This window comes from Lipophrys pholis, assembly GCF_963383615.2.
Source record: "Lipophrys pholis genome assembly, chromosome: 2".
In the NCBI taxonomy this organism is placed as follows: Eukaryota; Metazoa; Chordata; class Actinopteri; order Blenniiformes; family Blenniidae; genus Lipophrys; species Lipophrys pholis.
This window is the reverse complement of record NC_137636.1, coordinates 34,096,565-34,235,031: the sequence shown is the minus strand read 5'-3', so window position 1 is coordinate 34,235,031 and position 138,467 is coordinate 34,096,565. Positions and strand designations below refer to the sequence as shown.

Sequence of the window (138,467 nt, the reverse complement as noted above, 5' to 3'; positions counted from 1 at the left end):
GAGGAGCTGTGCAGGAGAAGAGGAGCCGTGCAGGAGGAGAAGAGGAGCTGTGCAGGAGGAGAAGATGGGGAAAAGAGGAGCTGTGCAGGAGGAGAAGAGGAGCTGTGCAGGAGGAGAAGCAGAGGAGAAGAGGAGCTGTGCATGAGGAGAAGGGGAGGAGAAGAGGAGCTGTGCAGGAGGAGAAGGGGAGCTGTGCAGGAGGAGAAGATGGGGAAAAGAGGAGCTGTGCAGGAGGAGAAGAGGAGCTGTGCAGGAGGAGAAGCAGAGGAGAAGAGGAGCTGTGCAGGAGGAGAAGAGGAGCTGTGCAGGAGGAGAAAGGGAGGAGAAGAGGAGCCATGCAGGAGGAGAAGAGGAGTCATGCAGGAGGAGAAGAGGAGGAGAAGAGGAGGAGAAGAGGAGGAGAAGAGGAGCTGTGCAGGAGAAGAGGAGCCGTGCAGGAGGAGAAGAGGAGGAGAAGAGGAGCTGTGCAGGAGGAGAAGAGGAGCTGTGCAGGAGAAGAGGAGCTGTGTAGGAGGAGAAGAGGAGCTGTGCAGGAGGAGAAGATGGGGAAAAGAGGAGCTGTGCAGGAGGAGAAGAGGAGCTGTGCAGGAGGAGAAGCAGAGGAGAAGAGGAGCTGTGCATGAGGAGAAGAGGAGGAGAAGAGGAGGAAAAGAGGAGCTGTGCAGGAGGAGAAGAGGAGCTGTGCAGGAGGAGAAGCAGAGGAGAAGAGGAGCTGTGCATGAGGAGAAGAGGAGGAGAAGAGGAGGAAAAGAGGAGCTGTGCAGGAGGAGCAGCAGCCAGCCTCAGCCTGTCCTGCTTAAATCTCACAGCTAAGAGCTGCTTTCCATTCAGCCAATCAGATGTAAGCAGTGCAAGCCGCAGCCTATCAGAAGGTTGAGATTACGCTGACTATTAATATTGCTCAAGCCAAGTGAGGACGAACTCCTGAACCCAGATGATCCAACTAAAAATACTCACACTCTCAATATTATTACTCTCTGTTGAATGATCTGGAGAAAGAAAAAGAAAAGAAAGGAAAAATCAAAACAAAAGGAAAGAAGGGAAGAGAATGAAAAAAGAAAGAAAAGAAAATAATTAAAAAATGAAAACAAAAGAGGTAAAGAGAACGGATAAAAGGAAAGAAAAAAATGAAGAAAAAGGGAAAAAACAAAGGAAAATAGATTAAAAAAATAGAAATGAGAAGAAACGAAAAGAATAGAATAGAAAAGAGAATATAATAGAACAGAATTGAACTGAAAAGAAAAGAAATCCAAACAAAACGAACGTCAGAGGAAGGGATAAAAAGAAAAGAGAAAATAATGGAAAGGGAAAGAAAGGAGATGAAAAGAAAGACTACAACTGGGGCTGAAATATATGCAATTTCTTACAACCTGTTTGTGTGTGTGTGTGTGTGTGTGTGTGTGTGTGTGTGTGTGTGTGTGTGTGTGTGAGAGAGAGACTTATGAACATACAACACAATTCTAATAACTCATGTTTATTATTATGTTGTCACTCATATATATGTTTATACGTATATTTACACACACACACACGCATATATATATATATATATATATATATATATATATATTTATTTATTTAAAAAAAAATTCTTTCAAAATATCAACAATAGTACATTAGCAAGTAAAGAAGACAGAGGAAAGGAAAAACAGAGGAAATCTTTAAAGAACCAGGCTCAGAGGTTCTTCTTCTTCTTGTTATTATTATTATCATTATTTATTTATTATTATTATTATTATGATTATGATTATTATTATTGTGTTTTACAGTTTATATTTTCAAATTATTCAGTCCTAAACTAAACAACAAAACGAAATTAAACAATTCTTCTAAAGCTTTGCTAATTGATGTGAACTGAAAAGGGACCGTGTGTGTGTGTGTGTGTGTGTGTGTGTGTGTGTGTGTGTGTGTGTGTGTGTGTGTGTGTGTGTGTGTGTGTGTGTGTGTGTGTGTGTGTGTGTGTGTGTGTGTGTGTGAAAAACGCTCTAAAAACGATTTGTTAGCTACTATAAAAATCTCCACTGCTTCTTTTCAATCAAACCCATGAACTGATAAACATTCAGCCTTTATAAATGTTTGAATTATTACGACGTTAATTTGAACCCCAATGCATTAAATATAAACGTCCCAGTTTTAAATAGATGAAACTCACGTTTGCTCCTGATCCAAACATTTTTTCGTTTCTCTTAGGGATGTTTTTTAAAAATCAACACGGTGTTTCTCAAGGTAATTTAGTGAACATTAGCTCGGGATTTATATTAAAATGTATTTATTAAATAAATAGGGTTATTAATAAAGTGGGAATTAAATTAAGAATGTGCGGCTATGACTGTGCGTGTTTCAGATTTTTTTTTTCTCCTCCCTCTCCCAATGTTGTCTTCTTTCCATCTGTGCTTGATGTAATTTCGTTGTACTGAAAATGTATAATGACAATAAATCTAATCCATCCATCCATCCATCCACCCAGAACCTGCAGAGTTAATTAGATTTTATTATTTCCTGTTTTCCTCCATTTTCACGTAGTTGAAGTTTTTCTTGATAAAATGCTTTTTTTGAGTCCGAATCAGACTTAACCAGAGTCTGTTTTCCAATAAGAGGTTTGAAGAGTTAGAATTCAGGAGAATTAAAGACGTTGTTTTTTTTGTGTCTCCATCTTAAACGTCAGAGAGTCTTTCACATTTTGTCTGTTTTTAATAGTGAAATCAGAGGAAAGTTTATCCTCAGTGGATCTTTGGATTTTAATAAAAAGCTAGACAGTGACTGAGGAGGAGGAGGAGGAGGAGGAGGATGAGGAGGAGGAGGAGCCAAACATTTCAACAAGCAGAAGGAAGAAACACCAACCAATTCAAAGACTGTAGAGTCTGCTGTTGCTAGGAGACAGACACAGATTAACCTCCATGAGAAACCTGACCATGACCCTTCCTCCTGCTCCTCCTGCTCCTGCTCCTCCTTCCCCCCCCCCCATATGACCAGCAGACATTAAATCTGAAGGGGGGGACTGAGGAGGGGGTCTGGTTTAGAAACCAAGCTACATTAAAGATTGTGTGATTATTCTTTAAAACAATGGAGCGCACCAATCAATCATGAAAAAATAAAAAACAGTGTTACAATTGAATAACCACATGTCCAGAATGAAGAAGGAATACGTACAACAGGAGAACCTCCAGAGACAGATAAAAGAAAAACACTACTACTAATCTGGGACAGAGATAAAGTTAATCTGTTTAACAAGTTGAAGCAATGGGTGCCAAGTCTGCATACATTTTTCAGAAGAGCCATGAAGTGTCATCCTTATCTTCTCAAGTTTAAGAAAATATAAAAGGTCCCTCAGCCAATGAGTGAAGGAAGGGGATCGGGGAGACTTCCACTTCAGCAAAATCACCCGTCTTGCCAGAAGTATCATAAAAGCAAGAGAGTCTGCTTGTGAAGTGGATGGGGGGGGGGGGGGGGGGGGGTCCTACAAATACCCCAAACAGTGCACCAAAATGGATTGGGTCTATTTTCCTCCCAATGACTTTTGAAATAAAACTGAAAATTTCAGTCCAATAGTTCAATAGTTGTGGACACAACCAAAACGTGTGCATGAGATTTCCGGGAGAATGTTGGCATCTGTCACATGTGAGACGTTGGGATATATCTTCGATAAGCGAATAAACACGATAATAAACACAATGGAGAACCTTACACTGTATAAGACAATGTCTCGCACAAATAGAAGACTTGTGAACCCGTTTTAGAATCCGGGACCGTAACTCATCAGATATAGTTTCTCCCAAATCCCTCTCCCAAAGCGCATTAATTGAATTAACAGAGTCTGAACGTATAGCTGATATCTGGTTGTAAATAAAAGAAATAGATCCTTTCAAACTTGTAAAGGATAAAAGCAAGGAGTCCAAAATAGATTGCTCAGGTAAATTAGGAAAAGTAGGAAAGTGGCTTTGAACAAAACTGCGAACTTGCAAGTATCTGAAAAAATGTTGCTTTGGAAGAGAGTATTTCAAGCAGAGTTGTTGGAATGAGGCAAAAACATTATCAACATAAAGATCTTTAAATGTCCTTACATCATGTGTGGACCAAAATAAAAAGGCTTTATCAGTGAGAGAGGGAAGAAAAACATGGTTTGCTGCTCGCGGGGCATTATGTGAATGCATTTGTAGACCGAAGAAACGTTCCAATTGAGTCCAAATCTTGAGATATATATTTTGACAATGCTATTTTTAGAGTATTTTTTTGTTGGAGATTGAATAGGTGAATAAAGTAAGGCTGCAAGAGAAACCGGATTAACTGAATTCCTCTCCATGACTAATCAGTCTGGAAACAGAACAGTTTCAGATTGAAGCCAATATTTAAAAGTTTGAATATTAGAAGCCCAATAATATTATCTAAAGTTCGGTAAGGCCATACCTCCGCACAATTTAGGTCATTGTAAATATATTTTGGACAGTCTGGAAGTCTTTTTATCCCAGCTTAATTCTGCAACAATCGTCTCTACCTGATTGAAGAAAGAACTAGCCAAAAAAAGGGGAATACATTGAAATAAGTACAGGAAGCGGGGCAAAACATTCATCTTTACACAGTTAATGCGCGCCACCAAGGATAATTTAAGTAGAGACCAGTGTTCAAGATCCTCTCTAACCCTCAGAAAAAGAGGAGAAAAATTAATCTGGAACAGGTCTTCTATCCATCCATCCATCCATCCATTTTCTCCCGCTTATCCGTTTCCGGGTCGCGGGGGTGGCAGTCTGAGCACCGTCACCCAGATCACATTGCACCGATTAAGAACCTTTCCTGCAGGTGGTGAGTCCACGGGAAGACAGTTCTTCTATTTTGTGTGAAATTTGGATTCCAAGATGTGTGAAGCTATCGTGCGCAATTGTAAAAGGAAAACCACGCAGGGAAGGAGCATTAGTAGATATATTGAGAGGAAAGAGCTCACTTTTGCTCAGATTAAGCTTGTAGCCTGAAATTCGTCCAAAGTCTGAAAGTAGATGTAGAGCAGCCGGGATTTATTTCGTGATATCTGAGACATATAGCAGTAAATCATCAGCGTTTAAAGATACTTTTGTTTCTAGACCATGCCTATATATGCCAGTAATATTCGAATTGGAGCGAATTGTTATAGCTAAAGGTTCGATTGCCAGTGCAAATAAAAGAGGGTTAAGTGGGCACCCTTGCCTAGTTGAGCGATAAAGACGGAAATAATCAGAGTGACTAGTATTTGTCCGAACTGAAGCAAGTAGATTTGAATAAAGAAGTTTGATCCCAGATAAAAAAGCATCCCCTAGGCCAAATATTTTGACCGTATAGAACAGGTCACGCCACACGGTCAAACGCCTTTTCGGCATCTAAGGATATTAATGCCTCCTGTGAGTTGTTCAGTGACGCATTATAAATTATATTGAAGAGCCCACAGAAATTAGAGAAAGAATGTTTATTTTGAATAAAGCCGGTTTGGTCTGGGTTAATGATATTTGGTAGATTCGGCTCGAGGAACAAAGCCAAAATTTCAGACAGCAATTTAAAATCCACATTCAAAAGACTTATAGGGCGGTAGGAAGAGCAGCAAAGGGGATCTTGTCCATTCTTAAGAAGAAGTCAAATTGTGGCTTGATTGAGTGTTTGAGGCATCACACCGGAAGCAAACGATTCGTTGTACATGTCCAACAACAAAGGAGCAAGTTTATCCTTAAACTTCTTGTAGAACTCTGACGGACAACCATCAAGGCCCGGGCATTTTCCGCTCTGAAAAGACTGAATGGCTGTGTAAGCTCAGCAAGAGTAACTGATTTTCCCCAAGTCAGTCACAGTATCTTGAATAGGAGTGGGTATAGTCAAGCCGGAGAAGAAATTATCAAAATCGTCATCTGTCGGTGTACCGTCGGATGTGTATAGTAGCCTATAAAAGTTCTTGAAAGTCAAATTAATTTGTAAAGGATCAGCTGTAACAGTCTGATTTGACTGGATTTTAACAATTTGACGAGAGGTAGATACTTGTCGGATTTGGTGTGCCAATATCTTACCAACCTTATCACCATGTTCAAAGAATCGAGCCCCCGATTGAAGCATAAGTTCAGTAGTGCGATGTGTCATAATCGTGTCAAATTCAGCTTGTAACAAAGCACGGTCTTTATTTACATTCGGAGAGGACGTAAGTGCATAGATATCATCAAGTTGTGAAATTTGTCGTCTTAGGATGTGTTGTCTTTTTTGCCTTCATTTATTCTCATAATGTATGTAAAAAATTATTTCTCCCCAAATATAAGCCTTAAGTGACTCCCAGAGGAGAGAAGCAGACACCCCTGAGGTTCTATTAGTGCTTAAGAAAGTGGTTTTACATTTGGCTGGCCAGTGACAATAACATACCTACCATTAACGTCAGAAATAACCCGGTCTAAGACAAATGGGACCGATTTGTGTAAAAGAATAGCCGTGCCTCTGGCCCTACCAGAAAATGAAGAATGGTATACCTGGCCCACCTAGCCTTTCCTCAGTTTTAGATGATCTAGGTTCCCAAGATGAGTTTCTTGCAAAAAGATGACTTGGGCCCCAAGTTGTGAAAGATGGTGTAGTACCTTACTTCGTTTGATAGGATTATTGAGTCCCTTGCACTTAAAACTGGTGAACCGGAGGTCCTTTCCTATTGGTAATGACATAACATATTAATTTTGAAAAATAGGAAAACACAAGAAGTCGTCTGGACAATTGGCTGATAAGAGAGAGGAAAACACAAATGAAGAAAGAAGATTGGCTTGTAAAAAAAAAAACAACAACAAACAAACAACATAACGGAAGCGGAAGCATCCCCCCAAATGGGATGCGCGATACCCACACCCCTAAAATGTCCCATAACCGAGCCTTGAAAGGCTGTGGAGGAAGTCAACAACTAACTTCTCCATAATGAATGTGATAACTATAAATATGCAAACTACACCTTATAAAATTTACATATGAAAATACAAGAAATGACACCTTTATATAAAAATAAAATAAAATCTTACCAAGTTGCACCAAAGAGAAAAAAACGGACATAATATTATTGCAAAAAATAAGTAAAGTAAAATAAAGACCATCAAAAAACGTGATCTCCACATAAATCGTTAAGTTAAAAAATAAAACACGATCTTTGTACACTAATTTCTGAAACAAACATTAAAAACCATTAATGTCAAAATTAACCATATTCAAATGTCTAAGTACAAAGTGCAAATTTCAACATTGGTACACAAAAAAGCAGAGCAAATGCAAAACATACACATCAAATAACTTCAAAACCGCCCTTAATGTGTAATAAAAAATAAATAAAATAAATAAAAAATAAAATAACTAAGTATCCGCTATATTAGCTTACAAAGTGAAACAATATTACACTCTCAGTGCAAAGGAACATGAGTAAAGTCACGGCAATACTTTTACCCCAACTACTCCTGAATGTCAAACAGCGTCCGGGGCAACAACAGTATTTACACATTTCTGCACAAACTCCTTTGCAGATGTAGGATCGTCAAATTTGCGAGTTTCTCCATTTGGAAGGGTAACACGCAAGATGGCTGGGTAGAAAAGTCCAAATTTCACACCTGGACACGAGTGGAGCTCCTTTTTAACTTTGGAGAAAGCGGCACGTTTCTTTGGCAACAGTAGCAGTAAAATCCGGGAAGATTGAGATCCTGTTTCCTTGATAAGAGAGAAGGTGACGAGCCAGCCTTCTGCAGGATTTCGTTACGTTGTTGGAACATGTTGACTCTCACAACAAGGGGACGTGGAGGCTCCCCATCTTTTGGCTCTGCACAAAGGGTTCGATGTGCACGGTCAAGTGCAGGTGCACTGTCCAGGCCAAGCAAGTCCCGTAACAGTGGAGAAACAAACTCAGTTGGACGTGGCCTCTCAGTTCCTCAGGCAACTCCCACCAAACGAATATTATTTAGCCTCGAGCGCTCTTCCAAATCCTCATATTTTTGCGACAAAGTGCCGACACGCTCAGTTAGTGAAGCAACCTTAGCTTGTGAGCTAGTTAGCTGTGCATCGTGGTCGTTAGCCGTGTCCTCCATACTCGCAATAGTTTCACCCTGTGCGGTTATCTCCTTCTCTAGGGGCTCACACGCAGCCGCAAGTTCCTTCTTGATTGCCCCAGGCACAATTTGCTCAAACTGACTCTTGATAGCCGCGCGCATATTCTCCATCATTGCCTCCATGCGCACTAGCAGACGTTCGTTAGCATCCGACTCCGGCACGGCCTCACGGGCAGGCGAGTGGCGAGGCTGCGTAGTAGTGGCCTACTTTAGCTGCATCGGATGTAGCTCCTCTTCTTTCCACGATTGCGCTGGAGTTCTCAAGTTGAGCAAAACTGGCTGCTCACAAAAGTGACTTACAACTTGCGGTGTTCAAAAAAAGGCTTTAAAAAAGTGCAAACATAAATTTAATATCACATTCTACGGGAGCGTCTGACGGTGCGTGTTTACATGCTCAGTGCTCCGCCCCGCCCCCCTTTTCCATCTAATTTAAAAGATTTTTTTTTATATCATGTTAAAAGTGTTGAGTTATGATTTTGAGAATTCACTACTAAAAAATATAAGTACTAGGCTTAAGGTTCCATGTTAGTACAACTCGACAAGTTTAGTTTCAGCAAGTGTAGAAACTAAAAGATATGGGGCTACGGGTTTTCACGCAATTTGTGAGTAAAGTCAACTAATTTGGGTATCTGAAGTTAAATATTTACTTTAAAATATATAACTATTTATGGCAACATAGAGATTTGATATGAATCAGTTTTTTTCCAAGACATGCTGTTTTGTTGGGCTTTTCATTTGAAATTCATCATTAGCATGGGCATATGATTATTTTATTGTAATAACATTAATTCACCAATGACAAAAACTGAGTTTTCTATTTGTGTTTTGTTTTGTTGTTGCATTTGCAGGCAGTAAGTTTTATAAATATTTGATTCCTAAGCGTTATTCAAGTGTCAATAATGTATTCGGTTATTATCATTCTTGTTGCCTATTTTTAGCTAAATTATTAATTTGTGTTTTATCAACTATCTTAATGAAGGTGAAATTTTGTTGACTGATGTGTCACTTTTATTCTGAAATTCGCTCAAGTATGCTCTTCAGGTAATGCATAGTGTATGGGCGCACTGCTTAATGGAGTGGCGGCTGGTTTGACACCAGTCTGGCAGAGGCTGTGAGGTGAAGCGTTTCAGATGGTTTTGAGTTTTGGTTTTGTTTAATATAATATGCAGACTGAATAGTCAGCATCTGTCTCTGCGTCTGTCTCTTCGTCTCTGCGTCACCTCTGTGTTGGAAACCCGAGGGTGGCGAACTCGACTGCTACAGAAGCATTGCCAAATATGCCTTGCAAGCCAAAGATCAGAAAATATGATGAAGCACATCTTGTCTTTGGCTTCACCTGCAGAGCAAAGGGTAATGAGGAGAAACCGCAGTGTGTTGTATCTTGTGACAGCTTGAAGTATGTAAGCAACTCGCCTCATGTAAAGTTGCCTACCGAGTGGCACAGTTTCAAAAGCTACTCATAGTTGTGGAGGAATTAATACTTCTCTGTGCTACTGACATGGTTTCCACTATGAGCGATGACACAGCAGCCAGTAAACATCAGGCTCTTCCTCTGTCAAATAATACCATCGGCATGTGCATTTATGACATGTCAAAGGACCTGGAGGAGCTGCTTCATGATGAGGCGCATGACAGATGCTTTTATCCTGGAGATGGACGAAGCCGCTGACAGTAAATGTGTGTCTACACACAAAAAGTCACGAAATGTATGAATCTCAATTCCTGACCGCGGATTACGATTTTGACCTGAATGATATGATTCAGTGCAGAGGCGTCACACGCCATCATGGACAGTCATGACGCGTTATCATGTGTTACAGGTAATAGCAGGAAACGGTGGCGGATCATCATGAGTCATTATGCACGGTCACCAATAATGTTCCGCGGTGCTCAGCACACCAGAGTAAAAGAGAATCACCGTCTCTCTCAGATGCGTCTGGTGGACGCACTGGTGTTTGCCCAGGGTGTAAAACAAGCCAGGCTGGAGACTGTCAGAGGAGGAGGTGCAACAGGCTGGAGGCTGTCAGAGGAGGAGGTGCAGCAGGCTGGAGGCTGTCAGAGGAGGAGGTGCAGCAGGCTGGAGGCTGTCAGAGGAATGAGAAGATGAAGGTTTGACAGAGAGGTGATGAAGAGTTCAGCTCACAGGCAGATGGAGTACCAGGGGCGTGTCTGTCAGCGCTACCTGGTACTGGGCCGGCCGGCACCACCAGTCGTCTGTGGGCAGAGACACTCACAGCCTCATTGGCCTGGCCCGGCCCGGCCCGGCCCGGCTACCACACAGCGTCATTGGCCCGGCCCGGCCCGGCCCGGCCCAGCCTGCCACACAGCCTCATTGGCCCGGCCCGGCCTGCCATGCAGCCTGAGATTAAAGTGCACAGAAAGCAGGGGAAGTCTTATTGATCCAGGGTTTGTACAACGTGTTTTTACATCACGCCCCAAACTGGTTTCCTGGACCTGGAATTCATATCCAACAGAGGAAATTCTGTTTCTTGTTTGTTTACTGGATGAACTGCTGCAGCAGGAAGGAAGTGAAAAGACAACTTCTGTGTATCCAGGAAGGAAGAAAGGAAGGAAGGAGAGGATTCACCATCAAACTGTCTGCCTGTAACACTGGAGATACATGGAAATACAGTTTGGAAGAATGTGTAAACATTGATTATGATGATTATGACATCATCAAACAATTCGAGTAGACAACAGAGGCTCCAACAGCTCTGCTCCTCCAGGGGTCATTTCAAAATCCAAGAACAATTAAAGTTGCAAGCAGCGTTGAACGGGTCCTCGCACACCCACACACATCGGAATGTGTTGCATGTCGATATTTGGGCATATACGCCTCACTTCCTGTGACTAACAGATGGCACTGGCACTAAGCCAGATCGATGTAACCATCTTCAGGCTGTGATCAGATGTGCACTCCCATGCAACATGTAAAGTTTCAGCCAGAACGGAGCATGAATGCCTCACTTCCTGTTTCCAGCAGGTGGCACTATGCCCAATGGTTGTGTGCCTTGACGGTGATCAGATGTGAACTCTCACGCTCAGCTCATGCGTATCCTAACTACTGTGTATGCATGTATGATAACGTTATCCCATATGCTAATTACAGCAATGCAAACACTACTGCGTATGCTAATTAGTGTGTAAGCTAATGTAGGCATTTATGCTCATGATTATGTAGGCTAATTATAATCTGTACGTTAAGTAGCGCATATGCAAATTATTACATGTATGCTAATCAGCGCACATGCTAACGTAGGTTTGTCTGCTAATTTGCGTGTATGCTAATGCAGGTGCGTTATGGCCGATGGTTGTGACTATCTTTTGACTGCGATCAGACGTGGACTCTCAAGCAATTTGTGAAGTTAGAAACAGATCCGCACATGTACACCCTACTTCTTGTTTCAGCAGGTAGTGCCATGGCTGATGGTCATAATTGTTGTATGGCTGTGATGAGGGGCTCAGACCCTCTGCGGTCGACGGCGCAGCCCAGATTTTGTGACGCCGCGATCTGTGTGCTGATTGCGCATGCGCCAGAGCCGAGTGGGCGCTTCTGTGAGGAGATCCTCCGTCTCCCCATCTGACCAATCACAATTTAAAAACAAATAAAGAGCCAGAGGCTCAGAACTCCTGACTTGAAACATAAACTACTTTAGGAAAGGTGGAGAACGCCGGGCAGCAGAAGTGGAGATATTTTCGGGATCGTTACGTTACGTTATAGAACGCGCACGGAAGAGAACCAGGAGTGTAGTATGGAGGCAGACATGAAATGAGGACAGCATGGAGGGGCTGATGGAGAGGAGCTTCACAGCGCAGCACCGAGCTGTGGGGAAGCGGTGGTTACTCAGATCTCAAACCTAATCTCCTGACACAACCACAACGTCAGAATATTCCAATAATCGGGTCCAGCCCAAGTATTTTGGCGGTTTTAGTGTCACTCAGCTTGAAATTTGCCAGGAAAACCTGTCCGTTGGCCTCGTCAGGCAGGTTGTCCACTCTTTAAGGTGTGTTAACAGTTAAATGTGTGACCGTGCACAGTGACGTGTCCCCCCAACACAGGGTGTCGCTGTTACCGGTTCCGCTCGTCACAGGTTCCGCTCGTCACAGGTTCTACTGTACTGGCTTTTAGTTCTTCATATTGTTGAATACGCAGCTCTTGCTCCGCAGGAGTAAATGAAGACGTGCGTCTGTTATCCATTGTTCCAGCAGTGATTCTGTGATCGTCTCCTGACCAGGCAGCTTCAGCAGGATGATTCTCATCGACGAGGTCCAGACTGACTGAGCTCAGAAGGTTTGGAGAAGGACAGACTGCAGTCTGCTGCGTTCTTCCTCCTGAGTTTCATCTAGATTGAAGCCGTCTGTGTTGGAGTTTTATTGCAGCGGGACGCTTTGTTTGTGCAGCTGCAGGAAAAGAAGTAGTTCAAAGTGTCTGTGCTGCTGGTATATACAGAGTCAAAGGTCACGGCTGCAGGTCACAGGAGTTTATTATACGGCGTATAAGCATAAAGACATGACCACACGTGTCATGTCTTCCTTTGTTTGAAGAGAGCGGGGACGAAGCGACACAGACCTTTGTCACATTAACTCATCATGACGTGGTAACGTCAATAAAATCTACTCATGTCTTAACAAATGTCAAAATTCACAACAAATGAGGAAAAGGAATGTTCATCAGACACTAGCATCAGCTTCGCATTTGGTAGCGTGCAGAGAATCTCTGTTTAGACGGGTTATGTAACTGGAGGCTGAGATCCGTTATGTAATGACAGAGAAAGTGAATGTACTGTATTTAAACTGGAGGGTGCAGGATTCCTTCCTATCTTAAAGGAGAAACAATTTTTTCTCATGAACATCTGTAACATATCAAAAGTGAAGTTTAATCACGTTCTGTTTGCAGCACTCTGAGTCTGTGGCTTATAAATGCAGCATCTAACTTCTTTTTACTCACGGTTCCGAGCCTTCATGTGTTCTGCTCCATACTCATGGAATGTTTTACAGAACGACCTTAAACTCACAGAGCTGGTCTCATCGGGAGAGTTTAGAGCCCTTTTACAGCAGTTGGAATCAAAAAAGTCACCATGTCCTTGCTTTAACTAACTTATTTTAAAGTATTTGATGGTTTTTAGAATCTATCTTTTATATGCTCCTTGTGTCTGTACTATTATTGTATTTCATGTACTTATCTTTTTGCTATTTAATTTGTATTTAAGAACATTCTAGCATTATTGACACTGTAAATGTATTAATTTAATGCATTGCTATCAGGACACACTTGCAAAAGAGATTTTTAATCTAACATAACCCTAACCCTTTCTCCTGAATGATGAAAGGCTATGTTTACTTTTTATTGTGTCTTTGTTGCTGAAATGTGATTTTTCCTCCAGAGTTGAGCTCAGAGCTCCAGGTGAGTATATCAAACATACCCCTGTACAGACTGCTAACATGACCTGTTACAATCTGACTGCTGCTTTTAAATCAGAGTCCTGTTACAAACACACGGCTCCCATGGTACTATGTTTCTGTGTGAGTGCTCTCATGGTACCATGTTTCTGTGTGAGGGCTCCCATGGTACTATGTTTCTGTGTGAGTGCTCCCATGGTACTATGTTTTCTGTGTTTCTACATTCCTGCTCCTGTGCTGCAGCTTCTGTGGATTTCTCCCATGAGCCAACTGCAGGATTTCTGTGTTTTGAACATTTAGTCTCTGTCTCTGGACAAATAAAGGAGTTTTTTTTGTTTCATGGCGGAGTCTGGCCAACTCACCCAACCAACACCTCATCTAATCACACTGCCTGGCATAGAGGCCACCTCACCCAACCACACTGGAGGACTCGTCCACCCTGTGTCTCTGCACTCTGCGGAGACACAGGGACGGAGGCTCAAGTGCTGGATTTTCATTTTAAACTGAAAAAAACAACTCATCTTGAGTCTTCCCTCCAGGTGATCCTCGGGTGGAATAGTATTGGGTGAGAGGTGACTCACGGACTGGGTCAGAGTGGAGCGGAGTGAAGCTGCAGGGCTCAAGGAGGAGCGCATGTCTCTGCTGAACAGAAGCTCCGGTAAAGATTAGCAAGCTCCAAGCCGGATCGGACGGGTGAAATCCGAGGAGCCGAGGAGGTGATGAGTGATTGCCGGGTCAGGTGGTCCAGAACAGAGCGGCACCGGAGCCGAGTGCGGGTCAGAGCAGAGTGGACTGCAGCTGCAGTCTGGTGGGTGGTGGACGAGGTGATGTGTGGAGAGCGGGTTCTATCGGACGGATCTTTGGCGTGGGAACTCACACTGGGTCTGTGTCAATACAAACAGATCCGAGGAGAACGTGAGCCGGCTCTGAGCAGGGATTCCACTGAAAAGAGGAGAGAATGCAGGAGTTTAGTCAGGTGCATTTACCAGGACTTCTGAGACTGACGACTCATCTGGTGAGTGAGTGATGTGGATCTACGGTTCCACATCGTGTGGAGCTACCCTAACCCTAACCCTACCCTAACTGTAACCCTATCCCTAAACCTAACCATAACCCTAACCCTAACCATACCCTAACCCTCACTTCAGCTTTCACTAGAGGGGAAAACACTCCATAGACAAACACAGCCAGCTTTCTTTTTTTCATTTTTGGACATTTTGACGTGCCATTTGTGCCTGAGTAAGACCTCAAGAGGTTGAAACATTGCACATAGGCACGTTTATTGACTTTTATTTAAAACCGGAAAGCGGTATATAATTTTTTATTTCTTGTTTTTAACCTGAAGTCAGGTGTATATTTTATTTCATTCTATTTCTTACGTTTATGGAGGTTTTTTTGGAAGCCGAAAATCGGTATATTATTTAAAAAAATTTAATTTTCTTGTTTTTAACCTAAAGTCAGGTGTATTTATTTTAGTTTAATTCTTTAAATTGTATACATATAGACAATTCCTGTTTTAATGTTTGGAACCTGAAAAAAGGTATATATAATTTTTTCATTTATTTTTTTCCCCAAACAAAATTTATTGTGTAAATACACAGGGGATGTCTTATGACAATTGGACAACGGTACGCTATGGGAGATGCCGTGATCAGGTCTCCGGCGTGGATGTTTGGGGTATCGGGGGAGGAACTATGCCCGAAAGATGGACGGTGCACCCCCTGACTCCCGTGGATTCGGGGGTCGGGGTCAGTTCCCTAACCCTAACCCTAACCCTAACCCTAACCAGAACCAGCCAGTGCCTCCCAGAGGTTATGGTCCCTCCTTCCGGCCCCATTTCCAGCCACAACCCTTCCAACCGGGTCAAAGATCATATGCCTCAGTGGTTCAGGCGGGGTCACAAAACCCAGTTAGAGAGCACGGCCCAAATAGACAACAGACACCAACCAAACGACCCAAAGTTTGCAGCATTGGTGCGGATGTTGCACTTGATGATCAAAATGGTACATCATCTACAAAACGTTACCCCCAAACCGGGGAAGACCGACCTGCAGATGATTACCCAGATGGTGGACATTTTGTTCACCATGATCAAACCAGCTGCCACTACTCCTGACACTACAGACCTGATAGTGGGAAATGCTCAAAATTGGGGACACAATACCTTGATTATTTTAGAAGACTACCACAAGAATGGCCTGGATAAAATGTTGCAAAACCTGACAGAGGACCTTTTTCCTGCGTGAATGGCCTTTGAAGTGGCAACAAAATGGGCAAAAAGAAACATACCTCACATCAAACAGGAGGTTATTGATCATGCAGAGGCCATGATAACAACTAGTGTACAAACACCACAAAATGGAACGGTCACAGGGGAAAGAGAGGCTCAGGAGCATGTGACTACTACAGGCCAGCAACATCAGGGGACGATCCATCCATCCGTTGCTCAGCAGCAGACTCCTCCCCCGACAAAGAGCACAGTGGGGAAAATGACGGAACCAAGATGCTATCAAGAGCTCAATGTAGAGGGGGAATAGAGTCAGGGAGATTGGCCAGAGGTTGAACCACCTCAGAGAGACCCTCCCAAGGAACACAGGATACCACGCATGCGCCAGTTGAGCAACGTTCCAGAGGTTAATTTCCTTCTGGAGATTGAGGAGGAAGACCAGGAGGGGGAGAGTGAAGAGGAGGAGGGGAAGGATGAGAAGGAAGAGAGAGGGTCAGAAGTCAGAGAGTCCCTGATGGACTCACAGGTAGAACCAGAGGGATCTCCAAGGACACCACCAAAAGATAGAATTCCAGAAGAAATCAACCTGTTGATAGAAAAAGACAAGAAAGAGTTTAATAAACATTTTAGGATTAATCAGCAAAAATCAAATATAACACAGAACGAAAGGTTAGAACTTAAACAATTAACGGATAATAAACACATAGTTAAAAAACTTGCCAACAAGGGAAGTGTTGTGGTCATAATGGATCAATACCTCACAGAAGTATATAAGCAATTAAGAAACACAAATTACCATAAAAAATTGGATACTCCGATATATTTTAATACAATACCAATGGTCCAAAAAATTCTAAATTCATTATATCTGAAAAAATTCATAAATAATAAACAGAAACAATCTTACCCAATCTTACCCAAAATTCATAAAGATCCAGAACAGTGGACTCGACCACATGAACTCCCCCCTGGCAGACCTATTGTATCGGATTGGAATAGCGAGACTTATCGGACAGGGGAGTTTATTGATCATTTCTTGAATCCGTTATTCACAAATCATTCATCCTACCTTAAGGACATGTATCATTTTATTGACAGCATCAAAAACATCCACATTTCTCTAAGTGCTTTATTTTTCACAATAGATATAGATAGCCTATAGACAAATATTGACACCCAATCTAACCCAAGGGCAATATCTAAGATTTTCCAAAATTACCCAGACCCAAAAAGACCAGACAAAGAATTATTAGAATTATTGGAAATCAATTTGACGAGAAATGACTTTGAATTCAATTCAGAAACTTATTTACAAATAAAAGGAACAACAATGGGTAAGAAATTCGCACCGGCGTATGCCAATATTTTTGTGGCCAACTGGGAAAAGGAGGCTTTGGCCAAATACCCAATTCAACCGGCTCACTACATGAGATACTTGGTTGATATCTTTGGAGTTTGGCCGGAATCCAAAGAAAAATTCGAGGAGTTTATTTAAATTTTGGACACACACGACCCATCTATTAAATTAAAATTTACATTGAACAAAAAAATCAATTGATTTCCTGGACACAACAATATATAAGGGACCAAATTTTTGCATCAGTCCAAAAATTGGACATCAAAGTATATTTCAAAGCGACAGATACACATGCTCTCCTGTATAAAACAAGTTTTCACCCAAAACATACATTCAAGGGCCTTATCAAATCACAATTGTTAAGATTTAAAAGAAAATGTACGCAAGAACAGGACCTCACTGATGCAGTCAATATTTTATATAAGTCTTTGTGTGGAAGAGGTTACGGCAGAGCATTTCTTTGGAAATGTTTAAAATCATTTCAAGACCAAAAGGAAGCATGTCAGACGGAAATAGTTCCACTGATTACTCAATTTTCAACAATCAGTACAATCATCAATCATAAACTAAAGAAAAACTGCAGAACAATAATCGAAAATTCGAATCTTTTAAAAAATCAAGTAATTTCGGCGTATAGGAAAAACAAAAAGTTAAAAGACATTTTAGTCAGAGCAAAATTAAAACCTTTAAACAGACCAAATTGAAGATCCACACCGCAATATTTTGTACATTTAGAATACATTAAGAATCAATCAGATAAAACCATTCACAAAATCCAACAAGTTTTAAAGGTACAAACAAAAAATTGTATATATATAATATTTTGTTCCAAGTGTGGAAAACAATATATTGGAGGAACTAAAAACTCTTTTGCCACACGAATGTGGCAGCATACATATAATATCAAACATAAAAAAGATATACAAACACCATTAATAATACAGCATGGATTACAGTCGCTGAAAGTGGGGGGACTTCAGAGCAGATGGACAGACATGGAGAGGAGATGGATTTATTTATTGAATACCAAAGAACCAAACGGATTAAATATTAAATAAAATTAGAGAATTATTTCAAAGGGGAAAGAGAAGCGAAAATTTGAAACACAACCGGGTTACATAATTTACCTAATCCTAAAACCTAACGATAGTCCTAATTTAAATCCTAAATCCCAATCTTAAACCTAATCCTAACCCAAATCCTAATTCTAATCCTAACCCTAACCCTTAATTCTAATCCTAACCCTATCTCCTAAACCTAAGACCTAACCATAGTCCTAATTTATATCCTAATCCCAGTGTTAAACCTAATCCATACCCCAATCCTAATTCTAGTCTTAACCCTAACCCTTAATTCTAATCCTAACCCTTAAACCTAAACCTAACCCAAATCCTAATCCTAACCCTAAACTTGCCCTTAAACCTAAATCTTAATCCTAACCCTATCCCAATTCAAATTCTAAATCTCATCCTAAAATCCAAACCTATATTTAAACCTAACCCTAACCATATTTAACCCTAATTGATGGGGAATAGAAATATTTATAATCAGGATTTTAGGAAGGAATTTGAAAGGAAACAGCCAAAAAAACTATACATTTAAAAAGTTTAGGCAATAGAAAAAATCTTTTAAAAAATATTTAAAAAAAATAATTAAAAATCTCACTTCACCTTTGACTAGAGGGGAAAACAATCCATAGACAAACACAGCCTGCTTTCTTTTTTCATTTGTGGACATTTTGACGTGCCATTTGTGCCTGAGTAAGACCTCAAAAGGTCGAAACGTCACGCACAGGCACGTTTATTGACTTTTATTTAAAACCGGAAAGTGGTAAATGACTTTTTATTTCTTGTTTTTAACCTGAAGTCAGGTGTATATTTTATTTCATTCTATTTCTTACTTTAATTGAGGTTTTTTGGAAGCCAAAAATCGGTATATTATTTTAGATTTTTTAATTTTCTTGTTTTTAACCTGAAGTCAGGTGTATTTATTTTAGTTTATTTCTTTATATCCTATGAATATATACAATTCTTGTTTTGAACCTGAAAAAAGGTATATATAATTTTATTATTGTTTTTTTTTCCCCAAACAAAATTTATTGTGTAAATACACACATATCTAAAAAGAGGGGATGTCTTATGACAATTGGACAACGGTACGCTATGGGAGATGCCGTGACCGGGTCTCCGAGCGACAATCGGGGCGTTCGGCGTGGGTTTTCGGGGTACTTGGGGAGGGACAATGCCCGAGGGATGGACGGTGCACCCCCTGACTCCCGTGGATTCGGGGGTCAGGGTCAGTTCCCTAACCCTACTGTCTGTCTCTTTTACTGTCCCACTGTCTGACAGTGAGACAGAGACAGTGAGACAGTGACTGTCAGACAGTGAAAGAAACAGACAGTGAGATCTTGACAGTGAGACAATGAAATAGTGAGACAGTGGCAGTCAGACAGTGACAGTCAGACAGTGACAGTCAGACAGTGGCAGTCAGACAGTGACAGTCAGACAGTGTTGGGCCCAAGATTCCACTGAACACCTTCATGCGGTTCCTCTCCCCCAGAGGGAGAGACACTAAGAAGAGAAACACCAGGAAAAATGGAACAGGCCATAAAACAGCAGGGACGAAGGCTGGGAACCATTATAAACTTAGCAATGAATGCAGAGTTTCTCGCTTCCAGCCTCTCATTGGTCGAACCGACCCGTACACCACAGGTGTCCAAAAATCAGACTTGGATGAAACCCCCCTCCAACTAATGCTCAGCGCCTCTGCCCCGAACTGCCGATGGACACACACACGTCTCTGTGGCATCGGAGAAAAAAAGAGCGTGCCAATTGGACCTACAGAACCAAACCAAGGTTCAGCCCGCTGGATGAGCAGAACACAGTTGGATTACTTTTTCTTCTTCTTCTTTACCCTTTTCTGACCCTTGGGACGCGAGCCAGCATCTCTTCGTTTCAGCTGCACAGCGCTCCACTCCACTCTAGCGGTTCGGGATTTGGGACACCGAATCCAGACCTGGTAAAGAACAAGTTACCAAACAGCACCACTCGATGTGGAACAACCCACTAGCGAACAGTAAGATAGCTTTTGTCTGAGCAGCGTTGTTAAAGTAGTCTAATGAGCAATGTGCTTTAATGTGTCACTGATAAAGTCTGCAACGGAGCTGCTGTCTGTTTGTGCACCATCGCAAGTACGAAACTCCGTTCCTTCACCTCAGACACAGTAGAGATCCAGGTGGGCCTCCAGAAGCCACTTCGGTCTCTGTGTGAAGGAACTGGGAATCGGAAACGAACTTTGTCGCCAGAACTCTCCTTTTTCTCTCTCTCTTTTACTAATCCCGACTTCGCATGCGCACACTGCGCGCGCTCGTCACTGTTATCTAATCGAGATCAGATAGACGCTCACACACGCACAGTCACAAGTAGCAATCAAACTGCTACCTTGTGCTGCCGGACACATCTGTACGGTCACCAGAGTACTAACTTCATGTTCCGACATCCAGTTCAGATTCCGGCGTTGAGAACCGGGCCGGCAAAGCCGTCCGGTCGTCACGTGACCTCGGGAAGCATCTCCCCCGCAACGGTTCTGCGTTGGTAAAATCGTGCCACCATTTTGGCTCTGTGAGACCCCACCCCCACCAGTTGTTAATGAGTGAACGACAGTTTACTTCCATTAATAATTAAAATTTTTCATAAAATTACTTCCAGTGACTTATTACTTTCAGTAATCTATTACCTACAGTAATTTAATGCTAATAATGTGATGGCAAAGTACCCAAAAGCAGAGGCGGGTAATCAGAGGTAAAAAAGGAACACTTTATTCTCCGCAAAACACAAAGCGAGCCGGAGTACGGCTGAAAAAACAAAACAGGAGTGCAAGCAGCAAGCGTCGGAGACGAGACGGGAGGCGACACCAGGACCACTCAGCATGATCGACAATAATCCGGCAGCGCCCTTCGATCAGCTGCCGGCTTAAGTACCATGCTGATCATGATCAGCCTCAGGTGTGTGTGCTTGTCCCTGGAGAGTGCAGCACTAAGAGAAGGGGAGAGAGAGAGGAGAGATGCACCACACAGGAAACACAGAACATCACAAATAACCAATCATAAATTCCAATGACAGTGAGACAGTGACAGTGAGACAATGACAGTGAGACAGTGAGACAATGACAGACAGTGAAACAGAGACAGTGAGACAGTGACAGCGAGACAGTGACAGTCAGACAGTGAAACAGAGGCAGTCAGACAGTGAGACAGTGACAGTTAGGCAGTGACAGTCAGGCAGTGAGACAATGACAGTGAGACAGTGAGACAGTGAGACAATGAGACAATGACAGACAGTGAAACAGAGACAGTGAGACAGTGATAGCGAGACAATGGCAGTCAGACAGTGAGACAGTGACAGTGAGACACAAAATAAAAGATAAACTTCTTTGAAAGTCAATACAAACATCTGTAAGTGACCTGTGTGCATCATGGCTTCACATTTCATGTCTACTTTTCATAATTACCAGTTAAATTGCTCTTTATTGTTATTTTGTTGTTACCACATGTCCTGTTCTGATGCACTATGATAGCGAGACATTGACAGTCAGACAGTGAAACAGAGACAGTCAGACAGTGACAGTCAGACAGTGAGATGGTAACAGCGAGACAGTCAGACAGCCGTGCAGCTGTCTTCTCGTAGGAGCAGAACTCAGGAATGTTGCTTCCCACACCAACAACCAAACTGCTAAACAAAAGACAGACTTTGTTGTGCCATTAATTGCACCCCACCCCACTCCACTCCACTCCACCACACACACACACACACACACACACACACACACACACACACACACACACACACACACACACACACACACACACACACACACACACACACACACACACACAGTGGATCCCTCAGCTCCGCCTCCACCATCAGATCAAATTACCGTCGACCTCTAATTGATATGAACAACAACAGAAGAAGTTTGCTAATGAGGAGCATGATGGTCCAATCTCATCACACTCTGGAGTAGCAGGTGGAGAGGGAAGAGGAGCAGGAGAAGGAGGAGGAGGGGGAGGAGCAGGAGAAGGAGGAGGAGGAGGAGGAGGAGAAGGAGGAGGAACACGAGAAGGAGGAGGAGAACGAGGAGGAACACGAGGAGGAGGACAGGAATGAGGAGGAGGAGGACAAGGAGCGGGAGGAGGTGGACGAGGAGCAGGGGGGGGAGGGGGAGGAGCAGGAGGGAGAGGAGGAGGAGGAGGAAGACAATGAGCAGGAGGGGGAAGAGGAGCAGGAGGAGGAGGACCAGGAGAGGGAGGAGCAGGAGGAGGAGGGTGAGGACAAGGGGAAGGAGGAGGAGGAGGAGCACGAGGAGCAGTAGGAGGAAGAGGAGAAGGATGAGGAGCAGGATGATAACCAAGACGAGGAGCAGGAGGATGGTTATGTCATGATATATTGAAATATAATATAAGTCATTTGACTATACCAACCAGAGGAAATCAATGGTATTTGATGGATGAAGGTTGATGCCTTCAAAATAAAAGATAAACTTCTTTGAAAGTCAATACAAACATCTGTAAGTGACCTGTGTGCATCATGGCTTCACATTTCATGTCTACTTTTCATAATTACCAGTTAAATTGCTCTTTATTGTTATTTTGTTGTTACCACATGTCCTGTTCTGATGCACTATGATAACCACAGTTATATGAAATCCAAGGATCCAGAGATCCAGTGACTCATAGAGCTTTTCCACCAAAAAGAATCAGGTGCTAGTTCAGGTCCGGTACCAGGGCCAGTTCTTAAATGAGCACCGCCAAAGAACCGGTTGTTTTTCCATTGTCAACGGAGCCAAGTGAGAGCCACGTCATTGCGTCACTCCAAAACATCGTACGTCACTGATTTCACCAATGTAGCACTCATACAGGACCGAGGAGACGGATGATATTCATTGGTTTGGTCCGGGTCGCTCCATCTAGTTTGGCCTGAACCTCGGATACTGACCAAAGAGCCAGAACACGTTGAGTCTCCTCGTCGCTCCATAGGTGTTCATTCACTTCCTTCTTGCTGTAGCACGGAGCCCCGGAGTGGCCATAGAGAGAAAAAAAAATTATAATAATGCGTGAACATAGTGAATTTCTGCTCCTTTCACTTTATTTCTGGACGTGTCTGAATCAAATGCTTCAACATCGGGGAGGAATGTAGGTGTAGAGTGATAGAACGAAGCTCTACAGCCGTTTCCAATGGCAAGCTATGTAAACACACGCTAATTAAAGTTCTCTTTTACATGAAGCCATTAAAAGGCTCATTACGTAGCTAAAAAATCCAAGCTTTCATTTACAGTAGTATGTACTTTGTTTTGTAGTTGCTGATGAACCAAAAGTATTCATTATAAAGAAGTTCTGTGTGTAGTGTCAGGGATTGCAGGTGGTGTGCGGATGGACCCAAGCACAGACTCACAGAGTTCCATAAAAACCAGAGTTTATTGAAGTCCAGGGAACACGAGGAAACGCAGGGGACACAAGGGCGACAAGAGGACCAACGTGATAACAAGCAGACAAGACGATCCGACAAGGACAACAGAGTGAGAAGGTTTTAAATACACAAAGAAGGGTGGACACAGGTGGAACACAACGATGGGTTAATTGGAAACACGAGGTGAGACACACAGGGTCAGGCACAGAGACCTGACAGTACCCCCACTTCAAGGGCCGGCACCTGACGATGATCCTGTGATCCTGTGATCCTGTGATCTGTGATCCAGTAATAGTAATAATAATGCATTGGTTTCATATCGCACTTTTCTTGACACTCAAAGACACTTTACATTGCATTACTGTGATACTGTGATCCAGTGACCCAGTGATTCTGTGATCCAGGGATTCGCTGGGTTATCGTCATTTTCAGCGAACGTGCACCTCGTCCGTTCACATCTCAAGTTTTCTCCCAAGTTCACCACAGGGAACATTTCTCCACTTTGGAGCTCAAAAAGAAAAGATTTTCAGACTCCTAAAACAATGATTGCATGAAACGGTGTTGAGAGGATGAAGATTCATGAATATTAAGACTGTCCTTGAGTGTTCGTGTGTGTGTGTGTGTGTGTGTGTGTGTGTGTGTGTGTGTGTGTGTGTGTGTGTGTGTGTGTGTGTGTGTGTGTGTTCTGTTGGAGATGTTAAATGAGGTAGACAAGGCTTAAATCCTTCACTGGGCTCTGAACTGGCTCACTCCTGTCTTTCTAACACATTGGTGGGTGGGGGGCCTGATAGTAAACCCCCCCTCCCCCCCAACAGTTTTCTGGGAGGGGGGGTTCACACAGCTTTACTCCTCACACCCTCCCCCTCCTTTGTCGACACAGCCACAGCACCCTCCTCCTCTTCCTCCTCCTCCTCCCTCATAGCATCCCCTGCTGCTGTGGTTGGGGTGGTCTCTATTTCTGCTGTCACCATTCTGCTGGACAAGATTTCTGAGGCTGATATCTCTATCAGCCTGAGCTACAGCCTGAGCTACCTCTCTGGCCATTGCCTCTCCTTCTCCTGCTCCCCCTCCTGCTCCTGCTGTTCCTCCTGATGCTCCTCCTCCTGTTCCTCCTGAATCTATCTATGTTTCTATAAAATGTTCTATGTTCTATTTAAAAGGCATTTAATTGGATTAAAAGCAGTTTTTCTAAAATCTTGTAAAGAAAGTGAGTTGGATCCCGGTCAGTATCATCAGGAGTCTTAAGGCCCCTTCATCCTCCCTTTTGAACCCATAAGAACAAGAAGAAGATTCGGCAGTGACGTCAGCCAGCAGCAGAAAAAAAAAGCTTTTTCGGCAGGACTGTTCATACTCCGATAAGAAGCTGCCGAACTCGCAGGCCACGCCCCCTCGCAGCAGGCACAAGTCTGTGAAGCGGCGTTTAAACTTTTCAACTGCACAGTTTATTTCTGGCCTCCAGTGCTTTCAGAAATACATTTCTCTGAACTTTTTCAGTAATAAAGAGTTTTTGTCTGAGCGCCATGTTAGTCCAGTTTTAACTACAGGAGCTGACAGCTGTTCGTGATGCGTTCAGGTGCATCACGTCAGCCTACACTCCGACATTTTAACGAGCTGCGGCGCTCGTACAGTAGCGCTGTTACAAGCTAAATATGATTAAAATATTATCGATAGTCATGAGCGAACTAGAACACGCATGCGCAGCACACGGCAGTGCAGAAGTTTCGGCAGTGCGGCTCCCACACAGTTCGGCCAGGGCGGTTGGCACAGCCCAAACTAATTTGTTCGGCCAGAAGGAGCTGGCCGAAGGAAATGACGTCATTTTGTTCGACAGGACCCCGCACTGCCGAACTTTCGTCTTGTTCTTATGGAGTATGAAGAGGCCTTTAGGGTCTAAGTGACTCTTCTTCAGGAGGATCGGGGTCCGAGGTCACCACCACTGTTTTAAAGGCAGCAGGGAAGAAGCCTTGTTCCTCATGTTAAGGGTCTAAACCTGGTGAGGGAACCGGGTCTGAAGGCAGCTTGTGGTGAACTCAGTAGAAAACTGGACCGAGTGTCTTGGCGTCAACAAGGACTAAACTCTGCAGGTAAAATGGTTCAGGTGTGTTAAAATAACCAATTGAGATAAGTTCTTACAGGATCAGTTGTACTTCTGAAGTGTCTGAAAGTTCTCACATGAAATGTGTTAAAATCCTGAAGGACTTTTTTTTTTAAATCAGTGTTGATTAAAAGGCTGATGTGTGAAAGAGAACAAGGTTGTTTTTATTATCTGAGATCAGCAGTGAAAAGTGGGAGGCTCTTGATTGTTTTACTTGAATATTGCTGATGTTCACTTGTCTGCACTCCTGCTTTGGTTCTTCAAGTCTTTGAGGTTCCTTGTTTCTTCATGGAGGTTTGGTTTAAAATGATCCACAATAAAACGACAGGAAGCAGGTAAACCTTCAGCAGGATGGGTAGAGGTCACACCAGAGGTCACGCCAGAGGTCACGCCAGAGGTCACGCCAGAGGTCTAGCTCGAGAAGATGGCCAGGTCTAGGGTGTGACCTCTGTTGTGAGTGGGCTGTGAGACATGTTGTTTATGGCCATGCTGTTTAAAAGTTCAAGAAAATCATTTGCAGTGCGGTCAGATTTATCAATGTGTAAGTTAAAATCACCAGTCATCAATATGTTTTTGGAGTATATGATAGATAACAAGTGGGAGATTTGACTGATGAAAGCAGAGGCATGATGAAACTTGAGGGCTGCTGTTCAAATGAGAAACTCAACAAGAAATGTCTTTTTGAAAATTGAGTTACAAATAATGGAGGCCGTGCCACTTTGTTCCGTCTCCTGACTGAAGTAGAAAGTTAAAATGTTGAGGGAGCGTCAGTGAAAACAGCTGGACCATCAGATATGTTTTAGTTCAAAACAGGAAGATCCGATAAGATCGTTCATAATAAAAGTCTTGCTGCAAGAGCTGGAATGTTAAAGGCCATGAGGTCATTAAGTCATGAGGTCATTAAGTCATTGAGTCATGAGGTCATGAGGTCATGAGGTCATGATATCATGAGGTTATTGGACCTGGTGTGTTGGGTTGTGGTGAGAATCAGTGAAGTTCAGGGAGTGCGTGAGGTCATGAGGTTGTTGGACCTAGTTTGTTGGGTCGTAGAGAGAACCAGTGAAGTTCAGGGAGTGTGTGAGGTCATGAGGTCATGAGGTTGTTGGACCTGGGGTGTTGGGTCGTGGTGAGAATCAGTGAAGTTCAGGGAGTGCGTGAGGTCATGAGGTTGCTGGACCTAGTGTGTTGGGTCATGGTGAGAACCAGTGAAGTTCAGGGAGTGCGTGAGGTCATAAGGTCATTAAGTCATGAGGTCCTAAGGTCATGAGCTTAGTGTTGTTGGACCTGGTGCTGTGTTGGATAGTGGTGAGGACTGGAATTGCAGAGGAGACACATTCTGGATGTGTTGGTATGAGAAGTGGAGAGTTGATGGAGAGCAGAGCAGTAGGGGGCGCTGTTGCAAGAAGATGTGCTGTGGTGTGATGTGGTGAGCGAGGTAGACAGGTGTGGGGGTGAGCGAGGTAGACAGGTGTGGGGGTGAGGTAGACAGGTGGGGGGGTGAGTGAGGTGCCTGTAACTGGAAGGACCTATCAGTCCTGCGTCACACACCGACCGTGTGGTGAAAGTTTGTGAAAAGTGCCTCGCCAGGTCAGGTCAGGGTCAGGGTCAGGGTTAGGGTTAGGTCAGGTTTAGGTCAGGGTCAGGGTGGGTGATATGGTCTGGGTTTCCTCCTCAGGTCTCACTCTTTCCTGCAGCCACAGGCTACTATCATCAGCTGTCACTGTCACTCTGCTCTAGTTTGAAGACATTAAAAAAAACAAATGCCTGTAATTTCATTGTTCTTGCTGAATGAATTCATTCTGGTTCTGGTTTCCTTTGGTGAGTTATATTGAATTTCCCTGCTGAATGTATCTTTGCTTGGCGCTGCATTCATCCAATCACCCCCCAGTGTTAGCTTTTCAGATCTGCGAGGGAAAAGATTTTCATCTGCAAACAAACCTGATAGAATTCCTTGGTGGGCTGACACTGTTTGTTATTGAGCAACTTAAAATGACACAGTCTGCAGGGGGGCCTGCCAGTGGACGATGCTCTCCATTAGCTGTCAACAATGACCAGTGGGTCCACCCTCCCATGGGACTGGAGGCAAGGCATCGTCTCGTCCCGGAGCTGGCGAGGGGATCACACAGGCTCCATTGTCTCCAGCAGCCCGGGCTTTTATTGTGGCAGCGCCTCTGGGAAAGGACGAGCCTTCACATCCGTGCTCTCTTGAAGAATGGGCTCAGACTGTAAGGACGGGCCCAGGAACACAGAGAGGCTATGGAGTAGATTTGGAATAGACAAGTTTGGAGTCCCATCCTAGACCTCCCTCTCCCTTCTCCACCTCGCTTTAATAATGGCGGGGCCTCGTCATTATTTTGGGCAGATGGAGACGGGGGCAGGCGCTGAAAGGAGTTGGTGTCACTCCTGAGGAGAGGATGGTAGGGATGACAGAGAAGAAAAAGCGAATCAGAGAAAAGATCAAAAGCAGAAGCTGGGCTTTCACTGGCCTGAAAGTGCTAAAGAGGATAAGGAAGGATCGGGCCGGGGTCTCCTGTCCTCTCTGGCAATTAGACTCAGCTGATGGAGAGAAAGGCGTGAATGGCAGGGTTCAAGGCCCTCTCTAGGACTCACACAACGGGACGGAGTTCTTTCCCCGACGCCTCTTTATCTTCCTCTCCTTTCAGAGTGTCAGAAATGCTGCTGAAATATCTCTCCAAAAAGACAGCACAATCCCCATTGCCAAACCTTAATCACGGTGGCTGATGAGATTGGGGGGGTGTGGTGTGTGTGTGTGTGTGTGTGTGTGTGGGGGGGGGGATTACGACACATTCTTTTCACAATTCATCTCTACACTTTATATGAGAGCAGGATTCAAGGGCAGGCAGTGGGTTTAGGTGTGATCATTAAATGGAACCAATCAGAGTGGAGGTATTATATTATTAAATACCACAACCAACTGCATGTCGTTTCATTTTAAAAAACATTGAAGGTTTGGGTGATTATTAGTGTGATATTACCCACACAATGTCAAAAACCCTGAAAATAACGAACGCTGATATAATTTCATGTCTCCTGCGTTCACTGATCAATCCGTAAGTACACAGAGCTACACAGAGGAACACAGAGCGACACAGAGGGACAAAGAGCTACAACAAGCTACACAGAGCGACACAGAGGGACATAGAGCAACACAGAGGGACGTATAGAGACAGAGAGCGACACAGCAACACAGAGGGACAGAGAGCAACACAGAGGGACAAATAGAGACAGAGAGCGACACAGAGCTACAAAGAGGGACAGAGAGCTACACAGGACACAGGGAAACAGAGCTAGAAAGACGGAGAGAGAGCTACACAGAGTGACATAGAGCAACACAGAGGGACAGAGAGCTACACAGAGCTACAAAGAGGGATAGAGAGCTACACAGAGAGACACAGGGAAACAGAGCTACAAAGACGTAAGCTACACAGAGTGACATAGAGCTACACAGAGGGACACAGAGCTACAAAGAGGGATAGAGAGCTACACAGAGGGACACAGGGAAACAGAGCTACAAAGACGTAAGCTACACAGAGTGACATAGAGCTACACAGAGGGACACAGAGCATTATATTGTTGCTCTTTATTTATTGTATTGATCTTATTTTTTCATTGTATTGTTTTTATTTTGTCGTATTGTTCTAATTTTACTATAGTGTTCCTATTATTTTATTGCATTGCTCTCATAATTTCCCCACCAGGAGATGAGACTGTGCCGCTCACCTACAGAGAAGGTTCATGAGCGTTCTTCAGCGTTGTTCGCATGATTCAGGACGTCCACCAGAAGTTTGATCACTTCAGTCAGCAGATCATTTCCACTTGAATTATGGCCTGGATTGTTTCCCCAGCAGCCAGAAGTCATCAGCTCACAGCAGCAGGAGCTTCAACTGTTTGACTCAACAGACCCAGCAGGACCAGAAAGTCTCCCACTGTAGCTAAAGAACTTTTTACTTTACAGAGAAAAATAAAACATGAGCATGGACATGAGTTTTAAGGTTTTTTCCTCCATGAAAATTGAAATTTAAACTCTGACAAGAATGGAGAAATTCCAACGGCCACAAAGTGACAAACGCTTTGGGTTCATGAGTTTATTCAGTCACAACAAGAAAAAAACAGTTGAAATTCTTCATGAGGAAAAATCTAGGAGCAGAAAAATTCCGACACAGTTCCTCACCGCTCTGCCACAGCGGAAACAGATGAAAACTAACGTTAATGTCAATTTTAACATTAACACGCTGACGTTGTTCCTTCTTTTTACTTGGTCAAACTTTATTTTGAGCTCGTTTCCTGTAAGCTCCAGAGGTCAGAGCCGCTCTGGTGCACTTCCAACGAGAAAACAGTGTGAGGCTGACAGTGAGGATGGTGATGGTGATGAAGAGGCTCAAGGTTCCTTCAGGTTCTGTAGGATGGAGCAACAGATGGACACGAAGGAGAACATTATGTAGAATCTCTTCCACTGTTCACCACTGCTCTTGCAGCGGGACATAATTATTATTTATTATTTGATTGACTTGAAAATCTTCCTTCTGCTCTATAAAGCTTTGAATGGTCTCGGGCCTAAATCCATCTCAGGTTGACTTGTAGAAGATCAAACCTCCAGACCTCTGAGGTTCTCAGGAAGAGGTTTACTCACTGTTCCTCCAGTCAGAAACAAACAAGGTGAAGCAGCTTTTAGTTCCTACCTCCTCACCTGTAGAACAAACTTCCTGAACACCTGAAGACTGCTGACACACTCACCTCTTTTAAATCAGGACTTAAGATATTCCTATATCCACAGGCTTTTGAATAAAGAATAGACTTTACTTACTGATTAAACTTACCTTAATTAATCTCTTACCTCATTATACTTTTCTTCATGATTTGTTTTAATGCATTTCTTTCATTTCTTCTAAAGCTTTAATGTATTTCTTTATTCTGTATTTCTTTAATTTCTTTGTAAACCACTGTGAATTACCTTGAGTTTGAATAGTACTCTATAAATACATTTTCCTTGCCTTGCCTTGCCTATTGTTGTTGAATTGTTTCCTGCACTCTCTGCTGCTTCAGCTGAACAAGAGCAAAACCTTTCTAAACTGTTTCATTCTTTTCATTTTCTGCCATTTAAACCTCAATAAATCGCGTACACACAAAGCAGCGTCACCTTCATCTCCACGTTTGGATTTCGTATCAAATGTAATTGTGGTGTGGACTGACATTGTTGATGTTTTCAAATGGAACAAACTACATTTGTCATCAAAGGTGTCTGAGAAGATGGTTGATGTAGGTCACAGCAGCACGGCCACCTTTTATCTAATGCCCATTGTATGTGCCTTTTCTCTTCTTCCTCCAAGTTTTACTTAATTTCTAATTTTGTTTTAGGATCACAAAAGTGCCCCAAAGTATTCCTGTTGTCGGGAGTTTAGTTCTTGGACTGGTCCTTCCACCACATTAAAATGCAATCAGTCGTCCCTGTACTCATTCAATAGGTTTGGATGTATTGTGGAGATTCAGCTGAATACAGATGAATGGACGACAAAGACAAAATGTAGAGGACCATGTGAACCATCCTGATGAAAGAGAACTGAAACTAAAAATGTAATTGTGGACTCACAGCAGGTTGAAAGCTGGGAGGAGTGAAATGTTGGTGTGTTTCTGTTAAAGGAGGAAACGTTGAAACATTCAGGTTCTGGCTGATGGGACCCATCAGGCCGGCTCTGAACTGAGTTCTAACTAGTCTACAGAGACCGCTGGTCGCACGCTGCTTACCGTGAACCAGGCGCCACCTCACATTGGTTCCCACGTGGGAGCCCAGATTTTACTTGGTAATTCCGAAGCTGCTCAACGTCCATACATATTTATGCTGGGCCTATAAGTGTCAAGTAAAGACGTGCTTGCAGTGTCCTTGACAGCAGGTTATTAATAATGACCATCTCATCTACTTATCAACATGATAAGTAGATGAGGAGAAATGCAGGTCATCGCCTGCCACATTCTCCACTGCATGTGTGCTGCAGTGTTGGACAAATCAAATTGCTGCGTCCACATGGTGTAATGAAGGTACATTGTTTCCTTGATATGCATTCAGATGGTATTTTCAACATATTTGCCAAGTTGCCATCTATCGTCTATATGATTCACCCACAAATCTGTTCAGGTCCAAGTCAGACATTTTGTTTCTAAAACTTTTCCTTCTGTCTCAAGCCCCTCATCAGCTATGGGACGATTTACTCACATTGAAGAGGCCAAATATTTCAGTATGGTATATACTGGACCTGGGTGATCACTCCATCTCAAAACCAGGGCTGACTGGGAGGAGGAGGAGGGTCTTGGAATCCACTGGAATCCAGTCACGGTCTCATCTTGTGCACGTCTGGCACTTATTCAGTTCAAGACTGTACACACGGTTCATTCTTCCAAATCAAAGTTGTCTAAAATCATCCGGAGGGAGAGGACAAAGTAAAAGTAACCTGAGTGATAATGTCCTCCATAGTGGGAAGTGATAGCCAACCCTGTCCAGTTATTGTAATACCATGTCCTACATAGTGGGAAGTGGGGGTGTCCGCCTGCGGGGGGCCAGCGAGGTATGGCGCTGCATTGAAGGAGAGGTCCAGAGATCCAGCAGCAGGGGAGACAAAAATTTAGAAAAGGACCGTCTTCATTAAAGAGCGTAGGTCAGTCTTCATCACCTCTGCTCAGTAAGTCTTCATCACCTCTGTTCAGTCTTCATTACTGTTCAGTCTTCATCACCTCTGCTCAGTAAGTCTTCATCACCTCTGTTCAGTCTTCATCACCTCTGTTCAGTCTTCATCACCTCTGCTCAGTAAGTCTTCATCACCTCTGTTCAAAGGAAACTACAACAAAGAAAACAAGACACTGATTTCATATATTCTTGAATATTTGTATTTAAATTCATCCAATCAGAAGAGACACCACTTTCAACCCAGGGACTAATATATTATTTTTTAATGTGGGGAGCAATAGAATATTTGCGTATAAAAGCCTTCATATATTTACAACATGTAAAAATATACACAAACACACCAGACATACATTCAGAGGATGACCAAGCTAGTTAACAGGGTCCGAGCTGGTTCAGACGTTCATCAGCTGGTTAACAGGGTCCGAGCTGGTTCAGACGTTCATCTGCTGGTTAACAGGGTCAGAGCTGGTTCAGACGTTCATCTGCTGGTTAACAGGGTCAGAGCTGGTTCAGACGTTCATCAGCTGGTTAACAGGGTCAGAGCTGGTTCAGACGTTCATCAGCTGGTTAACAGGGTCAGAGCTGGTTCAGACGTTCATCTGCTGGTTAACTTGGCCACAGTGTGTGAAGCTCCAGCAGCTCCATCGGGTGAGGAAGACCTTTCCTTAAGAGATCTTCTTCTTCTTGCTGCTTCTGAGCTCAGAGAACTGAACCTAGAGCCAAACATGAAAACACAGAGCCCATGGAGACACAGAGACTGTTAGGTTCAGAAGAACCTGTAATTACTGATTCAAACATCTTTCTGAGACGTGACACAAATTCATCAGAAGACTTTCTCAGTAAACCAACTTGAAAACGTTTGGTGTCGCTCACTGCAGTCGACCGATCAATAACAACAATGGAGATCAATTGAGGAGAATAAAGGAAAGGCTTTTTTCTGGTGCTTGTATAAGTACTTTTTTATATTTACAATAAGAGTGAAAACCCTGAAAGTTGTATACATTTAAAGAATTATGTTTCTGTGTGAAGGTAAGGAGAGGCTTGGAAATAAAAAAAAACACCATTTTAATTCTAATTAATTAATGAGCAGCAGAAACAAACAGTCTCATGGATCGCTTCAGCTTTACATTGCCAGATAAGTGTTTTTTTTTAATAATCATGGAGCAGTTGATTTGCTGCATCTCCTGGGTCACACTCACAGACATCCCAGCTTGAAATCAAAGTTAGAAAAGAGGTTCACATGTCAGTTGTGAGAGAACCACCGACAGCTGCACCGGGTTATCAGATAACATGACACCATATATCTCGTGACCATCCACACCATAACACCTAAACAGAGTCGTTTGTCCCCCTGAAAGCCAAAGGAATCATGCTGCTACACTCAGAGGCTGGACCTGGGACTGACAGAAGAAACTTTTAGAAAACCAGTTCAGGACCAAAGAGAGAAAACAGGGCGCCCTGGGACTATACCGTGATATTGTGGGACTATAACAGGTGTCGGCAACCTTCAACACTCAAAGTGCCATTTGGACCCGTTTCCCTCTGAATAGAACACACTGGAACCACACAACCCGCTCATTGGTAGTGAGGATCGTCACTCTCAACAAATCTGCAATATTAAAATATCTTATCTGTCGTAAACACTCCCGTTATTGTTCACATATGCCACTTTGCATACACTGGTGGTTTTGTCGTCTGCGCTCCACAGCACCGAGGCCTTCCGAGGAGGTTCAGACGCTCCTCTCAGTAACAGGAGAGGAGGAGATCCAGCAGGAGATGGACAGTGCAGTTCAGATTGAGAAAGTTTCCCGCTGCGTCACATATAAAGAAAGCTTACGGCTTCAGACGACTGCGGAGCTCCGGAGCCGTGGGTTGACGACCCATGGACTGTACTGTGATATTGTGGGACTGTACTGTGATATTGTGGGACTATACTGTGATATTCACAGGTCTCTATGTTTTAGTCATCAAAGAACCACGTTTAAATCGTCACCGTCGCATTATCGTCATGAACAAAAGGGGCATCAACCAAATCATTGGAAGATATTTGATATTGAGAATTCCCTGTGAGCGTTTTGCTTTGATTCCAGCGGAATCCACTGTGACCGGTGTGTAAACAGGAGTCACAGGATATAAACACCTTGAACAGCGAGAGACCCCACAACTCTACACACTCACAATTTGAGCAAAAGAAACTATGTGGAAGAGGTTTAAGGCTCTTCCAATCCACCGGTGACCCCATGTGGTGAAAACCGTCATTACGACTGATGTTAAGGTTTGATCGTGTCTGCGGCATGTTGTCGGCCTGCGGTTGTGTTGCGTGTTGCCGGCCTGCGGTTGTGTTGCGTGTTGCCGGCCTGTGGCTGTGTTGCCGGCCTGCGGTTGTGTTGCCGGCCTGCGGTTGTGTTGCGTGTTGCCGGCCTGCGGTTGTGTTGTGTGTTGCCGGCCTGTGGCTGTGTTGCCGGCCTGCGACTGTGTTGCTGGCCTGTGGTTGTGTTGCATGTTGCCGGGCTGCGGCTGTGTTCCTGGCCTGCAGCTGTAGCTGTTGGCGGCGGCCTGGGAACAGCCGCTGCACAGAGCTGCTGCACAGAGCTGCTGAGCAGCAGACCTCCACCAGCGAGGTATCGTGACCAAAACACAAGGGAAATTATACAGGGCCTCATAATTATACAGACGCAGCTAATTACACAGGCGGAGAGAAGAATGTCTGGGAGCTGCGGCGGCGGGATGCGCAGCCAGCGGCGGAGGGATTTGGGGCTTCCTGCGGAGCTTACCTTCTGCACATCTGACGGCACCCTCGACAGGAAATCAAGCACCTCATTGTTGTCGATGCTGTATGGGTTCCGTAGCTTCTTGGTGAATTTATTGATGCCTAAAACAAAGATTCACACCAACATATCATTAAGACTCGTCTTTTGTGGCGGTGAACGTTGTTTCCACACAAACAAACGGCTGCAGGGGGAGACTCCTGCTGTCCAGCCCCCCGCCCCCCCGAGAGGTGGGAACACTTCCTATACTTTCACTTTGCATGTCTGGAAGCTTCACCACAGTTTCCACTGCCGTCAGCCGTCCAGCGGCGTTGGTGGAACGCCAATCCCACAGCGACCATTTCATGGAGGGACTAAAGACGGTGGCAGGATGGTGTTGGTCCCACACACCCCGACAGCCCCTCCTCATTCTGAGGACAAGTGAACAGACCCGACAGTCCCTCCTCATCCTGAGGACGAGCAGAGCGAGTGAACAGGCCCTACCTCATACTAAGGACGACATAGTGAGCGAACAGACTCACCCCACAGCAGCACCAGGTAGCGCACTGGCAGGAAGTAGGTGAGGACGGCAGTGCTCAGGAAGAGCAGCAGGGCCAGGCCCGACAGGAACGGCACAGACCAGTTGAAGGTGCTGGAACAGAATACAGCCACTCTGAAATCATTGATCACATCAACCTGCGCATCCACAGCAAACCCGTCTTACTTCTTGATCCGCTCCCCGAAGCAGGCTGCCTCGTCCAGCAGGGTCTGGAGGGTCACGATGGTGTCCTGGACCATGTGGATCCTCTCCAGCAGGCTCCGCTTCTCCTGCTCCTAGAGCGGAGAAACACACACAGAGACACACACACAGAGATACAGAGAGAGACACAGACAGACAGACAGACAGACAGACAGACAGACAGACAGACAGACACAGACACAGACACAGACACAGACACAGACACAGACACAGACACAGACACAGACAGACAGACAGACAGACAGACAGACAGACAGACAGACAGACACACCCTTGTCACACATGTCAATGACTTGTGACCAGCAGAACAGGGCCTGAGGTCTTCATCAGACCAGAGTCTTTATCAGAGCACAAGTTTACTAGGAAATGTCGGAGCTTCTGGAAGAACTGGAAGATTCTGAGCTTCTGGAGGATTCAGAAGATGTGTGTGAGCATGAAGAGCTCAGAACACAGATGGGATCTGAATGAGACTCATTGACCCAAGATCATCTGAAAGTCACAAACGAAGACACAGACTGACCTTCTCATCATCCTCATCCTCATCCGCCAAATCCATGCTGTCCTGCAACGACAGAGGACAAAGATTCTGAGACACTGAGACGCTGAGAGACGCTGAGAGACTCTGACACTCTGAGGTCTTTTCCTCCGAAAAGAACCAGGAGCTAGTTCAGGTCTTGCCAGTTCTTAAATGAGCACCGCCAAAGAACCGGTTGTTTTTCCATTGTCAACGGAGCCAAGTGAGAGCCACATCATTATGTCACTCTAAAACGTCACTACAGTACGTCAATGATTTCACCAATGTAGCGCTCATACAGGAATAAGGAGACGGACTTTATACATCGGTTTCATCCAGGTCGCTCCATCTAGTTTGACCTGAACCCCGGCTGCAGATCAAAGAGCGAGAAAACATTGCGTCTCCTCGTCGCTCCATTGGTGTTTAATCACGTCCTTCTTGCTTTAGTACAGAACCCCGGAGTGGCCATAGAGGAAAAATAATAACAACAATAATGATAATAAAAAGCACCCGTTTAGCCCCTGATAGGCCGGGGATTTGGCGGTGGAAAGACAAAGAACAAGAACTGGTGCTAAATCTGGCTCCGGCTCCGAACTAGCACCTGGTTCTTGTGGAAAAGCCCCCTCTGAGACTCTGAGAAACTCAGACACTGAGAGACTTGACAGCCACAAGAAGAACAGGGCCGCACAGCAAGGCCACGGAGGATCAGGACAGAAAGTAGAACTCTAAAGAAGAGGACCGTAATGGCTGCTTATTAGTGTATTCTGTTTCTGAGCTAATTTCATTATCATATGTCAAGGAGCCATGTGCAACTAGTTGCTATGGAAACACACCAGCTGGTAATTATGAGAAGAAAATGTGATTTTCTGACAAAAAAACCAGCAGAGAGCTGGGTTAGGGTTAATTTAGGGTTAGGTTAAGTTAGGTTAATTTAGGGATTAGGGTTAAGTTAGGGTTAGATAAAAGTGGGTTAGTGTTAGTTTAGGTTTAGTCCGGGTTAAGTTAGGGTTAGCTGAGGTAAGGACTCACCACGTCGTTGCTGACTCGTCCACAGCTGATCTGCAGATAATTCCAGGAGATGAGCAGAACCAGGGACAAGGGCAGCATGTAAAACTCAAAGTTCCACACGGTCAGTAAAAACACCTGCAGGCAGAGCGGGCACAGGTCACAGGTCAAGAGGTCAACTTTCTACAGGTCAGAGGTCAACTTTCTAAAGGTGAAGAGGTCACAGGTCAACAGGGTAAATGTCTGCAGGTCACAGGTCAACAGGTAAACAAGGCACAGGTCAACAGGGCACATGTAAACAGGTCACAGGTAAACAGCTCACAGGTCAAGAGATAAACAGGTCACAGGTAAACAGGTCAACAGGCTGCCTTTCATCAGGTCCAACATGAAGCATTTTGACTTGACAGTTGATTCAATCTTTTATTCCAGATGTTTTACGGGGTGAATGAGATGTGCTCTACTATTGCTGGTTTTCTGCTGCTGTTTTTCTAAATGTCATAATCAATTACTTCTGGATCCGTCATTGGTGATTTTGTTTGTTTATTTACGGGTTTGTTTTTTTGACACTTGGTTTATGTTAATGTCTGGAAAGTGCTGCTCAGGCTCATCCAGTTGTGCAACGGTTGCTTCCTGACAGGTGTGTGGATGGTGGTGGTGATTGTGACTGAAGACTCAATAAGAGAGATGCGTGCAACCATGCCTCTTTCTCTGTCTCTAATAAAGGCAGCAGCAGGAAGAGATTCCAGACTTCTTCCTGCTGAAGAGTAGAACGGCTTCTGACACTGAAAGACTCTCAGTCACACAATGTTGTTTGCTCGGCTGCCGAACAGGACGAGAGAAAGACAACAAATCAGTTATTGATCAAAGAAGCTCTGGTCAAGCTGAAGACAGATTCCCTGCTGTTTTCAAAGCCTGTGGCACTGTGTCCGGGTAGATCTGTGTCCGGGAAGATCTGGGTTCAGGAAGTGACCCGTCCTCATCCACCGCTTGCATAGACTCTGAAATTCCCCACATCGGGCTTAAATGCTGTGCCTGTCTCATCTCAGGGACATTAAAGCGTCCAGGCTGGAGTAGCACCGGGAGCCTAAACACTCTTGATGATGCTATCCCACCTGTGCAGGCAAAAAGGACGAGAGGACACAGTCACATGGCCTGTGATGTCTGGGTCCAGCAACTAGATGGAGTCATCAAATAATCCTGTCATAGAGGCAGCAGCGGAGGGTTGCAGGTTTGTAGAGACTAGAGAGGCTATAGAGACTCTAAAGCAGGGGTCGGAAACCCGTGGCTCCGGAGCTGCATGTGGCTCTTTCGTCTCTCCGCTGCAGCTCCGTGAGCCTCGGTCCCACAGCAGTTCATCCCAGAGTGGAACGGGCCAGGACAGTACGGTAAGGCAAAGCGCACCCAGAACCAACTCTGTTGCGCGGTCCCACTACAGAGAGTGCGGTAAAATGTAGGCGGTGCTGTGAACGACGCGGGCATGTAACGCCATTACGCAACAATAGTTGCACGAAGAACGCAGTTCTGTGGCCATCCGAAGCCGTGAGCTTCCTTCATTTGTGACACAGCAGAAAAACCTCTCAATCTGAACTGCAGCGTCCATCTCCCACTGAATCTCCTCCTCTCCTGTTACTGAGAGGAGTGTCTGAACCTTGACGGAAGACAGCGGTGCTGTGGAGCGCCGACGTTTCAATAAGCCCAGTCAACAAAACAACCAGTGCAAAGCAGCGTATGTGAACAATAATGGGAGTATTTACGACATATGAGATGATTTAATATTGTGGACTTGTTGAGAGTGACGATCGTCACTAACAGTCAGCAGGGTGAATGGACAACTCGTCCACGGACAACTCGGCCACAAAACTGCAACCCCAGACAACTCGTCCACGTGATTCTGGACAACTAGTCATCGACTATTTCTTTCAGCATTATTGATTTGAAAGATTGGATTTCAGATTATTTGACATATTTGGAAGGATTATTAAGTGTATTTGACACAATGGGGGGGGGGGGGGGGGGGGGGACCGTTCTTCATGAGAAAAAAAGCCATCTGATACTATACTAAATATATATGGACATATACTAGATATTCGAAACATATATATAATATCAAGTAGAAATAATATGTAAAACTACATTGAACAGGATTAATTTTCTCCCAAAAATTCTGAACTCTCATCCATTGCCGAGTTGTCAGTTGAGGGTGCTGTCTGTGGACGAGTTGTTCAGGGTTGCACTTTTACACAACTGAATGACATTGAAAGCCACACCACTCACACTCATGGTTCTAATAAAAACTCAGATTGCCCACATATATGCGCTGATTTATTAATATTATAGCAACGACCGGGGGCGGGTTCCCAGTGGGGGTCCCAGTGTGTTCTGTTCAGTGGGAAACGGGTCCAAATGGCTCTTTGAGTGTTGAAGGTTGCCGATCCCTGCTCTAGAGCTAGAGTCTAAAGGGGCTTGAGAGGCTAGAGAGGTTAGAGATCTAGAGAGGTTAAAGAGGCTAAAAAGGCTCGAGAGCTAGAGAGGCTAGAGAGCTCGAGAGGCTAGATAGCTAGAGAGCTATAGAGGCTAAAGAGGTTATAGAGGCTCGAGAGCTAGACAAGCAAGAGAGCTCGAGAGGCTAGAGAGCTATAGAGCTATAGGGGCTAGAGAGCTATTGAGCAAGAGAGGCCCAAGAGGCTTGGAAGGCTAGAAAGCTTGAGAGGCTAGAGAGTTAGAGAGCGAGAGAGGCTCAACAGCTAGCTAGCTGCACGTCGCCACGTTTCCTGCTTCAACAGCTGATTGGAACCAGGCTGCCTTTCAGGCTCTGCTGGACGTGGTGATGAACCATCAGGACATTAGAGAATCAGACATGGGATAGTCCCTACTATTTCTTTTCCCATCTATTTTTCCTTAACCCCCGGAAATGTTTTAGGGACGTCCAATGATAAGGAACGTTCAAATTCCCAATAAGCTTAGGAAAGGACGCTCAATGCTTCCTTTATTAACTCCTTTAGCATAGGAAACACTGATGCATCCTTTACCAAAGGAGAGGAGATCATGCTGACCCACAATTCCTTGCGGCGACAACATTTAAAGGGACCCGCTCATCTGAACTTTCATGGAAACTCAGGATGACTCAACGCAGATCATGTTAAGTTACTGATGCAATAATAAGCCTTGAAGAACTTTAACTAATCTAAAATCCATATCCCAACTAGAAATGTTAAGCGGATGCTGTAAAACGAACACAGTAAAGTTTTTGTGCAGCCTATTTTCAGTTTGATTGGTTATTTATTCACCTGGCAGCCTCTTTTCCCTTGATTTAAATTCAAACTTTGTGATATTTGAGATTATAGCAGTGGTTAGAGTCACAGTGGAAAATGTTATAAATGTGTTTTTGTAGTCCATTTTTGGAATATTTTTGTGTTTTTCTCCACGGCAGACGTCACTAACCTGTGCTACCGTCAGATTATTATTATTACGTCACCTAGTAAAAATGCGGTCCGACTGTCACAACAACCTTATCGCCTTTCCCTAAAGCCTTTAGGAAGTCTCCTAACACCTTTCCTTAACCCTGTGACGTCATCCACAGGGTTAAGGAAAAGTAGATAGGAAAGGAGAAAGGAGGGAGTAATCGCATGTACCCAATGACTCATGCAGGGCTCCGCCCCCCAGGACCCGAGTCTGATCCCCCCCCTGCTTTACTGTGTTGAGGCTGACAGTAGGCTGGTCAAAGTCTTTGTACTGCGCCCTGTTGGCCAGTCAGAGTACAGGTCAGAACTCCCACCTACTGTCAGGATGGTTTCCTTAAAGCTCTGACTGCTGCTGGAGTATTTCTCTGTGACGAGAGGAATCTGGTCCTGTGGGGTGGAACCAGGTCTACGTCAGGTCACCGTGGAACCCAAAGCAGACCCTCACGTGTTCAACCTCCTGTCAAGACTGAAAACTGAGCCACATCCTGCTGCAGGGAGCGTGGCGTTGGTGGCCTCTTCTCTATGATGGAGGTCAACGTCAGCAGGTCCTACAGAGCCATGAACAGCAGTTCTCCAGGAGGGGTAACTGAGTTAGCAAAGCTTTTCAATTAACTCCCAACAAAGAGCAGAGGAAAACTAACTAGCTGCTCTTCATCCACTCTGACCGTCCCAGCACAGCGCCTCCATCCTCAAGAAAGGAGGAGGTGATGGAAGAAGAGCAGCTGTAGGCTCCAGAGTCTACCAACGTGACTAGTTTATGTTGGAAACATTACACGCTTGTGTTGAGTGGAAAGCAAATGTTTTGGTCACTGGCGAGGATTAAATCAAGGTTTCTGCTGCTCAACATCGGGTGGCGGAGTCGAAGCTGGACGTGACAAACATCACATCAACAACTATAATTTAAAAACCTGCTCCAATGGAGGCAGCAGTGGGATGTGGCAGCAGGTCAGCGGTCGACTGTGTGTGTGTGTGTTGTGGAGGGGGGCTCAACAGAATTCCATTCAGAAATGTGTGTTTGGTCTGAGCAGTTCCGTTGCTCGACTCAAAGCTCCAGCAGGAACAGACACCAACTCTCTGCTCCAAATCCCATTTTTCACAATGTTGGGATCTCACAAGACCACAGAAAACTTAGTTCATTTCTAAGGAAAGACCGTCTTCAATTGTCATGCTATAAGGTCATGACATGTGGAGTCTGAATCAGGAATGTGCCTGAGCACGTCATTGTAGGGGGTCCTGTTGCCACTGCAACTCCATGCAAATCCTCCCCCCTTCATTCTCAAAGGACACCAACTGCCCCCATGCACTCAGCCAGTCACTGATTGGTTGAGGCCCCCAAGATTTGACACCTTCGAATCCCCCCAATTTATCAAAGACTCTGGAGAGATTCATCTATTTTTTTTCTCGCTCCTGTGAACACCAGGAGGAAAGGAGCTGCCTTCCAGCAGCTCAGCTGTAGCCCAGCCTGGATTGGAGGACAACCCGTCCATGGACAGCACCATCTGAGGACAACCCGTCCATGGACAGCACCATCTGAGGACAACTTGTCCACGGATGACATATCAGACTTTTTGGGAGAAAATAAATCCTGTACATTGTACTTGTACGTATTGTTATTTCTAATTGATATTTCATATATTTTTCATATATCTAGTATATGACCATATATATTTAGTATAGTATGATATGGCTTTGTTTCTTTTTGTTTACCATTCTATAAATGGTAAACAAAGTGAACAAGTGCATGTAAATACATTTTTAGGAATTACTTTTGATGAAAAGCTCGGTTGGAAGCCGCATATAAATATCCTGAAGTCAAAATTAACCAAACATATTGGCATAATGTGTAAAATCAGATCAGTATCAAAATTCACAACTTATTATATAACTCCCTCATTCTTCCATATCTGAGCTATGGTGTGGAAATATGGGAAAATAAATACAGAGCAAACATGGATCCTATTTTTTTTACTTCAGAAGGCCATTCGACTCGTAAATTAAGCTGATTATTATGCTCAATCAAATCCTCTGTTTGCCACATCAAAGACGCTAAAAATACACGATATTGTCGTCCTTAATACACTAGCTGTAATGTATAAGGCGCATAATTCTAATCTTCCACCTCATATGCAGAAGTTATTTGAACAGAGAGAGTCGATATAGCCTCACGGGTACTGGGATTTTTGTGTCAAATATAGTTAATAATCCTTCCAACTGTGACAGATATGCTTTCAAATCCAATCCTTCAAATCAATAATGCTGAAAAAAATTGTTGGGATGACAATGAGATATATATCTTATGTTTTTGGGTCAAATATACTTAAAATTAGTCGTGGACGAGATGTCCGGAATCACATGGACAAGTTTCTGGATTTGCAGTTTTGTGGAGGAGTTTTCCGTTCACCCCCAGCCTGCCAACAGCTCACACCAAGAGGCCCGCAACCGAAGGACTCAACTCCTCTTCTGACCCGGCCACCAGGGTCAGAGCTTCCCCAGAACCAGAGAAGGCGTACCAGTTTCTCCAGGACAAGACCTCAGACACGACACCTCACAGAACGTCTTTGTGCTTTTCCATTAACAAGCAGGAAAAGCATCACGGACCGAGCCACCGTCCATGTGATTCCTCAGGTCTGAAAGGGAACAACCAGGACGCTGCAAGGAATGAATGCTCCTGGATCACGAGCTTCAGCTTCGTTTTCTCCTCAGCCTGCAGAACGCAGCCAACCAAGAGTTAGCATGGAGATGCTAACTGCCACAGAAGCCAGCAGCGTCTCTCCAGCCTGGACGACAAGCAAACTCCTTCTTCAAAGACATTAAGGAACAGCTGAGCATTACCTGAGATGATTAGTTAAACCTGATGCTCTGCATAGAACTGTTTAACTTTGATGAAGATGTGTTGATTCTATTACGGTGACTGAGTTCTATTGATAATGATATTAGTAGTTATCAACCGTTGAACCAACGTTAGTAAAGATTACCTGTGTGGCAGAGCTAACTTGTTAACTCACAATCCTCCACATTTCACATCAAAGACAACATCACACAGTAACTGAACACCGTCTGACGACTCCAGACGTTTTACAAAGCAAATCACATTCACGTCAACTCATTTTAGAAATGTTCCTTTAGTAGAGACACTCAGGAAGCAACGCTAAAGACTCTCCAGCACCTGGAGACCGAGGACAGACTTCCTGCTCTCTGGTAACCTCCATTCTGAATGTAGTTTCTGGTGATCTGCCATCTTGTTTTGTTGTTATGTCACACACACACACACACACACACACACACACACACACACACACACACACACACACACACACACACACACACACACACACACACACACACACACACACACACACACACACACACACACACACACACACACACACACACACACACACACACACACACACACACACACCAAGCTGTATATAGGTACTGTAGTTAGAATCTGTGTTTTTATTTGTTTTCATTGTAAATAAAAATAATTTTTGGAATCATACTTGCTGTCCTATTAATGAGCACAAAGGTGAATGAAATGTCGACCTCTTCTGGGTCAAGAACTCCAAAATTCTTCAAGCTTTACTGTTAATTCTGGTAATTGTAATTAATTTAACTATTAATTCAAAGTCCTAATTAACTGTTTAGTATATCTAATGAGACTGATTTAACTGAATTGGCTATCATTGCCTGTTAAACAGGTGGTGCTCCCGAGGTATCTGATACAGATCAGATTACATTTTAAATAACATAATTAACAGCTATCTTTGATCTTAATCATTATCGATAGCCAAACTGCCAGAACCCAACATAAATGGTCCCCCGTGTGCGGCCTGCACTACATACATGGTACCATGTGATCCTTATGAGGCAAGAAATCCCTACAAAAGCAAATTGAACAAAGCCGGTGTAGTATGGTATATAGACCCCCCTATAGAATACAGACCCACTACAAAAATGTGCTTATAATAAATGCTCCCGACTAGGAAATGGACCCCACCACACAAACCAACCCCACAAAAAAAACATATTTATGAACATTTGGTTGTCTTTTTATTTTCTTCACCTCAGTTTCACATTTCCATCTCGTCGAGATCTCAGGGAATATCTGTGCTCATCGTGGGGGTCTAGTTTTTTCTTTGTTACACTTGAAATGTTCTTGACTAGGAAATTGATCAATCCAAATATTTCTAACATAAACAACATCTTCAAAGATAAATATCACTGATTCTTTAGAGTTGGGACAAATCTTTTTTGTTAATTCACACTATATTATTTAGAGTTATATATTTCTGTAAAAAATAAAAGTCTTAGTTAATTAATCATTTAAAAGAACAGGTTCAAAATAAAAACAAGTTTGTTAATTAATAAACATGTTTCCCTATCAAACTTGATTAGTGTCAGCGCGGTCAGACACACTAAGAAGTATCTAACTTTAATTCTTCCAGGCCAACAAGGATCTAAAGTTCTTAATTATGTTGTAATAGGGTTTAGTTACTCTGATATGTAATAAAATACATCACGTGAACTTAAGTTGTGATTTCACACTATTCTGAAAAGTCTGGAAAAGATTTCTAAATATCTTCACTTTCAAACTGGTCCTTTATTCCTTTCTTATACAAACAACATAAACTGAAGGACGAATGAACACATCATCACCAACACCAAACTCCAGTGGCCAGTAATGTTGTCATTAAATTTGAGAAGATCTGGATGAAAACTTTTCAAGATACATCAACTGTAATGAAAAGGTTTTACCAGATTTCTGCAGCAGCGGACAGGTTGACTCATTCATAGGTTTCCTTTTTAAGGAGTTATTTATGTATTCAACAAATAAACAAAGTGCTTGACACAAAAACTTGGTCAACAATGTCATGTAAATCATTTTCTGGAGACAAATTGACCCCAAAGGTATCTCTATCTGCACCATCAGGCAAAGCCATGTTCTTGAAGAACCTGTGCGAGCATTTTGAACCCGTTGGTACTCTATAATAGGGATCTCTAATACAACTTTTATTCACCAACTATTGTATTTTGTTGTCTATGTTCATATTTATTTACGTGGTTAAAATTTATTAACATTTCAGCACAAATATTGGGGGGGGAGGGGGGGGGGGGCTCTATATTCTGTAAAGGGGTCCAAATTCCACTGCGGAATATGTACCCCAGTGTCCATATTCCATGGGGGTCCATTTACAATCTTACACAGGCTCTCTCACCAGCTCCTCATCAGCCCTGCAAACGCTGAGCAAAGCTCCAGCACCCCCTGCAGGTCAGGAGTTACATGAAGCACAAGAACTCTACATGACCTGGATTGACTGCATACTAAATGAACCACTTGCTTCACTCCATTTGTTTTGGATCTCAGAGAAAATAATGAGAAAGACCTGCTTCAGGGATTGAAGGTGATCTGCCATCACACTGGCCAGAAACGCTTGTGTTCAACACCGACAGAGGAGCAACGCTTGTGTTCAACACCGGCAGAGGAGCAACGCTTCAACACCGACAGAGGAGCAACGCTTGTGTTCAACACCGACAGAGGAGCAACCTTCTGTCCCAAAAACCTTGAATTGAACTTCTGTCTCCATCATGGGTCTGACTGGAATTGGCAGATTGATGGATGTTTGGTTAGTGAGTCGTCAGGGTGGCAAATAGAGCGTCTGGTTTTCCGCTGGGACGGAGCATCTCCTGCTGAGGCTGAATGCCAGAGCGTCTGGGAAACTGCCAGAGCATCCGGGAGATGGCCAGAGCATCCGGGAGATGGCCAGAGCGTCCGGGAGACAGCCAGAGCGTCCGAGAGACTGCCAGAGCATCAAGGTGATGGCCAGAGCAACCGGGGAAGGCCAGAGCTTCCACAGAATTGCCAGAGCACCCCCGGAATGGCCAGGGTGTCTGGGAGATGGCCAGAGAGTCCAGGGAATGGCCAGAGTGTCCGTGAGATTGCCAGAGTGCCTGTGAGATGGCCAGTGTCCGGAAGACTGCAAAAGTGTCTGGGAGACTGCCAGAGAGTCCAGGAGATGGCCAGAGCTTCTAGGAGCCTGCCAGAGTGTCTAGGGGCCTGCCAGAGTGTCTAGGGGATGGCCAAAGCGTCCAGAGAATGGCCAGAGCATCACGAAAACTGCCATAGTGTCCGGGACACTGCCAGAGTGTCCACTGGACTATAGACTGGGGCTGCAGGGAGGTTGTGGAGGTGAAGTCACATCCTGCACAGCCTCACAACAAGAGAGCCCGGGTTCAAGTCCAGGGTGGGCAGGATGGGATGAACAGGTCGCTGTGGAGTAATGGAGCTGGACCTGATGGAGGAAGACCTGATGGAGCCGGACCTGATATAAGAAGACATGATGGGGCTGGACCTGATGGAGGAAGACCTGATGGGGCTGGACCTGATTGAGGAAGAACTGACGGAGGAGGGATGTAAAAGCTGCTCACCAGGAAGGCCAGCAGGCTCCTCTGGACGCTCTCCCACTGGAAGCAGCTCTTGATGAATTGTAGAGTTGACCTGATGGCTCGATAGAGCGCCTGAACACGCAGCACGTTCCTGCCCAGAGCCTGTAACATACAGGATATGAAGAACAGTCAGAAACAGGCCCAGAACCTGTAACACACAGGATATGAAGAACAGTCAGAAACAGGCCCAGAGCCTGTAACACACAGGATATGAAGAACAGTCAGAAACAGGCCCAGAGCCTGTAACACACAGGATATGAAGAACAGTCAGAAACAGGCCCAGAACCTGTAACACACAGGATATGAAGAACAGTCAGAAACAGGCCCAGAGCCTGTAACACACAGGATATGAAGAACAGTCAGAAACAGGCCCAGAACCTGTAACACACAAGATATGAAGAACAGTCAGAAACAGGCCCAGAGCCTGTAACACACAGGATATGAAGAACAGTCAGAAACAGGCCCAGAACCTGTAACACACAGGATATGAAGAACAGTCAGAAACAGGCCACGAGCCTGTAACACACAGGATATGAAGAACAGTCAGAAACAGGCCCAGAGCCTGTAACACACAGGATATGAAGAACAGTCAGAAACAGGCCCAGAGCCTGTAACACACAGGATATGAAGAACAGTCAGAAACAGGCCACGAGCCTGTAACACATAGGATATGAAGAACAGTCAGAAACAGGCCCAGAGCCTGTAACACACAGGATATGAAGAACAGTCAGAAACAGGCCCAGAGCCTGTAACACACAGGATATGAAGAACAGTCAGAAACAGGCCACGAGCCTGTAACACACAGGATATGAAGAACAGTCAGAAACAGGCCCAGCTCCAGCCTGCAGTCATGCAGCGTTGGACCGGAGGGCGTGGCTCCGGCCGACTCTCTGAAATCAAACTAATGCAGCACAGCAGCCAACAAGCTTTACTCACAGTTGGGCTCAATTAGAGCTCTGCAGGGTCTCTGTAGGGCCTCAAAGTGTCTGGAACCCCTTTTCCAATGTCGCCATCGCCTCGCTCACCCAACAGGAAGTCCTGTCCATTACTGTTTCATCTTTCTTAATTATACATTCATATTGGAACTTTAGTGTGAAATGTATTTTGTGTAATAAAATCATTATCTCTGATATCAACACCAACAACACTCTTGTAATACTGTAAATAATGTCACTTTAATTATCTTGACTGCATATCGTGCTTTTAATTTATTGTTTTTCTTCTTTTTTTTTTCTTGGACCTCTTCTAATGACTTTCCTCTTGCTGCTGTAATGATGCAAAATCTCCTAAAGTGGGACAAACAAAGGAATCTCGCGTCTCGTCTCGTCTCATGCAGTACAAGCACACACATGTTTATAAGCGCAGGTATTAATACTGACTCTGACAGACTTCAGTTTTGTGTCTGTTTTCATTGAGGCGGATCCCGTCTGACGTGTCAAGAAAAAGTAAGTAAAGAAAACTGAACAAAGTGTCTGGAACCTTTTTAGAGAACTTGGGCTTGTCCTCCACGGAGCTCCTCTGGCGGGGCTGGAAGGTTCTGAGAGCGGCTCTGACCTGAGGAGAGGAGAGTGACACATGAGGAGCAGACAGACTGAGGCCCGTCGTCCACGGCGGCTGAACTTTTACTTACAGGGTTAAAAATAACCTCCAGCTCCAGAGTGATGCTGCCCTTCGTCAGCCGACCCAAGTCGTCTTTCCTCAGCGGGAGGCTGATCTGCTGTCCCCTGCGGATCTGCGGGACAGAAAGGGCATCAGGTGCTGAACCTCGCTGCCGACCTGACCATCAGTCACGCCACATCACATCTCGGCGAGCCTTCAGCCCGACGAGTGCTGGCGCCACCTTCACTTTCATTAGACACCAAGTGTAAGTAGAGGGGTGTTTTGTCTGCATGACAGGCCGCCGCACCGAGAGCAGAGGGACGGCCACTTTCCCCAGGAAGTCTGGCGCCTTGTCTCCGTCGTCATCGAAGAGCGTCACCACCAGAGCGTCGTGGATGTCCGTGACAGGGCTGCAGGGACACACAGGCACGTCAGAAACGTCCAGACCAGCACCGACTGCGTCTCTCAGAATGGAACTGAGAGCGAATGTGGAGGAAACTGACAATGTGAAGACTTGGTTCCACTCCGGGTGCAGGCTCTTGTAGACGGTGTGGGTCTGCAGCCGGTTGTTGGCCAGTTCCAGCACACAGAAAGGGTCGCTCTTCCCTGCAGAAACACAACACCACAGCTTACACACAAAGCACGAGAGCTGTTCAGTTGAATTCATTCAAGCTGAATGCAGAAGCTACCGTTCAAATCGGCGGCCAGCAGGTCTACGGCTCGGAGGACTTTGATTTGAAGGAAACCCACATCCTGGAGGTTCTTCAAGGACCTTCTCAAACTCTGAGCACACAAGAGGAGACAGAAGCTTCAGAAGACAAAGAGCCTGTAAACTTTGACTTTTTTCTTTCCTTGAATTATCCAGGTCAATGAGGCTGGTGTCAAATGACAAGCACGGACTCAGAACATGCACTGTGGAGGCAGAAGCAGAAAGCAGTAAAATAACTTTAACTGATTTACGCTTTGTTTTCCACCTGCAATGACCAATAAGGCCCCTCAGCTCCGGAGCCATCAAGGCGTTTGAAAATGGAAAAACCATGGAGCTGTTAAATCAGCCTCAGAGCCTGGTCCAGTGGGTTAGGTCTTCTATAGAGACCCAGGATTTGGGTTAGGGACACACCTTACAGCTGGACAGGGCGTGGCTATAGTGAACAAGACGCATTCTGGGTAGGCTCTGTAGTGAAACCCTTCTGGGGCCGTGTCCATGGAGAAGTCCTGGTTAGGATTCTTAGTACTCAGTAAAGGATTTAAATGTCATTTCATGGTTTTATTTAGACACAGCAGCCTAAATAATGGAGACTGTCTTGCAGTAGCATGATGACCCCTGGTGGACAGTCAGGAGCATTGCTGTGGATGCTGAGCATCAAGACTGAAGGTGGCGTTTCTGATTGGTCCACCCGCAGAGCTTCAACCTGAGCTTGACAGGAAGGAAGTCTATTCCTGCCAAGTTAAGACGTCTTACTGAACCTGATGGGAAAGTCTTCACCAGTCCAATCAAGAACAAGAGATCCACTGTAGAACTCCTGATGGGATGGACTTCACAGAGCCTGAGCACGACTGACGCCTGTTCATGAAGTTTTTCAATATATTTTATAAAAGACAAAGGGAAATCTATTTTCTCCTCCATCTGGTTAAAAACACGTTTTGTATTATGCAGAAATGCACACACATTTTTCTGTCAGTCTTTTGTCAACTCTGTCAGCTCTTCGTTAACTCAGCCAGATATATGTTTTGTTAATTTAAAAAAAGTAATTCTTTCTTCAGTTTCTTCAGTTTATGTTGTTGATGTAATAAAGGGCCATTTAATCTTAATCCTGGCATGTCTTGATTATTAAAGGAATAGTTTTTTATGATATCAAAATTAAAAAAGGAGTTTGAAAATGAGGATATTTAGAAGTCTGACTTTTCAGAATAATGTGAAACCACAATTAAGGTTTACATGAAGTATTTCATTACATTACAGAGTAACTAAACTCTAAATAACGTAATTTACAACTTTAGACTCTTGTTGGACTAGAAGAATTTATATTGTTTACCTCTTAGTGTGTCTGACAGAGTCAAGTTTCAAAGGGAAACGTGTTTATTAATCAATACAATATTTTTATTTAGAACTTGTTCCTTTACATGATTAAATAAAGACTTCCATTCACAGAAATATATAGCTCTAAATAGTATAGTGTGAATTTAAAGAGTGAGTAGTGTGTGTGGAGTGTGTGTGGAATGTGTGTGGAGTGTATGAGGAGTGTGTGAGGAGTGTGTGAGGAGTGTATGATGAATGTGTGTGTAGAGCGTGTGAGTAGTGTGTGTGGAGTGTATGGGGAGTGTATGAGGAATGTATGAGGAGAGTGTGTGGAGAGTGTAAGGTGTGGTGAAGCAGCAGTTGGTCAGTAGTGAAGCAGTACTTAGTGGTGATGCAGTAACAGTAGTGATGCAGTAGTTGGTCAGTAGTGATGCAGTAGTTGGTCAGTAGTGATGCAGTAGTTGGTCAGTGGTGATGCAGTAATTAGTAATAATGCAGTAGTTTGTCAGTGGTGATGGAATAATTTGTGTTGATGCAGTAGTAAGTAGTGATGCAATAGTTGGTCAGTGGTGATGCAGTAGTTAGTGGTGATGCAGTAGTTGGTTAGTGGTGATACAGTAGTTACTGGTGATGCAGTAGTTAGTAGTGATAAAGTAGTTGGTGGTGATGCAGTAGTTGGTTAGTGGTGATACAGTAGTTGCTGGTGATGCAGTAGTTAGTAGTGATAAAGTAGTTGGTGGTGATGCAGTAGTTGGTCAGTAATGATGCAGTAGTTAGTAGTGATGCAGTAGTTGGTCAGTAGTGAGTCAGTAGTTACTTGTGATGCAGTAGTTTATAGTGATAAAGTAGTTAGTGGAGATGCAATAGTTGGTCATTAGTGACACAGTAGTTAGTAGTGATGCAATAATTGGTCAGTGGTGATGTGAAGCGATGGTACACAGAGATACACAGTACAGGTACTGACGTAGTTCTGCTGCTGTCTCTGCAGTTCTCCAGGGAGGTCGAGTGGCGCAGCACTGAGGTCAGAGATGGAGACGCCACTGCTGGTGGTCACTGTGAGCAGGAAGACCAGCGTCCCCTGGCCTCGGTCCAGACTGAGAGTGAGCAGCTGCCTCGAACTGACCGGGACACTGGACAGGTCCACCGCACACCTGCAACACGCACGCAAACGCACACACGCATAATTATCGAGTGTCCAGCAGATTGTGGACGAGGTGCAGATTCAGATGATGTTCTCAATGTTGAGACACAAAGATCCAGCAGACGAACGACTCTAGAGCTCGTTTATGTTTCGTAGGCTCTGTGACTAACAGCTCCTGTTTCTCTCCTTCACTAACTGCTTCACCACGTCATTCCCTAACTCCTTCACTAACTCCTTCCCGAACTGCTTCACCACGTCATTCCCTAACTCCTTCACTAACTCCTTCCCGAACTGCTTCACCACGTCATTCCCTAACTCCTTCACTAACTGCTTCACCACGTCATTCACTAACTCCTTCACTAGCTCCTTCCCGAACTACGTCACTAACTAATTTACAATGTCATTCACTAACTCCTTCCCTAACTACTTCACCAACTCCTTCACTAACTGCTTCACCAAGTCACTCACTAACTCCTCCACTAATTACTTCACTAACTAATTTACTAAGTCATTCACTAACTAATTTACTAATTCATTCACCGACTCCTCCCCTAACTATTTCACTGACTAATTTACTAAGTCATTCACTATCTCCTTCACAAACTAATTTAGCAAGTCATTCACTATCTCCTTCACTAAGTCATTCACTGACTCCTCCCCTAACTAATTTACTAAGTCATTCACTATCTCCTTCACTAAGTCATTCACTGACTCCTCCCCTAACCAATTTACTAAGTCCTTCACTAACTCCTCTCCTAACTACTTCACTAACTAATTTACTAAGTCATTCACTATCTCCTTCACTAACTAATTAACTAAGTCATTCACTAACTCCTCCCCTAACTACTTCACGAACTAATTTACTAAGCCATTCACTATCTCCTTCACTAACTCATTTACTAAGTCATTCACTGACTCCTCCCCTAACCAATTTACTAAGTCATTCACTAACTCCCCGCCTAACTACTTCACTAACTCATTCACTGACTCCTCCCCTAACTAATTTACAAAGTCATTCATTACCTCCTCACCTAACTACTTCACTAACTAATTTACTAAGTCATTCACTATCTCCTTCACTAACTAATTTACTAAGGTCTTCACTAACTCCTTCCGTGGCCCAGATCTGTGAGGGGGAGGGGGGTCTGGTGTTACAGAGGAAATGGTTGGACTCACGTTCCCGTGCACTCCTCAGTCCTCCTCCCTTCTTTAGACCACAGCTCCAGCTCCAGGACCTGAGACTGGTCCAGGAAGTGGTTGAAGGTGAAGCGCTCCCTCCACTGAGGGTTGCTCACTTTGCAGTGATTCTGAAAGGAAAACACAGAAAGTCTGGAGATGAGCCTTCCAACCTCGATCACAGTCGGTGCAGAGGAAACGGTGCCCAGAAGTTCTTTCTCTACAAGGACCAACGCTGAGAGAAAACCGTCGATGCAGAATCGTCTACGTCTCAACGTGTCGGTGCACTAGTGACGTTAACGAGTGACAGTTTCCTCAGAATCATCAGACGTCCAGCTTATGGCTCTGCTCCACAGTGACTCCTGGAGGCTCCATGTTCACCTGCACCACTCAGATTATTAGTCAGAGTATCATTATTAGTTAAGTAACTTCAGTGCTGGAACCAAAAGGTTTATTTTAGCTGCTGACACAGTAAAAACACCTGAAACGTGTATCTGAAGTGACTGGGATCGAACAAGCAGAGCATCAAACTAAGAACTATTGTTCTGTTGTTACAGTTCTAAATAATCCTCACAATTTCAATTCAATCTCAGATTTTGAATCAAGAGGATTCAATCTGGCACAAAACTAAATCTCAGGGTCGAACGTTTTCTCTCTGAGCGGATGTCAGATCAATCCAATCTCAAAAACTGCTGAATGTGCAGTTTTAGTCTGGATGCTGAGAGAAGGGAACCAAGTTGTTTTAACAGTCATGATGTTCCTTTACACCAGCATGAGGAGGAGGAGGAAGCAGTGGAGGAGGAAGAGGAGGAGCAGGAGGAGGAAGAGGAAGTGATGGAGGAGTTGGAGGAGGAGGAGGAAGAGGAAGCGATGGAGGAGTAGGAAGAGGAGGAGGGGGAGCAGGAAGCGGTGGAGGAGGAGGATGCACTGGAGGAATAGGAGTAGGAGGAAGCAGTGGAGGAGTAGCAGGAGGAGGCAGAGGAAGAGGAGGAGGAGGAGGAAGAGGAAGCGGTGGAGGAGGAGGAGGAGGAGCAGGAGGAGGAAGAGGAAGCGGTGGAGGAGTAGGAGGAGGAAGCGGTAGAGGAGTAGGTGGAGGAGGATGCACTGGAGGAGTAAGGGGGGGCAGTGGAGGAGGAGGAGGAGGAGGAAGCAGTGGAGGAGGAGGAGGAAGCAGTGGAGGAGGAGGAGGAAGCAGTGGAGGAGGAAGAGGCAGAGGAGGAGGGGGGGCAGAGGAAGAGGAAGAAGCAGGAGCAGGAGAAGGAGGCAGTGGAGGAGGAAGCAGAGGAGAAGGAGAGGAGGCAGAGGAAGAGGAGGAGGAGGAAGCAGTGGAGGAAGAGGAGGATGTAGAGGAGGAGGTAGAGGAGGAGAAGGAGGAGGCAGTGGAGGAAGAGGAGGATGAGGAGGGAAACAAAAAGAAAACGGCGGAGCACCTTGCTCTCGTAGCGCTGCTCCCCCAGGAGGAAGCGGATGAAGAGCTGATCTCCAGGGCCGTCCAGCGGCAGGTCACGACCTTCAACCAGGGTCACCGACAGCACCGAGCTCCACAGCTGACTCCTCCTCAGCGCCTCGGACTGACGGATGCTCTGAGAACCCCCCCCAGGCTGGAAGACCCCCACAGGGCAGAGAGACAGACAGAAACATCAACCAGGACTGAAGAAGATCTCTCCTCAAGCAGACGGTGACCAACAACAAGCCTCATCTGAGACGTGAAACAAGTGAGGGACGGCGGGAGGAAGCTGCTGCAGCGTCAACAAGAGCCGGTCGATTGATCACTGATCAGGTGATTGACGACACATGAAGACCGAGATCGTTAATGAGACCAGCTTCAAATCCTCACAGCAGCACTCAGACTCCTGCAGGAGGTCACAGGGTCACTGCAGCGGCTGGAGGTGAGCATCAGGAGCTGATGCTGCTTCCACTGACCGTCAACTGGCCATTGACTGATACGCTGACCAAGTCATCGTCGACTCACCGACTGACCGCTGACTGACCATCAACTGACCCACTGAGCGACTGACCGTCGACTGACTGGCCGACGGACCGTCGACTGACTGTCGACTGACACACTGACTGACTGACCCAACGATCGTCGACTGACCGTCGGCTGACCGTCGGCTGACCCACTGACCATCGACTGACCATCAACTGACCCACTGAGCGACTGACTGTCGACTGACACACTGACTGACTGGCCGACGGAGTGTCGACTGACCGTCGGCTGACCCACTGACTGTCAACTTGCCGTCGCCACCTCCACAGACTGACCGTCGCTGCTCACAGGTTCAATACCAGCAAGTTATAAATTGATGAGCAGAAGAGAAAAAGAAAACCTGCATCAGAAAGGAAGAGCAGTGAGACGTTAAGGAATCATCAGTTTCCCAACATGTTGGTCTGTTCCGCTTCAGACAGAACGTCTCTGTGGAGCTTTGCTGACCTCTAGTGGACAGAAACAAGAACACATTGAGGAAGGAGCGGCTGCAGTCCTGAATAATGTCCTCCAGGCCCAGGAGGCTGGTCGGCATTCTGCTGGAGGACACACTGAATCAACACGTTGTTTCGGAAGAAAAACAATATCAACCCCGGTAATAATAATCATCATAATCCTAATACTCAGAGAAGCAGCCCTGAACGGAGTCTTTGGATAAAAGAATCCGTCTTTCCTCTCAGTCTGGTTATATTCACTCATATATTGAAGCACTGAAAGTCATTTCATTGTTTCATCTGTTACTATGGAAATATACGTTACTGAAGAGTGCAGCTGCTGTCAACACGAAACTATCTGACTTTGGTTACTATTACAACTTATAGAGTCTTTAGTCTTTTTAGTTTAGCTGAGATTACCTACAGGTACGTCCCGACTATAAAAAAAGAAGGTTGTATTAAAATGTTGAAGGATTCAAGTGTCAAACTATTATATTTGTGTTATTCAAGTGTTCATAGAGACATGAATCCTTGCCGGTGGTTCCCTCCTGGGTTCTCGTCTCAGAACCATCAGAGACATGAATCCCAGCCAATGGTTCCCTCCATGGTTCCCTCCTTGGTTCTCCTCTAAGAACCACCGGAGACATGAATCCTTGCTGGTGGTTCCCTCCTGGGTTCTCCTCTCAGAACCATCAGAGACATGAATCCCAGCCGATGGTTGCCTCCATGGTTCTCCAAGAACCACCGGAGACATGAATCCCAGCTATTGGTTCCCTCCTGGGTTCTCCTCTCAGAACCATCAGAGACATGAATCCCAGCCGATGGTTCCCTCCATGGTTCTCTAACAACCACCAGAGACATGAATCCCAGCCGATGGTTCCCTCCATGGTTCTCTAACAACCACCAGAGACATGAATCCCAGCCAGTGGTTCCCTCTTGAGTTCTCCTCTAAGAACCATTAGAGACATGAATCCCGGCCAGCGGTTCCCAGTCAGTGGTTCCCTCCTGGGTTCTCCTCTAAGAACCATCAGAGACATGATTCCCAGCCGGCGGTTCCCTCCTGGGTTCTCCGTCCGTTCTCGTCCCCCACTTCACTAAACATTACATTGAAGCTGAACGCTGGAAGACGCAAACTCTTTCATACAAAAACTGAAGGAAACAAGAAAAATCTGCGTTCTCCTCATTTGGTTTGCTTCAACATGTATCTCCTCTGAGCCAGGTTCTGCAGGGTTCTCTTCCTCTGAGCCTGGTTCTGCAGGACTGAATAGTCGGTTTTCCCTTGAAGTGACAGATGAAATGAACCTGCCTGAGCTGTGAGGCCTCAGTACCTCTGAGTACCTGTTACGTCAGGTGACCTGTTTCTTACCCTGACACTGCGTCTGGGTATGTGGGGCCTCCTCTGGTGCAGCAGCATGCGTGTTAGAAGCAGAAGAAAAGAGGAGGTTAGTAGGCAGACGAGGAGACGAGGTGCAGCAGACCAGGACACCACTGCCATACGTTGGATCTCTTGCTGTCTCCGTCTCTCAGCGACAGCCTCAGGTCCAGCAGCACAGACCCCATGTCCTCCTCCAGGCTGTTGGGGTCGTCCAGGGGCAGAGACAGCTCACTGACCCTGGAACACAACAACTGCAGCTTCACTTCCATCACACCAGCAGGAGGCAGCGGTGAGCCAAACAGAGGGTGATGAAGCAGAGTGGCTTCACTGGGCAGGACTGACTGAATGAAAGGCTGAATAACTGACTGACTGACTGAAGGACTGACTGACTGACTGACTGAAAGGCTGAATGAACGACTGAAGGACTGACTGACTGACTGACTGACTGACTGACTGACTGAATAAATGACTGACTGAAGGACTGAATGACTGAAGGACTGAATGAACTGACTGAATGACAGAATGACTGACTGACTGACTGACTGACTGAATGAAAGACTGAACGACTGACTGACTAAATTACAGGCCTTCCAACACAGTTGAACAGAAAACACTTTAATTAGTGTATGAAAGGACCAAAAACAGTACAGCCATCTGTTCGTTTCATGTGATGAAAAGTCAACCTGTGATTCGTTGTCACATGAAGCGGATGTGTGGAGGGAAGATGAGAGACGAAGCTCAGGGTTTATTTGTTCGTCAGTGTTTGCAGGTTCCTTGTTTTGAGCTTTGATTTGAACAGAACTGTAAAAGACCATGTCACTCTCATCCACCAGAGGGCGCATGTCCACTGGGTTTCACCTGCAGGTGGCCTGTCTTAACAGGAATCAGCTTAGACCAAAGGTCGCTCACCGATCCAGCTCCAGGTCGGAGAGCAGGACGCCGGCAGAGCCCATGAAGTCGTCAGTGGTCAGATCACGGTCGTACACCTGCGTTCACACACACACACACACACATCTGGATCACACACACCACAGACACAGTGATACTGACAGAACTTCAGCGGTCCACTGCAGGTCTGTGACGGCTCACATCTGGATCGCAGCTGTTCCATTCTGATCACACACTGTGACAGACCAACCTAAAACCTCACCTCGTCCCAAACGACACCACACCAGGTGACAAAAACCACTGGACAACACCTGGGAAACATCTGGGATGTTCATGTGAATATCTTCTCTTCCTCTCCGTTTATGTCTGTTTTCACTGGAGTCTTCCCTTCCTCAGCCTGTACAGGCTCAATGAGGAAGAGGAGGAGAAACAACAGACCTTGATGTGGAGCTTCTGATTTAGGTCCCTCATCAGCAGGTAAAGGGAGGAGAAGGAGAAGGAGAAGAAGGAAAAGAAAAGGAGGAGGATGAGAAAAAACAGACCTTGATGTAGAGCTTCTGGTTCAGGTCCCTCACCGGTAGGGAGAGGAGGAGGAGGACGATGACAAGGAGGAGGAGAAGAAGGAGGAGGAGAAGGAGGAAGAGTAGGAGAAACAACACACCTTGATGTAGAGCTTCTGGTTCAGGTCCCTCACTGGTAGGGAGAAGGTCTCGTTCCAGGAAGGACTCAGGTTCTTATAAACCACTTTGCTCTTGTAGAAAGTCTTTCCATCCAGTTTGAACTTGACGTATGGGTCGCTGGTTCCTGAACATGATGACAAACATTTACTGGCTGGAAACACAAGAGACACATTTTATAAACACAACTTTTGGTTGACTCTGCTCGTCTTCCTCATCTGTCAGGACTCTTCATCACAACTCAGTGTGTTGATCAGATACTTCCTTCTGATCGGCTCCAGTTTCCACAAACAATTAAAACACAAGAGTGGAAGAAGCAGCTGCATGTTGGTGCTGCGACCAGAAGTAGAACATGAGGAACAGTCTGTGGTCCAGGCTTCAGGACAGACTGACTCTCAGTCTTCAGGACAGACCGACTCTCAGTCTTCAGGACAGACCGACTCAGTCTTCAGGACAGACCGACTCCCAGTCTTCAGGACAGACCGACTCCCAGTCTTCAGGACAGACCGACTCCCAGTCTTCAGGACAGACCGACTCCCAGTCTTCAGGACAGACCGACTCTCAGTCTTCAGCACAGACCAACTCAGTCTTCAGGACAGACTGACTCTCAGTCTTCAGGACAGACTGACTCTCAGTCTTCAGGACAGACTGACTCTCAGTCTTCAGGACAGACTGACAAACACAGATGCAGTGAATTTTACTGCTGCCGTCCGTTGGAAGCTGTTTCACAGCTCAGATCTCAGAGAAGGAAGTGGTTTTTCTCTTCTTCTGCTGTTGGAACCACAACTTCCTCCTCACACAGCCAATAATGTGGTGCTGCCACAGCTCAGTCTCCATCGGCATTCAGCTCAGAGTCACCTTCAGCATTCAGCTCAGAGTCACCTTCAGCATTCAGCTCAGAGTTGCCTTCAGCATTCAGATCAGAGTCTCCTTCAGCATTCAGCTCAGTCTCCTTCAGCATTCAGCTCAGAGTCGCCTTCAGCATTCAGCTCAGTCTCCTTCAGCATTCAGCTCAGAGTCGCCTTCAGCATTCAGCTCAGAGTCTCCTTCAGCATTCAGATCAGTCTCCTTCAGCATTCAGATCAGAGTCTCCTTCAGCATTCAGATCAGAGTGTCCTTCAGCATTCAGATCAGAGTCTCCTTCAGCATTCAGATCAGTCTCCTTCAGCATTCAGCTCAGTTTTCAGCTCAGTCTTCTTCAGCATTCAGCTCTGCACACAAGGGCATGTTGGAACCCAGAACCCAACGACTCATCTGGAGTCGCTTTGGTCAAAGACTCAGTCTGGATCTTCTCAGTCCGTCACAAAAAGAAGGTCATGAAGCTGATCTCCTCCAGTCCTCCAGGAGATGTTACCTGGGCCCACATGTCCCTGAGTTCTCATGGAGAAGAACCACCTGATGTTCTCATGAAGAAGAACCTCCAGCCCGATGTTCTCATGAAGAAAAACCACCTGATGTTCTCATGAAGAAAAACCACTTGATGTTCTCATGAAGAAGAACTTCCAGCTTGATGTGTTTATGAAGAAGAACCACCATCGTTCTCATGAAGAACCTCCAACCGGATGTTCTCATGAAGAAGAACCTCCAGCCTGACTTTCTCATGAAGAACCTCCAGCTTCCATCTGAGGCTGTTAAATGTTCAGAAGAAGAAGTTCTCATCATCCTTCAGAATTTGTTCATGGTGTCTGGTTCTTCATGGTTCCTGTCTTACTCTTCCTTATTAATCTGTTCATCATCTGCTCAGACTATTGACTCTGATCAAACAGAGAAAGAATGAAACGCTTGTTCAGGCGTCTGTTGTCCAACAATGAGGCGGTGAAACGTAATACACACACACACACACACACACACACACACACACACACACACACACACACACACACACACACACACACACACACACACACACACACACACACACACACACACACACACACACACACACACACACACACACACACACACACACACACACACACACACACACACACACACACACACACACACACACACACACACACACACACACACACTTCATTAGACCTTGTGTTTCATCAGCTGCTGTTTCCTCATTTCTGAGTGCTGTGATGAAAGGGTGTGCGTGTGTGGACACATCTGAGCCTGTGTTTGTGGCGTGTGCATATCCTGCAGACAAGAATGGTCCAGGTGAAGTTTCTTCACTCAGTGTCAGCTGGAATCTAGTCCAGGACTCAGATCAACGGAAGAGAACCAGAATGAGGTTTGATGTTTGACTCCTGCTGGATGTTGAACTGGAGTCTTGTGAAGTCTAGTCTGTTTTTCAAGCAGCAGCAGGAGGAGGAGTCAGTAACCGCTCACCAGCAGAAGGAGGAGGAGTCAGTAACAGCTCACCAGAAGAAGGAGGAGGAGGAGTCAGTAACAGCTCACCAGCAGAAGGAGGAGGAGTCAGTAACAGCTCACCAGCAGCAGCAGGAGGAGTCAGTAACAGCTCACCAGAAGAAGGAGGAGGAGGAGTCAGTAACAGCTCACCAGCAGAAGGAGGAGGAGTCAGTAACAGCTCACCAGCAGCAGCAGGAGGAGTCAGTAACAGCTCACCAGAAGGAGGAGGAGGAGTCAGTAACAGCTCACCAGCAGAAGCAGGAGTCAGTAACAGCTCACCAGCAGAAGGAGGAGGAGTCAGTAACAGCTCACCAGCAGGAAGAGGAGGAGTCTGTAACAGCTCACCAGCAGCAGGAGGAGGAGGAGTCAGTAACAGCTCACCAGCAGGAAGAGGAGGAGTCAGTAACAGCTCACCAGCAGAAGCAGAAGGAGGAGGAGTCAGTAACAGCTCACCAGCAGGAGGAGGAGGAGGAGGAGTCAGTAACAGCTCACCAGCAGCAGGAGGAGGAGGAGTCAGTAACAGCTCACCAGCAGCAGGAGGAGGAGGAGTCAGTAACAGCTCACCAGCAGGAAGAGGAGGAGTCAGTAACAGCTCACCAGCAGAAGCAGAAGGAGGAGGAGTCAGTAACAGCTCACCAGCAGAAGCAGAAGGAGTCAGTAACAGCTCACCAGCAGCAGGAGGAGGAGGAGTCAGTAACAGCTCACCAGCAGGAAGAGGAGGAGTCAGTAACAGCTCACCAGCAGAAGCAGAAGGAGGAGGAGTCAGTAACAGCTCACCAGCAGGAGGAGGAGGAGTCAGTAACAGCTCACCAGCAGCAGGAGGAGGAGGAGTCAGTAACAGCTCACCAGCAGCAGGAGGAGGAGGAGTCAGTAACAGCTCACCAGCAGCAGGAGGAGGAGGAGGAGGAGTCAGTAACAGCTCACTAGCAGGAGGATGAGGAGGAGGAGTCAGTAACCGCTCACTAGCAGCAGGAGGAGGAGGAGTCGTCAGTAACCGCTCACCAGCAGCAGGAGGAGGAGGAGGAGTCAGTAACAGCTCACCAGCAGGATTAGGAGGAGTCAGTAACAGCTCACCAGCAGAAGCAGAAGGAGGAGGAGTCAGTAACAGCTCACCAGCAGCAGGAGGAGGAGTCAGTAACCTCTCGCCAGCAGAAGGAGGAGGAGTCAGTAACAGCTCACCAGCAGCAGGAGGAGGAGGAGGAGTCAGTAACCGTTCACCAGCAGCAGGAAGAGGAGGAGGAGTCAGTAACAGCTCACCAGCAGGATTAGGAGGAGTCAGTAACAGCTCACCAGCAGAAGCAGAAGGAGGAGGAGTCAGTAACAGCTCACCAGCAGCAGGAGGAGGAGTCAGTAACAGCTCCCCAGCAGAAGCAGAAGGAGGAGGAGTCAGTAACTGCTCACCAGCAGAAGCAGAAGGAGGAGGAGTCAGTAACAGCTCACCAGCAGGAGGAGGAGGAGGAGTCAGTAACAGCTCATAAGCAGCAGCAGGAGGAAGAGTCAGTAACCGCTCACCAGCAGGAGGAGGAGGAGGAGGAGTCAGTAACAGCTGGATGTCCCTTCATCCCTCCTACTGACTACATCCTGTCTACATGATGCCAGAGAACTTATTCTGACTCAGCTCAGATCTTCATGTCTTGACTGAACTTCATAGAGAGACCCTGACCACCATGATGATCACTATGACTGCTCTGGTAAAGCAGCTCTACCACCATAATGATCACTTTGAATGCTCTGGAGGATCAGCTCTCCCACCACTATGACCACACTGGTGCAGCAGCTCTACCACCATGACCATCACTATGACCGCTCTGGTGAAGCAGCTCTACCATCACTGTGACCGCTCAGGCGCAGCAGTTCTACCATCACTATGACCGCTCTGGTGCAGCAGCTCTACCACCCTGACGATCACTATGACTTATCTGGCGCAGCAGCTCTACCGTCACTATGACCACTTTGGAAGAGCAGCTCTACCACCATGATGATCACTTTGACTTATCTGGCGCAGCAGCTCTACCGTCACTATGACCACTTTGGAAGAGCAGCTCTACCACCACGATGATCACTTTGACTGCTCTGGTGAAGCAGCTCTACCTACACTATGACCGCTCTGGTGCAGCAGATCTACCACCCTGACGATCACTATGACCACTCTGGTACAGCAGCTCGACCATCACTGTGACTGCTCTGGAGGAGCAGCTCTATCACAATGTTTATCACTATGGCCACTCTTGAGGATCTGCTCTACCATCACTGTGATTGCTCTGGAGGAGCAGGTCTTGATGAAGGGTATGTTCAGCTCTTCTCACCACAGCGGTCCCGGACCACCAGGTTGCGTCCTTCCTTCAGGTGGACCATGAGCAGGAAGGAGCCGCTCAGACCTCGACTGTGTTCTGATGAACTCAGAGCCTCGTTCCCCATCTGGCTCTGCAAAAGAAAGAATACCGACATTACTGGGATTACTGAGACAGTACTGAGATTACTAGATTACTGGGAAAATACATATATTACTGGAATTACTGAGAAAACACTGAGATTACTGAGGCATTACTAAAGGCCGACACACACTACAGGATAATCGGGCCGATTTCAGTTCTGATCTCCCCCGAGCATCGGGAGCAAAGCCCCGATTGTCGGATGTCTGCAAAAACAATCGTGTCTATTTTCCTGTGGCGTGGGGAGAGTTCAGAGTGGTTTTATCTGGTCCGATCCGCTCGGAAGGTCTTGAAGGAGAGATTGTAGATAATGAACATGTTCAATATTTGCGAGGAGAAATCCTGTAGTGTGTTCTGCTCCGAGAGGAGCCGAGCAGCAGGGGGTGTGACGTCATGAGTACCGGTATGAAAACCAAGCAGCTGAAAGCAACACTGCTGCTGCAGCCAAAGCCAGAAAGTTCCCGACTTGTTAGTGAGTGACTTCATGAGATTATACCAGATTAATTCAATGGACAATATATAAGCGGACCTGCACAGCACTGATCACTCAGTTTTACTTTATTATTCCTCACTGCTCTTCTTTAACTTGATATTTTCCTTCAGTTTGTTTTGAGCCTGTTTCCCTGAATGCATTTTGTGTTGGAATATTAATTCATCACCGTGACGACAGAGTAGATGTGCACTCCAGACATTCATGTTTCTGCAGTTATATCAGACGTGACCATTATTATTAACCTCATTAATACAGATAAAGCCTCATGGAACTAAACAGACTTGGAACAAGTCAAGAACAAAAACATCCTTCAAAGCCTCAGTGACCAGGATTTATTTCATTCTGTTAAAAAGATTGTTCTAAACCCTCCGTCTCCGCTCTGCTGCGCTCTAAGTGTCCCATGTGGGCGGTATACCAACCAGGATATTGTAAATATAGGCAGGTCATTGTCCAAGAGATCTGATTGGTCAGTAGACGGCACCTTCATTCTCTGCTCCGGAGTTAAACATCAGAATACCGGGGGGATTTATCCCAGTAAGAAGTGAATCTGCTTCACAGTCCTGAAATCCCAGAGTTAATCCTGAAGTTACTTTGATAAAAGAAAATCCTGAGTCGTAACATAGGCCCAAGGTTGATTTGTGGCAACATGTTTGTTTAAATGTTCATGCCGTGTTTTACACTGAAGTCACGTTTGACTATGCAAGATTTGGAATATTGAGTGTGAAGAACATATATATAGTTTTATAGAAGTCTATGGTGCAAAGCCTGATACTCTGCTGAAGAATCGGTTAGTATGTTGAGCTCCATTGTCACACCACAAATTATCAGATCAGAAGAGGAAGCTCTTGTGTGATCTGTCTTTTGTGATCATAAAGTGTGGATCTAAATCTGTGAAGTATAAAAAAATCCTGTAGTGTGTGCCAGGCTTTAGACAATACTGAAAAAATACTAAGACATTACAGAGAAAATACTGAGATTACTGAGACAAAACTGAGACAAAAGTGAGACAGTAATGAGATTACTGAGACTATACAGAGATACTGAGACAACACAGACAATACTGAGACAACACTGAGACAATACTGAGACAGTACTGAGACAGTAACAAGATTATTGAGACTATACAGAGATACTGAGACAATAATGACACAATACTGAGACAGTAATGAGATTACTGAGACAATATTGAGACTAATGGGACAATACCGAGATTACTGAGAAAATAGCGAGACAATACTGAGATACTGAGAAACTAGTGAGACAATACTGACATTACTGAGACAACTACTGATGGAATTATGGAGTGCATTAGTATTGAAGACTGTAAAACTATTATTGTCAGTTGTATGTATAGAACACCTGGTTCCTGTCTGGACACATTTAATCTTGAAATAGGAAAGCTGTTTGACAATCTAAACAAGGTGCACTTTGTCTGTGGTGATTTTAACATTGATCTTCTGAATCCTCATAATAATATGAAAACTTCATATTTCATCACAACAATGTACAGCAACAATCTTCTCCCTCTTATCCTCAAACCTGGCCGAGTTACAATTAATACAGTTACATTAATAGATAATATACTTACAAATGAAATGGGGAGCGAAATACCCGCTGGATTACTTATTAATGATATAAGTGATCATCTCCCTGTCTTCAGTATCTTTCATCAAATCCTAGAAAAAGCCCAAACCCATGAAAAAGTCTCCCAGCAAGTGATCCGACACAGAACAGCTGAAGCCATGGCTGCCCTCAAGGCAGATCTGTGTTCCCAGACAGGGGATGAAGTCTATACTACTGATGACCCTGACCAGGCCTGTGAAGCCTTTTTGTCCATCCTTATCAAACTGTACGACGAGAACTGCCCATTAAAAAAACAGAATGTTAAAAATAAGAATGCAGTGGATAAGCCATGGATTACACACGGCATAGTGAATGCATGCAAGTAGAAACATCATCTTTATAGAATTTATATGAAAAATAGAACCAATGTGGAGGAGCAAAGATATATAAATTATAAAAAATACGTTAATAAGTATAATGAGAGTAAATAGTTTTTTTTATCACAAATTATGGAACATGGAAAATACTAAATGGTATAATTAGAAATGGAAAAATGTATTACAAAATCATTTCATTATTAATAATCTTGAATTAACAAACACAAAGGAAATAGCCAATACTTTAAATATTATTTTATAAATGTAGGACCAACACTGGCAAGTGAAATTGTAGAATCCAAGGATGCAGATTGTATAACTGCCAGTGTTATTAATCAGAATTCCAACTCTCTATTTCAAACTGGTGTGGAAGAAAATGAAATAATTAATATTGTAAATACTTTTGAGAACAAAAGGGTCAACAGAATCCAGTAATATAGATTTGATAATGATAAAGGAAATCATTAACTACATAGTACTACCCTTTACATATATTTGTAATTAGTCATTTCTTACCTGTATTTTTCCATCTGAAATGAAAACGGCAAAAGTAATCCCTATTCACAAGAGTGGTAACAGTCATCTATTTTCTAATTACAGACCCATTCTCCTTCTTCCACAATTTTCAAATATTTTAGAAAACCTGTTTGTAACCCGGCTTGACAATGTTCTTGAAAAATACAACCTGCAGAGTGACTATCGGTACGGTTTCCTCTTGCAGAGGATATTGCAACAGCAATAGATAACAGAGAAAATACTGTGGGCATCTTCATTGACTTAAGCAAGGCTTTTGACACAACAGACCACACACTACTCTTAAAAAACGCTTCAGACGTATGGTGTCAGGGGTACTGCTTACACCTGGCTAGAAAGCTACCTCAGCAAAAGGAACCAGTATTTGCATATTATTAATGTTGATTCCAACAAAGAGACTATCACACATGGAGTTCAACAAGGCTCTAGACTGGAGGCCCAAATGATCTATTATGTACATAAACGATGCATGTAATAATGTGGAAAAAGTTAATTGTATATTATATGCTGATGATACCAGCCTCTATTGCTCAGGACAATACCTGCATATGCTCATAGGCACTGTAGAAAAAGAGCTCACAGTATTAAAAAGATGGTTCGATAATAACAAACTTTCAATGAATTTGACTAAGACTAAATATGTCATCTTTGGAAACAGGGATAATAACAGTCAAACCCACATTGAAATTAATGGTAAACAAATTCAACAAGTGCATGTAAATAAATTCTTAGGAATCATTTTTTATGAAAATCTCAGTTGGAAGCTGCATATAAATATCCTGGAGCCAAAATTAGCCCAAAATATTGGCATAATGTGAAAAATCAGATCAGTACCAAATCAAAATTCACTCTATGAGACAATTCCTTCATTCTTACATATCTGAATTATGGTGAGGAAATATGGGGAAATAATAATAAAACAAATATTGATCCTATTTTTTCACTTCAGAAAAAGGCCATTAGACTTATAAATCAAGCTGATTATTATGCTCCAACAAATCCTCTGCTTGCAAAATCAAAGATGCTGAAAATATACAATATCATTGACCTTAATACACTTGCTGTCATGTATAAGGCGCATAATTATAATCTTCCACCCAACATCCAGAAGCTTTTCAAGCATAGACGGAGTCGATATAGGCTCAGGGGCACTGGGATTTTTGTTAAAAACATGGCAAGGACAAATAAAAAAGTAGATGTGTTTCCATAAGAGGGGTTAGTCTTTGGAACAATTTGGACGGTAATTTAAAAAAATTGGATACTCTCAAAACATTTAAAAGGCGGTTAAAGCCCACCACTTGTGAAAAATATCGAGCTCAGGAAGAACAAGATTAAAAGTAACTGTGTCCCCTTAGAGGACAGTTTGTTTGGTATCTCAGGAATGCCCCCCCCCCCCCCCCCCCTCCCCGAAAAAAAGAGCAAATTGTTGTTGTTTTGGTTCTGTTACACTATTTGCAGGAGCTTTTAATATATCATGTACAAGGTTAGGCAAAATAAGTTAAACTTCAGTCTAAACCCTTCTGTCTTCCTCTGTTTATTTTTGGGGGGTCGTTCCCTTTGTTGTTGCGTTTTTTGTTGCTTCATTTTGTATTTGGTTGACCGAATAAACTACTACTACTAAGATTACTGAGACAATACTGAGACAATACTGAGATTACCAAGACAATATTGAGATTACTGAGACAATACTGAGACTAACAGGACATTACTAAGACGCTACTAATATACCAGGACATTACTAAGACATTACTAACACTATCAGGACATTAATAACACTATCAGGACATTAATAACACTACCAGGACATTAATAACACTACCAGGACATTACTAACACTACCAGGACATTACTAACACTACCAGGACATTACTAACACTACCAGGACATTACTAACATTATCAGGACATTACTAAGACATTATTAACACCACCGGGACAATAATAAGACATTACTAACACTGCCAGGACAAGCCAACAATGTAACATCAATTTCTAAGATTTTTAGTGTCGTTTTTCTAAACAAGGACTTTTATTTTGAAGGAATTTTTGGCTTTTATTTTGAAAGTCAGGACATGCAGGTTAAGTGGTCACAGTGTGATTGACATGATATTACCTAATTCTTGGTGTGGATGATGCAACACTGATGGACGCAGCTGCAGTTAGTGATGTCATCAGAGGATGGATTTTATCCACATATTTTGGAAACAACTCCTCAGAATCCACAGTTTTCAGGCAAATATTTTCATAAAATTATAATTTCTTGGGAGGAAAATTTGTTGTCTTTCAGTCTGTGTGGGTTTTGAAGCAGTCAGACGTAAACTTTAGACACTAGGAGGCGCAGTTTGACGCAGACGCACGATTTTGCTCCATCTGACTCAATGATAAATGTGGCTTGAAATCGTGGGATGAAAAAAGATGACAGCGTTGTTCGCACTCATCAAAACGTGTTAATATTGGATATTGGAGCACAGTTTGACATTATTTAAGCTGCTTTTTGACTTTCACAGACAGCTTATTGTACCAACAGGTAAAGGAAAAGGTTAAAAGGCTTAAATCAGCTCAGTGTTTAAGTCGAACTTAAGCTGTGAGTCAAACACTGTGCCTAGATATCTATAGGAGTCTACAATTTCAACCTTTTGGTTGTGAATGGTGATTTCCTGCGGCCTGTCATTGTTCTGCCTGAAGTCAATGATTAGCTCTTTGGTTTTTAGCACATTTAAGTCCAGGAAGTTCTCGTCGCACCATTCCACTAAAGCAGGTAAGGCCTGACCATGGTCGGGGTCTTGGCTGTGAAGAAGACTCAGGAGGACAGTGTCATCAGAGAATCTGACGATATAGCTGCCTTCCTGTGATGTTCTGGGTACATGATAAAAAGTAAAGGAGACCGTACACAACCCTGAGGTGAGCCTGTGTTTGAAAGCTTCCTGCTGGACATGTGTCCGTTCACCAACACCAGCCTGGACTCTGCTTGTTAAAAAAGCTAAAAGACACTAAAAACTGGGCAGGTAGATTAAAATACGATGCAAGGTGGTCAACTAAAATGGGAGACTGCATCTTATTAAAAGCTGAAGAGAAATCAGTGAATAAAATCCTTGCATGGGACTTTGGTTTCTCCAGGTGCTTATAGACTTTGTCCAGAGTGAAAGCGTCGGCATCACCAACACCCTTGCAACTCTGATAGGCAAACTGTAAAGGGTGTAGTTTGCCATCTATAATAGAAAGCACCATGTCTTTTATAGCCCTTTTAAGAATTTTCATGTCCAGAGATGTAAGTCCAATTGGTCTGAAATCATTTAACTCCTAGGTATTTTTACATTTAAGAATTGGTATGATGGTGCTGAATTGAACGATTCCTGGTGATTATTGTGTATTTATTGTTCGCTGGTCTGTGCTCGAAGCTCACACCTTCCTTTTTAATTTAAGATTGTTAGATTTTGCACAGAAATATTAACTAACGAGCCCCCGGGTCGCTCAGTTGGTAGAGCATGAGACTCGCAATCTCCAGTTAGTGGGTTCGTGTCCCATGCCGGGCGCCACCAATGTGTCAGGACATGACGTCGCTTTGTTTTCAGAGGAAGTCGTAGATAAATTAGGCCGGTACCCAACAGGTAGACCAGCTTTGAACTGTCTGACTCTTCTCTCATCTATTAATCCTTCATCACAGTTCATCATGTTAAATGTAGAACACCTGTAATCTGACACCGAGAGTATGGCACTGTTCGTGCACTATTGATTCTGTCTGTCATTGCAACACGACCCAACTCCTCCAAATTAAACTTTGTACATCCTGAGTAAACACACCGGAGAGCTGGCCTCCACCATCAGACAATAAACCTGCTAACTCAGTAAGAGGAGCTGCTCTTCCCACCTTTAAAACGCTCCTCACTCCCTTTAAAGGTCGTTCAGAGTTAAATGTGTCCGTGTCCGTGTCTGAAAGCCGGCAGTCGTACCTGTGAGCTGCTCTGTGGGGGGTCTGCAGCGGGGGTCGTGACCTCAGGCTGGCCCAGTTCCTCGGGCTCCATGTCTGTGGCTGGCCTGTGGTGTGTCTTCTCCTCTGCAGTGTTGCCGGAGTCATGGGAGGAAGACCAGTCTGTGCAGTCTGCAGTCATGCTCAGTCTGTTTTCAGTCCTCTCGGCGGCTCCTAGGACACCTCCCAGGTTCACCACCCGCCTGCTTCTTCCTCCTCCTCCTCCTCCTCCTCCTCCTCCTCCTCCTCCTCCTCCTCGCCGACTACCCGCCTCATCCAGCGGCATGGAGGGAGAACTGTAGCTGGGTGGGTTATATTGCAGGGGCTGCGTGCTGGAGGAGACCCGGGCATACTCCTGCCTCATGTCCCTCATGTCGGGGACAGAGACGCTCATGCGCTGGTCCATGGCGTGGACGGCAGACTTAGCGGAGCCCGCCTTTCCACGCCGGAGGCGGGGCAGCATCTTGTGGCGGAGGTGCCGCAGCATGCCCGGCTTCTTGGCGTCCATGACGGGAAGGAGGTTCAGTCTCTGCCTACTGCCTGGGCATCACTGTGGACACACAGACGTCACACTTCAGACACACACATCTTCAAACATCTTTCCATTCAGGAGGAAATGAGCCGCCAGGTCTCCATTACTGTGTGGACCCTAGAAAACTAAGCTGGTTTAACAGACAATCATATGAATTTGTTTTGACCAAAGAGACACAAGATTTGTACATTTGCACAATTATCGAACACACCGATGGGATAAGGAGGTTGTTGACTTTTCCTTGAAAAACAGACATATGTACTCCAAAAATAAATTCCCCTGAAAATCCTCCTGTTAATGCATTCTTGTAGTAGATATAAAACCTCAGTCACCAAGGCTCCTCAAAAACAATCAACTCATTTCATCAACGATACGACAGAAGCCTGTCAGCATCTGCGTCTCCAGAAAATCTCCACAGGCAACAAGTTAACCAACAACTATGAACTTTTATTAGCACGGAAAATATTGAAATTCTGCATTCCAACAAGAATTCTTACTTGGCATGAAGCAGAATGTGAGTAGAAGTTTATTACCAGAAATACAAGTTCAGACTGCAGGCAGGATATTCCCGTTTCAGTTTTAATGCTGAAAAATAATTGTACTGTACAAACATTGTCGTTTAATTTTGTTTTAGGTTCTACATTCAACTTTAATTCATTTGAGCATTATTTTAGTCTTCAAAGAGGAATTTCAATCAAAGGTTAACAAATGTGCAGGTTCATCAGACTGTATGCGTAATGGAATTCACATTCACAGCATCAGCATAATGTGCTTCACATTCTAAACAAGCTGTGGACCTTCGCCTCAAATGCAAAAAGGGACTGCTGCATTATTCATATGTGAATTCATTGTTATCTCACAACTCTTCATCACATCTTTCTGGATGGTGACGTGGAGCCTGTTCTAGCCGACACTGGACGCCAGGCTATCACTGGACAAACACACAAATTCACAACAGATGGAAGATGCCAGGAAAAGTCCCGGTTTGGACTCTTAGGATGTGCAGGCTAGAGGGGAACCTGGAAAAGCCAGGAGAAAGGTTTGAAATAGGAAAATCTGGTTAGAGAGGAACCTGCTAAAACTACTGTCGGACTGTGTGCAGGATGCTCTACCTGTGGATCGTCAGGAATCCGGTTCACACCAAGTGACAACAATCCAACGAGCACAGGAACCGGGTGAAAGTACAGCGCAATAAAAACGAGTGGGATGGGACTCTTTCCACGTCATGTCTTTAGTGCAGAAGGAAATGTAGATCTGTTTCACTGTCGCTAGTCTGAAGCCACTAATGTTAGTCATCACATCACAGAGCGTTTTGGAAGCAGGAGGGACACTTCTTACAGTTTCCTGTGATCCTTCTGGATCAGACAAAGTGTGAGAAGCAGCTGCTTTGTAGAAGTTCAGGAGTTTCATCACTGAAAACTTGCTCAACATTGTTCATTATGACTCGGCACGAGAGGACATGAACAATAAAACAGTTTGCTTTCATGGAGCCTGACGAACAAATAACAGATGTCGGCCTCGACTGGAGAGGAACTGGTTTGGCAAGGCACATTCAACTCAAATTGCAGGTATTCCAGAGGTCAGAGCATTAAAAAGATGGACTACAACTAATTAGGCTCTGAGGCAAGAGCACAAAGCTGGAAGAAAAACTCTTCTATAGCTCTGGGAAGAAACCTCAGGAGGTTCTTTGAATAACAGGTTGCTTACTACTGAACGCCTGAACAACACAAGCTGTAATCTTTGTTTGGACTGCAGCCATTACGTGTGTGTGTGTGTGTGTGTTCTTGTGTTTTCAGTGAACAGCTCAGACCTGGCAGCAGAGCTTCTAACAAAGTGAGCTGCCTGCTACGCCTCAGTCAAGCTTCACGCTTTGTATTGTCAACAAACGCACCCAGGGGCCAATGCCTTTATCAGATGGCAAGAGGAAGTGCAGAGAAGGGGAGTGTCAGTCCAAAACCAGACAAGAACACAAGAGATCCTGGCACACGGAGGAGACTGCTGATACATTCAGAGGAAAGGTTGGGCTGGGGGCTCGTCTGAACCGCCTTAAAACCCTGATGTGTGTCGCAGGTTCCATGGTCAGAAAGTCGGTCTTCAGCACACTGAGGTGAAACTGACCTGCTCAGGTCCCTGATTATAGAATCAACACAAAGCAGCATTTAGAATAGAGAGAACAGCAGGCTAAATGTACAGGAGCAACTGAATCTTCTCTGTCTGTCAGCTCATCCTGTCAGACGTCCATCAATGGAAAGCAACAAGACAAGAGAAATGTATTGGTGGGAGGGAAGACTCATTACTCCTGTTGTACCAGATCTCCCTGCCTGCTGCAGGTCAAAGGCCAATTCACCAAACCACACCCTGCTGCCTCTGGCAGGCTTGCTTCTGTGTGCGTCTCCTCTGCCCATCACCTCCCGCCAGACGTCTCCTCCACCTGTCACCTCCCGTCGGTCGTCTCCTCCACCTGTCACCTCCCGCCAGACGTCTCCTCCACCTGTCGCCTCCCGTCGGGTGACTCCTCGCCTTGTCCACTCCCGTCGGGTGGCTCCTCCCCTTGTCCACTCCCGTCGGGTGGCTCCTCCCCTTGTCACCTCCGGTCAGAGATCTCCTCCCTTTGTCACCTCCTGTCGGGTGACTCCTCCCCTTGTCACCTCCCGTCGGGTGGCTCCTCCCCTTGTCCACTCCCGTCGGGAGGCTGGCTCCTCCCCTTGTCACCTCCGGTCAGAGATCTCCTCCCTTTGTCACCTCCTGTCGGGTGACTCCTCCCCTTGTCACCTCCCGTCAGACGTCTCCTCCACCTGTCACCTCCCCTCAGAGGTCTCCTCCACCTGTCACCTCCTGTCGAGTGGCTCCTCCCCTTGTCACCTCCTGTCGGGTGGCTCCTCCCCTTGTCACCTCCCAACAGACGTCTCCGCCCATCACGTACCGTCAGACATCTCCCGTCAGACGTCTCCTCCTCCGCCTGTCACCTCCCATCGGGTGGCTCCTCCTTTATGGGCATAGAGGTCAGTAACACTCCTTTCCTATCCACTTTTCCTTAACTCCATGGATGATGTCACAGGGTTAAGGAAAGGTGTTAGGAGGCTTCCTAAAGGAGTTAGGGAAAGTTCATCTCATTGTTGTGACAGTTGGACCACACTGTCTGTAATATCCACAGCGCAGGTTAGTGACGTCTGCTGTGGTGAAAAAACAAAAAATTTCTGAAAATGGAATACAAAAAGCATATTTCAACCACTTTCCCCTGTGACTAACCACTGATAGAATCTCAAATATCACAAGGTTTGAATGGAAATCAAAGGAAAAGAGGCTCCAGGCTATAAGGAACTAAAGTGAAACGGCTGCCAGGTGAATAAATAACCAAAGCAAACTGAGAATAGGCTGCACAAAAACTTTACTGTGTTTGTTTTACAACATCAGCAGAACATTCATGGTTGGGATCTGGGTTTTAGATTAAATTTTTTCAAGGCATATTATTACATTGGTAGCTTAACATGATCTGCATTGAGTCATTGGGAGTTTCCATGAACGCTCGAGCGGGTCCCTATAAATGTTGCTGCCACAAGGAATTGTGGGACAGTAAGATCTCGTCTCTTTTGGTAAAGGATGCATCAGTGTTTCCTCGGCTAAAGGAGGTTCTAAAGGAAGCATTGAGTCTCCTTTCCTTAGTTTATTGAGAATTTGAACGTTTCTTATCGTGGCCGCCACTTGAACACTTCCGGGTGTAGCAGACTTAAGTTTGGTTGAAGCACCCAAGAATGAACCAACACAGGAATCAGGATCTGCACATTTATTTTCCCTGCGAGTCAGCAAAGAGGGCAAAGTTAGCATTCAGACACACACAGGTGCAAGGTCTGTCTTCCACTTCAGAAGCTGTCCGGTTCTCCAATTGTTTCTTTGAGTGGATATAAATCATAATAGCATGTCCGATAAAATATTTATACAAAGATATGAATTTGAACTTGGCAAAATAAATTTCTACTTTGACAACCAATACATAAAAAATTACGAATAAAAATATAAAAGTCAATTATGTGTACAGAAGTGCAAAAATTCAAGTAAACTGTATCAAATAAAATAGTTTGTACTTTTTCCATGAAACTCATCATAAAATAAAATAAAATAAAAGATCAACAAAAGCCTATTTTTTTTATACCAATTGAATTTTGAACAGTAATGGAAAATATTCACTCAGTGACATACTTCGCCCTGAACTTCTCAAAACTGTGACTTTGTAGGTTATCAGCTGAATACTCAAACACTTAAATTGTTGATCATCCTCAGACTAACATCTCTATAGCAGCATGAACGTCTCGCACAAAAGGGAAAGCGAACCAAGAAAGCTGGCCAGGCCTCGAGGGCACACTCGCTTAAAGGAAGTGCCTCATACATAACCACAGACAGATGTCAAAAAAACAAAACTCTTACCTTGACCTCTAACCATTCTCAAAATACTGAACATGCTTTATAAACAAGACTCCACAACCGACTAACCTACGTGAATAAAGTTTTTGCAACTTCACTGACTAAACTGGCTTTGTTTTTGTCTCTGCATCATGTTCTGGATTAGTCTGTTAACTGGCTTTACCATACTGCCAACTCTCGTCCTGATGGGGGCCAATTAACTATTTGGGGGTATTCTATCTGGGTTTGCGGCAGCCCTATTTCTTTCGCCATTGGTCACAGGACACAAAGGGAGAATGGTGCTAGGAGCTGGCGTGTCTGCCCTTTGTTCGAAGTTTAAAGTGTTACTGCAATCCTCATCTGGCTCATGCAGACTTGGCACTGGCATTCTCTTTATCATCAGGTCTGGTTGCAGTGTCAACACAGACACTGACTTGTCAAAGAGAGACTTGATAATGGCAAGACTTCCGTCCTCATTACTGCACTGTTCATGGGCTGACTCAGAACTACTGCAAAAGGACATATCAACATCCTGATCCACCTCCAATGGTAAGAAGTTGGCTTGCAAAAGCAGGTTTCTATGGACAACTCTCTTTTGGCCTATACTGGGGTGTTTAATGCAAAAGGTATGACGTCTCTGGTCTTTGGAGACAACGGTGTAGAGAGTTGACTCCCGTCAGTCTGCAAGCTTCCTGCGGCCTCACACAAACGTTTGCCAAGAGGACATAGTTCTCTTCCTCGATGTCACTGCCTTTTATTCCTCTGTTGTACACACCTGTTTGTCGCTGCTGATTGAGGTCTGCGTTGACTTGAGCCATAGTCAGAGCTTCTTTGAGGTCATCCCTGATTCTCTTTACATAACATTCATAGTCCGTGATGTCATTGTCTCTCTCCACGTTGTGAAACATAAATGCCCACTGGCAGCCTTGGGATTCTCCTATACATGAGACAAAAGGGAGCATACCCAGCGACTTATGGGCCGTGCAGTTAAAAGCAGAGGTCAATGTCTGCAACATTTGAGGCCACCTTTACTTGTCTCTGGGGCGTAATGACCTAATCATGTTCCCCAAGTTTCTATTAAATCTCTCTGCATTCCCATTCCCCATGGGATGGTATAGAGTTTTTCTAGATTTTTTGACACCAGAAATTTGTAACAACTCCTGGATCAACTGACTTTCGAAGTTTGCATCCTGATCCGAGTGGATCCTCTGTAGGAACCCGTAGACACAAAAGTATCGGTCCCACAACTGGCGTGCACATTGTTCGGCTGACTGGTCTGGGCACTGAGTCCTCTGCGGACCAAAAGTCCATGCAGACCAGTTCCAAGGGACTCGTGATCTTTATACTCTGAAGCCTTGCTCTTCCCTCAGGTTCCAATGTTTTGCTCACAATACATTGTTTACAGCACCTCACATACTGTGATATCTCGTTCCATGTCAGCCCAGAAGAACCTTTGTCGAGCCAGACTTAAGGTCCTGCTTTGGCCCTGATGGGTCATGAACACCTTGCAGGACGTGACCGACCAAGGAGGAGGGTGCCATGTATTAATGTCGCTTCCTTCCTGTTAAAGGGTTTTTGCAAACTCTGTAAAGGATGCCGTTGAGCATCCACAGTTTCTGCCACTCCTTCAGTGTCTTCAGCACCCTTGACGGCATACTGACTCTCTCTCTTCTCATGGGTCTTGTTCCGAGGTTGATGAAACCAATGACGTGGGACAGTGTGGGATCTTTTTTCTGTTCATCCTCGAACTCCTGGAATGAGAAAATAGGGAGTGTTGTTTGACCAGGGGGATCCCATTTTCCAGCCAATGAATCACCCTCTGCTTAGAGCCACAATCCCACTCCATGTGTCCATCCAAGACTGCAGACTGCTCACTGTTGATCAGAGAGTGGTGTCCCAAGTTCACAGGAGGGGCTGAACATTCAACACTGACGGTTGGCACTGACTTTGCTTTCTGGACAGTTCTGTTGTATGAATCTCAACAGATTCAAGAATGCTCAGTGTTTGGCTTCTTCAAGATTCTCTGACAAATGCGGCTCTGGATGAAAGGCACTTGACAGAGATCAGAGATCCACATTCTTGCTGCCAGGGATATACTTGATGCTGAAGTTGTATGGCGCTAATTTAGCCACCCACCTCTGCTCACACGATTCGCGTGAGCAGAAGTTAGTGAGGATGTGAGGATTGGTGAGGATGTAGGTGAGGGGGTTGTTGTCAGTCCAGACAGTGAATGGGGGGCCCTTCAGTCAGTGACTAAATTTGTCGCAGACTGACCATGTCAGCCTAAAAACTCCAGACAAAGGGCGGGATAGTTTATTTGGGCACATGTTACTGACTTTCTAGCAAAGGCTACTGGCCATGCCTTGCTTTCACCGTCTTGGAGCTGAGACAGCACAGCGCCCAACCCATCTTAAGAGGCATCTGTGGACAGAATGAACGGTCAAGTGAAGTCTGGCTGAGCATGCACGACAGATTCCACGAGTGCAGATTTCAGCTGTTCGAATGAGTTGCGATGTTCCTCCTTCCAGTCACTGGCAGGCAGTTTTCTGAATACAGCAGCACCTCTTCTGGTCAGAACTTGGTAAAGGTTCCACATACCTGCTTTAAAACTCGGGGAGACTGATCATTCAAAGCTGCCGTGCCCCGACTTTGGAATGAACTCCCACTCGACCTGCACTCTCGGGACTTGGTGGACATCTTTAAAAAGCGCCTAAAAACACATTTATTTGCAAAAGCATTCTAGTTCAATTGACTCACGCTGCCACTGACGGTTGGCATTTGTTGTGTTTTTAAGATGTTTTCTTATCTGTTTTTACTGTGAAGCACTTTGTGACTGTCTGTGAAAAGCACTATACAAATAAAATTTACTTACTTGTACATTTCCTGTCTTCCCTTTGGGTGCGGCAGTCAATGTCAACAGTGGTTTAACTATGGAACAGTCATGTATGAACTGCTGATAAAACATGACCATACCTACGAATGACTTGATCCCCTTCTGGGAGGGTGCAACATCATCCAACAGGTCATGTTCTGGCATAGAAGCGATAGCTTTCACTTTGTTGGGATTGGCTGCTATACCATTATCATCCAGAATATGTCCCAAGAACTTCACACTTCTCCTGAGTAGCTGACACTTTTTGGGAGATAGCTTTAGTCCATGAACTCACAGCCTACTGAAGACTAGTTCAAGCCTCTTGAGTGCTTCTGCTTTATTGGGGGCATAAACAAGTAAATCGTCTAAGTAACACGGCAAGGTCAAAAGGTTCTGTTCACCCAATATACTCATCACGAGACGCATTAAACTTATTGGACTATTACATAATCCCTGAGGCTGTCTATTAAACTCAGAGTCCTATGGGAGAAGTGAAAGCTGTCAGCTTTTTGTTCTATTCTGCCATGGCGATGTTATAGAAGCCAGAGGTGAGATCCATTGCGCTAAAGAAAGCACTGCCTCCCATAGCTGCTAGGCAATCTTGTTGGTGGGAGCAGAGGATGTGCATCTTTGACTGTGCGTGCATTCACCCAACGATAATCCACACATATCCAGAGATCTCCAATTTTCTTCCACACAAGCACAAGCGGAGAGGCCCACTCGCTGTTTGACTTGCAAATTATCTTTCACTCTTCCATCTCCAAGAGCACTTGTTGGAGCTTGTGGTACTGATCAGGTGGAAAACATCGATACGGGTGTCTGAACGGCCGGTCATCAGCCAAATGGATGCGGTGGACAACATCTTTAGCGAGCCCACAGTCTAGCTTTGATCTTGAGACCACATCCTCATACTTTTGAATCAGCTATAGCAGTTGAGACTTCCAGTAGTTTGACACCTCACAGGAATCAATGTCCAGACCTTCCAGTCCCATGCTGATTAGACTGTCATTAAAGTTTGGCTGTTGTGTAGTGCTGGACTGGACAAACTTTTCATCACAGACTGTTTGACTCCATACTCCAACTTTGGTGACTGGGTTTTGTTCAGGAGTCACATCCAGATCTTCAACAGCAACACGGGTGGACACATCTGCCAGTTTGGTGTGACGTTTCAGGGTTAGTGCTCTTTCAGAGGTGTTGAAGACCCTGACTGGAATCCATATGTCACCATTCATGGTTGCAACAGACCTGCAGACAATTATGTCTTTTTTGTGGGTTAGCGTTTTTGTTGACTCAACCGGGATTGCACTACCCTCAGAGTGGTGAGTTTGCAGGTAACTTACCTCAGATCAGGTGTTCCTGCATAGGAAAAAGGGTCATAGCTTTTGCTAGCTTTGCAATGCCAATGAAGTCAGGCATAGAAACTCCCGTCCATAGCTGGACACCAGCCAGCATGTTGAGAAACCGCTTTATCTCAGGCTCATCGGTGGATTGTGGTTTTGTCAGAACCTTCCAGAACTGGGGAGACTGTTTGACATACTTCAGGACGTGTTTACGGACATTTGTGCCTAGAATCATCTGATCTTTCTGCCCCGGTACTAAAGCAGGAACTAGCATTCACGCTGAAGGCGCACCCATACGCTTGTATTTTCAGGTTGTGAATACATTTCGGCATCACCTGGATTCCAACACAACCAACCAGCACAATATCAACAGCGGTGTTGGCTTCAGAGGCTAACCCAGCACTCTTCGGTGTCTCTTTTGGTTTAGGTTGGATGGCATGGAGTCCCCCGGCTAGCTCAGTTGGTAGAGCATGAGACTCACAATCTCAGGGTAGTGGGTTCGTGTCCCACGAACCCACTGTGTCCTGTGTCCCCTGCAGGAAGGTTCTTAAATGGTGCGATGTGATCTGGATGACGGTGCTCAGACTGTCACCCCCGCGACCCGGAAACGGATAAGCGGAAGAAAATGAATGAATGAATGGATGGCATGGAAATCTGCTAAGTGTATAAACAGGATCCAGGGGACTCACTAAAGTAGCGGCTCAATATGGCATAGATTGGTTCTGCAGTGACAACTGCACCTGACGTGGAACTGCTTTTTAGACTTTAACAATGCTTTTTGCTTTGCCAAGAAGACGACTCAGGATCTCATCTTTCTATTCATGAGCTGGTAGATTCCTCTTCTGCATGTACACTTCCATCATATCTATCCATTCTTGCACTGAGAATTTGTCTTCGCCATCACCACGAAACATGGGGGGCTCCTTATGTGTCAGGCCTGACTACTGGGCTCACTTTTGATCAGTCAAGAGTTTTCTCTGGAGATTCACTTTTTGCTTGTGTTGCTGGTGGTATCTGTCTTGAGGCGAGTGGGGACTGGCTAGCCAGTAGGTGACTGGCTATTGAATCGCCTATCTGACTCCCTAGCTCACCGATAAGGTCACTTAACTGTCGAGTGGTGTCAGCAACAGGTGTAGAGAGCTGAGGCCCAAGGGGTGGAATATCATCAGTATCATCTGGCTCTAGTGACCTCCCTCTAGCAAACAATGTGGCCTCATCTTGGACCACCTGATCAAATTAACAGTTTAGCACACCTCTTCCTCTCCCTATGACTGGCGTGAAAACAAACATATACCAACCTATACCTGCCATGTGTCACAATACACGTTAACTTCGTATCAGGAAACACTAAACAAATTTATAACAAAACTCAAAAAAAAAAAAAACTTTTCCCAATTTGAATCCTTAACAAAATTTAGCTTATTGGCATTTTAATGCCAGCTTTAACAGCTTTAACCAATTAGTTAAGCAGTTAACAGAATCCACAGGTCCACCAACGTGACATCACAGAAGTCACGTGCACACAGTTGAAACTCGGTGATTGCCAGCAGCTAACCAATGGATCCGGGTCGCGGCACCAGTTTTATGTAGCAGACTTAAGTTCAGTTGAAGCACCCAGGAACGAAGCAACACAGGAATCAGGATCTGCACATTTATTTTCCCTGTGAATCAGCAAAGAGGGCACAGTTAGCATCCACACACACACACACACACACACACACACACACACACACACACACACACACACACACACACACACACACACACACACACACACACACACACACACACACACACACACACACACACACACACACACACACACACACACACACACACACACACACACACACACACACACACACACACACACACACACACACACACACACACACACACACACACACAGGGGTAAGGTCTGTCTTCCACTTCAGAAGCTGTGCGGTTCCCTAATTGTTTCTCTGAGTGGACAGCATGTCCGATAAAACATTTATAAAAAGATATCAATTTGAATTCGGCAAAATAAAGTTCTACTTTGACAATCAATACATAAAACATTATGAATAAAAATAAAAAAAGTCAATTATGTGTACAAAACCCAAGTTCAAAAATTCAAGTAAACTGTATCAAATAAAATAGTTTAGTCAAATACAGATCAACAAAAGCTTATTTTCTTTATACCAATTCAATTTTGACTTGTACAGTCCTGCTTTTAAAGTGCTGAAAAATGCAACAGTAAAAATAAGTACATTACAATACACCTGTGAGTCAGCAAAGAGGGCACAGTTAGCATCCACACACACAGGGGTAAGGTCTGGCTTCTGCAGCAGACAATATGCAAATTAGGGAGGGGAGAAACTCAGGCTGAATTAACGTTGATTAAAACTCTTATTATTGTCAAAATCAATAATTTGGTTCTCATATAGGGCTGAACGATTAATTGCATTTGCGATAATATCGCGATATGATAAAACGGGATTTTCTAATTGCAAGGGCTGCGATTTGACATCATTTATCAACACTTAAAAAAACACCACAAAACCAGGTACGATAGTTGCATGGCTAAGACGCCAACGACCAGTGCTTCAACTTCAAGTAAGCAAAGTACCAGCCGACAGGGCTCACTGACCCAACTGTTTGAAAGTATTACTCCTTAAGAACATAATTCGAAACGGCAGGTGGAAATAACTCAGGCCATAACGGAGTTCATAGTGAAAGATATGATGCCCATTACAGGGCTCGTCATTAAGGATGTCCGAACGTCCGGGGCTAGTAAAAGCTTTGCAAGCTTTTGCAAGTGAATCATTTGCCCACCTTGCCCCAATGGGCTAGTGGTTTTTAGGGATGGATCCAATGCGGATCCGATCGGGTTCTGATATCAACGTAGTTCACGGATCGGAAAATTTCCGATCCAACCTGCAGAGATTTCTGATCCATGAAGCCTCGTCTGTGCTTCACTGTTACTGAAATGACTCCATAGTGTTTCCCTGCTGCTGCTGCTCTGCTCGCTGGCTGCAAACTGTGGACTGGATTTCCTGAAGGGAGGCGAGTCTCAATGAGACGTGGAGAAATGAGTCAGGAAATCCATTCCACAGTTTGCAGCCAGCGAGCAGGCTAGGGAAGTAGCACTGTGCTATCCAACGTTTCATGACAACATGTTACTGTTTGGACGGATTTTACACTTAAAACACCACAAAGCAACACAGCAACGTGAATGTTTACAAAGCCGTAGTACAGCGAGGCCGTCGCTTTGTCAACAGACGTCACCGTTTTAAAACTCCAGCTCGTCGAGGAGAACGGCCCTGACCGCGGCATCAAAACAATGATCAGCTCGCTCCTCCGCTGTAGCAGTCGATTCACACCTCCATGAAGCTGCGTCCCACTCCACGCTAAACTCCTTGAAAATAGTCCCAGTCATTTGTGTTGCGTTCGAGCTGGAAACACTGCTGTTGGTGCTGCATTGCTAAAGAATTTCTCCAGGGATTAATAAAGTGATTCTGAGGTTTTAAAGATGGAACTAGTTTATTATGAGATGATGACGTCACACAGACCCACACATTGTCCAACTGGAACAAAAACAGTTTGTACTTCTTCCTTTTCTGACCTTATACTAACCTCAAATTGCCTTTTGAGAGAATACATGCATACATGTTTACATTTCATACTTGCCTGTTTATTACAGCCTCATTTAAAGTCAACAACAATAATAATAATAATAATAATAACATTAAAGTAAACAGAGCTCTGGTATCAGAATTGTATCGGTATCAGCAGATATACAAATGTGGGTATCGGGATCGGATCGAAAGTGAAAAAACGTGGATTGGTGCATCCCTACTGCAATGTAGGGATGCAAAGTTCCTGAGGCTGTCCCTCGATCAGACACCTGAAATAAGAACATTTGAATGTTCACGAATTGTGCTTCAATACTTGTTTTCAAAATATTTTAGTGACGACAAACTGTATACACATTTTGTCAATTTGTGTTCTACATTACTGGACTCTGTCATGCATCACTTTTGTGTCTTTTTATTGGTGTACTTTAGTCAATGAATAATTACTATTAAACTATTTTAAGGTAACTGAAATTACTCTGTTAATGTGTAAGTAAATTAAATATGTAAATTAACTCTGATAGGCTAAATGTTTCAGTTCTAGGGTTGCCAAATTCTGGGGGAATTAACGGGAATTTCTGGGAATAAAACTGAAATTTTCAAAATTGAAGGTTGGCCCTCAACAGGGAACTTAAATATAATTGGGGAAAATATATGGTAGCATAATCTTGTCTCTTACACTCAAGTACACTCCTCAATCACATGCACACAGCACTGCTTACTGCAGGGCTATTGAGGCCACGCCCCCTGCATGCACTGTGCTCTCCTCCATCACATGCACAGATGATTGCTTAAACCCTGGAGGCCACACTTTGAGCCCAAAGCACAAGACTATTAAAGCTACACAGTTGAGCCTGCAGATTATATAAAGTCAAGTACGTTTTTTACAATATTATGGGGTAAATGTATTTGATCGATAACGGTATTACTGTTTAACTTGCAAATATTAAACAAAGATGTATTCATACAGTAGCTGGTAAGTTAGGTGCTAAATGTAAGTTATTTTTCATTTCATTGACCATTTAAGAGGCGAGCTTATTATAGCTACCTCAAATGTGATGCTGTTTCTTCTATCATTTAAAATTCTGAATGGGACTTTTTTGGGGGTGGGGGGCATTTTACTTTTTCATTGGGTGGGGGAGTTCATGTTTTTGTTGTTCATTAAAATAATTGATTGTTCATTGTAAAAACTTCAAGAATCAAATAAATCTGCTGAAATGTGATTTTTTTTAATTGTATTGTTTTACATGGATGTTTGCTTATGACAAAATACAAATATTTACATTTATGTTTGTATGTGATACAGTTTGTTGAAATCACCCCAAATTTCCAGTTATTTCCCAATAATTCCCATAAATTCCCATGGAAAGTTTCCAATTTGGAATATTTCCAAAATTCCCCAGTTTAATTTCCCATGGAAGGTTTCCGGAAAGTTTCCAGAAAATACTGGACATTTGCTGCCCCTTTGCAACCCTATTCAGTACTATGTCAGAATCTGCATGGATACTCTCATGGAAAGAAGTTTGTCTAGTCTTTTTTAATTGAAGTCAAATATACCTCAAGTTTATTCAAAAAACAATTCCAGAAACACATTACAATGTATTTATTGGTCAAATTCATACATTACCCAAGCTTATAAAATTCCATTAAACTTCGGGCAAGTAAGAATCTGTCCATGCAAAAGTTGTAAGCTCAAAATCCTTAATGTCAGGCCCTGCATTAGTATAATGGCCAAGCCTGGGTTTACGGCTTTGATAAGCACAACGGACAAGTGGTTGGCTTGTTGTGGCGAACGCTTACAAGACTGCAAGTCACAGTACTTCCTAAGTATACAACTGTAATTGAAGTAGAAGATAAATAAACTGTCTTTCATATTAATACATGCTTCATTTGACTTTATCTTAACATAAGCAGAGCCTATAAGAAAGAACAATTTCTGTATAATAAATCTGATATTGTTTATTATAATACAGATTGATTTATTGCTTATGTTTGTTGAAAAATACATGAGAAGAGAACCTTGAAAAAAATAATCACATATTAAATTGAGTAAAAAAAAATCACAATTAGAATATTTTCCAAAATCGTTCAGCCCTCGTCTCAGACACGTCCCAAAACATGACGGTCACTATTCCATGCAGTTTTTAACAGGATCAACTCGTTAGAAACAACGGAGAGAGAGGTTCAGCACACCTTACTGCTTCAGAAGGCTGGCCGGTGTAGCTACCAGATCTGTCCAGGGTGGGGCTTGCGCCCCCGCCTTTCGATGACGTCGCACAATATGATTGGCTGAAAGTTTCCCCCGTCACAGCGTAAATAAGTTAGCAAGCTAACGTTAGCTTCATAGCTTGGCGGAAAGCTGGCGTGGCGGTGTGAAGGTGAAGAGGACGATACGAGTGGATTCATGCCTCTGAATGCCCCGAAGCGGCAGTTCTCCGTCGGGTGGAACTTCAGGAGAGTCTGAAGGTGACTGGTGGAGCTTCGTCAGATTATTATTATCGTTATGTCCTTTTTTGCCCCTCTTCCTTTGACTCTTTCCTTCAAAGTACTTTCCAAGTGTTTTTTGAACAAGCAAGCACATTTCCTCTGCATAACCTATTTGATTATGCTTTATTACTTGTTGCAGTTTGGAGGTTTTTCTGTGTAAATGGCTTTGAATTGCCCCGTGTATGAAATCTGTACTATAAATAAACATGCCAGGCTTTATAACTTCCTACAGAACGAGCAATAATTAACAGCTACCAGTAGTCATAAAGCCATAAAGAACGGCGATGCGTGACAGTGACAATTAGTCTGTTTCTCATATCTCATGCAGGTGAAACAATAAACTGAGTGGTTTCCAAGAATTAAGATAAATATTGATGAAGTTTTAAATAATGTGATATTATGACAATTATGGCGTCAAGTTGCCACGGACCTCTGTTTGCTTAAAATTTATCAGGAGGATAATCTGTGGCTGAAATGTTTTAAATATCTTTTGACAAGTAAGAGAGTGAAAATAATAATCGATGTACAAAAATTTAAAAAGTAGACTTTAGTAGAAAAAATTGTACAGATCTAATGTAGAGATGTGTCACTGTTTTCATTCTATTACCAAATACATTTTTCATTACAAATATTTGATATTTTCTGATTATAATATTGGAGCGAGCTACAAAGGTAGAATTATTATGAAAAAGATTATCTATCTATTATCTATCTATCCATCTCATATTGTAGCTTGTGTATGTGGAGTTGCCGTCGTTCATATTGTGTGTAACATCGTTGGGAGGCGCAGGCGCAGGCGCCACCCCGGACCGATCTGGTACCTACACCGGTTCTGCCGGGCAAACGCAGCTTCAACATATGTGCGTGTGTCGCTAATTAATGTACCCCCCTGCTACAACGGGTAAGAGGAACCATTTCAAGAACGTTTTACAGAAATATAAAATAAAATAGTGCTGAGGCAGTCCATTATATTAACGTTTAAAGGCAGAAAATATTACAAAGTAGTTTTTAGAATGCTCACAAAATTGGAAAAAAAATGAATATTTCAATGTAAAATATTTACGGAACTACACAGGGTTAAGGAAAAGCAGATAGGAAAGGAGATAGGGACTATCCGGATGCACCCGGAGACTTTGGACAAAATGAGCTGGGAGCATATTGCCTGCCTCCAGGTTTGTGTGTTGGTGACGTTTCATTCCAGAGGAACTTTCCAGAGCTGCTCTCAGCAGGTGTGTCTGCGTCTGGGTCTAATCCACCAATTAACTCCAACCTCGTCACAGACCTGCTCAGTGTGGCGGATCTGAAGTCTGCTTCGCCTCCTTCCCCTCTGGTTCAGCAGGTTTTGTGTTAAACTGTGTGACTGTGAGAGTCAGAGGTATGGGGGTATTACTGTAGCAACACTATTTGTCTATGTGTATAGAGAGCCGTCTGTCTGCACCTCAATCCGTCTGCCTACCGGTACGCACATTATCCCACAAAGTTTATTTTTTTAGATCACAAACTGTGCGTAGGAAGTGGCGTACGCATCTTTCAGGGCCCGTTTTGTGCGTAAGCAACCTTTATAAATGAGGCCTCAGATCTGAAACTCTCCATACACGTGGACAAATAGCTTTGCTCCAATAATACCCCCATACAGAGGGACGTTGTGGTACAACGTTTAGCTCCAACAGGGAGAGAATAAGCTGCCTTTTGAGTCGTTTTGTAACCAACACAAGACGAGTACAAAGATTATTAAAGGTTATCAAGTGACTCTTACAATCATTCAGATTGAAACAGTGCTTTAAGAGGAAATAAATAAGTGCCGGTACTCCTCTTAGTGACTTGCTGTCAGTCTCTCATACAAATATGCGACAAAAACGTGATATTCAGTGGCGTGTACAGAAATTCTGGGCGACAGGTACTTGGTATAAGATAAGTATGTGTGCAGTGTGTGGATCCACCAGCTGCCTTATTAAAGCAGTGAGTGATTAAACAAAAACATTACAGGCACATGATGCAAGTAATTGCATAGTTTCTTTAATATTGGCAGTTTTTAAAATAATTCCTTTAAAAAAAATCAAAGGAACGAATGAGAGTGAGAGAGATGAGTAGATCTCAACATCCTGAATAAGTTGAGATATACTTTCATTGTCCCTGTGGGGATTTCTTTTTTATTTTAATTTTTTTTTAAATGAACCTGTACAGCATTAAATGTATTGGGTGTAATTTAAGTGTGTAATTGGGAAAATAGCTGCAGTGAGTTCATTTCAAAATTGACATAGAGGTACTTGGCGGCATGTAGAACAAGAATGTGGTGCAGTGTGCTGAAAACAATTTGATTTGAATGTTTTCAGGAAATGTTCTGCCTGTACTGTAATATAACGTAGTGTGTGATTTAAATGTGTAATTGTGAAAAATGTTGATGTCGATGATCATGTCAGTATGGGCCACAGACAGTAAAGTGTACACCAGGGGTCCTCAACAGGTGGGCCGGAGCCAACTGTCTGGTCCGCGTCGGCCCATTAGCTGCACTTTAACGTGAAATAAAGTGGAATTTGTGGAGAAAAAATGCGCTGCTATACCTTGTTTGTACCTCATCCCACACCGGAGTCGGAGCCGGAGTTTGAGCGCATCTGACGTAATGACGACAATGTGTGGTCCGCTCGGACGTCCACGGATCAATTTCAATTTCACTACCCGCCAAACCACCCGTCATCGAGCGATAAGTCAAAATTAAACAAAGAAACATCATGACCTGCCGCGTGAAAAAGCGCAAAGTCAACCAGGAAAACTGTCAGTTCATCTCTGACTAGACTGAACAGTTTAGTTTTAGATTACCGACCCATGCTTGATAAGCACGCAGACCGGAGCTGTCAGCAACGTGGATCATCTAAAGTGGAACTTTACCCTCCAAAATCCCAAAGCTGCAAAACAGAAAACCTAACGTCATACAAACACTACGAAGTGTCTACGATATGTCGGCATTGGCACAAGAGAGCAACATTGGCATCATTGCTTGTTTCATGGAACCTTGCCAAAGCTAAGAAACCATTTACTGATGCTGAGATGAATAAAAAATGTGCAATTAATATGGTTGATGCAGTTTTAACTCACGACGAGAAAAGCAAGAAAACGGTTGTGGAGCTGTTAAAGGTGCGTTCACACAGAACGACGATAAGTTTGGCCCGAATCTCAATTCCTGACCGTGGATCATGATTTTGACCTGAATTCTATGATTCAGGGCCGAGGCCTTTTATCATGAGTCACAAGTAAGAGCAAGGAAATGGTGGTGGATCATCACGAGTCATAACACACAGTCAGCATTATTGTTTTGCGGTGTTTCAAACTAATATGCGCCGTTGGGTATGGTCACTTTCATTAATCTGTCAGGAATGTGGAGAATCAGGAGAATTTGGTATATATATTGTGGATTTTACTATGAGAGATGTGTCCAGCCGGCCAGGGCGCACCGCGCATGAGAGGAAATGAGAATCACTGTCTCAGGTGCGTCTCGTGGGGTGTTCGCCCAGGGTGTAATACAAGTCAGGTCCACAACTGAGTTTAAAAATATATGACTCCACACACACCTCAGTTATTCTACCAACAGCTACTGAACAGTTCACACACTCCAGATCGCTCAGCATTCAGAGAAATTCCATGGAGTTGATCAGAGAGGAGGATGCTGCAGGGAGCGAATGCTGTCACACTGTATAATGCATCACCACGCTTCACAACTAATCCACACGCTCATTTGCAAACTTCACGAATACAGGTGATTCTTGATATTCTTGGAAGATTTGTTGGAGCCATAAAGATGTTCCAGGAATATCAGGCCCATTTAAGAACTATATTCAGAAGCATTAGGTCACATTAAGAATACATAGGAAGAATGGAGCTCAACCTATCCAGAAGTGCTGTGGCAATGGAATCAGCTGCGGCACTTTGGAGAGGCATGAACTCAGAAACCCAGCTGACACTGAGTGGAAATGTCCAGAGTTTCGTCCGCCTGGACGGAGACAAAGTCTGCCCTCCTGATTACTTCAATGATGCTCTCTCTCAAAACTGACAGCATGCAGTCAAGGAGTTCATTCTGTAGTATTAGATGTTCCCTTCAACACAGTGGCAGTCTGCAGCTGCTCACATAGAACTGTGTCCAGTGACGCTACAAAAATCACCAAGCCTCTAAAAACACCTGGATTTTCTGAACTCTCACATTCATCATGGCCACACAGGGCAAGTTCACATGCATCACAGAACTTGTCTATTATTTTAGATAGGATGTGCCTCTTTCTGTCAACCTCCTCACTGTGCTTATGGATCCCTATTCTGTAGCCTTCACCAAGCTGACAGGAAATGTTTATTTTTCCAAACATGGCAAGTCGGAGGGCATTTTGCATGTGGATTGCAGTTTGTTCATGCTTCCTTGCCTTTTCTGAAAAGTATTATTTATTTATTTTTTATCCTGACGTTTGAAAAAGGAGGCAGGGAAAGCAGAATAAAGCAGCAGCTTCACGACACTCAGTTAGCCTAGCCTTGTTGCTAATCCAGGTCCTGGAAAAAGACCGGCTGGACTGTCTCCCTCTGTCTTTTGACAGCTGCCGGATTGCGATGTTCGCTCTCTTTGACGTCGATCTTCTCCTGATATGTTCTCCCCCCTCTCTCTCTCTCTCCATTTTGTCTGTCCTATCTTGTCCAACTCCCGCGACTCCACCCGTCAATCAGCCGCACTTTATGACAGACGGCTGTGACACCAGCCCAGCAGCATTCAGCTCGGGTTGCAGGAAAGGTTCGCCCCAAGATCCCCCGATTACTTGCATTGTAGACGAGCTACTGCGCACGTACAACTTTCAACGCGAGTCCGTGGCCAAAGATTTTTGCGCCCCTGGCGGAAACACGTCACCAGTCGGACAACACAGATGAACCAAACAACTTTACTCATCATTTACTATAGAATTATCCTCTTGCTCGTGTAAATAAATACATACATACAGCTCAAAATATTATTTTATTATCTATTTTTTATTAAAAAAAAATGTATGTCTTTTAGGAGGTAATGTGGTGGGGCGGCGCCCTAGCGCCCTCTATTGGCCAGCTGCCACTGGTCAGGAATGATGGGAAAATGATATTGGTAACTCGTTGGGCCGATGTGTAAAGGCACTTTAAAGCAGGTGCCACTGTGGGATAATACTGCGACAAGAAGGGTGGAGGATTTAGTGGAGGAGTGTTCTTCACCTCTGATCACTGACTGAAAGAAACAGAATCCAGAAACAGACTTTCTGATGCAACATCTTGACCTCAGGATTGAGACGACAGGATACATCAGAGGGATTTCCTCATCCCGTCACTTTTCTCACTGATTGGTGAGTGAATTCATTCATTTTTGTTTATTTGGCATCTAACTGGTGTATTATAACAAAAAGTACAACAATCGTAATAATAAGTTAATTTATATAGCAGTTTTTATACTTCAAAAAACTAAAAACAATAAATTGATGAAATGAGAACAGAAACAAAAGCAGCATTGAAACAACAATTATGGAATTTAAAATGTAACAAACTGTAAATTTCTCCCTGGATTTCTGTCTCTGTCTCTCTAGTGTGTAAATCATTAGATAGTTACTAGATACTTTTCAAACATGCTTTTTTCTATGACCCTCAACACAAGTTTTTTTTAAATCCCAGGCTTAAATTATTACTACAACCACCTTGACTACTATTACTCATAATAATAATAACAACAATAATAATAGTAATAATGGTAACATCAGAGGAGATCTACTTGCGCCGGCTCCTCCGACGGGCCACAAAGATCCACAATGACACCGCCCATCCAGGACACACTCTATTCTCCAACCTCCCCTCTGGCAGACTCGGAGTCATGAGAGCTCTTGCACCAACAGACTGAAGAATAGCATCTGCTGCTGCTGCTATCAGAGAGATGCAACCAAACGAAATTTTGCTGTATTCTGTACGACGACAAAGCTTCTTAGTCAGCTAAAACATCTGCAATTCAAACAACTTTTACTGACATCGTGCAAAAAACCAGCCCTTGGTTTGACATGCTGGTCCTATTTTGGCCCTCGGGGGGAAATAATTGAGGACCTCTGGTGTACACTATTAAAAAAAAAGAAAAAAGAACAGAAGCTGCATACACCAAATTTAAAAAAAACAAACAAAAAACATTTGTAAATTTACAGTATAGGCCGCACAAGGGAGAGAAGGAGATGTAGAGGGAGAGAGGGCAAGAGAATTACTGCAAAAACACACAAACACTGAGGGTTTTATCTCTGTTCATAAAGTATTTGCTGATTGTGATAGTGAGGAGAGGAGATTTACCCTGAGGACGACTGGTCAGCCCCGGAGCGCAGCAGGGCAGAGTTACGTGATGCACCTGAACGCATCACTCATGTATTATGGCATGCAGCTCGTTTACCAGTAAAAATCCATAAATTAGCCTCGTTGTTTAAGCCGCCGGATTCCACCCTGTGTGCTGGGGTCCGTTCCGACCCTCTGCGGTCGACCGCGCGATCTGTGTGCCGATTGCGCATGTGCCAGAGCTACTGGACACTTGTGTGAGGAGATCCTCCGTCTCTCCGTCTTAATAATCACAATTTAAAAGCAAATAAAGATCCAGAGGCTCAGAACTCCTGAAGCGAAACATAAACTACTTTAGGAAAGGTGGAGAACGCCGGGCAGCAGAAGTGGAGATATTTTCGAGATCGTTACGTTATAGAACGCGCACAGAAGTGAACCAGGAGTGTAGTATGGAGGCAGACATGTAGCACCCGCGGCCCGCGCAGTCTGCAGACATGCAATGAGGAGAGCATGGAGGGGCTGATGGAGAGGAGCTTCACACAGCGCAGCATCGTGCTGCGGGGAAGCAGCGGTAACTCAGATCTAAAACTAATCTCCTGACACCATAACGTCTGAATATTCAAATAATCAGGTCCAGCCCAAGTATTTTGGCCGTTTCAGTGTCGCTCGGCTTGAAATTTGCCAGGGAAATGTGTCCGTTGTCCTCGTCAGGCAGGTCGTCCTCATTAAGGTGTGTTCACAGTTAAATGTGTGTCCCTGCACAGTGACGTGTCCCTGCTGACCGGGTCTGCTCCTCGGAGGTTCTACTGTATACATAAAAGCCTTTTCATTCTGAAAGATATTTTTATATTTCATTTTTAGCTGCTTCCAAGGTGGAGAAAATCTAAGCACCATGTTCATTATGACATCTACAAAGAAAGGCTTGGCATGTAGAACCTAGAATTATAAAGGGCCAGACAATCTTTCTTCTCTGAGATTATCAACAAACACAGTAATAATGCTCGTACTTTGTTTAGTGTGGTGGACAGACTGACCAATCCCTCAACATCAGTCCCACCTGAACTGTTATCAGACGCATCTTATAATGATTTGCATCCTGTTTCACGCATAAAATTACACAGATCAGACAGAGTCCGTCAGTCAACCTCGGGCATTACGACTAATGCCTGAACCTCCACACAAAGATGTTCTGTCTAATCTGGCAGATTTTCACCTGTTAGACTGAGCAGCACTAACCAACATTGTTCCTCAAACCCACAACACGCAGCCTCCACACTCTGCCCACAAAGTTTTTTAACTGTCTATCTCCAGATGTTCTACAGAGAGTCAACAGCTTTCTTCAGACGGGTGTTTTTCCAAAAACTCTAAAGACAGCCGTTATCAAAGCTCTTAAAAAAAAAAAAAAAAAAAAAAAAGAGTAATCTGGATACTTCAGTAATTAGTAACTCCAGGCCCATATCAAACCTTTAAGTAAGATTATAGAAAAGGTAGTTTTTGCACAGCTTAATGCTTTTATGGCACAAAACAATGACCTAAAGGTTTTCCAGGCTGGATTGAGGTCAGAGCACTGAAACACTCTGATTAAAGTGCTGAATGACATCTACATGAGTAGTGACACTTCCACAGTGTCAGTTTTAGTGTTACTGGATCTTAGTGCCACTTTCCACATAGTTGACCACAGCATCCTGCTGGACCCACTGGAAAAATGGTTGGGAATTTCTGGCACTGCACTGAGTTGGTTTAAATCCTACTTGCAAGATGGCCACTATTCTGTGTCAATAGCTGATTATGAATCTGAGCAAATGAAAATCACTTGTGTGGTTCCTCAAGGCTCCATCCTTGGGCCCCTTATATTTAACATCTACCTGCTCCCGCTGGCTCAGATCATGGACCATTACAACATCTCTTATCATAATTACGCAGACGACACACAGCTCTATAGTGAATGACCACGCCCCCTTATACCTGCTGAGTAAATGCATAAATGAAATGAATGAGTGGACGAGTCAGAACGATTTACAACCCGACCCAGAGAAAACTGAGCTCATTGTTTTTAGCCCTACAGAAGAAAGGTTAAAGGTCGGTGCTCATCTTGACTCCAGGTCACTCAGGACATCACACCAGGCAGAAATCTGGGTGGAGTTCTGGACTCAGACGTGAAATTCAACAACCACATTAAGACAAGAACCAAATCAGCTTCCTACCAGTGTTGGGAAAGTTCCGTTTCTATATGAACTAGTTCAAAGTTCAGTTCACAAATTTTAAAATGAAGTAGTTCAGTTCATAGTTCTAGATTCACAGTTCCAAAAATGAACTAGTTCATAGTTCTTTTTTTTTTTCCCCAATATGTTGCTTCAAGCTATTACCCTCAGAATACTGGTATTTCCCCATTGTTGCCACCCATTCAGTCCACACTAGTAGCAGCTGCAGCTTCACACCCCGACAGTGTATTCTCAAAAACATGAGGAAAAACCTGCTGCTTGAATGGTCTTTTAGAATGAGGAATTATTAAAACAAAACAAAAAAAAAGGACAGTAGTTCTTAAGGTGCAAAGGAAAATATACCAGGCAGGTTCTACAAACAAATTACAACTTAAAATAGTAAAACCCTCAATGAATGTTTTAGTTACTGGCACATACCTTAAAAGGCCAGCTGGGTTTAATGTGCGGTCTCAGGTCTGATGTTGAAGTTGTTGAGTTGCTTCTTGAAACCCAGCGGGCAAAGTTTATACAAAAAGGTACGATTTTTCCACCTGGATCATCACTGACCTTTTCATAAAATTCTTTTAAATACCAGGGTTTCCGGACTATTATGCGCACCGGAATATAAGCTGCAGCCACCAAATTTAAAAAAGGTAAAAAAGGAAAGAAATGTAGGAGGTACGTGATACACCTGAACGCATCACCCGCGTATCAGCGGCATGAAGCTTGCTAACCCTTAAAAAGCCAAGTCGTCCGCCGCAGGGTTCAAAGCATGTTAAAAAAAAGAAAAAAGAAAAACGGCTTATCATCCAGAAAGTACGGTAATCAGAAGATGAAGTATTAATGGTGGAGGCAGAGTCTGAGGTGGTGCTGCCGTCTTTCATTTGTTTTCGCCGCATTTTGATGACGTGGTGCGACGGTGCGACTCTGGTGGCTGCTGTTGCCAGATTGGCTGTTTTCCTCCTACATGATAAGGCCTGTTTACGGTGAGCTTTAGCCGGGTTTTTGAAATCTGGCAACTCTCTGAAACAACGTTGACCTGTGAGAGCGCCGCTCACAAACGCCAGAATGAGCGCCGCTCACAGTGACGTTCATCAGGCAGAAATACTGAACGTTCAGTTCACGTTCGCCCAAAATATGAACTCGTTCATGAACGAACGTTCATTGAACTCGTTCAGGCACAACACTGCGTCCTACCATCTGAAGAATATTGAAGAAAGGATTTCTGACCAACAAGATTCTGAGAAGCTTGTTCATGCATTTATCTTCAGTAGGTTGATTATTGTAACGGTGTGTTTAAAGGCCTCAGGAAAGAATCTGTCAGACAACTACAGCTCATCCAGAACGCTGCAGCCAGAGTCCTCACCAACACAAAGAGGGTGGAGCACATTACACCAACACAAAGAGGGTGGAGCACATTACACCAACACAAAGAGGGTGGAGCACATTACACTAACACAAAGGCGGTGGAGCACATTACACCAACACAAAGAGGGTGGAGCACATTACACCAACACAAAGAGGGTGGAGCACATTACCCCCGTGCTCCAATCCCTGCACTGGCTGCCTGTGCGCCAGAGGATTGACTTCAAAATCTTCCTTCTGCTCTATAAAGCTTTGAATGGTCTCGGGCCTAAATCATCTCAGGTTGACTTGTAGAAGATCAAACCTCCAGACCTCTGAGGTCCTCAGGAAGAGGTTTACTCACTGTTCCTCCAGTCAGAAACAAACAAGGTGAAGCAGCTTTTAGTTCCTACCTCCTCACCTGTAGAACAAACTTCCTGAACACCTGAAGACTGTTGAAACCATCACCTCTTTTAAATCAGGACTTAAAATATTCCTATATCCACAGGCTTTTGAATAAAGAATAGACTTTACTTACTGATTAAACTTACCTTAATTAATCTCTTACCTTATTTATTATACTTTTCTTCATTATTTGTTTTAAAGTATTTCTCTCATTTCTTTGTAAAGCACTGTGTATGAATGGTGCTCTATAAATAGATTTGCCTTGCTCATGTTGGATTGCACCGAAATGAAATTCAGATTTTACACCCATTATGCTGCAATCTTAAATTAGATGTTAATTCAATGGAGTCGATTATTCAAACTTATGCGTTGACTCTGGCAGCAACTTTCTCCCAGTCGTCTTGCTCCTCCACTACTGCAGCGCCGGGACTTTTACAGCCAAATAACTGGGTTTTCGGTCTGTTGCCATAGTGACTCGTGGTATCAGGACTCCATTGATGATGGTTTTTTTATTGTGGTTGTGCACACGATTAACTTAATGGGTACATTCCAATTGTCCCTCCTATCTCCTTTCTATCTAAGTATTTAAGATAAGGAACATTTAAATTCTCAATAAGTTTAGGAAAGGAGGCTCAATGCTTCCTTTAGAACCTCCTTTAGCCGAGGAAACACTGATGCTTCCTTTACCAAAGGAGAGGAGCTCACGCTGCCCCACAATTCCTTGCGGTGACAATATTTAAAGGGACCCGCTCATCTGACTGTTCAGGGAAACGATGATTCAGATCATGTTAAGTTACCAATGTAATAATCTGCCTTGAACAACTTTAAATGATCTAAAACCCCTCTGCTCTCCTACAGACCGAGTTCATCTCCTACAGACTGAGTTCCTCTCCTCTCCTACAGACCGAGTTCCTCTGCTCTCCTACAGACCGAGTTCCTCTCCTCTCCTACAGACCGAGTTCATCTCCCCTCCTACAGACCGAGCGCCTCTCCTCTCCTACAGACCGAGTTCCTCTCCTCTCCTACAGACCGAGTTCCTCTCCTCTCCTACAGACCGAGTTCATCTCCTCTCCTACAGACCGAGTTCCTCTCCTCTCCTACAGACAGAGTTCCTCTCCTACAGAACCAGGTCAACGCCAGCAGTAAGGACAAACTGAACACAAATAACAGACGAGAGGGTTGCGGGGCCGTTCTCGGTCAATCCAAGGTTAAATAAACTAAAACAAATTCACTGCCAGGATCTTCTCACTCTCTGTGATGTGATTCATGACGAGGCCACAAAAAAAGGTTTTTCTCTCATTCAGACGTGGTTACGAACTCCAACTTCAAACATCTGCATTGTGCTCAAAATAAGCACATTGTGTGGATGAAACACGTCCACAGTCATAAGATGCTCCCTCTCCTTATTCTACAGATAAATGTAAGATGTTGCACATACACTGATATACTGCAAAAAAGAGCCTCTTCATTTTGAATCACAGTACTCCTTCAGTAATATTCTCACTCCTTTTCCACCATGTTTCTATTGGGTCCTTATTTCACATCAATATCAAGCTGACTGATTCACGTTTCCCCGCTTGTTCAGATCGGTCTGCTGCAGCACTGACAAAGGATAAAATACTTTGTGTTGAGCAACAGCTTTACTGATCGACCTGTCAGAACAAGACCAGAAGGTGTTTCCTGAAACTACGTGAACTACTTGCAGCTCTGCAGAGAGCATGAGAGAACATGAGAACACCATGAAAACACCATGAGAACACAATGAAAACACAATGAAAATACAATGAAAACACAATGAGAACACCATGAGAACACCATGGGAACATGAGAAGACCATGAGAACAACATATGCTGGAAACCTGAGAAAGAAAAACGGCTTCATGTGAATCATCATGACCAAACACAAAGTCAGCCTGTCTGAGCTCACCTTTCCTGCTGCGCCCAGGTGGAGTCACAAGCCCCGAGCTCACCTGTCCAGGCTCACCAGAGCAAAGCTCCTCTTCAGGTGAAGCTCTTCTGCTTCCTGCGCCACAAACTGTCCTTCACTTCATCAACACGCTGGAAATGAAATGAACCGAGAAGAAAACGGGTCACGTTGTCACAACGAGGACTGGAGTGACTTCCTCCTTCTCCTCCTCTTCCTCCTCTCGCTCACGGAGCAGCAGGTGGCAAGAGCGACTCAATGCCGCCATCTTCTGGACATTCACTGCAAACACTTTTAAATGCCCCCATTCTCTCTCTCGCTCTTGCCTTCTCTCTCCCTCCCCCTCTTTACGCTGTACACTGTACTATACACTCTACCGTACACAGCATGTACTGTATGTGATAGAAAAAAAAATCCAAACTTTTTAACAACCTCTTCCTCCTCCTCCTCCTCCTCCTCCTCCTCCTCCTCCTTCTCCTTCTCCTTCTCCTTCTCCTCCTCCTCCTCCTCCTCCTCCTCCTCCTCCTCCTCCTCCTTCTCCTTCTCCTTCTCCTCCTCCTCCTCCTCCTCCTCCTCCTCCTCCTTCACCTCCTTCTCCTTCTCCTTCTCCTTCTCCTTCTCCTCCACCTCCTTCTCCTCCTCCTCCTCCTCCTCCTCCTCCTCCTCCTCCTCCTCCACCTCCTTCTCCTTCTCCTCCACCTCCTTCTCCTTCTCCTCCTCCCCCACCTCCTTCTCCTCCTCCTCCTCCTCCTCCTCCATCTCCTTCTCCTTCTCCACCTCCTTCTCTTTCTCCTCCATCGCCTTCTCCTTCTCCTCCACCTCCTCTTATTTCTCCTCCTCTTTCTCCTGGAAACATTGTGAGGCCCAGAAATCCTCTGACATTGTGAACTCCTTCATTTACTCATGGATGAGTGTCCATGGTGGCCCCAAACTGATCTACAGGGACACTGAAGGAGAGCTCCACAATGAGGAGATTAGAGACATGGCAGAGACATTCAACACTGAGACAAAGACATGATAAAGTCCTTAGAGCAACAAACTGCTGGAGAGACTCAACATGACTGACTGAGATCCTTCTGAAAGTAAAAAAGGAACACTTGTGTCGTTGGCAAACTGGTCTAGACTGGGCTCTTATGGCGGAGACCTGACTGGTTTTCCACCCTGGGCGAACCTCCTGCCCCCACACCACCGCCCCCACACCAACGCCCCCCAGGTGCTCAGGGACAACGTCTTCCTTGCAAACATGATGACGATGCCAGCCTGCCCAGACTTCTGCACTGCCGTGGGCTGCGCAGAGGGTGGAGCACACGGAGGAGGGCGGAGCACACGGAGGAGGGTGGAGTACACAGAGGAGGACGGAGCACACGGAGGAGGGCGCAGCACACGAAAGGTGGACTTCCGTGATGCACTGGAACGCATCACTCAAAGCTGTCAGCTATGAAGTGCCGTTTTTCACTTTTCAGCTGCACAGCATATTTGTTTTCAGAAATCCATTTCTCTGAACCGTTTCAGTAATAAAAGAGAAAGTTTGTTTTGTAACTGCAGGAGCTGACAGCTTTGAGTGATGCGTTCATGTGCATCACGGAAGTCCGCCCTCCGACATGTTAATGAGCTGTGAGGCTCATACAGTAACGACATTAGCTACACGCGATTAGACTATGACTGACACTCAATAGCGAGCTGGAACATGCATGCGCAGCACACGGCAGTGCCCAAGTTTGGGCAGTGCAGCACAGCCGAACCAAATTTCTTTGAACAGAGAGAGCTGGACGAAGAAAATGATGTACTTTAGTTTGGCAAGACCCCGGAGTGCCAAACCTTCTTCTTGTTCTCATGGAGTATGACTCGGCCTTTAGTTTCTCTCCATTTCACTCTCCAGAATGTAAATAGCTTAACCGTTTGACTCCGCCCACATTCCTAAACGTTGGCTCCGCTCCGCAGTCATATTGTCTTCCCTGTGCAAACAGGGGGCGGCGTCACAAGATGTATCTGAGCCACGAGTAGAGCCCACATCAACTTGTCCTGATCTCTCTTTGGTGTTGGTTGATAAATTCCCTGCTTTAAGGGCACAACGATGAGTACTCCAGTATGGCAGGAATGCTGGACTTTCAGCCCATCTGTTGGATTCGGCTGGTCGATCAAACTCTCCAAAACAGCAACGCCACCTGCCGGCTGCCACAGCCTCGCTACCCGTGAGCCGACGCTCACTCCTCCGGTGGGCTCACCTGTACGAGACTCCCGGGGCTCCTCTCTGCACTCTGTGGCTGGACAGCCTGCTCCGGCGTGCCCCACAAAGCTCACCGGTTAGGACCAGTCCACTGCCACCCTGCATCTCTCTTGGACAGTTACCTGCGCCCGTGGATTGGTGTAAATGTGGAGGACACCCCCCCCCCCCGGCACACCAATGGCCAATGGTGATTGCCTGCCGGCCAGCTGACCTGCTACTGATTCCCGGTGCCGACTGACAGGTCTACTCACCCCTAGTGAAGCTACAACCAGCTCGCTCCGCTGCTCTGGCTCCATCAGCTTCACCTGGATTACCTACCGCTGGATTATGTCGCTCCCGATCTCACATGGAATTTTAACCTGTGTCTCTGGATCGCGCTGTGCTGGACTTTCACGAGTGCTTCCCTGCCTGCGCCGTTACTCAGTAACGGCGATGTTACGTCTCCGGACTTCCTTCAAGAACCCCTCCACCTCAGCTTGCATCCCACCACTTCATCCTCAAATGACTGCGATACAGCCACCGCAGCTCTGGATGCAACTTTCAGTAATCACATCATAACAACAACACAAACATCCGCACCTTGTGGTCCACTAAGCCCCGCCCCCCCTCCCCACACTGTCCACAGTGTCAATCACAGTGTACTGTCCCCCTGCTCAAAGCAACTACATACACACCACTCACCTGTCTGGAACTTGGACTGTAAATATCAGATCTGTCAGTAACAAGGCTCTGTTGGTTGCTGATTTTACTATTATTCACAACCTGGACATTCTGTGCCTCATTGAGACTTGGCAATGACCTGATGACTTCTCCCATCTTAATCAGGAAGCTCCACCAGATTTTTCTCTTATTAGGAAATCCTGTGCTCCTGGGGCGGGAGGCCTCGCTCTCCCCCAACGTAAAAAATTTAATAATGACCACGGTCACTGTCGCACATCACACCTCTTTCCTCCCAGACCCCAAACCCACAATCATTGTCACCCACTGGGATTCTCCTCTGTGATTTTAACATCCACATCGACAACCCATCCAATACCTTTGCAAACGACTTCACTTCACTCCTGGACTGTCTTGGCGTCACTCCACATGTCAACCTCTCAACCCATAACAAAGGCCACATACTGGACTTACTTTGCTGCACTGACATCACTCCCATTAACCATGATGTCACCGATTTCCCCGCCTCTGACCACAAAGCTGTACTCTTGAACATACACACCCAACTTCACAAAGCCAAAGAACAGCGGACAATTTCCTTCAGAAACATCAAACACATCAACACCATCTCTCCACCCTGATCAGCCCCTACCCCAGTCCTCCACGAGCATCCTCCCCTGTTGACCTGGTGACCCAATACAACAACGCCTTCTCCTCCTCCCGCTCCACCCTGGCTCCTCTGAAAACCCACACAGTCTCATTTACCCACGCTGCTCCCTGGTTTACCCCTGAACTCAGGCAGCTCAAAGTCACTGGCCATCGACTGGAGCGACTGGACAAAAAGACCGGACTCATGGTCCACAGCCAAATGTACTCTGACCACATTCATCATTATCATCGCCAAATCATCATACTACTCCAACCTCATCAATACTGGTACAGGTAACAACAGAGTCCTCTTTTCAACAGTCAGCCACCTAAAACCCTCCAGACATTTCCACCCACCATTGCACTGCCTTCCTGGACTTCTTCAGCTCCAAAATCAACACCATTCACCAACAACGGGCCTCATCTGATTCCCCTTCAAGTGATCCACCCTGGATGATCAACACCAACCTATCTCTAGAGTTATCCCACAAAGCCAACACCACCACCTGTCAGCTTGATCCTCTTCCCACCTCCCTCATTAAAGCCAGTCTGCCATCTATCTCTTCCATGATCTCCACCATAATTAAATCCCCCCTCACCACTGGTGCTGTTCCCCCCCCCCCCCCCCCCTCCCTCAAACTGGCTGCTATCACAGCCATCCTGAAAAAACCCGGTGCTGACCCAACTAACCTTAATCTTTACCGTTCCATCTCCAACCTCCCATTTTCAAAGAAAATTTAAAAAGGTGGTTGCCGCACAATTACAGTCCCACCTCGACGCAAACAACCTGTATGAACCCTTCCAGTCCGGTTTCCATCCAAAACACAGCACTGAAACAGCTCTGGTCAAAATGACCCACGACCGCCTCCGTGCAGCTGACTCCAGATTACTCAGCATTCTCCTCCTCCTCCACCTCAGCACAGCATTCGATACCACCTCCCACCCACTACTCCACCTCAGCATTCGATACCACCTCCCACCCACTACTCCTCCTCCTCCACCTCAGCTCAGCATTCGATACCGCCTCCCACCCACTCCTCCTCCACCTCAGCTCAGCATTCGATACCACCTCCCACCCACTACTCCTCCTCCTCCACCTCAGCTCAGCATTCGATACCACCTCCCACCTGGCTGGCAGAGGGATTACTGGTGCTGGTCTGTCCTGGTTCACATCATACCTCACTGACCATGAACATTTCGTGCAACTCGGTACTCACAAGTCTGACTGTGCGGGTGATTCACTGGTTGTCCCCCAGGGGTCAGTCCTGGGTCCACTTCTTTTTATTATTTACCTCCTCCCTTACGCTGCTGACATACAGGTCAACGTCTCCTCTAAACCCACCGCTGCCATCCCTCCCACCTTCCTCATCACCTGCCTTGAAGACATCTGGAGGAACCTCCCGAAGCTAAATGAAAATAAAACCTGGTCCTGCTCATAAACTCCAAATCCACCCTCACTAAAACACAACTCACTCCAGCTCCGTCCATCATCGTCGACGGATTCTCTGTACCTTTCAACCACCAAGCCAAGAGCCATCACCCGGACTGCATTCCTCCACCTACGCAACATCTCCAGACTCCGATCCCATCACTGTCCCAGCCCAGGTTTCGGCGAGTCTCTGATTATTAACTGTCACATCTCTTCTAATTTACTGGTTTGAAAGGAGAAATTTGACCTGAAAAGCTTCAGGTCAGGTTCAACTTTCTCCAGTATAGTTATTTTTAAATGCACACAAACAGAAATGTGTCCAGGGTTGTTAATGTTTATAAATATTTAGACATAATCATATTTATTTATGACTGAAAATCTAGGAGCTTATATAAGAGTTTATATTGAACTTTTTTTAAGGTTTCTTTCAAAGCATTCTAAAATGCCTTGAATGATGGATTGATGTGTTGTTTGAAAATATACCTGATATACCTTTTGTTTCTCCTAAACTCCAGTAAACACATTCATTTTCTAAAAGGGACTAATGAAGCTTCTGCTTGTATTTGTTTCCAAGTATGTTAATAAAAGTCTTAATAAGTCTCTGCTCACTAGCTGTTTCAAAGAACTCTAATGTTCCATCACTCTCTTAATCTAAAAAAAGGCAAGATTGTTGTAATGTGGTTTATAAACGTACTTTATTGAAATGAAGTTAACATTGGCTGAAATTGAATAATAATGAAGAGCCCCACCTAAGAAATGTATCACCAGTTGCTACTGCCAGTATTGTAGTTGATACTGTATGAACTACATGCATACATTTATAGACTCATGGGAAATACACTTTTATTTGAAAACATTCAGAAACCAGAACATCGTCACATGTAATAGTCTGCACAAATAAAGACAATAAATAAATTCTATTTAAACACTGTCAAAGCCTGTTTGTTTCCACAGTACAGTAGACAATAAATAACACAAAGCCTAAATGAGACAAGGTCGAGATGCTTTGGACGGTTTAATTGACAGACCATCTTGTCACTGTGAGTTGGTGGTGGTTGTTGGAGGATCACAGGTCTTCCTCACAGTGTTGGCAGCCGTCAGCAGTGAGGAGAACAGAGAGTCCGGTCTCTGTTTCAGCACTTCGGGAGGGTCCAGCTCTCCTACCTAGAGGACAAAACACCGTGAGTCCGGCTGCAAAGGCAGGAAACAGGACGGGAGATGTTCTCATGACAAACACAAGAAGAAACAGCTAAAGAGTGTCGGGGATTCATTTCATCCTCAATGAGCACAAATGAACATGGCCACGGCCACAATATCAGCAAATCAAAAAATATTGTAACAGGCTTGGAAATGTAGTGGGTGGAAGTTCCCAGCTTGATTAGAAACCATCTAGATGCGTAGAGCTCTGTTCCTCTTCCACTGCAGCAAACCTTTAAAATGATCCAGGCTCTACTTCAACTTTTCTCAATGCCAAGATGATATTTGATAAAACAATAACTTCATTCCATATATTTCAGGCCAAAGATAAGCAGGGTAAGATGTCTCCACCACTTTCAAAATGTCTGATGGAAAAGTAATGTTGGACCAAATGTTTGCATTGTGTGTGAAACTTTTACTTTGTAGTCTGGGCTGTAACTTTGCTTTGCTGACATGGTCAGGAGACGCCCGAGCATCACGGCTCCCGGCAGGACTGATCTCTGGAATGACGGCACTCTGACCCTGTGTCAGCATCGCAGCAGACCTTTACCACAGCCGGACTCCGACTCACTCTGACCGCCATGTTCATAACGTCTGAGCGGGTTTCTTTTATTGTCAAAAAGTAACAACCTGCACAACCTGCACATCTTACTTCACATCTACATTTATAAGCCAAGTACATTTATACACGTCTGAGCGGGTTTCACATCTACATTTATAAGCCAAGTAATAGAGACACAGGAAACCCGATTAGCATTATATTTCTCTACTCACAATGTACCATTATGTTTATGAACACGAGCTAACAGCTAAGAGAAGCACTGAAGATGGAAACACATCACCAGAGGAATCACAGCATGATATGATCTTGGTTGGCTGTGTGTTACCTCTCCTTTGTCCATGACCAGAATGCGATCGCTGTACATCACAGTGTTGATGCGATGTGCAATGGTCAACGTGGTGCAGTCCCGAAAAGCCTCTTGGATGGTGTTTTGGATCAGAGAGTCTGTCTCTGCATCAATGGAGGCTGTGGCCTCGTCCAGAATAATGATCTGCCACACAACAGGATGTAAAGAGACATGTCAACATGGGAAAGATGGAATATAATTCCAGATTTGAAGCTCCCGCTGAGTCTGAGTCAACTGATGAAGGAATCAGCCTCCCCTGGTTCAGACATGCTGGATTGTTTGAAAGAAGACTCCAAAGGATTCTGAATCTATTATTATTATTATTATTATTATTATTATTATTATTATTATTATTATTATTATTATTATTTGTCAGCCCAAAATCTCTTGCAAAAGTTTGAGGGCGCGGCCGTGACCCCGCCACGAAGTTTGTTTCACCATGAAACAGGAAGTGCAGTGTAAATCAGCTGACCCCGATCAGATCGGCCTCATATATGACACATTGCATCATAGTCCGGCCATCATCACAACCGCATTATGACTCTTAATCATAACGCCATTTGAGGAGGTGGCTTTGACAACTTTCGCTATGGAACAGGAAGTGCAACGTAAATAGACTGAAATGTGATCAGATTGACCTCAAACTTGATAAGTTGCATCAGAGTCCGGCCCTCATCGCAGCCATGCAACAATATGACCATAAGTCATGGCGCCACCTGCTGAAAACAGGAAGTGGGGTGTACATAGTCTGTTTGGGCAGAAACGTTACACTTTGCATAGAGTCCACATCTGATCACAGCCTGAAGACAGTTACATCGATCAGGCATAGCGCCACCTGCTGGTAAAAGAAAGTGGGGAGGCCTCTACATGCAAGACGATCCAACAACGCTGCTTGCAGCTTTAATTTTTGATCTGCCATTCCTTAGGATTTTTTACGTAGCATAGAGGTTAAAATCGATATCTGCATTGTTATCTTAATTTTTATGTGAAGAGGGTTTTACGGCTCCCAGTGTGTTCTGTTCAGTTGGAAACCTATTGCACTATATACTGAGAGAGTACAAGGAAGATATGAAGAAACCTTTCCTCAGATAACTGAAGCTTAAAACAAAGAAAGACCAAAATCAGCTTTGTACCAGCATCTTCACAACCAAAGAAACATACCACAACCTTGTGAGCTACCATGTCCTCAGAGAGTGAGGGACACGCTGTCGTCACCGACTGGTACATGTATACAGACCTTGGAGTTACGCAGCAACGCTCTCGCCATGCAAATCAGCTGCCTCTCGCCTACAGAGAAGTTCTCTCCGTTCTCCATCACTGGTGCATATAGCCTCCCCTCTAGTTTGCCAATCTATAGAAAAAAAAAACATCACATAAGAAGTTTTACTATTGTTAAATTATACACATCATCTAAACATCTAAATTAATTAAACTGGAGGAAAAAAAGACATTAAAAGTAGCAGTTGCAGCCTTGTGAGTACTTCTCCTGTTTGTTGTTTACGTGTAGCAGACAATGGCTTCATCCAGATTATTTCAACCTAACTTAGTCTTTAGTGCTCATATCCTGATTATTCGCTCTCTAATTCTGTACTTACCAAGGCCTTCATGTATGTCTTCTCCAGTGAGGACCAGATCTCTTCATCAGTGTAGTTACCAAAAGGGTCCAGGTTGTACCTGCGGACACACAGCCGGTTCCTCAGTGATCAGTCAGTGGGTGCTTGTGGTTAAAGGAGGAGCTCTGTGGGGTCCTTAATTACCTGACTGTACCAATAAACAACACCGGGTCCTGAGGGATGATGGACACTTTACTCCGGAGGTCATGGAGACCAACGGCATTAATGTCCACGCCATCTATCTCTATGGCCCCTTCAGCTGGCTCCACCAGTCTGAACAACGCCACACCTAAAGAGGACTTGCCTACAAAAACAGAGAACTGCTGTTTACATAAACACAAACAATGGAGGTGAAACTGATGAGGGAGAAAAGGCTGGACGCCAGATCCTGATTTGAGAGAGTCTATAAAAGCTGGACTGGAGGATAAAAAAGAAACTCAAATCATCTTCAATTGTTCCTGATAAAGCTGGAAGTCACAAAGCATTATGGGATTGATCCAGTGACTGAATGGGAAGATATCTGATCACTTCTTTCAGTCTTCACATAAATCTGATCTCTGAGTCAGAAAGTATTTCATTAGACTGATGAAACCTGACGTGGAAACATGGCTATTCAGTTAGAGCTGTGTCCTCTCCTGGCTCTCTGCCTCACTGTGGACTGACATACATCTGCCTCAACAAGTCTTTTGCTCTTCTGCCGTTCCCTCAGATATCTACTGTGGATTTGTAGATCTATTTGTCTGTTTTTCTTCAACATTAATTTCGCTTTATTAATTAGCACTTTGTTACAAATACATAATTTTCACAGTGACGTCACTCAGCTTCCCTTTTCTCATGAAGCTGGCTCTCGCGACATACAGAGAGAAAATGTGGGGACGCTATGCGCTCAACAGAACTAAACCTGATTTGTAAAGGAACTGTTGGCAATCATTATCGTTCTGTAGCTGCACTAGACGCCATGATGGGCATGCTAATGTGCAGGCGAACAAGCAGCATCGTGAGCTAGAAACTGATTACGATAATGTGTTATACGATAATGTGCCAGCGGTGTAGTGGAGTGTGTACTTGGGTTGGGATTACACCTAAATACACCTAATATCCTGTCAATAATATTCAGGCTGCCCACCTATCAAACAAAAAAGGCACTGAAAATTCCGAGCGTGGAGGATTTATCACTGGCCACTAGGGGGCAATGTAGGATATTGCTATGACCGGCTCAGTTAGGAACCGGCCATATTTGTTGACATGCACATGTTCATGTCAAGGTGGTTTGATTGTGCTGTTCAGCCTAATTCATGTAAGTCGAATGTTTAATGTTTTATCACTAAATGAATACAACAACTGCATAATATGAGTAATGCTGTAACATGTGATGATTCATGTTATGTTGTATGTTCACATTTAAGAGTTATTACTATTTGCTTATACTGCAATTGTTTGTATCATTGTAGGGCTCCTTCATCTCTGTCATTAAAGAAATAATTCGACATTGAGGAGTGTTTCTTCAGAGTGTAATGCGATTTCCATTTTCTTCATACTGATATTTATTTCCTCCTACTCAGACACGACACCACTGCTGTCATTCTTATTTTTCAACATGGAAGTAGATGGGAAACTTCTCTTTCAACTCCTTCAAATTTGAACCATTTCGGCATACTGTAAGCTGGAGACTTCATTTAGAGACCTTTGAAATATTTCAGAATCTGTGGTGAAACAGCTTTTTCCTATCTTCTTCCCATTTTAAACTCTGAGACTTTAAGTTTTCTAACATTTTCAGCTGTTTTAACAGTTTATAATGGGTGTGTATTGTGTGAGCGAGAATGGAAAGGAGATTAACTAGAGGGGGGACAGAGGGCGTCAAAAAAAGTCTCTCTGTAATCACCACGGCCACACTTCTTATTGAATCTTATCATATTATACATCAAAACATAGCTGCACGTCTTCTACATAATGGGCCAATTTTTGTCTGTAGCATGAACAGTTCTCTCTAAAAATGCATTTGCTTGTAAGAAGGCTGATATTTACAGAACGTCACTAAACTAGTGGCAGTGACCTGCTTTCTAACATCACATGAAAAGGGTCTATAGCTGAGAGAGCTGTGAGGAAATGGAATTATATTTTAAGGTTACAAAGACGTTCTGAGGAGAGAACAGACAGATAAGTTTTCATTCTGATTGTTAGTATTGCTTTCTGAAATCATTAGCTCAAAAATAGATTTACATTTCTAAATTAATGATAAATTCCACTTTACATCAGAATGACGTGTGAGTGTATTCAGGATCTTACCAGAGCCCGTCCTTCCCACAATGCCCAGCTTCTCTCCAGCTCGGATGTGGAAATTCAGCCCGTTGAGAACAATGGGGGTATTCTCCCTGTACCTCATCTTGTAGCCCTTGAAGGTGATGGCTCCACTTTGAGGCCACTCTTCCGGAGGGTGTGACTCCTCGATGTACCGTGGAGCCTCAGATTCACAGTCCTGCACACACCAAACATAAACTCTGAGAACTAACAGTGAACGCTTTTAGACTTTTCTCTAACGAGACCACAGCAGACAGCGTGGCGAAGAGAGACGTCTCACATTGTAGTACTCCTGCAGTCGCTCCACCGAGTTGAATCGAGCCTCCACTTCTGTGGCCAGTCTCACCACAAACTGGAGTACGCCTGTCAACTGAAGAGCAGACACTGATTGCATAAACACATGCCACAGAAAAATAAATCAAACATTCATTTTGTTGCACTCCAAATGTACCTGTATGGTGTACGATAATGCCAGGCCTTTCAAAGCTGGATTAATGATTGCATTATCCGTGAGGACCACAGCCAGAGCCACACACCCGGTCATAGTGGCAGCCAGGAAGTCCAGCCAGAAGGAAAGCCAGCGAGTGCCACATTGAAAGAGTAAGAAATGATTGGAGTTGATATCATTCAGGAATTTGAACCTGCAGATGGATAAAGAACCACTCAGAGTTCAGAGAGAATCAGCATGCAGAGCAGAGTGAGATCATGAATAATGTACTCGACTGTGTGACACTGCAGGGTCAAAGTGCCACTAAACATATCAACCAGGAAAGCACCTGACAGCCCCGAGACGACTCTGCATCAGGGGCGGCAAACATACAGCAAGTCTCAAAAAAAGAACAGGGGATTGTCTCAGTAAGACATGGGCCCGTGGGCTTATTAGGCTTTTTAATCTGACCAGCCATACCTGTGCAAATTTTATTAATTACATTAAAGTGAAACAGAATGTAACGTCTTCTACCGTGTGAAGAAAAAAAGGCCTTTTGAAGAAAATTTGTACAAAAACATAACACATTCATGCTTTTGCCAGTTCAAGGCTAAAACATATCATATAATGGCTTTTACAATTATTCATATTATTCTAATATATTATTTATATTAGTCCTTACAGTCCTGGGGGTGAGTATCTCAACAAAACTTTGTGTACTGTAGATGAATCAAGGGCCACAAAGGCTGCGTTTTAAGCTCTAAATCTGATACATTACTGTTTTATGTGGCTCTCTCTGATGTCGTAGGCATGGATGGTGCTGAGGCCCTGCACGGTGGAGATGGTCAGAGAGATGCAAGGAGATCGACTGACGTTCTCCATCTTTTTCATCATACGTATACTCCTCTGGAAGACACTGGAGAGAAGAAGACTATTCAGCGTACTTAAATCTAAAGTCTAAATTGTTCAAATTACACTTTTCTCATAAGATCAACAGCTTGAGTCTCAACTTCAGTGGTAAGCTCACAAGAGAATGAGGCCAAATAAAATGGCCAAAACGAGGACAGCTACAAGCATGAGTGGGAAGACAGCGGCGATGGTGATGATGATGAAGGTGATCAGCAGGCTGAACTGCAGGAAAGGATCCATGTTGATAGGAAGCACAGTGTCCACCTCTTCCTGGTCTTTGGAGAAACGGTTCAGAATGCGGCCTGTAGGTGTTGTGTCGAAGAAGCTCATGGGACAGGCCATAATCTGAGAGGGTAAGAAAGAAAAACATCATGTGGTGCTATTGCAAGTCTTTTTTTTTGAAATCGGCTCTAACTGAAGGTGTTCAGACTTTTGATCGTACCTTGTTGAACACGATGTCATGGAGTTTGCAGGATGCTCTCAAGGTGACACATGTGTAGAAGAAGCATTTGATGACACTAAGAGCCACTGTGACTAACACCACTGCTCCGTACACTATCTGGTAGAAGTGCAGGTCCGGGTTGTCTGAGACGCTTCCCTTGTCTGTCGAGTTACTGAGTGTCTAACAAAAAAGGATGAGTGAATATGTAAGGTATGTTAGTGGAGACGACAGAGAACAAATAAACCCAACAACAACAAAATAACTGAAAAGTAACATCAGAAATTACACAAATGCACTTCAGCAAATTCATCTTGCAAAGTAAAGTCAAGAGCCCGTTATTAATGAGAGGAGCCCAACGAACCCATGTACTTCCAGTGAAGTGGCAGATCTGATCAGAGACTTTTTCTTGTAATTCAGCCTGAAGCCTTTATCCATCATTATCATAAGACTCTGCTTCATGTTTTTACCAGACTAATGATCACTAACAAAAATGCTGCACTGCAAAATACTTTTTTGATGTGTTTTAGTCTTTCCAAGGTTCTGTGATCTGGATCTACAGCTCTTCTGTTCTGACTCTACAGCCCCCCTACAGTTCCCAGTGACTCTACAGTTCCTCAATAGTGACCAGACCAGACTCTACATGTACACAGTTTTACAACATAATGATGTGCACTGCATATCCATATGGATGTGTGACTCTCACCCCATTGCCCTCATTCAGCCACAAGCTGAGCCACCAGTTGCTGAATATTGTGGATCCAATCATCAGCACGATGTTCAGGAAGACAAGGAATGTTATGAAGTAGCCTGAAGGAAAACATTTGTACATTATGAACTCCTTACATGAGGCGTGTAGCAGTACTCGTGGCTCTTCCTTTCATTGTGAAGCAGAATTCACAAGGCGCTGGATTGTTCACCCACTGATAGGGAACGTGAGCTGGGTTTAGACTGTCGAGAGACAGGTTAGTTTTACCCTGCTGATGATGTGTTGTTGCAATTGTAATCATGGTGATGAGTACTGCTCCAGTAACAATTTAGTTATTGTGAAATGAATTAAATGCAACAGACCTCCGGCAGCCTGGATGTAGCTGGTGTAGACTTTTAATGGAACTGAATGTTCTGTAGACGCCTCCTCTTTGACCAGCTGGTCCATAGGCTGGTCTGTAGCTGTAGTTTACACAAAAACAGAGCCACAGCTCAATTAAAGTGACTTTAATGTACAAAAACTTCATTGCATAAGAAAACAGAACATATTGAGTAGCTTTCCTGAAGACTGGTAAGAAATACTTACAGTTTTTGGGAGCTGTTATTCCATCATCTTCTTCATCCATCATGTCAAATGCTGAAACAAAGAGAAGGACAAATCATTTAGTCTCACAGTTTGTGTCGGTCCTTTTCATGGGGCATAAACTATTGTGGCTGGCTGTTTGGAGGAAATGATGTTGATAGGGTTTGATGAAGGAGGTTTCTGCAATCAAGATTGACGAAAAGTCGACAGGTGATGGCAGGGGCATGATCAGCTGTAGGCTGCGACAAAATGCAGGGCTGACACATCAAACCAAATCTGCAAGGTAATAACCTACATTGTGGTTATTAATGTTACTTTGATTAAGCTGAAAAATGCTTGTTTCCATGTTCCTGTTATAGCTCAACATAGACGATTCCTTTGTTTTGGCCTTGAAGGGCTCTACCGAGTGGCAGCAACGCTCTGCTTTGCACTCATGGGATATAAAGGTCTTTCCATGTCTAGAACTTGTTCCACCTTCCATTGCCGGCGCTCCCTGGTTCTGTCCCTATTTGGTAACAAGGTTTATGCTGTTCTGTGGGTGACTCTGGACCTCCTCACTTGGGCCGGCCTCTGTCTTGCTGACGAGGGATCAATCGATTCACCACGATAACAGAATTACATGGTGGAGTTCTTTTCCCATTGCTAACCTCCTCCAGGGAAGTGACGGCTTCAAGTGATGGTGGTGCCCCGAGTGTGGCTCCTCCTCTGCAGGGTGAAGGTGAGCTGCACATGATTTAACCAAACAGGCTCTTTAATGGGTTCACATCACTACCTCTGATTATGGGAACTTCACACCACTTCTCGCCGGGACAGTGATTGTTACATGAGCTGTTATGGTTCACCGAGGCGTCTCCCCCGACAGGGCATACCTCATGTCTCCTCAGACAAAGTTACCATCATGTGTTTGTCAAACCGAAAAGAGTTTGTGTTACTGTATTGCTGTTCTGACAAGCTCTTAGATAATATTGATTGGATGCTACCTGCTGCTCCAGAGGGAGAGAGAGCTGAACTGTACAGAGGCAGTCATTGTTCCTTTTGTCCAAACAAGACAGTACAGACATCGTGCCTTGTCATACTGGAAATACTCATTGGGCTAAAGATAGCCGTCTCTCAGTCAGGAGTCAGTATGGAAACATGCCGTTTTTATAAGACCCAGGGCCTAACATACAATAATCACATGCAAACCAAAGAGACAAATGGACATGTTGAAGTCCACAACTTATACAGAACATGCCTGTCAAATATACTTCACAGATTTGATTCCCAAACTTCCTGATTCCCATTAAATATGTTCACTGAACAAATATATATTTTTGACTGAAAGTAAGTTGAAAGTATTATGTACGCAAGTGCCCTGTCATGTTTTGACACTACGCAGACCTCTGACAGCCGTATAATCTACAGTACTCATAGCTACAGTACACATAGCTATAGTACACATAGCTACAGTACGCATAGCTACAGTACACATAGCTACAGTACACATAGCTACAGTACATATAGCTACAGTACACATAGCTACAGTACATATAGCTTCAGTACACATAACTACAGTACACATAGCTACAGTACATATAGCTACAGTACACATAACTACAGTACATATAGCTTCAGTACACATAACTACAGTACACATAGCTACAGTACACATGGCGCAGTGCGTAGCGTCTATCTACGCACTGCGCTATGTGTAGACTGTAGACCGAGGTTGCTTTTAATGAGTATCAGTAAGACTTTAATCATGTTTAGCATGTAGCATCACCAGTGTGTGAGCCCCGAATCTCTTTAGCATGTAGCATGTAGCATGTAGCATGTAACACAGCTCGGAAAAAAATCCTCCTGATCCACTGAGCAGTTAAACTACTGAGCGACATCGTTCTAACTCTACTCGTCCAAATGTCTCTGGTGATGAAGTTGCTGGTGATGAAGTTGCTGGTGTTGCACCAACTATCTTTCTCCTCCTTTTGATATTTTGTCAGAACATCATTTACAGTCCGTCTTACTCTCGTCGTTCTCATTAATATCAAAGAATCTACAAGCAGTGGAAATTGCTCATTGTCTCTTCGATGCAATGTTGCAGACGGATGACGTCATGTAATACTTGTTGTATCATGGATTTTTAGCTGAGTACAAGTACACTCTGTGCAGTATCTGACCTGATACCCAATATTGGTATCAGTGTGCCCCTAGTATAAAGTAATTATTGTTAAGAAAAAGATGTTGTAAATATACATATGCCGCAGTGAAAGAAGACCCTACAAGTGAAGTAATTCAGCAGAATGGGACCAAGCACAGGTTCGGTAGAACCCTCGATTATCACGACACAGTTATATCGTTGTGTGAGATACTACCAACCTGTAGGGTTATGAAATATCAGACATTTCTTACCAGGGTTCAGCCTTCCACTGTCTGCACGATGTCTCAACTTCTTGTTGGTCTGGATGTCTTCTGGTGGAAGCTTCTCTTCATCCTCACTCTGACATAAGGAGATACTCTTTAGCAGCTCAGTCTCAAAAGGCATAACACTTTCATGCTAAATGATTTAAACAGAGTAATAATGGCGAGAAATGATAAAGAAGGACACTATGTGTTGTTCCACAGATTTCAGCACATTCTCACGTCAGACTCCATCTGGTAGTTTCTGATGAGCTGAGTGTAACGCCCGTTGATGTTCATCAGGTTCTCATGGTTTCCAGCCTCCAGGATCGCCCCATCCTCCAGAACCAAGATGTCATCACAGAACTCCAAATACTAGACAACCAACAAGAAGCAGCATGTCAATTAAACCGGCTCAGCACTTGAGTCAGAGCTCTTAATTGCAGCTCAAGCTGCCCATTTTATAGCTGAGAACTTGTTACAACACTGCTCATGTGAGAGAACATCATGAACTGCAGTGGCAGCAGTCAGACAACATGTCTTCATGTCTGATCGAAGGCTTACACACTGAAACCAGAACGGCACCCGGTAGAGCGCATACCTTCACCAACGACACTGTCATGTTCGCCACCCTGGGGTTTACCCACGGAGGGGGATTCCCAAAATACCATTCTTTTATGAATTAAACTGAAACACTTCACCACACACAGACTCCACAGCGCTGTGCGTGGTTCCTTCGCCTGTCACCCTGTGTCTCTGGGCGGCTCCTCCTTTATGGGCAGAGACGTGATTAAGCACCCGAAGTGAATGAGGTGCACTGCCTCACCTCTGCCACACACACTTTGCAATGCAACGGTTAAATGATGATCATCTGTTGGTTCCCATTCTTTTGTGTTACTTGAATGTAGGAGCACGTTGGCATGTGATTGGCGGAGGAGAATGGGGATGGGGAGCAGAGTTAGCAGTGTGCTAGCAGACAGCTAACGGCAGCCCTCCCAGTGCATCTCCATGGCAACAGACGCTGATCTCCTTTGATCTCCTCCATGAGGTTCCTCTCCTGAGATACATTTTTCGCAGTTTTTTGGGGATTTGGATTGGATGGATGGATGCATCCATCTATACATACAGCATATATTCCAGACTATAAGTAACACTTTTTTTCATAGCTTGTCTTGTAGTCTGGAGCGATATATACTCCGCACCACTATAAAGCTGAAAAAATTGAAAGCTAAAACATTAACTTACAACCAGCTGAAGCTCCAAAAAGAAAATCCTGTTCTGCAGATTACAAACTACAAGTAGGTAACTATGCAGCCGAACATGGTAATGGAGCAGCAGGAAAAGAATTTCCTGTGAGTGAGAAACTTGTGAGGCACTGGTGAACAGCAGAGGGTTTTCTCACTACAATTATGAAATTATGAAAAACAAGAAAGCTAATCGCAGCCTGAAAGCAAGATGGGCAGAGCTGGAGGAACGACTCCACAGATGAGAGATTGAACGCCATGCTGCCATTAGAGGTTTGCCAATGGTGCAGGTGCGTCTCCGCGCAATGGCGGTTGCCAAGGAGATGGACGCTTGCTTCTTTAAAACGTGTAAAGGTGTAAAGCCCTGTTTGTGATGGACAGTAAATGAGCACACAGGTAAAAAAGAAAATAAAAGCTTGCAACTATCATCCCTGGAGGACGAACCAAATTACTCTAGCCACCTGACATCTCAGTGATCCGGAGCTTCAAGACGGCATGGCATCACCTGTAGGAGGAGTGGACGGTGGATGGAGAGCAAAAGCTTCCCAGCAAATGGGAGGATGCGTCATGCAACTTTCCAGCAAGTTATTGGATGAATGGATAAAGCATGGGCTTCTGTGAAAACTCAAACCATCTTGTCCGGGTTCAAAAAGGCCAGAATAGCTACAACTGAGTCTGACGACAGCCTCGCAGCAGAGGAGACGGCACTTCATCTCCCTCTGGAGTTGGCAGAATTATTTAATTAAATAAGCGACACAGAGGATGAAGATTTTAATGGATTTAGTAATGTGGGATGAGCTTGGTGAAGTTTCTTACCAGCAACCTGCTGTCTGATGATGTTAATTCAGATTATTCAGCCTCCCAGGTTTGTTCTGTACCGTGTACTGCACGTATTCAACCTGTTGTTCCGTGTGCTAATGAGTAGCCCATTAATGGAGAATGTGTTATTTCAACACACCGGACACCTATTCAACCAGTTGTTCTGTGTGATAATAAACACCTCATTAATGGTGAAGGTCACCCATTCAACCTCTGTGTGCTATTGTGTCGCTGATTACCACATGGAATTGTGAAATACATTTCAAAATAAATGCAAGTTACAGTCCGGTGCAACATATGTGTTTTTCTCCCCTCTTCATTATGAATGTTTTGACCAATGCGACCTATCCTCAGGAGCGAATTAAAGTCCGGAAAGCACGGTACACACATATAAAGCAATAAATAAATACCCGCAGACAAAAATATAACCCCAACTTTAGTTAGCAAAGGCAACAAAAGTATGGGTTCCTACCTGGAGCTGGTGTGTAACCAGTATGATGGATTTTCCTTGGAGCTCTTTCTTGATACATTCTTCAAAGATGTGTTTCCCTACGTGAGCATCGACAGCGGACAGTGGATCGTCGAGGAGAAAGATGTCCCTATTAGAGTACACCGCTCTGGCCAGGCTGATCCTCTGCTTCTGGCCCCCGGACAGATTGAGCCCCCGCTCTCCAATCTGCACACACCAAACACACTCTTTACATCCAATACAGTTTATCAATCACAGTCCAGTAAGGGCTGGGCTTGTTCCAGAATCCTCTTCTTTAAGTGAACACACTGCCTGAATCTCATGACTGTGTTAACCACCGAAACCTCACTGGAAAGTCTCAACCAAGAGTGTTTCTAGAGTGGCTCTGTCTCTCACAGATCAAACCATTACATCTAAAGAACACTTCAAACTAATACTTATCAAGTTATTTCTACATATTTTTTTGACTTAAAAAAAACGTTGACATTGTAAGAAAGTCACATTGACATTTGTAGTGCAGGCCAGCTCCTAAATATCACACATGTTCAAGAAAATTTAAAGATCATTCTGTCACTCGTGTGTTAGTGTTTTCTCTCTACGTGTGTTTGTCTTGATGTGACCCTGCATACAGGAATCTGAGTGCAGTGGAGGAGCAGTGAATTTATACAGAAGGTGTACCTCTGTTTGGTCCCCGTGTGGCAAGATGCTCAGGTCTGCTGTGAGGCTGCAGACATTGATAACTCTGTCATACCTGTGGAGGAAGAGCACACAAGGACAAGGTCTATTCATAGTAAAACAACAACTCTTGTTAGGTGAGGGGCCACAACATTTCATCTCGAGTGAAGCGGACCAGTGAAATAAGAGCAAAATTCTATCATGACAAATCCAAACGCTTCCCTTTGTTTAGCGCAAGAAACGATCCTTTATTTCCTATCACCTTATGCTCAGGCCACTCAAACAAACATTTACTTCACACAAAGGTGGAGGTGCTGGGGTGGGGCACGTCTCCACAATCCTGGAAACCGTTTGACCCTCTCAAACACACACTCAAAAAACTCTTTACTACCTATTCCAACAAAGGTTGGAGGGAAGATAATGTTTTTGTCCATGTGTCTTTCTTTATTTGTTGGGATTTACATTTGATCATTTGCAGTAAATTACTATAAGTAATAGATTACTGAAAGTAATAAATCCCTGGAAGAAATTTATGAAAGTTTTAAATTATTAATTAAAGCAAACTGTCATTTATTCATTAACAAATTCTGAAGTAATTGATGAATTATTTAAAGTTAATAAATTATTAAGCAGGGGGGTGTCTCGCAGAGCCAAAGATGGTAGAACGTGTTCACAGACGCAGAGCTGCGTTGCTGTAGCAACGGAAAGATGGTTCCCGAGGTCACGTGACGATACTGAGCGGCTGTGTCGGCCTGGTATTGAACACACAAGTTTTAACTGGATGTCAGAACATGCAGCCAGACAACTCGTCCACGGATGAAATTTCAGTATTTTTGAGAGAAAATAAATGCTGTACAGTGTACTTTTACATATTGTTATTTCTAATTGACATTTAATATATTATTCATATATCTAGAACTTTCTTCACTTTTGGGCGGTCAGTTTACACGACACCAGTGGTCGGATCCACTGTATCTGTGAAGTTTTTAATACCGGTTCCCAATGTGGAACGTCCTGCTTACCCCCTGTAGAGACTGGAGGCAACGGAGCGCTGTTATTACTGCACATGTGCATCTCTTTCCCCGTGGTAAATAGTTCCTTCTTTTCATGCGACAGTAAAACATGGCGGGCCCTGTAGGGGTATGACTCGCGGTCCATATTCTAGTTTTATCCTCCATATCAGGAGTTTTATAGTTGAGACTCTCCCCGACAGCATCTGATTCGTCATCAGTCCATACGGATGTTGGTTATTCTCGATTTTGTTCATGTTGATAGCGTATTGTTCTTTGTACACATCTGTGTGGTTTCATTCCAAAAACAAGCAACAGCGCCCTCCCGTGGCCCTGCACACTAACTACATTGTTGTCAGTGTGTCCGCTGCTGCAGTGTAAACGTAACACTTTCTTTTAATGAATTCGGTTTTGTCACATGAAATGTTGTCATGTAAACGGGGCCTCAGAGACTTGGAATGGTGAGCTGTCATTACGCTGCCCGGGGAGCGGGTGAGAAGAGGGGCGGTGCTCAGGGGCACCAGACCCCAAGTCTGCTTCTTTAACCTCTGGGCCAGGGGGACTCCACTCCGGGCCTAGAGGGCCAACGTCCTGCATATTTTAGGTTTCTCCCAGTTGCAGCAAACCTGAATGCAATAAAGGGCTCTTTACTGGGCTTTTTTACAAGCTTGATGATGACATCAACATTAGATTGAGGCGTGCTGAAGCGTGAAGGACATTGGCCCGGGTTTGAGTACCTCTGCTCTAGGCCACCATTAAGAACATGAATGAACAGAACCACCAGGAACAGTTTCTCGTGATCACTGAAGAACTACCTTCTCTGGTCAAATGGTTGACTCATCAGGATGTTTTCTCGAACAGTTCCATGGAAAATCCAGGCTTGTTGAGAAACGTAGGCAAAGGTCCCATCAACAGTGACGGAGCCCCGGATAAGGTGCAGCTGCAGTCGAGAAATGAACAGAGAGTAGAAACCTGAAGGCCATGAACCTGCAGATGGAAGCTTAGTTGCAATGCAGATGATAAAGAAGAGAACCAACCTGCTCTAAAATGCTGGAGATCAGTGAGGTCTTACCACTGCCCACGTTCCCACACACACCCAGCAGGTTGCCCTTCATGAAATAAGACTGTTAGTGCAACAGTAGAAGGAAACAATGCAGCTAAGTGGACCTGAATGAAAGAAACACACCTTGGGCAGGGTGAAGGAGATGTTTCTCAAGGTGGATGAATTATCCTCGGACACATTCTGCGATGTCTCTGTTTCTTGATCTTTCTCCTTGCTGGACGGATGTTTCTGGTCCTTTCCGGTCCAGGACAGTGTGGCGTTGTTCATCACCAGAGCTGCGCTGCTGTCTTTCCTTTGGGTCAGGTAGGGCTCCGGGTTTTGAAGTAGCAGTATTTTCTGAGCAAGCCAGAGAAAAATACTCATTTAGCTGGCTGTAGTTATTTTATTGCCCTGAGATGAAGTGGTAACCTGTGAAGATTTCAACCATTGTTTCCTCTGCATCAGCAGTAAGAGGAGAGTCTAATCTACTGTGGCACAGAGGACTTGATCACTCTCAAACAAACAGTGTGTGCAGATGTAGCCAAAAGTAGAGGGCGATGGAAAAATCTGGGCGTTTATGACAGAACTGGGTGAAAGACGAGAAAGAGACAAATCTCAAAGTGCCAAGAACTCAACACCATACGTGTTTCTTCAATGAATCTCAGCCGCTGAACTCCTGCAGAAAGGTTTTACCTTCAGTCGTATGAGCGACACCGAGGCCTCGGCCATGGACTTCACAGCCAGCGGCAGCAGAGCGAGGCAGAACCTCATGGAGTTAAAGATGGCAATCGTGGTGAAAGCCTGTCCGGAGCAAAGCATGAGGTCAGATATTGGACCGCGACACTCCCGCGGTTGATTGATACAGCTACATACAAGCAGTAGTACACCTCTGATGAAGGCTACTTACATCAGACGCATTGAGCTCCTGGCGCAGCAGAGTGTGGAGCAGGAAGGTGGCCACGGTGGCCACGGTGGGAATGATGCTGGTAAAATTAACGTTCAAACTCTGGACATAACCAGCGTTCAACAGCACTTTCTTCTCTTCTTTCCTTAAGTCTGTAAAACAAGAAGCTTTTAGTTTTTACTATCAGTGAATTTATTCCAAAACTTACAAGCAGATAAAACGTAATGTTGCATAAACCCGAACACACTATTGTCCCTGTAAAAATCTTCATCATGAGAAACATTCTGGATCCAAACCACAGACGACCCTGAAGCGTCAAAAACACCCTGATTTCATTCACCTGTTCAATAAAATGGACACTGTGTCATGGAGGTTTACAATATTACCACCCATAATGCATCGCTGTGTGAAACACTGGCACTCCACTGTGGGATCAGTGTGTTTGACGCTGAACTTCACTCCCAGTATGGCGCTGTGTTTGTTAAAGTTACTGACTTCACAGAGTGGAGCGACGTAGCCTGCTGGATGGATTACCTGCTGGATGGCTTACCTGCGATCTTGGTCTCAAAAGAGTCTTCCCAGGCGTACATCTTGATCAGCTTGATGCTGTTTAGAATCTCATTCATCGTCCGAACTCGGCAGTCGGTCTGCATCATGACTTTCATCCTGAATTTGTTGATGAGTCTGGCCAAGAGAAACTGGAAGGAAGAGAAAAGACACCTTGTTATAGGTGAACAATGATTTACTTTGACTATTTGGTTGCATGTTAACAGTTGATCCACGAGCTGCTTGTGGAAAGGTTGTTGGTCAATGAGCTGACCTCGTCCTGAGGATGAGTCTCTCCTGATGACCTTTACAGGTTGTGTCGTGGTAATGTCTTTTAAAGGTGATTCACATTAGTGTGATAATGGCCTACAGGGTGCAAATATTGAAAGAATTGTCCTGAAAGAGTCAGGGAATGAACTCGAACATATTGATATGTAGGAAAACTCTCACTTTTAGGCTTTTCACCTCTCTGTTTGGACACAGCCAGCTGTGTATCAACCAGAAATAATCATTTTGTTTTACAGACGATGTCCAGCTTCATACTGAACCTTCCGGATAGTCAACAGTACCAGCGGGCCAGTTGAAGGCACAATTGGAGGTACAAGGAGGCTGAGGTCCTTGGGAGTCTGCAAGACTCTGTCATAGACATTTTATGACACTGTGGTAGCATCCACCATCTTCTAAGCAGTGCTCCTGGTGCTTCTCTGCTACAGTCAGGGACAGGATCAGACTGAACAGACTGGTTAGGAGGACAGGTTCTGTCCTGGACAGACTGGTTAGGAGGGCAGGTTCTGTCCTGGACACTTTCTACAGACCCTCCAGGAGGTGGTGAGAGGAGGATCCTGACAAAGCTGGAATCCATCAAGGACAACGCCTCTCATTCCCTCCACCACACTGAAGGAGTATTAACCAGTAGGGCCATTAACCAGAAGGATCATTAACCAGTAGGACCATTAACCAGTAGAGGCATTAACCAGAAGGACCATTAACCAGTAGGACCATTAACCAGCTCCACCACACTGAAGGAGTATTAACCAGTAGGACCATTAACCAGTAGGAGCATTAACCAGTAGGACCATTAACCAGTAGGACCATTAACCAGCTCCACCACACTGAAGGAGTATTAACCAGTAGGACCATTAACCAGTAGGACCATTAACCAGCTCCACCACACTGAAGGAGTATTAACCAGTAGGACCATTAACCAGAAGGACCATTAACCAGTAGGAGCATTAACCAGTAGGAGCATTAACCAGAATGACCATTAACCAGAAGGACCATTAACCAGCTCCACCACACTGAATCTAAGTGTTTGTACTTCCATTTGCTAAAAGATGAAAGTATGCTTTCGACCTCACTATACTCTAGTACAGGGGTCGCCAACCAGTCAGAATTCAGAATTCAAGAGCCACAAATATTACGGTGGTACTACAAAAAGCCACATCTTACAAATTGGGCTCTCAAACAAACTCCCTCTCTCACACAGACATGAAATGACATAAAGTGAAACCACATGCATAATGTAGGATACATTTCCATGTGGAATTACAAAAGTTAGACAACAGTCGGCCTTGCATGGACTTGCAGCATTAACAAGGATATTTTCACTCCCTCAGCTCACACAAATGTGCAGGGACCATCTGCAAACTGTAAAACCTACAACAGTGAAAACAGATACTACAAACCACAAATCACTATCAAACCAAGAGTTGTAGTGTGATCAAATGAAGGCTGCACTGATTCTGGTGACACTGCAGTGAATACCAGGCACGTTATTAGGTATTTTTGTAGTATTTCGCTTCACTTTTGCAGCGATTAGTAATTTGCAGACGGTCCCTGCACTCATGTCACAGCTGGCTGAACAATGTTGTTCATGCTGCTCCAAAGATGGTGAATTCAGTCGTGGATCAAAGAAATGCTACCTGACCGGCAAAGAGCTGCGGGTTGGCCACCCCTGCTATAGTAGAAATGTATTTCCATTGAGGTTTTCTGATGGTTTAGAGCAGGGGTGTCAAACTCATTTTGGTCTTGGGGCCGCATACAACTTAATCGGATCTCAAGGGGGCCAGACCAGTAAACTCATTCCAAAATGACATAGAACTGACAATAAGTCCACTTTTTTTCTTTGTATTAGTGCAAAGAAGAAGAAGTAAATTATAAAAATCTTTATATGAAATGAATTGTCCCTTTTACTAAATATATTATGAACAACCTAAGAGTTTTTTAAGAAAAGTATGTGCAATTTCAACAACACTTTTACTCACTTTAACATTTATTCAAGTGCATTATGCATAAAAACTGATCAGTGATTGTACAATGTTGCAAAACATTTATTTACAGTTTTGTGGAACTTAAACCCACTGTCCTGCATGTTAAAATACATCAAACACATACAAATGTAGAAATGATTTAAAATCCATTTTCCACATCTGGGAAGCAATTCTGAACACATGAACTGACTCTACACACTTGAAATCTTAAGTGGCAGCTGTTTTAAACAGACATTTGAGTAAGTAAATTTGTCCCCTTCCTTGTTAATGCATAAAATGTATACATGTAAAAAAGAACTCACATACATAACATATATGGCATGCATAGGAAATAATATTTTACTCAACAAAACTCTTCTGTTGTAAATCTGTTACTGACTAGCACTGACTTTCACAGCAATTACAACAGCAAATATTCAAAGCTGTTTATTTTTATAGTGCAATGTTGAAAGCAGCATTCCATAGGATTTAGTCTTGCTCAGTATTTGCCCCTGAAACTTGGCATCTTTTAGCCTGCACAAGTGCATCAATATCAGGCATCATGTCCTGAGAAGCAGCCAGTTTCAGAATCTCATTTAAGTGCTTATGCGTGAGCTTTGAGCGAAGCTTTGTTTTATTAATGTTCATTACTGAGAAGACCTGCTCACAAAGGTAGGTAGTCCCAAACATGGACAACATTTTTGCAGCCAGTGCTGTCAATTTAGGATAGCCTGGTAGGAGATACTTGTAAAATGTGTCCAAGCCCACAGAAGCAAATTTGTCCTTCAATTCTACATCACACTGCAAATCAATGATTTCAAGTTGCATGTCAACGGGCACATCAGAAGCTCTGACTGTGAATGGTGAGCGAAAAACTGCAAATTCTGTCTCAAGTTCGCTAAAGACCTGAAATCGCTTCTCAAACTCCCTCAGCAACCCTGAACTCTTGTCTTTGTACTGTGTCACGTCAGGATTAACGCTTGCTGCGCACACATCTCTGAGACAGGGGACATGAGCAGGGTCACCGCTTGCCATCTGCGTCTCCCATAACGTGAGCTTTAACTTGAATGCACGTATGCTGTCATAATACTGTGTTACAATTTTTTTTGTGTCCTTGCAACATTTTGTTCAGATTATTCAAGTGCTCTGTAATATCAACCATGAATGCAAGGTCCTGCAGCCACAGTGGGCACTGTAATTCCTTAACAGGTTTTCCTTTTTTCTCCATGAATTGTCCGATTTCCCCACGTAGATCAAAGAAGCGCTTCAGCACAGCACCTCTGCTTAACCATCTTACTTCAGTGTGGTATGGCAGACCATGGGGAATGTTACAGTCACTGAGAAAGCTGTCAAACTGACGATGATTGAGACCTCTGGCTCGGATGAAATTAACAGTTCGGACAACCACCTCCATGACGTGATCCATTTTTAGCGACTTGCAACATAATGCCTCCTGATGCAAAATGCAATGAAATGTCCAAATATCACCTCCTCCATTTGCGGCTTGTACTTTCTCTCTGAACTTTGTCACAACACCTGCCTTTTTCCCGATCATTGACGGCGCACCATCAGTAGCCAGGCTTACGGCGCGGGACCAGTCCGCCCCGACTCTGTCCAGCGCTCCAACAACGGAGCGCAAAATGTCCTCAGCTGCTGTGGTGTCGGTCATAGGCACCAACTCCACAAACTCTTCTGTGACAGTCAAAGTCTCGTCAACTCCACGAATGAATATGGCCAGTTGAGCGACGTTCCGTAATATCAGTACTCTCATCAATTGCAATAGAAAATGCCAGAAATGACTCCCCTTTGTGTTTCAGTTGGCGGTCCAAATCTGCCGATAGTTCCGAAATCCGGTCTGCCACGGTATTTCTCGTCAAGCTAATATTGGCAAAAGCTTGTCGCTTCTCAGGACACACAATTTCGGCAGCCTTCAGCATACAGTTTTTGACGAACTCCCCGTCACAGTACGGCTTTGACGCTAATGCTATATGGCTAGCAATTACGTAGCTGGCTTTCACCGCAGCATCACTGACCTCTCGGCTCCGGGTGAAAACAGATTGCTGTTTCCTCAGACCCACCAGCATTTCATTTACCTTCTGTTTTCTCACTTCTCCGTGCAAGCTGTTGTATTTTTCACCATGCTGAGATTCATAGTGGCGCCGAATATTGTATTCCTTAAGCACCGAAACTTGCTGCATGCACACCAGGCACACTGGTTTCCCATTCACCTCCGTGAACATATAGGAAGACGTCCATTTTTCTTGAAAAATCCGACACTCTGTGTCCACTTTTCTCTTTTTTGACAAAGACATTTCACTGAAGAGGGCGCCAGAGTCAACAGAAAAAGCAGGTAAAGCGATAGAACTGATTCAAACATCGCCCCTAGCGGACAATATAGGAACTGCATATTTGAAAGAAAATGAAGTTTATTCTTCTTTAATAATGCATATTTATCCCGTGGACCGGACTGAACCCACTGGCGGGCCGATTCCGGCCCGTGGGCCGTACGTTTGACACCCCTGGTTTAGAGATTATAGGTGAGTGGAAGCTGGAGTGTGTGGCGATGTGTTCGAGGGGCAGATGAGCACCTGAATGGGCAGAAACAAGAGGTAGACGCCGACTCCCATCAGTGCGGTGAAGCCCAGGACGTAGCAGGAGTAGAAGACACACACCACGAAGAGAGCCGGGGTGGCGATTATGAAGCTAACAAACAGCACTGCCTCGAACAACTTGTGTCCATCGTTGGTGAGAACGTTGATCATCTGGATGGAGGAGGAGTGAGAGGATGAGTTGCAGCAGTCGGCTTTAGGTTCACGACAAACAGATGTGGACGTGAGTCGGTTCAATACCTCTCCCACTGAGATGCCGCTGTGGCCTCGCAGAGTGATGACCTTCTGGTAGCCCAGCGCACTGAAAGCCCCTTTCAGCCGCACCGCCGTGCGCAGGTTCACCGCCCACATCAGGGAGATCAGCGAGGCTTTGCTGAACTCGGAGGCGTACAGAGCCAGAGCCAAGCCCACGCCATAAGACAGCGACGACGGCTCCGCGAGGTCGATGTACTGCAGGATCTTATAGACCACAACCGACTGAGAACAAACAGAGAGGCAGGACCGCGTGACCATTGACCCGCTTTCGAATGTTGATTTACTCAGAGACAATGAAAGAAACATACAGTTCAGCATGAAAAGCTTTTCTCCACCTGTGACATCGGCCGTTATTTATTGTCCCATATTTAATTAATTTCTCTTTTTCGCTTTGTACTTTGCTTTTAATAATTTGGAACAATGTTTAATGATATTTTTAATGCAGTAGTACACCCACTACTACATTTTGTCCTTCTTCAAAAGAAATTCAAAGTTATTTTTCTCAGGTTTATTAAAAAAAAAACTTTACTGTGATTGGGTTTGTATTTCTAGTCCTCTAAATGTGAAGAGTGGAAGTTTCCTGTATTTACAGGTCATTATGCAGTGTTTTCACTGGTTAAGACGAGCTGATGTTTAAAAAGGTTTAAGTACCCGGGAAGTAAATCATTTTGCCAATTAGCTGTTAGCTTCTTCAATCATTCTTCAACATAAATGTTCAAGCTTTGTTGGTCCTGCTGAGAATTGAGATGTAATGTCTGTTCCTCACTGTGACTTTGTCATTTCTCAATCCTAACTATTCCTCCATTTCTACACACTTCCACTGGCGTTACGGTCGTTTCAGTGTTGAAAACACAATTTTGTTTCTACTTAACAAAACAAAAAAGAAATAAAAAGTTACACTTCACTTCCTGTTTCATAACCATCAGATTGTTTGGGGGGGGGGGGGGGGGGGGCTACCATGGCCACGTCCGTTGAAATTTGTGGAAGAGTTTTGATACCCTGTCGTATATGAAGGCCAAAGTTTAGGCCTCTTGGATTGAACCTGCAGGAGGAGTTCAACAGCATAACTTCACTGTTAATGCCAAAATGGCCGATTTCCTGTCGGGGTTCGAGTCTGGCTGTCATGACATTCTTATGTGTCCTCATGTGCTTCATATCCAGAGCAGTCTCAAGAATGATATCACAAAGTTTGAGTTTGACTGTGAATGGACATTAGCACATGGATGTGTTCAGACCAGCACTGTGATGACAGTGGCAGATATCAGAATGTAGTAGTCCTGCAGTACCAAAAGGTCTAATAATAATCATCATCATTATCATCATCCCCATGCTCATCATCATCATCTCTTGCATTCCAATAGGGTCTCGTCCGGCTCTGGGCTCGGACCCTAACGGCAGAAAGGGAGGGGAAGGGAAGAGGGACGAGTTTTCCTCCTATGAAGACCCACCGGGCCGAGGAACATGGCGATCATAGCGAAGAGACCAACCAGGACAGACACAAAGAGTCTGCTTCTTTGGAAGCGGAAGATGACTCGGCCCAGAGAAGCTTTCTGCAGACCCTTCTGTGATACTTCTTCATCCCACAGTCTCTGCAGCCTGCAACACACACACACACACACACACACACACACACACACACACACACACACACACACACACACACACACACACACACACACACACACACACACACACACACACACACACACACACACACACACACACACACACACACACGCGCACACGCACGCGCGCGTCATCATCTGTCCTCTGACAGGAACAAACACAATGAGAGTGTGTGAGATGACAGGACAGTTCCAGACCTTTCTCCACTCGTGTCTGAAGCATCGAACGGAGACAGACTGAGGGACGACAGGTCCAGCTTGTTCCTGAACATGGCCCACATCATGGGAGTCATCCAGGCAAAGGTAATGAAGGACAGGAAGCCTGCTCTGTCTAGAGGGTGAGACCTTCAAATCACAGAGTTTTTAATCATTCATTTGTCAGCCAGCAGGAAGTGACCGCAGACGTTCGCCGAGTGAGGACACTGACTGTGTGGAGGAGCAGCGGAAAGGTTTGAAGAGCTGCATGGCCTGCCGGTACTTCCTGATTCCAGAAGGTCTCCCACTGCTCTTCGCCTCGGTGCGTCCTGCGGCGGCGGACGCCTCAAACTCAGCCCTCCCCTCCGTGCTTTCATCTTTAATCTAAAGAAACACAAAGAGAAAGACCTTCGCTGGAAACCGAAGTCGATCAAACAGACGTGTGACCAAAGCACAGGATACAGCTCATACAATGACAAACAAAAACACGTCCAGCAGATGGAGGAAGCTGCTGTTTGTCCTGGACTCACAATGTAGACTCCATTGGGGCTGCGCTCCAAATCCTTGTCCTTCTTCTTGTCCTTCATCTTGTCCTTCATCTTGTCCTCTACGGAGTGAGAGCAGCAGATAGTGAGAGCAGACTCCTCATGACACCGGGTAACAGGAGAGTGTGAGTGGACTCATACACACTGATTCACAGATTCACGCTGTGATCACACTTTATTTAGCTTTCACATCTAAGTGACACATAAAAACGCTATCACAGATTAACCGCAGTCACATGACTGTCAGATGACTGTCAGATGACTGTCATGTGACTGTGTGACAAGCTATCATGTTGAATTTGTTACATTTGCTTCATAAGTATAAGAGATTTTCAAATGATCAGTTTTGAAGATTCTTTTCTGAATGAACTGATAAATACAACATTACATGCCTGCATAATCCAGCAGGGATTATTAATCATGCTAGGGAAGCACAGATACTGACACCAGTATTGGTCTGATACTGCACAGAGTACTGGTACTCATAAAAGCTCTCCTATATCACCTGAGTATTATGTGACAGCAGCGTCGGCAGCAGGGAGACAAGAGAGGACGAGCGATGTCCGTGGTTTGGAAATACTTTAAGATTATATGAGAATGACAAACGTAAGACCGACTGTAAACTATGGCCTGACAAAGTATTAAGAGGAGGACGATGACAGTTCGTACAACACCAGCAACATCCCCGTACAACAGGTGGTCCCCGGCAATGCACAGTCTGGGCCTCTCGTTCGTATGGAGTATAAATTACACTTAATGTCATTTGATAAGTACTTGCTAAAGGTTAGAACTCATACTTGTACTTTAAACAAGTAGTATCGGTGCATCTCTAGTTGATGTCCCAGACGGTCTCTGATTAGATTAATTAGACAACTAAAACACCAATCAAAGCATTTTCAAGGATCTTTTGCCTGTTTTGAGAAGAAAAACTTTGCAAATGTTGCTAAAGCTTCTGAACACATATTCAAAATGTTGAAGCTCTCTAATATGTGTTGATGCACCACAGCCACTGTGAATACTGCCGTGTTTATCTTCCACTAGTCTGCTGGTCTGAGGTCAGCATGACCGAAGCTTGACCACACATTCTGTCATTGACTCAAGAAAAAAAGTAATGATCCCAGTGAAACCTCACAGATACTTTCTCATGACTGACAGGAGCAGTGGCGTTACTTTAGCGCTGAGGCATTTCAGGTCTGTTCAGGGTGCGGAGGTTTTGTTTCTTTGTGATTCAGCGATTCATGAAGCTGGAACTCTTCGTCAGGTGGGAGGAAGCACGATGCTCACAGGCGAAGCACTACAGTCTTCTGTCCACAAACTTCTGGTGACTCTTTGTCGGGCTGGTTTATTCTTCGTATTATGACACTCAAAAAGCAGCACCATCAAACAAAGTTCACAACATTTCATTTTGACAGACAGAGCTGTCATTTCTGAACTGAATTTGATTTTCTACACATTGTTGTCGAGAAGTCATCATGTGGCCATCACAGCATCACAGCGTTGAAAAGGTGGAGGGTGGATAAACAGACTTTAAAGCTTCTCCGGTCCTGAACTGTTCAGACTCACAAAGAAACATTAGCAGTTTGTCGAGGCTTTGTTCTTTTAATCTTGATCAAATGTAGCAGCTCAAACATCCCTTTACACCAGTGAGGGAAGTTTCATTTTTAATCAAATTTCCAATAGTCTTTAATCATTTGTTCAACGTTTCAAATACTTTGTGATTCATACTGAACAAGGTGCAACACAAACATGCAGCATCAGCGGTTCACTGAGCATTACAGTTACATGAACCTGTGATTTATCATGTTCATGAGGTCATTTATATTGTATAATACAGAAAGTGCAACACACCTCTGCTGCTATTGTGTAATAAGGTAGAAATCGTTTTGCTCGTTGCTGATAAAGGAAGAAAACTTCTATCAGGACCTGTTTGTGAAAACCTAAATAAGCTGAAGAATAAACACAAAGGTTGTCCAAACAGTGGAGTGTAGATGTGTGTGAGAAGTGAGAACAGACTGTACCTGAGGAGGAGAGGGGACCGTCCGGCTTGGCAAACACTGACTGAGACAGCGGCCAGCAGTTCCTTTCAAAGTGTGTGAGGAGATCAAAGGTTTATCTGCTCAGAGGTGAACGGCCTCCTCTCTATCCTGGGAACAATAAGCCTCAAAGTTAAAAGCTGACTTATTTTCATTGGAAAAACGAGAAAATAAATCTGCAAGCAGCGTTGAACGGGTCGTCACTACTTAGGTCAAATGAATAGTGGACGGATGTGGAAATGTTTCAAAGTAGTAGCTGGGAGGGGCTTGGGGGGGGGGGGGGGGGGGCTTCAGGCCCCCAAAGCAAAATCATGACAAGTTTATTTCAAATGTCTTTTTTAAAGAAAAAGGCCCTCCAAGACCTTGTCCAATCATCTGCACAGTTGAGATATTTGCGTATAAAATTGTCACAAACAGAAAAAAGCTGATCCAAAGTGTTTCATTGATAAACATTGTTTGTTCATTTTTGAGTTATCCCATATTACATTATGTATGGTGTAATTGTTTTCATATGTGCTGCTATTATAAGTTATGCGTCTTACTTCATGTGACATACATACCTGACTGTCGTAAATTTCAGGGGTTTTTTTTGTTTACAATATGGCACTTAAGTGAGTGTTCCAGAACGGGAATCTACTTTCAATATATCGTCACTGAGGTTCTCCCGATGCTATAAACAAATAAAGAGGTAACACAGCTGGAGGCGCAACAAGGACTAAATCCAGTTATAACATGTGTGTGATGTTATCAACCTTTGGTATTGAGATCTTGGGCACATTTTGTGATGTCATATGCAAATTAAGGCAAACATGATGACGCCATATGCCAATGACACCACACCCCCAGACAGAATTCAGAAAGAAGTACTTACCATCCTTTCAGTCTCTTTACAGACACTTGCACAATGACCATACAAATTAAAATTACTTCTGATGTGGACGCAAATTTTCATAAACGCTTGAGCAAATTTAAGCTGTCAAAACTGCTGCAGTTTTCACAGTACCAGAAGAAAAGAAAATAATAATAATAATAATAATAATAATAATAATAATAATAATAATAATAATAATAATAATAATAATAATAATTATAATAATTATAATAATAATAATAATAATAATAATAATAGAAAAAACAGAATTGACTCTTGTTTGTTTTTCTTTGCTTTTACATGTATTAAAATGAATGCTGTCAAAGATAGTGCATTAATTTAATCAACTGATTTTAAATGACTAATTTGTTTAAACAAATTTAACGTAATTAAATAGTTTACTTTAGTTTTTGTGTTTTGTTTTTTTACTCCCTTACAGGTGCAGTCTGGTGCAGCACTCTGGCCACAGATTGGGCAACAACACTCCTATAGTCAAACTACATTGCTACAGTCAAACTACACTCAAACTACACTCCTACAGTCAAACTACACTCCTACAGTCAAACTACACTCCTACAGTCAAATCACACTCCTACAGTCAAACTACACTGCTACAGTCAAACCACACTCCTACAGTCAAACTACACTGTTACAGTCAAACTACACTCCTACAGTCAAATCACACTGCTACAGTCAAATCACACTCCTATAGTCAAACTACACTCCTACAGTCAAATCTCACTCCTACAGTCAAATTACACTCCTACAGTCAAATTACACTGCTACAGTCAAACTACACTCCTACAGTCAAATCACACTCCTACAGTCAAATTACACTGCTACGGTCAAATTACACTCCTACAGTCAAATTACACTGCTACAGTCAAACTACACTCCTACAGTCAAATTACACTCCTACAGTCAAATTACACTGCTACAGTCAAACCACACTCCTACAGTCAAACTACACTCCTACAGTCAAATTACACTCCTACAGTCAAATTACACTGCTACAGTCAAACTACACTCCTACAGTCAAATTACACTGCTACAGTCAAACTACACTCCTACAGTCAAATCACACTCCTACAGTCAAATTACACTGCTACAGTCAAATTACACTCCTACAGTCAAATTACACTGCTACAGTCAAACTACACTCCTACAGTCAAATTACACTCCTACAGTCAAATTACACTGCTACAGTCAAACCACACTCCTACAGTCAAACTACACTCCTACAGTCAAATTACACTCCTACAGTCAAATTACACTGCTACAGTCAAACTACACTCCTACAGTCAAATTACACTCCTACAGTCAAATTACACTGCTACAGTCAAACTACACTCCTACAGTCAAATTACACTCCTACAGTCAAATTACACTGCTACAGTCAAACTACACTCCTACAGTCAAATTACACTCCTACAGTCAAACTACACAGCTACAGTCAAACCACAGTCCTACAGTCAAACCACACCCCTGCAGTCAAACTACAGTCCTACAGTCAAACCACACTCCTACAGTCAAACTACACTGCTACAGTCAAACTACACTCCTACAGTCAAACCACACCCCTACAGTCAAACCACAGTCCTACAGTCAAACCACTCTCCTACAGTCAAACTACACTCCTACAGTCAAACTACACTCCTACAGTCAAACCACACTCCTACAGTAAAACTACACTTCTACAGTCAAACCACACCCCTACAGTAAAACTACACTTCTACAGTCAAACCACACCCCTACAGTAAAACTACAGTTCTACAGTCAAACCACACTCCTACAGTCAAACCACACCCCTACAGTCAAACCACACCCCTACAGTCAAACTACACTCCTACAGTCAGACCACACCCCTACAGTCAAACCACGGTCCTACAGTCAAACTACACCCCTAGTCAAACCACAGTTCTAGTCAAACCACACTCCTACAGTCAAACCACAGTTCTACAGTCAAACTACAGTCCTACAGTCAAACCACACCCCTACAGTCAAACTACACTCCTATAGTCAAACTACACCCCTACAGTCAAACTACAGCCCTACAGTCAAACACAAACCTAAAGTTTGACAGCATTTTGATGAGTCAGCTTCTCTGTTCCTCCAAGCAATTAATACAAAGAAACAAATCACTAAAAAAAGGGAGAGAAAGAGAAAGAAAGAGAGGCTGTTCCCAAACACAATCAGTAACAATAAGGAAACGATTCAAAAAGGTTTGAAAAATACAATGAAGGAAATGTTTCAATAACTAATGAAGAATGGTGTAATATTTGTGTATCCTGCTGGAACTGTACCAATTCCCATAAATGGCGAGAGTTTAGCTGGAAATGTTTAGTGCGCTTTTTCCTAACACCAAGACAAAAAGTGCATTTCGGCATGAGCACCGCCGGCTGCTGGAGGTTATGTGGGGCTCAGGATGCAGGACATTGGCATATATTTTGGGAATGCCCAAAGATAAAACTCTTTTGGCTTGAATTTCATAAAGCTTTAATTAGTATATTTAAAGATAATAATCTACTGCTCCAGTTTAATACAACTTTTTTGGGAAATCTTGATAATATGCATAGACATGAAGATAAATACTCATATAAGATTTTTACAGTAGCAGCCAAGAAGACAGTCACAAGATGGTGGCTTCGTCCCGAGCCCCCCATGATGTCGGAGTGGATAGACATAGTGAATGAGATTTATGTTATGGAATCTGTAACATTTTCAATCCGCCTTAAAAAGTCTACTTTCGTTAAATTATGGACCAAATGGGTCAGTTACATCCAGTCCTTACGACCAGATTTTATTGAGGTTACTTGTATTTAGAAAGTAACATTTCTCACTCCCTTTGGTTTTGGTGTAGGATTGGCATCTGTTTTTTTTATTTTTATTCCTCCTACGATCAACTGTGCACACTGTTTCTCTCCCTACTTGTTCTGAGTTTGTTGTTGTTTTTTTTGTTGTTTGTTTTGTTTTGTTTCCGTTTCTGTGTTGTTTTTTTTGTTTTGTTTTGTTTTCTCTTTTGTAAAAAAAGGAAAAAGAAAAGTGGATAATGTGATGACTTGTCTTATTGCAACCTGTTGTACTTCACCACTTTTTGAAAATAAAGAATAAAAAAAAATAAAATAAAAAATACCATGAAGCGTCACAGTGTGTGATGGGGGTTACTGAACTTGACCGGACCAATCGATTATAAGCTGTAAAAAAACAACTTCCTTGTTATTTTTCCTTATTTTCACTGCACAAACTAACCTTCAATGCATGATTTAACAAACCCACTAGGACTGGTGCTAATAAAAGTGCCAAGCAGTGGCGGCGTGTGACACACTTCTTAGGTGGAGCTCTTCATTATTATTCAGTTTCAGCCCATGTTAACTTCATTTAAATACAGAGTGTTTATTAACCACATTACAACTAGAGATGTCCCGATCAGATCGGTAGATATCGGATCGGGGCCGATATTGGTGATTTGTGAGTGATTGGGAATCGGCAAATCCAGCCGATCACCCCACCGATCTAAAAAAAAACAACCAAACTTTTTCACGTCAGCTGCCGTAAAGCGAGCCCCGTTTGCGACCTGCCGTAAACTGCCGTTAGCAGCCTAAAGCCATTGAGTGGATAAAATGTCAGCAGTCTGGAGGTATTTTAAGGTTCACAACGAAACTGGTCCAGCGGCCAGTTGTACTCTTTGCTTCGCCACAGTCCCGAGAGGTGGAGCACCAGAGCTTCGTTTAACACAACTAATTTGATAAGAAATCTAAAAAGTAAACACATGCGGCGGAGTACGCTCAGCAAAGACAATCATCCGTGGAAAAAAAGATGACGTAATCACCCCCCTCCCCCCGCCACCGCGGTCCGCAACGTCACCTCATAACCACAACAATCAGGGACTACAAGCTCCGGTTGAGCTGCAGAAGCTAGAAGCAGGCGGAGCGGGGCCATAGACCTATAAAGCTAGAGTTATATAATGTTTATGTGTTTAGGCGCAGAAGTCTACTTCTAAATTTCTATGTGGTCTGTCTTCTTCTGCGTTTTTGTTGTGTTTGGTGAGTCACAGCGCCCCTAAAGGCCTGGCATGTGTACTACATGCCCTGAAGCCTCATGTTGAGCCGTGTTCATAGTGAGGTGGGGACGGTTTGTTGGGAGAAGGCCAGGGAGGAAAAGATCGTTTTTTCATCATGTGGATGTACCCTCAGTTTACAACAACAACTAAAGAGAAAGAGAAGAATTTTGATTCAATAAGTGAGTTTTACAATCATTTCTAGCTAAACAAAGCTTCTGCCAATAGTGCTTTTAGCTTCAGACATCTTAGTTGTTCCAAAAATACACTATTGAGTATATTTGCAATAGCAATGTAAGTATTGGATCGGGAAAGTATCGGTATCGGCCGATACTCAATTCTGAAAAATTGGATCGGTATCGGGGGCAAAAAAGGGTGATCGGGACATCCCTATACAATACACACTATAAATATATCCTACAGTAAAATCACTAACACTATTATTAACATGAATAAATAACCATTAAAATCCAACACCTGAATTCCTAAAATTCATACAAAATACTAAAATACATTATACAACAATACAGTGGACAATTGAAATACACTAATGTTGACACAGGTGGTTTTCCCTAATGGGATTTTCTAGGTTTTGAGAAAAGGTGTTCCGGTTTCAGAAGCTGATTCCAGAGTTTGACGGCTTTAAATGAAAAGGCTGTTGGTGCAAAGGTGGAGGATCTTTTTGGGGAAGGCACCGTTTCTGTGAGCCGTGGAGCGGAACGTTCTGCTTGTTTGTTCAGAGTAAAGTTTGATCAATGTTTTCACTGGCGGTGGAGCAGTATCGAGAACAATTTAGGAGATGGTTTTTAAATTAGTATATAGCGGAGTATTTTGTATTAACTAAGAATATTACAGTGGTGATAACGAAGGGGCTTTCGGTCCAGGACCTTCAGTGCTTGATTGTAGAGAGATCTGAATGGTTTGAGTGTCTCATTGGCCTGAGGCCAACAGGACAAACAATGAGTGATGTGTGGAGAGATCATGGCATTAAAGTATGTGAAAGATGCCTCGATGGTCAGACTACTCCTGGTGTGTCTAAATGAAGAGACATTATATTTGACTGAATTACATAGTTGTTGTTTTTTTTAAATGTTCTTTTTGAAGCTCAGCATTTGTTCCAACTGTACTCCTAGGTTCAACACTGCAGGTCTTCTACAAAGATCTAGGTTGGAGTATTGGCTCATTTCAACCCTGACAACACTCTTTTTTGAGCTTTATTGACAGGAGAAGGGTCATTTGCCGCTCAGACCCCGGAAAAGACTGTGAACAAAGTTAGGAATGCATTGCACCACACTGGTGGTGGCAAGGACGAGGGCTGAGGCGAGCAGGGGATTCGATTCAACTTTAAGTATGTGGCACCGGAACAACACGGCCGTTTTTTGGTGCTTTGAAACGGAGTGAGACCCAACAGATTCAAGTGAGCAACTGTGGAAAGGAAAAACTCGCTGGCGCAGGAAGAAACCTTTGGAGAACCAGACTCAGGGGTTGTCCTCCACCCAACCGGTTGGGTGGAGGGTAGAGAAGAGGAGGATGAGACAGACTGATTGTGGAAGGAACTCGTTCCCTCGTTCAGGGAGGATATGGATACGACCGGGTGATGAGCATCGATGGTGTCGTAGACAAGAGGCCAGGTGGAGGACGGGTGGAGGTGGGTAACAGCACGGCTGGCAAGAACGAGGCTTGAAGGTGAAATGACACTGATTGGTTTAATTTCCTGTCGGTCACTCACAGCAGCTTTCACATCATACCCGGCAGCTCACATACACACTGCTAGAGAGAGAGAAATTAAGAATTCCTCTCTTTTTTGGAAGATTGTCTACAGGAAGTGAAGCGAATACAATTCTGGGCCCCTTGTTTGTTTCTTGGCATAAACATATTTTCGACAGAATCACAGTGTATTGTTAATTTTTTTTTAAATCTTCAAGATCCCAGGGAGGCTGCTGCAGGCCATTGAAATCACATTTCAAATGACAGCAGAGAGAAAAAATAAACTAAATCCTCCAGTGAGATTAAGTGAAACATATTTTCAAATGAATGGAAGGTGGGCTTCATGGTTGATCTGACCATATCACCTGGAGGAGCGATATGTGGAAACAATCTTTGACCACAAAGGTAAACACAAAGAAAATGATCACTAATGAAGCAGAGCGTACAGTGGTGAGTGAGGGATTTACACTCACTTATTACATTACACTGTGTGAGCAACAGCTTTCAACAGGTGTATTCAGCAGGTTGAGGAATTAATATGAACAATAGGAAGAAATGTGACTGAAACACAGCGTTTCCCGGTACTGAATAAAATGTTTCTGTTGAAAAACCAAAGTTTCTCCTTCAGTCTTTTCAAGTTAAGATCAATATTTGGCTTGAAAAGGTTTTTTTATTGATTACTTTCCCCAGTTATTTTGAAGTCCTTATGAACTATGTTTTATCTTCTGGGATGCTAACTCATGTTTGAGTGTTCTTCTTTACAAGCAGCTTAGTTTGTTTTTTAAATCATTGTTCAGAAGCAGTTTAATGCTGAATCAGTCTGAAAATCAGATTATGACCAGAGGTGACAAAGTTCATGCAGTAAATCAGAGTCATACAGTGGAAATCTAAGTAATCCTGCTGTTCTGAGCCAAATACTGGAAACAATGACACACCCTTTAACACATAGAAATGCAATATTGTGCAGTGCCTCACAAACAGACATCCCCGGCAGTACTGAATGATGGCAGAAGAAGTGGACTTCTTCTTAACACCAGCAGGTGATCCTGCAAGAGGAGAACTGACCGGAGCAGGACACAACAACCTATTGGACTTTGGCCGTCACTCGCACTGCAATTTCAGCTGGAAATGACTTGAAAGATTCTTCCTGGCACCACAGGGACTCGAACTCTGGCAGGACAATGTGCTTAGAAAAACTCTGCTGAAGAAAAGACAGGACTTTATGGAATTTGCGATTCAACACTGTGTTTTCCATGCAGGTAACATTATTGTACAAGGGACGTGCTTTTGTTTGTCAAAAATGGCAACAAAAAACCACACACAGCTAGCCGCCGTTAGCCACGGAGCACATATTGCTACACACAGCTAGCCGCCGTTAGCCACGGAGCACATATTGCTACACACAGCTAGCCGCAGTTAGCCACGGAGCACGTAATGCTACACACAGCTAACTCCGTTAGCCACGGAGCATGTAATGCTACACACAGCTAACTCCGTTAGCCACGGAGCATGTAATGCTACA

At 44.1% G+C, this 138,467-nt stretch overlaps 2 protein-coding genes across 7 annotated transcripts; both read right to left on the bottom strand.

Moving 5' to 3' along the window:
• Nucleotides 1-32,316: 32,316 nt before the first annotated feature.
• LOC308106430 (multiple C2 and transmembrane domain-containing protein 2-like) lies at nt 32,317-97,902 on the bottom strand. Of its 6 annotated transcripts, none has more exons than XR_013935148.1 (22): nt 97,675-97,900; nt 70,244-70,810; nt 63,202-63,319; nt 58,522-58,664; nt 57,882-57,958; nt 57,095-57,209; nt 54,607-54,777; nt 53,177-53,307; nt 51,824-52,010; nt 49,529-49,622; nt 49,343-49,445; nt 49,147-49,249; nt 48,871-48,972; nt 48,720-48,794; nt 47,223-47,342; nt 37,357-37,470; nt 36,334-36,375; nt 35,778-35,887; nt 35,596-35,705; nt 35,081-35,178; nt 32,657-33,019; nt 32,317-32,457 (listed from the first exon to the last, which is right to left on the bottom strand). XR_013935148.1 is itself a non-coding variant. In XM_080458159.1 (22 exons), the coding sequence occupies exons 2-22, from the start codon at nt 70,766-70,768 to the stop codon at nt 32,972-32,974; spliced, it is 2,619 nt and encodes an 872-aa protein (XP_080314285.1). In that variant the 5' UTR covers nt 70,769-70,810; nt 97,675-97,900; the 3' UTR covers nt 32,487-32,971. The 6 variants fall into 6 exon arrangements, 5 of the variants coding, with proteins under 5 accessions (XP_080314285.1, XP_080314286.1, XP_080314287.1 ...); XM_080458159.1 differs by lacking the exon at nt 32,317-32,457 and adding an exon at nt 56,964-56,996 and having other exon boundaries at nt 32,487-33,019; XM_080458160.1 differs by lacking the exon at nt 32,317-32,457 and having other exon boundaries at nt 32,487-33,019; nt 97,675-97,902.
• Nucleotides 97,903-103,306: 5,404 nt separating this feature from the next.
• On the bottom strand, nt 103,307-128,331 carry abcc12 (ATP-binding cassette, sub-family C (CFTR/MRP), member 12; the record flags this gene model as incomplete). The annotated part of the gene is made up of 30 exons (XM_080458092.1): nt 103,307-103,796; nt 104,717-104,881; nt 105,975-106,088; nt 106,333-106,411; nt 106,495-106,654; nt 108,637-108,826; nt 108,929-109,018; nt 109,100-109,289; nt 109,854-109,991; nt 110,103-110,329; nt 110,427-110,606; nt 111,130-111,233; nt 111,495-111,593; nt 111,718-111,768; nt 114,103-114,190; nt 114,334-114,465; nt 116,626-116,829; nt 117,301-117,373; nt 119,123-119,247; nt 119,345-119,416; nt 119,494-119,706; nt 120,043-120,150; nt 120,257-120,405; nt 120,804-120,951; nt 125,637-125,810; nt 125,898-126,134; nt 127,361-127,424; nt 127,736-127,882; nt 127,965-128,116; nt 128,263-128,331. 30 exons carry the CDS (start codon nt 128,329-128,331, stop codon nt 103,668-103,670), a joined length of 4,071 nt encoding a protein of 1,356 aa, XP_080314218.1. The 3' UTR covers nt 103,307-103,667.
• Nucleotides 128,332-138,467: the final 10,136 nt, after the last annotated feature.

Excerpts from the sequence above, each read along its gene's own strand:
- LOC308106430 (XM_080458159.1), bottom strand. The coding sequence starts at position 70,768 with ATGGACGCCAAGAAGCCGGGCATGCTGCGGCACCTCCGCCACAAGATG. Across the intron at positions 54,778-56,963 it reads TACCCAGACGCAGTGTCAGG|CCTGGGGGGGGTTCTCAGAG; the intron begins GTAAGAAACAGG and ends GGGGTCTTCCAG. Across the intron at positions 35,888-36,333 it reads AGGATGAGGATGATGAGAAG|GAGCAGGAGAAGCGGAGCCT; the intron begins GTCAGTCTGTGT and ends TCTCCGCTCTAG.